At 66.1% G+C, this 135,835-nt stretch overlaps 4 protein-coding genes and 1 long non-coding RNA gene across 10 annotated transcripts; 4 read left to right on the top strand and 1 right to left on the bottom strand.

Annotated features, from left to right (window-relative positions):
- Positions 1 to 22,575: 22,575 nt before the first annotated feature.
- Positions 22,576 to 41,538, bottom strand: LOC140620660 (uncharacterized). Of its 2 annotated transcripts, XR_012020362.1 has the most exons (6): positions 38,321 to 41,538; positions 36,450 to 37,527; positions 33,597 to 33,708; positions 27,675 to 28,285; positions 23,402 to 23,616; positions 22,576 to 22,862 (listed from the first exon to the last, which is right to left on the bottom strand). It is a non-coding gene; the product is annotated as an uncharacterized lncRNA (long non-coding RNA). The 2 variants fall into 2 exon arrangements; XR_012020363.1 differs by lacking the exon at positions 27,675 to 28,285.
- On the top strand, positions 33,944 to 55,530 carry ADGRA1 (adhesion G protein-coupled receptor A1). Of its 4 annotated transcripts, XM_072804787.1 has the most exons (8): positions 33,944 to 34,253; positions 34,798 to 34,989; positions 37,204 to 40,811; positions 42,301 to 42,428; positions 44,459 to 44,582; positions 48,137 to 48,282; positions 52,717 to 52,815; positions 53,008 to 55,530. In XM_072804787.1, exons 4-8 carry the CDS (start codon positions 42,379 to 42,381, stop codon positions 54,224 to 54,226), a joined length of 1,638 nt encoding a protein of 545 aa, XP_072660888.1. In that variant the 5' UTR covers positions 33,944 to 34,253; positions 34,798 to 34,989; positions 37,204 to 40,811; positions 42,301 to 42,378; the 3' UTR covers positions 54,227 to 55,530. The 4 variants fall into 4 exon arrangements, with proteins under 4 accessions (XP_072660888.1, XP_072660887.1, XP_072660890.1 ...); XM_072804786.1 differs by lacking the exon at positions 37,204 to 40,811 and having other exon boundaries at positions 33,945 to 34,253; XM_072804789.1 differs by lacking the exons at positions 33,944 to 34,253; positions 34,798 to 34,989 and adding an exon at positions 35,417 to 36,686.
- Positions 55,531 to 65,667: 10,137 nt separating this feature from the next.
- KNDC1 (kinase non-catalytic C-lobe domain containing 1) lies at positions 65,668 to 117,327 on the top strand. Of its 2 annotated transcripts, XM_072804784.1 has the most exons (31): positions 65,686 to 65,845; positions 71,478 to 71,676; positions 72,092 to 72,150; positions 82,618 to 82,764; positions 83,096 to 83,213; positions 84,418 to 85,052; positions 86,750 to 86,864; positions 87,271 to 87,342; positions 87,431 to 87,492; positions 93,545 to 93,703; positions 94,606 to 94,683; positions 95,236 to 95,329; positions 95,671 to 95,833; positions 95,907 to 96,550; positions 96,830 to 96,974; positions 97,822 to 97,922; positions 98,701 to 99,077; positions 102,453 to 102,482; positions 105,625 to 105,718; positions 105,790 to 105,881; positions 105,972 to 106,198; positions 109,269 to 109,382; positions 110,029 to 110,176; positions 110,275 to 110,454; positions 110,948 to 111,151; positions 111,403 to 111,485; positions 111,651 to 111,801; positions 113,273 to 113,395; positions 113,468 to 113,527; positions 113,908 to 114,065; positions 115,296 to 117,327. In XM_072804784.1, exons 1-31 carry the CDS (start codon positions 65,744 to 65,746, stop codon positions 115,525 to 115,527), a joined length of 5,166 nt encoding a protein of 1,721 aa, XP_072660885.1. In that variant the 5' UTR covers positions 65,686 to 65,743; the 3' UTR covers positions 115,528 to 117,327. The 2 variants fall into 2 exon arrangements, with proteins under 2 accessions (XP_072660886.1, XP_072660885.1); XM_072804785.1 differs by lacking the exons at positions 82,618 to 82,764; positions 83,096 to 83,213; positions 84,418 to 85,052; ... (23 more) ...; positions 113,908 to 114,065; positions 115,296 to 117,327 and adding an exon at positions 78,242 to 79,983 and having other exon boundaries at positions 65,668 to 65,845.
- A 3,440-nt stretch (positions 117,328 to 120,767) lies between these two features.
- On the top strand, positions 120,768 to 123,639 carry UTF1 (undifferentiated embryonic cell transcription factor 1). Its single transcript, XM_072804715.1, has 2 exons — positions 120,768 to 121,335; positions 121,817 to 123,639. Exons 1-2 carry the CDS (start codon positions 120,768 to 120,770, stop codon positions 122,293 to 122,295), a joined length of 1,047 nt encoding a protein of 348 aa, XP_072660816.1. The 3' UTR covers positions 122,296 to 123,639.
- Positions 123,640 to 127,895: 4,256 nt separating this feature from the next.
- VENTX (VENT homeobox) lies at positions 127,896 to 131,413 on the top strand. The gene is made up of 3 exons (XM_072804703.1): positions 127,896 to 128,130; positions 129,901 to 130,061; positions 130,595 to 131,413. The coding sequence occupies exons 1-3, from the start codon at positions 127,896 to 127,898 to the stop codon at positions 130,973 to 130,975; spliced, it is 777 nt and encodes a 258-aa protein (XP_072660804.1). The 3' UTR covers positions 130,976 to 131,413.
- The last annotated feature ends 4,422 nt before the right edge of the window (positions 131,414 to 135,835 follow it).

Raw genomic sequence — 135,835 nt, 5'->3', positions numbered from 1 at the left:
GGAGGTGGTGGTGGTGGTGACGGTGGTGACGGTGGTGGTGGTGGTGGTGGTGGTGATGGTGGTGGAGGTGGTGGTGGTGGTGACGGTGGTGACGGTGGTGGTGGTGGTGGTGGTGGTGATGGTGGTGACGGTGGTGGTGGTGGTGGTGATGGTGGTGACGGTGGTGGTGGTGGTGGTGATGGTGGTGACGGTGGTGGTGGTGGTGGTGATGGTGGTGGAGGTGGTGGTGGTGGTGATGGTGGTGACGGTGGTGGTGGTGGTGGTGACGGTGGTGACGGTGGTGGTGGTGGTGACGGTGGTGACGGTGGTGGTGGTGGTGGTGATGGTGGTGGAGGTGGTGGTGGTGGTGACGGTGGTGACGGTGGTGGTGGTGGTGGTGATGGTGGTGATGGTGGTGGTGGTGACGGTGGTGGTGGTGGTGGTGATGGTGGTGACGGTGGTGGTGGTGACGGTGATGGTGGTGATGGTGGTGACAGTGGTGGTGGTGGTGGTGATGGTGGTGACGGTGGTGGTGGTGGTGGTGGTGACGGTGGTGGAGGTGGTGGTGGTGGTGACGGTGGTGACGGTGGTGGCGGTGGTGGTGGTGATGGTGGTGATGGTGGTGGTGGTGACGGTGGTGGTGGTGGTGGTGGTGATGGTGGTGACGGTGGTGGTGGTGATAGTGATGACGGTGGTGGTGGTGGTGGTGATGACGGTGGTGGTGGTGGTGGTGGTGATGGTGGTGGAGGTGATGGTGGTGACAGTGGTGGTGGTGGTGATGGTGGTGGTGGTGGTGGTGATGGTGGTGGTGGTGGTGGTGGTGGTGACGATGGTGGAGGTGGTGGTGGTGGTGGTGGTTGTGGTGGTGATGATCATGGTGGTAGAGGTCATGGTGGGGATGATGACAATGCTGGGGGTGATCACGGTGGCGGGGACCATGCTGACAGTGGGACGGTGGCAGCAGGCCCGTCCTGAGGACTCCCACACACCCTGCGGTGTCAGTAAGGCCTGGAGCCCTCCCGGCTGGTTGGCAATGCCGCGTCGTCCCTTTGAAGGCTGACCGGGAGTGGGTCTGAAGTCCTGCTCCGGAGCCAACACAGCACCTCGCGGGTCAGCGCCTGAGCTCCTTTGACTCAGCAGCCGTGAGGCCCTGCTGAGTGACAGACTCTGAGCCTCGTGACAATGACAAGTGGCCCTAACAAGTGTCGGCCATCGAAGGTGCTGTTCCTGTGGACCGTGACTCTCAGGGGCCAGGACGCCTCATCGGAGGGATGAGGAGGACGTGCCGGCTGGAGAGGGGGGCGGGCGGGGTGAGCCCATGTGCAGACCACGGCCTGGAGCCCCGGGCACACAGGGAGCGTCTGGCGGGGCCTGGGCAGCCCCCGGGGATGCGGGGCAGGGCCGAGAGGGGAGGTGACAGCAGCATTCTCTGCGGGGGCCAGGCGGACAAGCTGTGTGCCCAGAGCAGATGGGACCCCGGGTGCGTGTCCGGGGCTCTCTTCCACTGGGCAGCGCCCCCCGCTCCCAGGCACGCGTGGACGGCCCTCGTCTCCACAGAGGGTTGGATTGTGCTGGAGTTGCACGCAGGGGACAGTCACAGGCTCCAGGTGGGGGGACCACCCACTGGTTTGCTGGGACCACTTGCCGTCTCGGCCCTGAAGGTCCCACGGGCACCGCAACACAGCGAGGTCGCAGGGAGACGAGGATGTGCCCCTGGGGCAAGAGGCCCAGGCGGTGGGCTGCGGGGACTGTACCTTGCGCTGAGCCTGGGACCCTGCGCTTGGTGGCACCGCCTCCCGGAGCGTCTCCCCGCGTAGCTCCCTGGATTCCGCTGCACGAGCGTCGGGGGCCCACTCGCTAGCAGGTCGTGGACGAATCAGCCATATCTCCTCATTCCCAAGAGGCTGCGGTTCCGAGGTGCTTTATGGCCCCCGGTTGCTGGGACACGGGCGCCCCGTTTTCTGAGTTGACGGAGCCCGGAGGTGGGGGCCAGCGGGGCCGGGCGCTGAGCTGTGGACCTGGGAGGGGGCGTCCGTCCGCGGTCCTTTGTCGCCGCCCAGAACGACGCCTGTGAGCCGCCCCAGGTGCCCTCCCAGGGCCGGAGCAGGTGGGTGCGTTCAGGCCGCGGGGGCGGGGACCAGCGAGGGACACGGGCCAGACCTGTGAGGCGCGGGCGGCGCTGACGGCAGAGGCAGCCCGTGGCCCTGCTGTGCCCCCCGTGCCCCCCAAGCCAGGGCTGGCCGCGCTCCACGAGGGCTCCCACGGCCCTGCTTCAGGCTGCTCGGCCCGAGGTCTGCGCGGCCGCCAGGGGCGCCGTGAGGTGGGCGCCAGTCGCCTGCCTGCAGCGGCCTGGGGCTCGGGCTGCCCTGGGGCAGGGTCACTCACCCCGCGGCTCAGCCCAGCCCCCCAAGAGCCGGGACCGGACTCAGCCGACCCCTCGCTGGACTGAGGTCCAGAGCCAGGAGCCCCGGAAAGCAGCCTTCCCGGCCGTGGCCTGCGCCCTCGCCACCGACGCGCTCTACGTGAGGAGCCGTAGTCGGCGGGCCGGGGGGGCGCGTCCAGCCTGGGGGGCAAGGGGGCCGGGGCCTGGTCCTGCCCTGACCCCCTCGGGCTCCCGTCCTGGCCCCCCCAACCTGAGCTCCGGCCCCACCAGGGCCTCGGGGCATCTCCGCCGTCCCTCCCCGCGCTCAGCCATCGGCGGTGCCCCTGGAGGGCATCGGGCTCCCCTTGGTCGGGGGGGGGTGGGGACCCCAGGAGGAGAGGCCCCACCGAGGTCCTGTCTGCCGGGCGGCCTTCTCGGCGGCACAGGGACGAATGCTGCCGCTTGAAAGGACAGGCTGAGGGCAATGGTAGGAAGTGCCGTCTCCTCGGGACCTGGGTTAACTGGTTCTGACAGTCCCTGCGCGTCTGTCCCCGCCTTTCCAGCTGAGCGGCCAGGAGCCGGGTTAAATATTCCAGAAAATATGGTTTGTCAGGGCCGTCCTGACAGCGTCTCTTTAATATTTGAAAACCTCGCTTTCTGCCCGGGCAGCCGTGGGGCAGGCTGTGACCTGGGGTGTGGGGCAAAGGCCCATCAGGCGCCCCCGAAGCCACGGGGGTTCCCTCTGCGGCTCTCCCTGAAAGAGGCTCTGCCGTCCGAGATGGTGGCCCAGGGCGGTGGGGCCCCAGGGGCCAGGGCGGTGGGGTCAGGGCAGGACCCAGGGCTGAGGTCTGGGGCAGGGGGCAGGGGGCAGGGGGCAGGGCCGGGGCTACGGCCGGGGGCAGAGGCGGGGCCGGGACTGGGTCCAGGCCTCAGCTAGGATGCACGTCAGGGCTCCGTGTGCCGTCACCGTGGAGAGGGCAGTCGCCGTGGTACGAGGGGACTGGGGCCACCAGGCTGGGGGTCTGTCTGCGGAGCGCCCGTTCCTGCCGAGCCCACAGCCCCTCCTTGGGGCACCCGGCTGCGCACGGATGGTGGGAGCCTGGGCCACGCACGTCCGGGGGTAGCACGCCTGCTGTGAGCTCCCGCCTCACACTCTGTCCCCTTGGGCCCGGTGGAGGCCTGGGGCGGGCGGGTGGGGGGCGCTTCCCTGGGACCCCCTGGAGCCCGGGCCTGTGCAGCCACGAGGGCCCAGCCGCGCGAGACCAGGAGCAGGACCTCCGAGCTGCAGCCTCCGGACCCCGCTGGGTCCTCCCCACAGCCCGGACGGGCTACACGGCCAGCTGCGAGCCGCGGGCGCTGGGGAGGGGCTCCCAGGGGCCCTGATGGCCGGCGTGTCCTTGGCCTGCTTCCCGTGTCTCTGTCCCCCCACGTCCAGCCAGGGTCCTGGCCATGCTCCGGCCTCAACGCCCGCCTCTGCCCCGGTGACGCCCGGCACGTCCCTGGGCGGGAGCTCTGGTCCAGGACCACCAGCAACTCGGGGCGTCCCCCCACCTGCAGGTGGCGACTGGTCCACTGAACATCCCTGGGCTCCTGCGGGTGCCCGCTCGGGGTTGGGGGTCCTTGCGGCGGGATCACGTGGGTGTGGGAGCCAGACCCTGACCTCAGACTGCCCGTCTCACCCCCGGCTTGCTGACCCGTCCCTATCCTACAAGTTCCAGAACAGCCCCTTCCTGGAGCCGGCTCAGTCGGCACCAGGTTTTCCCGTGTACGACACCTCGGGTTTGCTGTTGCCGCGGAACCGGGTGGGACAGGCCCCCAGCCGGGCCCGGGAGCGGGAGAGGCGGCCCAAGGGACAGCTGCCCCACGCTCCGTGGCCCTGGCCCCCCCGGGACGCCCTGCCGCCCAAGCCCCGAGCCCCTGGGCGTGCGGCCAGCGTGCCATCAGCGGCAACACGGGGCGGCGGCGCGGTGGGCAGGTGGGCGCCAGGGAGCCCGCCGTCCTCCCCATCCCGCGCTCCTCGCTCCAGAACTCAGGCGCCGCTTTCACGTCTACGTAGCGTCATCTGTGCAACAAAACATCTGGGCTTCCCACGGCGCGGCCGACGGGATTGGATGTTCACGCCGGAAGCTCTGAGGAGCCACGGCGGCTCCCGCGAAGCCCTCGGCGCGGCCTCCACGAGCTCGGCCCACGGGGTCTGATGAAGGCCGGAGCCTCCTCCATGCACGTGGGAGATCGGAGGAGCCCGTGCCCAGTGGCACCTCCTCTGGGCGGACAGCGGGATCCTGGACAAGTGCTGTGGGCGACGCCTCAGGGTCAAGGCCCCCTCGCCGCGTGGCCTCACGGGACCCCCCCAGGCCAGGTGGGCGGCCAGCACACGGCAGCGTCCAAGGGGCCCCGGCCACGTCCCGGCCCCGCACTCCTGACCCACGCAGAGCCCAGCTTCTGGAAGCTCGGGAGGCGGCCGGCACCCGGAGTCCTCTCTTTTTAGCTAAAGATTTGTCAATATTGTTGACCTTCCCAGAGAACCTGGGTCTGGTTTGCTGACTGTCCCCGTGGCCCTTCTGCCCCCGCCTCGTTCCCTGCGCTCCCGTCTCCTACCGCCTGCCTCAGCCCGCTGCGTGCCGAGCCTGCCCTTCTTTTCCTAGTTTCTACAGGCGGGAGACTGAACTGCCGACGTGCGGGGTCCCCCTCCTTCAGACTCGCGTTCACAGCGTCTGTTCCCGCCGCACGGCTCGGCGGCCTCTGTGGGTTTCGTTACGACGTCCCTTCCTCCTGAACCCACAGGTTATCGGGAGCATCCTGTTCAACCTCCATAGATTCTGAATTTCTCAGATTTCCCTGTTACCAGTTTCCTTTTTCCTTCCAGCCCCCCTGCCGAGGCAGAAACACGCTCCGAGTTCAGTCCTTTCCAACGTCCTGGAACTATTTCTGGCCCAACACACGACGGAATCTGCAGAGTTCTCAACGATGCCCCAGGACCACGTGGGAAGAACGTGGTGCTGCCGCCGTCGGGTGGGGTTTCTGGGGCGTCTGTCGCCCGGTGGCTCCTGTCTTTCTGCACCCTCCCATGACCCTCTGTCTGGCCACTCTTCAGTGTAGACGGCGGGGGGTCAAGCGCCCAGCTCTCAGACCGAGTGCTGACGCCCCCTTGAAGCTCCTGCATTTAGAGCTGAGTCGTCAGGTGTTTGCAGGTTTATAATGTTCCGTCTTCTTGAAGGATTGAGGCTCTTGTCATCTGAACGTGTCCTTTATCTCTAGTAACAAATTTGTCTCAAGACCTAGGTCATCTCTTGGGGACGCCTGGGCGGCTCAGTGGTTGAGCATCTGCCTTTGGCTCAGGGCCTGATCCTGGGGTCCCGGAATCGAGTCCCGCGTCGGGCTCCCTGCATGGAGCCTGCTTCTCCCTCTGCCCATGTCTCTGCCTCTCTCTCTCTCTGTCTCTGTGTCTCATGAATAAATAAATAAAATCTTTTTTAAAAATTTAAAGATCTCGCCTCACATTAGCGTAGCCACTCCAGGTCACCGTTTGCAGGTGTGTCCATTTCCATGCCTCCTACTCTCAATTTACTCCCGTCTTTGAATCTGAGCTTGTCTTTTGCAGAAAATGTTGGAGCACTTTTAAAAAGCCCATTTCTGGCAGCCCGGGTGGCTCAGCGGTTTAGCACCACCTTCAGCCCAGGGCGTGATCCTGGGGTCCCGGGATTGAGTCCTGCATCAGGCTCCCTGCATAGAGCCTGCTCCTCCCTCTGCCTGTGTCTCTGCCTCTGTCTCTCTCTTTCTCATGAATAAATAAATAAAAACTTTTTTAAAAATCCCATTTCATTGATCTCTGCCTTTTGAGTATGTGTTTAACCCATTTACATTTAATATAATTACTGAGAGGTAGGATTTGTGTGTGTCATTTGTTCTCTAACCATCTTTTTAAAAGAATGTGTATGTTATTTATGGAAAACCCATTTCAAGTGTCTTACTAGGTGTTTGGATTTTCCCCCACTGTTTTATTCTGTGCTATAATAACACACAGCATAAAATTACCATCTTAATGGTTTTTAAGTGTATGACTCAGTGATACTAAACACATGCGTGGTGTTGTGCAACCAGCACAGACCGTTCTTCTCCAAAACACCTTTTATCTTGTAAAAATGAGACTCTGCACCCAGCAAACCCTCAATTCTCCTGTCTCCAGCCCCCGGGCCCCCCCTTTCTCCATCGTGTCTGCATAATTCTAAGTACCTCCTAGAAGTGCAACCACATGATACTCGCCTTCCTGTGCTTGGATTATCTCACTAAGCAGTGTCGTCGAGGTGTGTCGGTGTTTTGCAGAAATAATGTCCTTTTTGAGACTGAATGATGGCGTGTATGATGCACCACATTTTGCTTGTCCGTTAATCTATGAGTGGACGTTTGTTTTGCTTCCATGGTGCAGCTCCTGTAGTCGGTGACGCGCGCCTAGGTACCTCTCCGAATCGTGCTGTTGATTATTTCGGGTGCATGCCCAGAGGTGGGATTCCTGGACCACGTGGCAATTCTGCTTCCACGGTGACTGCCCCACGTTAACATTCCCACCATCTCTCCACATCCTCCCCACACTTGGTATTTTCTAGCTTTTTTGGAAGTGGCTGTCCCCATGGATGTGAGGTGGCGTCTCATTATGGTTTGGATCCGCATTTCCCTGGTGACTACTGGTGTCACCTTATGGGACCATCTGTACCTCTTCTTTGGACAGATGTCTGTTCAAGTCCTTTGCTTGTATTTTCATTGTTTTTTTTTTAAGATTTTATTTATTTATTCATGAGAGACACACAGAGAGAGGCAGAGACACAGGCAGAGGGAGAAGCAGGCTCCATGCAGGGAGCCCGATGCGGGACTTGATCCCGGGACCCCGGGGTCATGCCCTGGGCCAAAGGCAGGTGCTAAACCGCTGAGCCACCCGTGCTGCCCTCATCGGGTTTTTTATTGATGTTAAATTTTAGGGATTTGCTGTACATTCTGGATAGTAATCTCTCACCGGCTACATGGTTTGCAAATACGTCCTCCCATCCCGTGGGTTGCCTATTTACTCTGTGGATATTGTCTTTTGAGGCACAAGCTTAAATTATTTTTCATGATGTCAGATGTATCTATTACTCTCTTTTGCCGCCGGTGCCTTTTACATCATATCCAAGAAATCACTGTCACACCCAGTGTTGTGAAGCTTTTGTCCTGTGTTTTCTTCCAAGAGGTTGAGCTCTTGTATTTAGGGCCCTTGATCCGTTTTGAGTTAATGTTTGTGGCGTAAGAGCGCAGCTTCATTCTTTTGCAGGTGGCCAGCGCAGGCTGGTTTGCAAAGGACAGGGGGCACCTCTGAGGTGCAGGTCTGCGGTGGCGAGGGGCCCCCGTGGGTGTAGCAGCCATGGTCCGGTGGGCCCCCTCCCGTCCCTGCCGCTGGCCTGCCCACTGCGGGCTTCCTGTGCTGTGGGGCCAGGGGCCCGGTGGACTCGGGTGGGGGAGTGTGGACCACCGTGTGGCCCCCTCCCACTGCCCGCAGGAGCAGGGCTCAGCGCTGAGCGGGCCCAGCCTCCCCCGGTGGCCGTGGGCTGAGCCGTAGCCACAGATTTCCTCTCATTCCTGTGTGCTGCTAACCAGCTCCTCGCTCCGGAGGTGTCTCCACAGCCCTGCAGTAAAGCAGCCTGGCTCCCGAGTTCGAATCCTCTGTCTGGCCGATTGCACTTCCGAGACTCCGCACCACGTTCCCTGCTGAGACCAGTCAAGCTCCCCCGGGGGGGGCTGTCACTTTGCTGGCCACGCTGCGTGAGGGACACCACGCCGGGCCTCCGCAGGGGCCTCACTCCACCCCGGGACCCACCGGCGGGCCTGTGCGCCCTGATGGCACCTGCTGTGTAAGCTCTGCGTCACGCGTGGGCGAGGCAGGAGGCCAGAGCTGGAAACCGGAGTCTTGCCGTGATGTCTCGCCAAGTCTGAGGTCTTCCTTGCTCCATCCCGGCGGATTATAGTTAAGGCGCTTTGTAGTGGGTTAAACGGCGTCTCCCAAAGAGACCCGCCTTGCCCTTAGCGGGTCCCCGTGAAGGTGACCTTGTTTGGCAAAAGTTCTGTGAAGTGTGATTGACTTAAGGAATTAGGTGAGCCCGAGTCCCCGACGAGCATCCCCGGCAGAGGCAGAGGGGGCTGGGGTTCGGGGCGGAGGAGCAGTGCTCAGGGCCCAGGTGGCGGCTGGAAGGGGGTCCTCGGGGCCCCTGGGGGAGCACAGGCCTCCGACACCTCGGCCTCACACCTCCGAGGTGACAAGTGTGCCGCCTAAGCCCCCGGCTTCTGGTGACCTGTTTTGTGGCCCGGCCGCTCCGACACGTGTCCCCGAGGCAGACGGAGCAGATGGCACCCTGCCCAGATTGCGTCGTCGGCCAAATACACACATTTTCAAAAGCATTTTTATCCAATTACACCCAATTCTCCACCACTGGTGTCAGAACTGATGGTGTTTCAACCCCTCGAAGCCCGTAGACGTCACCCAGAGGGCCAGAGGAGGTGGGCTCTCTCCCCCGGGCAGCGAGCACCCCTCTGGGGATGCCGCCCTGGGTGCACGCTCTGGCCTTCCTGCCACCAGACCGCCCCCCATGGGAGTCTCCCCGCTGGACTGGGGGCCAGGCCGCCTCCCAGAGCAGGCCCAGCTCCGGGCTCACCGGGCCCCGCGTGCCTCCGCCTGGCTGCTCTCTGGCCTCCGTGGAGTCCTGAGCCGCAAGCAGCTTCTGGACGGGAGGATGGTGCTTTCCATGTCCGCAGCCCTAGACACACTGTGAGCGTCGTGTCTGCACCTGGTGCTGCCGCAGGTCGGGCTGAATGAGGAGGCGGGGGTGGGGGGGCGGCACACAGGCCCGAGGGCCACGCAAACCAGGGCAGCTGCTACCAAACCCAACCCCCCCGCGGGTCGGAGGCCGGCTGCACGCCCATGCAGGGGCCCCGTGGACACCGCCGCTTCCCCCAGGCCGGCCCGCAAGCCCCGTCCCTGAGGCCAGCGCCTCCCGGGGCCCCTGCTCCGCTCTGGGAAGGCGTCCGAGCACCTGGGTGTGTGAGGCAAGCGGTGGGGGCGGACCCCACGGACACCGCCAGCAGAGCCGGGCAGGGGCCGTGGACGCGCCGCGCAGCCCAGCCCAAGCCGCCCTGTGCCCGGACCATGGAGGACCCGCTGCTCGAGACCTAAGCAGAGACCACAGCAGGGGAGTCGCCCATCGGCGCAGACCCGGAGACCGCAGGACGGACGTCAGAGCCCTGACTCCCCGGGGTGCACAGGCTCCTGTTATCGGGGTTCGGGATGAAGATTCAGAGCACAGGCCTCGTTATCACACAGTGGGCAGGGCGAGGTGTGCCCTCGCGGGCACCCGCTGTAGGTGACGCTAATGGAGCTTGTGCCCCCCGCCGCCGGGTGGATTTTCACGTTATGACGATGCTGCAGGCCGGCTGGACCCCTTACGCTTCGTCTGTGCAGATGCTCAAAGCGTTTCCTCTCCTCTTCCAGCAGTTCCGTGGTTAACTTCTAAAAATAAACTCGGTGGTCACGCAGAAGCTCCTGGGGCTTCCTGAGATTGGGGGTCCCACCAGTGACACCCATGCCCGGGCGCTGGGCTACAGCGCTGGGGTGTGTGGGGCGAGGTGGGCCGCTCCTCCGCGCTCTGTGAGGACCCCGGGCAGCCGTCGCCGCCGTCACACGCCCCCAGGTGCACGGCCTCCGGTCCCCAGCCGAGGTTCCGAGAGCCCATCGGTGCCGACGGGGAGCTCGGTCCACAGAGACACCAACACCTACAGTTCTGAAGACGCATGTTGAGTGGCCTGTGTGACCTTTGTCTTCTCAGCGCGCGGGACGGATGTGGAGAGTGCGCAGGATTTTGAGAATTCCTCGCCGCAACCCCTCACAGGCGATCGCCGTGGCCCCGGGGAGGAAACGCGTTCTCGGCGCAGGGGCGAGTCGGCTGCTTCCGAAAGGAGCGACGAGGCCGTCGAGGAGGCGAGCGGCCGCCTTTCCCGGTCTGTGAGCGCCGCCGCCGCGAGTCCTGCTTCCGGCTTGTGCTCTGCCCCGCTGGGCGGGCTCGAGTCCTGCTCGACACGGGTCTGCGGTTGTGAAGGGACGAGGTGCATGTGTGCACACGTGTGGGGGTGCAGGCCCGCGAGTGCCCCGCAGCCGCCTCTGAGCCGCGCGACCTTGGGGCGCGGCCTGTCCCTGCGCCTCGGTTCCCACAGCATGACACGGGGTCGAGGCCGGCACCGCAGCGCAGCGGGCGGCAAGCGTGGGCGCCGCATCCACGCTCGGGGAGCACCGCCTGCGGGAACGCCAGCGCGCGGACGGAGTGTGGACGGAGCACGGGTGTGCGAGGGCGGTTTACCGGGGACCGTGGGGCGCCGTCCCCTCGCTGTCCACTGGCTCCCGCGCCCGCCGCCCGCCCGGGCCCTCGCCAACAGCAAGCACGCTGCTCACGGTTCTGGAGGCCGGAGGCCGCGATCAGGGTCCCGCAGATTCACTGAGAGCCCCTTAGTCCCCGGGCGGCCGTGCACACACTGCGGGCTCACGGGGTCTCTGGGGTCACCCGGGCAGAGGCACCGGCCAGGGCCCCACCCTCCCGCCCTAAACACCTCCCAACACCACCTCCGGGGCGTTGGGCTTTGATGCACGACCCTGGGGGGAACAAACGTTGAGCAGCCGATGTACCTGGGCTGACCTGGGGGGCGACCCCTGACCTGGGCGCCCCAGCCCCTCAGCCCTGCGCCCCTCTGGGCTGCTCGCGTCACGACGGAGGGCAGCAGGGTGAAGGGGAGCCCAGGGCCGCTCGGCCCAGACCCATCCTCCCTGCCCGGCAGCAGGCGCCTCCTGAGAGCTGGGGACCGGGAGCTGCCTTGCGACTGGGGCGCCCGGCCCTGCCCGCTGGCGTGAGGCACAGGGGCCAGAGCTCGGAGCTGGCGGAGTTCCCACCGTGTCCCTGCGAGGGGCCCCTGGAGGCAGGGGAAGCCCCGGGGGACCGAGCCTCCTGCCTGCACCGGCTCCCGGCCTCCCGGGTGCAGGTGGACGTGGGCACAGGTGGCCAGCATGGTGCCCAGCCTCCCAGGGGCATCTCGGACGGAGGCCTCACGCCTGCTCGGGGCCAGCAGCCGGGGTGACGCTCCCACCGCTGCCGTGTCACGCCCCGTGCAGGGGCCTCCAGGCACGAGAACCTCCCGCGCTGACTGGGAGGCAAGGGGCTGGGCGGGAGGGCCTCGGGGAGCCCCGTGTGGGGCGGAGGAGCCGCAGGACCGAGCAGCCCCACAACACTCCATCCACGGCCCTGGAGCCGCGGCCCCGACCCGCGGGCAGCACAGGGGCAGGGGACACGCGGCAGCCCCGGCCCGGCGTCCACCCGGCGTCCACCTCCAGCCCGGGGCCAACGCCTGGAGCTGACGGCGCCGCGAGCCCAGGGGACCCCAGGGCGGCCTCCGCAGCACCGCGTGTCCCAGGAGACTCTGGGCGGCAGGTGGACGCTCCGCGGCCCCCGAGCGCCGGCCCCTTGGACCCGGCGCCCCCTGCACGTCACAGGCACAAGGCGCCGATGCTTCGAGGGCTTGAAGAGACGCGGAGACGCATGGTACCGAGCAGGCTCGCTCCGGCTGTGACTGCCGCGAGCAGGAGCCGCCCCCGGGGGATCTCCCCAAGACTTCGCAGCGTCAGGACACGACGTCTGGAGGCCCGGTGGGGGCTCGTGTCCCCCTGCCTGGAAGGGCTTCGCCCCGGGAGGTCGGGCGGCCGTGGTGAGGGCGGGGGGACCACGTGACCCGGCAGCGGCCCAGCCTCGACCCCACCCCAGGGCCAGACACCCAGCACACGGCGGGTCACCCGGAGCTGCCCCGGCAGGAGGGGGCACCCGCCAGACTTGGAGGGAGACCCAGGGGCCCTGGGTTTGTGACCTTCGGCCAGAACCGGACTTGGTGGCCCCAGAGGGGGGCCTGGCCGAGCTGCGAGGGACAGGAGGCCGTTCGGGGAGCAGGGAGTCTCCCAGAACCCGACCCGAGGTGCATGCGGAGCGTGCACAGAACGTGCGGGGACAGGTGTCGAGAGCACAGAGAAGTCCCGCCGCTGAGGACTCCGTCCCTGGCTGTCCCCGGGCCGGGGCAGTGACGCCAAGGAGGCTGCAGCCTTCCCGAGTGACCAGGACGTGGAGGGGCACCGAGGGCGCGGGGTGAGGACCCCAAGAAAGAACGGCAGCTTCACTACTTCAATTGGGGTAAAGTTCACGTCCAGTTAGCGACCTCGGGGCGAGCAACCCAAGGGCGGGTGCGGCCTTAATGCGGGCGCCCCCATATGTGCTCCCAGCACCTGCTCCCGGCCCCAGAGACGCCACCGTTGCCCACCCACCCCCCTCACATCCCTCCCACTCCCTCCCACCCCCTCTGACCCCCTCCCAGGCCCTGGCTGCCCCCAGGCTGCCCCCCGCAGAGGCACCTGCCCGCTCTGGATGCACCGCACGCACGGGCCCAGGCACCGAGGGTCCACAGGACAGGGTGGGGGGCCCTACGGGGAGATGTGGGGTGGGCACACCCTGTCCCCACCCCCCTCACACGCCAGGGGCACCTCGGGGGAACCGCCCTCGGGGGCCGTGATGCTCCTGCTCCCCCCCCAGCTGTAAGGGGCCGGTAGCCGGGGGAAGCTCTGCGCCCTTGTCTCCAGGCGTCCACTAACCAGGGGAGCCAAGCGCTGGTGACAGGACCTCAGGTCTTTCCACAAACCCACCATCCGGGGCCGGTGTCGTCTCTGGGGTCTCGGTGATGAGGACGGAACGTGAGGGACACTGTGGGCCAGCACGGGGCGGACATCGGCGTCCCTGTCTCTGTGTCCCTATATCTCTGCCTGTCTCTGTGTCTCTGCCCACCCCTGTCTCTCCATCTCTGTGTCTCTGTGTCTGACTGTAGGTAAATGCCGCCGCTTGGTGGGAAGCCGCGGGCTGGTGACGCGCCACGGCCGGGGCTCCAGTGAGTCTGCGGGACGGGAGGGCCGGCCTCAGAGCCCCAGCGCCCTCGAGGTGGGGGGTGTTTCCAAGTGAGTGTTTGCCGCGAAGCACCCAGCAAACCCGTGCTGAGCGGCCACCGAGGACCAGTGGGGACACTCCTGGACCCGCCCGGGGGCCGAGGCCGGGTGGCGTCTTGCACTCACTGGCCATTCCTGCATCTCCTTTGGTGACGTCTCCGCTCAAGGGTTTGTCCACTTTATTGGGTTCTGTGCTGCGTCACGGGGCGGTAGGGGCTCTTTCTGTACGCCGCACACAAGTCCCTGACAGATGCGCGGCTGGCAAGGGCGCCTTCCAGGCTGCGGCTTGTCTTTGCCTCTTTAAATGATGCCTTTTTAGGTCCATTTGACTGGTTCTTCATTTGCTTGTCCTTTGCGTGTCCCTCTAAGGAATCCCTGCCTGAGCCGAGCTCAGGAAGTCCTACTCCTCTGCTTTGTTTTAAGTTTTTTTAAATTAATTAATTAATTTATTTATTTATTTATTTATTTATTTATAATAATCACAGAGAGAGAGAGAGGCAGAGACACAGGCAGAGGGAGAAGCAGGCTCCATGCACCGGGAGCCCGACGTGGGATTCGATCCCGGGTCTCCAGGATCGCGCCCTGGGTCAAAGGCAGGCGCCAAACCGCTGCGCCACCCAGGGATCCCGTTTTAAGAGTTTTTAAATTTCCGTTTGTTCATTTAGGTCTTTGACTCATTTTGATCCAGTTCTCGTTTCCATGCAAGTTCCTCTTCTTGCACGTGGACGTCCAGCGGTCGTGGCCTCCGGTCCTGTCCCCCCTTGGAGTGCTTCTGTGCCTCTGTCTGAGGTCTGAGGGCTGATGTCCAGCTCCTGCTCGCGGCCCCGATCTACGTGTCCGTCCTCACGCCAGAGCCACAGGCCGCGATGGCCAGTGCGTGGGACTAGCTCGAAGCGGGCCGTGGGAGCCTCACACTCTTCTTTTTCCAGCCTGGCTGCTCTGGTCCGTTCGCTCCGTAAGGGGGTTCGGCTTTGCCGGTGTCTGAAGAGTCCTTGTTCTTTTACTTCTGGGGTCTGTGCTCTGCCCGGAGCAGACTCTCCACCCCAAACCTTGCTCTCGGGGTCTGCGCGTCCGCAGCTCTGACGCCCGCGGCCTGGCCCCGTGGGGGCGGAGTCGCCACCAGAAACGGGGTTTCCTCTGCTCGTGCCGGGGTCAGGCCTTCCTTGGCCGTCGAGGCCGTGAGGTCCTCTCGCAAAGGCGCTCGGCAGCTGCTGGCAGTGCAGCGTCTAGGTGAGTGCCCGCGCGACAGCGGGACGGCCCAGAGGGCACGCGGGGGTGGCCGAGTGTGCAGCTCACTCAACCAGGCGGGTCTTAATTTTCTTTTTTAAACAGCCTGATAACAAAATACGGGAGCTCGCAGCGCCCCTGCCTTTTGCCGTCCACCCTGGGGCGAGAATGGCCAGCAGCTCTGGTCTGGGGACAGACCCCGTGACCCCCCGGCTCCCCAGCCTCGGGCCAGGCGCAGTTTGTCCCGGGCGCAGAGCCGTCCGCAGTGGATGCTCACCGCCCTGGCCGCGGGCGGGGACCTGGGCCACCAGCCCCAATTCAGAGAAGCCCGTGAGCGTGGCCTCACCAAGCCGCGGAAGGAAGGGCAGCCCCGCGGACAGCGCGGCCGCCGACCCCGGAGCCCCCCGCCCACCCCAGGTCCGGGCTGGCCTCCCCGCGAATCCAGGCTGAGTCAGCAGGAGAATCGTCTCCCCCGAGATGCCCACGGCCCGGAGAGGCCCTCCCCGATCTGCTGGTTCAGAGGGTTCCACGCGGTGGGTGGTTCACCCGGGAGCCTCCCGCCTCGGGCCGCCGCGGAGCAGCTGAGCAGCACGTCGAGCCGGAGGCCGTTCCTCCTTCCAGAACCGACATGTCTGTGAGCATTGGTTCTGTTTCAATCTCCCGAGAAATTGTTTTCCTATTGACGTTTGTCCCCGGGGATGCTGACGTGTCACCAAGCACTCGAGAGCCCGGGGCCGCCTGGGTTTCAGATCCCGTGTTCCCCTTGCGCTCGTGGTTTTCTCCAGATGCTCGTTCCTCCCAAAGTACTTTTAAGGGAGGTTTTTAAAGAATCGTTTTTGCCTTCGAGCAAACACGAAGGAACCTCCCGTTAAAACGCGCCGATGCAACACACGTGTTGGGTCACGCTGACAATTCTCCGTGGCTAATGGAGTTGAACAGCCTAGACGTAGGGACCGTTTTTGACAATTGGGCCTGCGCGACTTGTGCGTGAAAGTAGCCGTGGCAACCGGACATCTTCCAGTGCGGGCGGCGGGGGTGAAGGTGAGGACACGCTCAGCCCTACAGAGGCCGGGCTGACACGCGTGCACCTGCTCCGACACACACGCGCCCGGAGTCCACGTCCCCGGACCTCGCAGCGGAGTCCCGAGGCCCCCACCTGACACACCGGGGCTTCCCCCGTCCCAGGGACGGCCCCATGAGGCCCTGACCACGCGGCGCCAGGACGCCAGCCCCCTCCCTCCCGGCGTTTGGACTGCGAGGGCATCCAGGGCGCGGGGTCACCCACCCTCCCCGCTGACCCACGCAGGGGCTGCCCCAGGGGAGACAGGACCATGGCCCGGGTGCCTGGCAGGGTGGGAGGCTCCGAGCATCCTCACACCCACTGCGGCCCGCATTCCTCGGACAGTGACAGGGCTGGCAGGGCGGCCGGCCCCCAGGAGGAGCCCCATCGAGGACGCAGGACGCCTCCCGTGTGCCTTCACCGCCTGCCCTTCTGGCCAGAGGACAGGCCCCAAGGCCACATGTAGGGCTGGACACCTGGTTTTCAAGGTCCGGTGCAAGTTGGACACACAGGGTCCTTGTTGAAAAAGTGCCGAGAATTTCGGGACGGCAACAGCAGAGCGTGGGGTCCTTGTGGGCGGGGCAGCGTCAGCCCAGGTCGCAGCCCCACGACCCTGCCCCCCGGGGCCCCCAAGCAGGACAGGGCACCATCAGGCCTGTCTCTGCACAAACCTGTGTTCAGGGCCCCACAGCTGCGCCTCCAGGTGACGACCGCTCCTGTCCTTGGTGTCACAGAGGGGGTCAGACTAGGGTCAGTGGGGGTCACAGCAGGGGTCACAGCAGGGGTCAGAACAGGGTCACAGCAGGGGACAGAGTGGGGAATCAGAGCAGGGGTCACAGTGGGGTCACAGTGGGTCAGAGTGGGGTCACAGTAGGGTCACAGAGGGGGTCAGAGTGGGGTCAGCGGGGTCACAGCAGGTCAGAGTGGGGTCACAGCAGGGTCACAGAGGGGGTCAGAGTGGGGTCAGCAGGGCCACAGCAGGGGACAGAGTGGGGATCAGAGTGGGGTCACAGCGGGGTCACAGCAGATGTCAGAGGGGGGTCACAGCAGGGGTCACAGCAGGGTCACAGCGGGGGTCAGAGTGGGGTCAGACCAAGGTGCCGAGGCCTCAGCCTGGGAGGACGGCATCTGGTTTCGGCTCCTCCACCCCCCGCCCCCCCAAGACTGACGCAGGCAGACTCCACCCTCTGTGCTGCTCTGGCCAGGGGGTGGGGGGAGCCCCTTTCCTCCGTGAACAGAAGTGACCCGTGGCACCTGCCCCCCCTTCCCAGCGGCTGTGTTTTAGCCCAAAAGAGATGATGATTCTGTGAGACGCGACCGTCACGGCTGCCGGGCACTAGGGGCCCCCGCGCATCGAAACGAAGGCGTTGCCTCCACAAACCGTCGTGTTTGCAGGGAAAGCGCCAGGCTGAGCATCCCAGAAGGAAGTTTTAAGGATTATATAGGATACAAATGTTTAAAAGGCTACACACAGTTTTGTTTTGTAGAGAAAACACCATTTTAAGAAAAGCGTTAATGTTTAAAATACATGCGGATGAGGGAGGAGGACCCTTTACCCGAAGTGAGAGCTTCAGAACGCAAGCGTTTCAAATAAAACCTAATACATGTTTAATGAATCTAGTCCCAAGTAAATGCAGTTCTGGAGTATTTTTAGGGAAACCCTTCATGATGAACTTTCCATTTCGGTCAGCACGTAACGTTTAAAATCATAGTGAGTCGGGACACCCGGGGGGCTCAGCGGTTGAGCATCTGCCTTCAGCACGGGGTGTGATCCCGGGGTCTCGGGATCGAGTCCCGCATCAGGATCCCCGCAGGGAGCCTGCTTCTCCCTCTGCCTGTGTCCCTGTCTCTCTCTGTGTGTCTCTCATGAATAAATTTTTTAAAAAAATAAAAATTAAAAAAAATAAAATCATAGTGAGCCTAAACCCTGATGCTCCGTCGTACACTTCAATCTGCGTGGCCCGCTCCCAGGTTGGGACAGTGAGTAGAAAACACTTGGGAGCGTTTTCTTTCTCTCAAGGAAAATAAAATCTCAGGTCCAAAATAAACTCCAAATAAATAGTGAAGTCGTTGAAGGAGACAATTATAGCAGAAATACTGAACCCGAACCTCGGGAGGCAGGAGCGCCCCCAGGCGTCCTCGTGTTTCCGAGCTGAGGGAAGGCCTTCCCAGCTCCCTGGTTGTCGTGAGGACCTAGGACGTGGGTCCCCCCCCCCTCCAGGTCTGCACGAACGGGCTCAGCCAAGGCGCCCCTGAGAGAGGGACCCCCGGGACTAGGCCTGGCGTGCCTCGGAGAGCCAGCGAGCGCCCTCGTGTGCCCGTGCCCGCGTCACCACCCTTCCCCGTCCACGGGCGGGTCACAGAAGCCCTGTGGGGTGGATGCCAAGGTCGTCTTGCTGTCTTGTCGGACGTCCTTCCTGTCCTCCGGGGTGACGGGCGCCGGAGCCGGGCCGCCTGACGAAGGGCCTCCCGGTGCGTCCCAGCTGATTTGGGCCCCGATTTGAGGCCTCCGTGTGCCGGGCGCTCCGTGACCCCCACAGGCGGCCTTGGCCGGAGGGAGCGGGGAAAGGCCTTCCCGACGCCGGTGCGCAAGGGGGCCCAGGAACCCTGCCCGGGGGCGGTGAGCCGAGCCCCAGCTCCGCGCACCTGCCAGCGGGGAATCGCGCCGGCCTCGGGTGCGAAAGTAAGGCCTGAAAGCCTGGATCTTGGGGTTCGGGCTCCGAGGACTCCGCCGCCCGCTCCAGGCCCCCCGGATCACCCGCTCTCCCGCGGCCCGGAGCCCAAGAGGAGGGTGACAAAGCTCGGTCCCTGCACCCCTGCGCCGCGGCTCAGCTCTCAGAGCCCAGGTAATGGCCCCTCGGCGGCAGGTGACGCTGGCCCCCAGCAGGGGTCCCCGGGGCCCTCGCCTGCCGCCGGCCCGCCTCACCCCTGTGCCCTGGGCTGCGGGTCCCCGGGCCGAAGGGTCTGCCCGCGTCTGAACGCCCGACACCTGTGCGTGTGGCCGCCTCTGGAAGACGGTCTTTCACAGACACAACAAGCTGAAGACCTCGACAGGTGACCGCCCCGGGTGGTCCAGATGGACCCACGTACACTGGCAAGGGTCCTGACACGGGACGGGAGGGGAGAGGTGGGGTCACGCAGGGAGGTCGGGGAAAGCCGCTCCGAACCTCCCCAGAGCCTGTGGGGGGCACAGCCCTGCCGACACCTCGATTTCGGGCCGCGGGCCCCGTGTACGGCCATGTGCTAGGACCACCCCAGGGAGCCCACGCAAGAAGCTGTGACCTGTGGCCCCGGAGCCTGGAGACGAGCCAGGCCCGAAGCTCGCCCGCCGAGCCCCTCCGGGGCCAGCTCACCCTCCCGCCCAGGGAGGATGGGGTGCGGGGAGGGGCTGCTCCAGCCCCCCTGCCCTCCTGCCATCCTGCCGGGTCCAAGGAGAAGCTGTTGCCCTGCCCCCGCGCCCGCGCCCCTCTGACCCTAGGGCGGCCACCCCGCCTCCGGCCCATCAGGAGGCCCCAGCTGGCCCGGGAATGAAGCCAGGACGGCGCGGGGACCTGGGGACCCGGACGTGGCTCCTCTCACGGGGACGCGCAGCACCCCACGCTCTGGTCTCTGGGTGCGGCCGCGGACGGGAGCTTCCAAGTGTCCCTGCGGGACGGAGCCCGGGGCAGGTCACAGGGGACTCGGTGCTCCCAGCCGGGATTGCGGGGAGGAGGAGCAGAGGCAGCCAGGGGCCCGGGGGTTGGTCCTGGGGGCGGGCTGGGGGGCAGCGCAGACGCCAGAACCCTGTCTCCTTCCTGGTCCCGCTGACCAGCCCCCCACCCCCCTGCTCAGGCCCTGGGTCCTGGTGATCTGGGGAGACGTGGGGGAGGGAGCCGGGCGGGGGCACAGCAGCGTCCCCCCACCCCGCAGGTCGGTTCGTCTCCACCGACCGCGCTGGGCCTTGGCTCGTGGGGTCATCAGGAATTCTGTGCACACCTCGGCCCTGAATAATGAATCTAACCGTCCCGGGTGATGGATTATTTTAATGAGCTATTTGCATATTGTGATTAATCAGTCGTCCCCGGGGCTGGAGCTGCAAGAGCCACACGGTCGTGTCCTCGGCCCACCCCTGGGGTCAAGGAAGCAAAGACGACCGCGGCTGCTGGACTGAGGCCTGGGGGACGGGGTGGACACGCGTGGACGCCAGCCGGGCTTCCAGTGGGGCCTCCAGCCCTGCCTCTGGACGTCCCTGCCGTGGGGACCGACGTCCTCTGCAGACGCTGGGTCCTCTGAGGCCCTCACGAGCCCAGGCCTCCACTGGCCTCCAGACCCTCGGGCCGGCTGCCGCCCGGCACCTCCTGAGACAGGGGACCCCGAGACGGTCGGGGCTGCAGGTGCTGCGCTCAGCGGGCTTCCCTCCCTGGCCCGCGGCAGCCCGGGGCCTCGTCCACCCTCAAGGCCGTGACACTGGACGGCTGCCCGTGGCCCCAGCCCCTGCCCCTGTCCCTGCCCCTGCCCCCTCCCCCTGCCTGTGCCCCCTGCTCCTGCCCCCAGCCCCCAGCCCCTGCCCGTGGCCCCAGCCCCTGTCCGTGCCCCGTCCCCCTGCCCCCTGCCCCCTACCCCTACCCCCTGTCCCTGCCCCTGCCCCCTGCCCCTGGCCCCAGTCCCTGCCCTCTGTCCGTGCCCCTTGCCCGTGTCCCCTGCCCCTGCCCCCTGCCCGTGCCGGCGGCCGGGCTGCTCCGAGGCTGGGGGCACACCGCCCCCCTGACCCAGCTCAGACGCGGAGGGATGACGGGCCTCGCCGGGACTCCTCAGCCCTTTGTAGTGAGCAACACAGATTTTCCTGCCTTGGGATGTTCTCCGATTTATTTACTCACGAGACATTTCTGCCTCCGCGGGCACCTGGGGCGGCGGGTCCTGCCCTCACCCTGACACGGCCCGAGGTTGGGCCCCAGGACTCCTGGAGCGACCCCTCGCAGCCACCGCTCTGCTGGTCCTTGGTGCTGCCGTCGTGAGCACGTCACCCGGACGCCAGGGTGCAGGGCGCCCCCGTCACTGCCCGTCCCCGCCACAGCCGCCTCCCTGCGGCTCCAGGTCGCCTGCCTGTGACCTCGCCCTCCCAGCAGGGCGCCGGGCCCCGAGCAGCAGCCGCCCTCACCGCACGCGGGAGGGGCCACCGGGCGCCCACGACCCGGAGCGTCTGGGCCACTCTGAGGAACGCGTCCCGGGTAAAAACTCAGAGAAAGGGGATCCCCAGGGAGCTCAGCGGTTTGGCGCCTGCCTTTGGCTCAGGGCCTGATCCTGGGGTCCCGGAATCGAGTCCCGCGTCGGGCTCCCTGCATGGAGCCTGCTTCTCCCTCTGCCTGTGTCTCTGCCTCTCTCTCTCTCTCTCTCTCTCTCTCTATCATAAATAAATAAATAAATCTTTAAAAAATAAATAAAATAAATAAAAACTCAGAGAAAGAAAACCCCCAGGACAAAGCGGCCGTCAGCCAGCCTCGAGTGGGACGTATTTTCTGAAAAGATGCATCGCGGACCCACGGTCTGCCCGGCTCAGCTCCGGACGCGTCTGCCGTCCCCACCACATGCCGCCCGCAGCCCTGCCCCCCGCGGACCCATCGGAAGTGCTTCCAGGACCACGGCCTCGTCTTGGTGCTGCCCACGGCAGGGCATGGGTCGGGGACTCACCAGGGTGCCTCTGGCACAGCGTCCTCCGTTCGGGTAGGGTTTAGAGTTAGGGTTAGGGTTGGGGTTGGGGTTGGGGTTGGGGTTGGGGTTAGGGTTGGGGTTGGGGTTGGGGTTGGGGTTAGGTTTAGGGTTGGGGTTGGGGTTGGGGTTAGGGTTGGGGTTGGGGTTGGGGTTGGGGTTAGGTTTAGGGTTGGGGTTGGGGTTGGGGTTGGGGTTAGGTTTAGGGTTGGGGTTGGGGTTGGGGTTGGGGTTAGGTTTAGGGTTGGGGTTGGGGTTGGGGTTAGGGTTGGGGTTGGGGTTGGGGTTGGGGTTAGGTTTAGGGTTGGGGTTGGGGTTGGGGTTGGGGTTAGGTTTAGGGTTGGGGTTGGGGTTGGGGTTGGGGTTGGGGTTAGGTTTAGGGTTGGGGTTGGGGTTGGGGTTAGGGTTGGGGTTAGGGTTAGGGTTGGGGTTGGGGTTGGGGTTAGGGTTGGGGTTGGGGTTGGGGTTAGGGTTAGGGTTGGGGTTGGGGTTAGGTTTAGGGTTAGGGTTGGGTTTGGGGTTGGGGTTAGGGTTAGGGTTGGGGTTGGGGTTAGGGTTAGGGTTAGGGTTGGGGTTGGGGTTGGGGTTGGGGTTAGGGTTAGCCCCACCCTCGCTGCAGTGACGCCCTGGCTGAGCCAACCGCGGCCTTGAAGGAACCTCGGGGACAGATGCGCTCCCACACCCCACCCCGGCTGCCGTCTTCTGGGGCAGCTGACTGAGGGGGAGGTGACGCAGGGCTGGCGCTGCAGGCACAGGGCCCGGTCCCCTCCTGGCCCTGCAGAGCTGCCACTGAGCCCGAGCCCCCCTCCTCGTGCCCACTGGCTCCCTGGCTGGCCAGGCCACTTGCTAACGCAGGGGCACGTGGTGGTGGCGCTGGACCGGCACACAGGTGCACCTGGGGCAGCGCAATGGCTGCTGGCCTGGCACCTGGTGAGGCCCCCCGTGCTGCGCAGCCCGGGGCCCTGGCGGAGGAGACGCTGCCTCACCCGATCGCCCCTGCGCCTCGTGCGTGCCCACGGGAGGGGCCCTCAGACCCCTGAAAGCCGTTGGCGGAATCTGCTAGTGACTGTGCTGAGTACCGCAGCCGGGCTGGGCTGTGCGGTCCTGCAGGGCCGCGGCCGCCGTCCCCTCTGGCTGCCCGCCTGCCGCGCGTGCCCGCCCCGCCACAGATGTAGTCCCGTCACAGACACATGTAGCCCTTTCTCTTTTTTTTGGTTTTGTTCTTTTAATGAGAAGAGAGCATCTTTAAATGAAAACTGCTTTAGCAAATCAAGTACAAATCAAGGGAATAAACTTGAAATTAATTTCTTGAAGTCTTCGTATTGCAGCTCAGCACCAGGACTAATGGAATTTGCAGCAACGCAGTCGGATCACGGATGAGTGCGGCGCCCGAGAGCAGGCGGGAAGGAGCCACGGGGAGACACGGCTCGGGGATCAGGTCGGACGTGGCGCCCGAGGACACGGTCGCCCAGAGCCAGACAGTTCGTGTGTTGGCACAGGGCTCCCTCGTCCTTGGGAGGTCAGTCCAGAGGGGTGAGCAGAGCTCAGTGGGCAGCACGGAGCCGTCCTTGGGGAGACGCGGTTCATCCCCTGGGAGACCCCTGCAGGAGCTCCCAGGCTCTGCACCTGACCCCCAGGTATCCTCCTCCAGGTGACCCCCCAGATGACCCACAGGTGACCCCCAGGTATCCCCCTCCAGGTGACCTCCAGGTGACCCCCAGGTGACCCCTATGTATACCCCCAGGTGACACCCAGGCGTCCCCTTCCAGGAGCACAGTTCTCTGCAGCCCGTCTGACTCCCGTTCTCCCGCCTGGGCTCCTGCGGGCCCCGAGCTTCCCGCCCTGCAGACGCCGCGCCCCCCCCACCCCCGCAGCCCAGGCACCAGGCCCGACCCCAGCTGTTCGAGGCCCGCAGGGACCCAGTGTGTCCGGCTCTGCCGCGGCCGCTCGCCCCCCCACCGTCACCGGACGCCCGGGCCCCATGGGTCCTGGGCAGCTTCTCTGGGATTTGCGCCCCGACCTCTCCCACAAGCGTCAGTGTGTTCCTCACCTGTGTGTGTACAAATACTGTAGAGAGACTGTGACGCGGATGCTGAGATTTGGGGCGCCCGGGGCCTCGGCGGGTGACACGTGTGCCCTCGGCTCAGGTCGCCATCCAGGACCCCGGGTTCGAGTCCCGCGTCGGGCTCCCCGCATGGAGCCGGCTTCTCCCTCCGCCTGGGTCTCTGCCTCTCTCTGCGTCTCTCATGAGTAAGTAAATAAAATCTTTAGAAAAAAGAAAAATGAAGAACGTTGACACGTGCTGACGGAGCTGCTCCCCAGCGTGTTGTGACGTCGGGCCATGGGCCTCGAGCCCCCATGCCGGCCGCCGCCCGCTGCCCCGGCTCCCTGACTGGTCCGCAGGGCTCCCAGGTCCCCACGCCCCCGGCTCTGCCCTCAGTTTTGTCATTTTGAGGAAATGACGAAGAGGCTGCTGGGTGAGGACAACACACTGCCGGTGGCTCGGAGCCGCGTTTCCTGCCCGACCCCATAGGTGACCCCACAGCCCCGGCCCCTGGCCCCTGCAGTGTCCTGACCCCGTACACCCCAACAGCGGGGCTCCGGGAGTGGAGGGTGGGGAGGCCGTCGGGCAGGTGGGCACCGGGCTGTCACAGCCGTGGGGTCGGCTCCCCCCCACAGACGCTGCCTGCCCCGACCAGCCTGCCCACGGCCGACTCCTGCCTCACCCACGCCTCGGAGGACCCGTGTCGGAGCCGCTGCAGCCCTGCCCTTGGGGCTCGCCGCACAGGACCCGATGGCACAGCCGGCAGCGTCCCCATGGAGAGCCAGCGCCCCGTCCCCGGGCCGGAGGGACCCCCGTCCCCTGTGCCCAGGGCAGGGCCACCCTCAGGATCGGGCTCCATGCAGGGGGCCCGCCTCAGGCCGCGCCTCCCAGGGGACCTTCAAGCAACACCCGCTCAGCCTGTTGACCCCCAAGCCGCCAAGTGACCGGCTGCCTAGGAGCCTCCACCGTGACGGAGCCGGAGACCCGCACAAATTGGGTTTGTAAGGTCGGTGTCGGTCCCGAGAACCGGACCTGCTGAACCGGAACTTGTGGCCGAGGGCCCGCGCCACGGCATCCACACCAAGCGGCCACCCGGGTCTGACCCCGGGACTCAGCGCTGCTGGCCACCTGCCCCAGCCTGGCGGAGTCTGTCTCCTTCTCTGTCCCCGACACAGGTGCCCACGTCTGCACCCGCCATCTGTCCGTCCCCGCGGGCTGTCTGTGGGCACCGCTTCCCGCAGAACGAGGCCATCGCGGACACGCAGGGCTGCAGCCGGGACGGCTGTCACCCAAGAAACAGGCAAACGTGCAGGTGACACGGAGGCGAGGGCCACGGGCGCAGCCCCTGGGGGCACAGGGGCGGGGTCTGGGGTCACAGTCCCACGTTGGGGGAGCCGGCGGGGAGCACCCGGCACACCTGCTTCCGGGGTTCAGCGGGCTCAGCTCTGTCGGGCGCCAGGGTCACGGGGGGGAGGCCGGCCCTCCATGCGGGGCCCTCCAGGGCGTGGCGCCTTGAGGTGGGGGGGCCCCGCCCCAGGAAGCATCTCAGAACCGCGTCCAGCAGAGGCCTCAGGAGGACGACTGGGCCAGCTTCCCCAGGAAGCCACACGGGGCCCTTCCGGGGGTCACACCGGGCCCCGACCTCCCGGGACCTGAGGAGGAGACGTAGGCCGAGTCCACACGGGCTCCTCGCCGGCCGTCAGGAGTGGGGTCCCCACCCCACGTGATCCGGGTCACAGCAGAGACGGTCACCGCTGCCCACAGGCTGGGGCTCGCCGGGGCTGGACAGGGGCGGGGGCTGGAGTGACAAGGACGGGCGGGGGCGCAGGGGTGGAGGGACCAGCCCTGACGGAAGGGTATGGGGGGGAGCAGCCCTGACATGGGGGGAGCAGCCACTGGGACCCTCTAGGTCCAGGGTGCGACCTGCACACACGTGCCCACGGCCCCGTCTGGGATCACCTTGGTTCTGCTCACGGACTGTCCGGCGGCATGGGGGGGCACCCACGCCCCAATCATCACACGTGACCCCAAGACACATGTGCCCACAGCAGCACCGCGGGCCTGACTCCGCCCCAGGTCGGGGTGACCAGCGCCTGCCCGACCTGCAGGTGAAGCGCTCATGTCTCCGGGTCGTTCCCAGGTCAGCGACCTGGGTCACAGGGCAACACGGCGGGGACTCAGCACAGGGACGCGACCCACGACCGCACCCCACTGCTCTGCCCTGTTTAACTGTGGGGGTGCAGGATGGGGGTGATGGGGGTCAGAGGAGACTGAGCCCAGGCCCCCAGGGTCCCCGAGGCCGCTGTGACCCCGGGCAGCCGCCCAGGGGCGGGCGGTCAGCACGAGGGCGGCTTCTCCGACCGGCCTTCCAGCTGCTCCCGGGCGTCTCGGGCTCCAGGCTCTTCCCCCGGGTCAGCAGGTCCAGGGCAGCCTTCCCGCCCGCTACCCACCCCAGGCCTCTGTCGCCCCGTCTCCCTGTCCCTCTGTCCCTCTCTCTGTCTCGTGACCAGTGGGGCCTTTGCCTCTGAGTGTCCGGGGCAGTCGGGTCACCGCAGGAGAGGGGAGAGGATGCAGGCGCCATGGAGGCCCGAGGGGGGAGCGTGGGCGTCGTGCGGGGGAGCCGGGAAGGGGGCAGCGGGCGTGGAGCTGGGAGAGGCAGCCGGCAGGAACGTGGTCTCTGAGGGAATTCAAGTCACCCCCAAGCAGGCTTGTGCGGGTTTGGCCTGGGGGCTCGGGCTCTGACAAGGCCCCGTGGGAGGAGGGGCAGGACCCCAAGTGAGGAGGACGAGTGGAGGACGGCCCGGCCACCGCCCGAGGAGCCATTGTCCTGGAAGCAGGCCTCCCCCTCCCCGTGTCCAGGCCCGGGCCGGTTCCTGCCTGGGCGGCATCTGCCCCCCGCCAGGACGCCTCCCGAGGCGGGACGTCCAGGTGTGGAGGCTCGGGACCCGGCGGGAGGCCCTTCTGGAGAGGCCGCTGACCCGAGCGCTTGTGGGGGAGGGAGGAGCTCGCCGGGGCCCGGGGCTCCGACCCAGAGTCCGGGGGCGCCTGCGATCCTCTCCGGGAGCCGGTTCAGGGACAGCGGAGGCACCACTGGGCCGCCCCCGGCAGGAAGGCCGCAGGCAACGGGGCCCAGGCTGAGCGCCCGAGGCGGGGAGCAGCCGCCAGCACCCCAGACGCGGACGAGCCCCGCGGAGTCGGGGGCCCTGGAGGCTCCTCGCGGCGTCGCGGCTGGTGTCACATCCACACACGCTCGTTATGCCTCATCGAGAGCTTGAGAGCCGTGGCCTCTCGTTCACAGAATTAGAACATCGAGCTTTCCAAATTCACCTCCCATTTAACATCCTCTTTCCAGACGGCATCTGGGTCGTCCCCGACTTTTCCAGGTGAGGAATAGCCAGGGGCCGGCCACCGGCCTGGGGGTGACTACGGGCACAGGGTGGTCTTGGCCTCTGGACCCTCCTCCCACCAGCACCCCAGCCTGGCTGCACACGGCTGGGGTCAGAGGAGGGGCCCCGCTCGCACCCATGCCCCGCAGGGCACAGCCAGCCACCCCGGGGGTCACCCGGGAGCCCCCGGTCAGGAGACGTCGCATCCGGACGGGGCCGGCCTCTCCCAGGCACCAGGCACCTCGTCCGGCCTTACAGAGGCCACCTGGGCGGTGACCTGGCGCTCCGGGCCGTGGGGAGGTGCCTGCGTGCCCGTCGGTGCCGCGGACCCTTCGGGGTAGACGCGGACGGAGGGCTCTGGAAGTCGTCCTGCAACCCCGGCCTCTGCCTGCTGGGAGCCCCAGGCCCCTCATGCTCCGCCCCTGCGGGAGGCGCCCCCCACCCCCAGCCCAGGGAGCCAGGCCTCCCACCTGGCGGCCGGGCCAACACCTGCCCACGCCGGCCCCACAGCCCATTCCCCAGCCCGCATGCACAGCCGGGCGTCTCACTCCCTGCGCTGGGCCGACCCCCGGAGCAGGGGTGAAGGCTGCGGGCCGCCCCACAGACAGCGTCCCCAGGTCGGCCCGCCCGGGAGCAGGGATGCCCCATGGGCCGCCCTCGGGGTCTCAGCTCTGCGGAGGCCGGGCAGGGGCGAGGTTCTGGCCCTCGGGATGCATGGGGCTGGGTGGGGCAGGTGCAGGGGTGAGGACGAAGAGGCCAGTGCGGCCGTGAGCCCTGCCTGGGGAGGGCAGGGGGGACACCCGGGTCTGCAGACAGAGGTGAGCACAGGGCAGCGGGGAGCTGGGACCCGTGCTCCCCAGGCCTCCCGCCGGGGCCGCGCTCCCCCCACCTACCACTCCCCTGCGGTCTCCTTGGTCCCTCCGTCGCCTGCGCCTCCGCGGGGAGAAGCTGCGGGACCTGCGGGCCTCCTGGTCAAGTACTTGGAGTCTGTGAACTGTTTTGAAATTAATGAGGATCTTAGCTTGCATAGACGAGCACGCCGACCGGGAGAGAAGGACCCGAACTCGGGAGGGGGGTGCAGGGGGCAGCTCCACCTGCAGCAGGGCCAGCGCCCGCCCGGACAACAGGTGCACTGGGGGTGCGGGCGCGGGGCCGTGAGCAAGGCCTTGGCTCTGTGGCCCGGGACCCCGCAACGTGCTTCCCTCCAAGGCTCAGTTCCAGGGGGGTCCGCCCGCGCCCCGTCCTCACGGCTGCCCTGCACACGGCCGTCGTCCCCGTGTCACCAGAGACCCCCGCGGGGCGCCCACCGCAGCTTCTTTAGGACCCGGTTTGGGTAAACGCACGCTCGTGCTCACGAGTTCCTCCTCGGGATCCACCAGCTTTGCTCCCGACGTTTCTACTTATCACAATGTTTGCCTTTTCCTTTTCTCTTGATTTGGTTTTTTTTTTTTTTTTTTTACTTTGTCATAAATTCCAGCTACCTTTTCCTCTCCTGCTTTGTGACCTGGGCAAACAGCGGGACAAACCAAAGCACAAGCAAGGAGTTAACTGAAAAAACCTGGACGTCGCCACATAAAAACGTCATGTTGTTTTTTTATTGTTTAAGCCAATTTTATTGGGGTTTTTCTCTACATGGTCAAGAAAGTAATACTGGAAGTACGGATGCAAAAGAATAAGGTGACAACAGTCCCCATCCTGCGCGGCTGTGGGCACCCGTCCCGAGGCCACGGGGTCCGCGTGGACCACCCCTGGCACATGCACCGGTGCCCACGCCGTCGCCCACCCGGAGGTGACCCCAACCGGCCCCTGCTCTAAGGCGTCCAGAACGTTCCCAACCACTGCTGTTCCAGCAGCTCAAAATGGGACTAAATGGCTGAGAAACAGAAATTAAAGATGCTTTTATGCCCAAGGATATTTTCCAAGGAGAGGGAGAGCTGCTCCAGGACGTTGGGCGCCGTGGGACCGTCCTGCGTGTGTGGAATGTGGAAGCCAGCCACTTGGGAATATTAATTTTCAGACAAATCAGGATTCTAAGAGAATCGCCAGGTGGAGACAGACTTGCTCCTGACCACTTCCAATCTGGTAACATTGCCTTGGCTCGCGTGCGGAAGCCTTGGCGGGCAGCTTCGGGGCAGCGGCCACGTTGGCCGGGCAGGTGGGCAGGACAGGCGGGCAGGGGCACCAAGAGCCTGGAGCTGGGCTGAGGGCTCCGGGCGGGTCACCAGGGGGAGATCACGGACTGTCTGGGCTGCAGCCTCACAGGTGCAGGGCAAGGAGGTGCCGCGTGAACCTCGGGGGCAGCAGGGCCGGTGAGCGTGTCCGGGGGGCGTGAGTGCCACCTGCCTCCCCACACGGAGCTCCTGGGAGCAGGACCCCGAGCTGGGGCGCGGGCAGGGAGCGTCCAGCCCCGACCCAGCCCCACGACGGCCGCCCCGTCCAGCAGGCCCAACGCCTCCAGGGAACATCAGCTTTCGGTCCACTGTTGGCACCTGGTCCTGGTGTAAAACCATCGGGCCGGTGGCGGGCGTAGCGGTTCCACCAAGAGAGGGTCGCGCGGAGGCCCCGGTCACGAGAGTGGCGTGCTGACCGCGTCCGGGCGACTCACGCGACTTCCGGGTCTGGAGGGAACATGCGCCCCCCCCCCACAAAGCCCGCGCCGGGGCTGCAGTCCCCCCCACCACCACCGCAGACACAGGCCGGGAGAGGAGCCGCGAGCACCGCGGGGGACGCCCCACCGGAGTCCACGGGCTGCTGCCTGTGACGGGGCCAGGCCTCCTCTCCGCCCGGGGTCGGGGCTCGGAGTCGCCGGGTCTCCAGCTCCGGGGTGCCGCCCGCGGCCTCTGCTGTGTGCTGCACCCTGGGCTCGGACGGCCTGTTGGGCCCGACTCCGTGTGGAGCGCCCGGCCTCCCCCTGCGTGCCCGGGACCGTCGTGTGCACGTCTGCACAGCCCGGGGGCCTGGGGGCCACAGTGGGCGGATGCGGTCACGGCCGCCCAGAACCTGCACCGAGCGGATCGCCGGCCGGTCTGTGCCTCGACAGGGTCGCCGGTCGCCGGCAAGCAGCGTGCTCAGTTCCCGAGGGAGCCCTGGCGTGTCCTCCGACGGGCCGGCCGACGGACGTGCGTTCCCACCGCGCGGTGCCCACTGTGGGGCAGGCTGCAGCGCGGCCGTGGGGCGCACGGGGGTCAGCAGAGCCAGGAGGAGGCCCCCCGAGGACGATGACCGGCCTCGGGCGGCAGCCCTGGCCCAGGAGCCGGAGCCGAGCCCTGGCACACCTACAGTCCGGCGCCGCGGAGGGCTGCTCTCTCCCCGACACCCACCATGACTCCCCAGTGCCTCGGAACCAGCGGCAATTCCTCACACACCCGCCCTCCCCACCTGGTCCCGAATAGCATCCCAGCTGTTCCTCCTCCGTAGGCGAACCTCCTCCGGGCGGAGCAGCGCCCACAGGCCCCCAGCAGTGCCAGAGCAACCCCCCTCGCCCGCTCCGCGAGTCCGGCCCACCTGGAGCCCTGTGGCCCGCAGACCCCTCGTCCCAGCACGTCGGCTCCAGGACGCACCCCTGAAGGACACTCCCAGGGGCCAGAAGACGAGGAAGAAGAAAAAATGTGATTTCAAGGAGAAAGGACTAATCATGCACCAGTGACCAGGGACCTCAGCACCCCGCCCGCCCCCCGTGCCTGCAGGGGGCCATCAGGATGCACCCGAGGAATGGCCAGCGGCCCCCAGGTGCTCAGTCGCCGAGGGCCACCCACCTGTGTCCCGGGGAGCCCGAGGTGGGCCTGCCCCCGACCCCCGACCCCCGACCCCGAGCCCAGACGCATGAGGGCGCAGACCCCGCAGGACACCTCCCACAGCAGAAACCGCCCAGGCCCGATCCGGCAGGGCCCGAACACTCTGCTCCCCGCCAACCACGGACGGTCACCAGGGAGTCGTGCAAAATGCCCGGTGACCTCCCCGTGGCCTCCCCGCCCCGCGGCTTAGACGCCGCCTGGGTGGTCCTGGGGCCCGACACGTGTGTTACTTTTACTGTTTGGTCTCAAACTGGGCTTCACTTCAGGGCAGAATGAATCTGTTGCTGCAAATCTTTGTTAGAAACGCTCGGCACAAACTCAAACTGACGCCTGGGGGTGGGGGCTGGTTGCCACGGCAACGGGAGAGCCGGTTTTAATTCCGCTCCGTGAGGCTTGGATGCTAAGTGCACGGTGAGAAAGGCTGCACGCGAGGCTTGGATGCTAAGTGCACGGTGAGAAAGGCTGCACGCGCGTCCTGCCCGCCCCCCCGCCCCCCGCCCCCGGGCCCGGAGGCGCGTCCCCAGCGTCCCGGGGCTTCTGTTTCGGGCCCAGGGCCCGGGCCACGCAGGAAAGCGCACACCTGCCAGGGGCTCCAAGGCCATCTGGGCGCGGGTGGGGGCTGGGCACTCGCGGGAGACGGAGGGCAGCAGGCGCACACTTGAGCTCCCTGAGCCCCGTCGTGCCGCTCCGTCCTCATGACATCCCCAGGCCGCGTCACTCAGGCCGACCTCGAGGCCCACCAGCCTCCCCTGAACCGTTTCCTCTTCTCCCCGAACACCTGCGGGTCCCCAAGGCAGCAGGTGCAGAGAAACCCTGACCCCCGAGCACGTGGCCTGGGCATGGGGACCCAGGGCTCTAGGACCCCGGCCGTTCAGCAGGGAGGAGCAGCAGGGCGGGCCCGGCCCCCACCCTCCACCCCCCACCCCCCACCCCCCACCCCACCCCGGCAAGCAGGCCCCACGCAGGCGGAGCAGCCCGTCCAGCCGGCCCGCACGGAAACCACCAGCCGCCCACCTCCGCGTCACAAGCAAGCTCCCCCAGACGGAAAAAACCTCCCTCGGTTGAACGAGCGGCTCGGGCGTGAGATAGGAGGTCAGACCTGGACGTGCCGAGGTCGGCATGGCCTCCCCCGAGGACAGCGCGGCCCCACGTCGGCCGTGGGAGCTCTTCACGCGGAGGCCTGAGCCCGGACCGTGCGGGTGGCCGGCCTTCCCGGGAGACGGCGGGTGTGCCGGCCGAGTCCCTGGGGCTGCCCGCGTCCAGGGGTCACTCGCTCGTCGAGGAGACGAGGCTGCCGCCCTGGGAGGGACGACAGGTGCGTGACAACCGTCTCCCGCGCCAGCCCCACGCTCCCAAAACCAGGGCACCCGCAGCCCAGGGTGAAGGGCCTGGGGCTCACCGCCAGGGTCACCCTGAGGCTCTGGGTGCAACGCGGGGGGCCGGCGCCTGTGACGTCCACAGTCACACCCAGTGGGGCCCCGGCTTCTCCACGCCCAGGACGCTGTTGCCTTGGAGGGAAGGTCTGAGGCTCTCGGCGGCGGACGGTCACACCGAGCACTGGACCCGCCATCCCCGGACCCCCCGGGCAGCGCGGCAGCGGGAGCACCCACTGCTGGTGCCTCGGTTTCCCCATCTCACAGGCGCGTGACATGCAGACCCACTGGCCCTCGCCCCCACCTGCCGCAGACGCCCTTTGGGGGCAGCCCCCAGGCCGGGGCACCCGGCAGCCTGCAGGTGGGCTGGCAGGGCAGCCGTGGGGGGCAGGGCACCTGCCAGAGGCCTCCGTTGTGCCCCCCCACGCTGATGAGGGCCTGCCCAGCAATTCCAAAGGGACACCCCCACCGTCACCAGGTTAACACTGGGATTCTGGGCGCTCCCCCCACCCGCGTCCAGGCCACAAAGGTCCGGGTGCACGTGCCTCCCGGGGGCCCAAGGCACGCGGGTGGTGCTGCGCCCTGGCCGGGGCGGGGGCTTCTGCGGGGCCTCCAGGGCTGGCTGGCCCCACCCTCTGCCTCCCAATGCATCTTTGTAAGTTCTCCCAGAAGCCACCTCTTCGGGATGCAGGAGGCCCCGGTCCCGGCCCTACAACCCCTGCTCCGAGGCCAGGGCACAGCACAGGCCGTGTGGGGAAGCACATGGGGTTCCGCACGGAGCAGGGGGCCGTGGCCACCCGCAAACCCCCTCCTCTGTGGCCTTCCCACTCCCCCAGGCGTCTGTCCTCCCATCGTCTCTGGGCTGGGAGCCCCCAGAGGTGGTGAGGAGTTGACCTGTGTTCCTGTGGGCAGTCGGCGTGGAGGGGCCTGCGGGCGGTTGGGGGATGGGGGCGATCGGGGGCTACAGGGCAGTCAGGGGTTGGGGTGGTCAGGGGCTGGGGGTCGTCAGGGGCTGCGGGCCTTCCCGCCCTCCGCTTGCCCCCACTCACACAGAAGCACCAACCGGGGCCCTCGACCCCTCGAGCTCTGGGGGTACAACCCCGGGGCAGCAGGGTGGTCGGGGCCCAAGGGGCGCCCACGCTGACACTCGCTCTCTGGGCGACCGGAAAATCCGTGCAGCCCTCGGGTTTCACGTCCCTGGTCGGGAGCCCGGGATCCTCACAGCGACCCGACCCCCAGGAGCCGAGGACGCAGCCCCTCAGGCAGGGCCCCCTGAAGGCTTCACCCTGAAGGATGTCACCCCCCGGCGTCGGGGCCCCGGTGTCCTGAACCCAGCGACTCTCCAAGCAGGCCCCAGTGTCACGACCTTCCCGCCCAGAGGGGACAGCGGGGGTCTCCCCGGGGCCCCCACCACAGCTGCCTGGGGCTCGGGGCTGGAACCCCGGGTCCCCCCTTGCCCTCCCGGGGCCCCGTCCCCTGGGCTCACGCCTGCCCTCAGCCCCGTCGCCCTCCCGGCACCCGGCCTGTCTCGGGGCTGGGGGCCGGGACCCCGGGCTGGGGCAGGGGGTCCCCTCTGCGTGGGCACGGCCCACCCCCCGGCAGGGTCACCCCGCCGGCCCTCGGGGGGACAGACCCAAGGTGGGCTCACCTCCTGCGGACAGGGACTGGAGGCTACTCTAACACAAGGCCCGTGAGAATCCCTCTGAAATCAATTTTCTTGCTCACGTGTCCGTTCCTGAGCCTCAACAGACACGGATTTCCTGCAAAACATAAAATAAAATAAAACCACCCGGTCCCCCGCCTCCCTTCGGGGAGATGTCTAACGGAGTCTGGTTCTGTAGGGAGCCAAGGCGACAGCGGCCGGTTGTCCCTTTAAATCGGCTCCGCAGTGTGGCGGGCGGCGCGGGAAGAACCACTGCGGGCGCGGGGAGCGGGGAGCGGGAGCGGCCACCGCCCGGCGCCTCCCCCGTCCCCATGGTTACGGCGCCTGCTTCGCGGCCGGTCCCGTCCCCGGCTGGCGGCTGTCGCCCGCCCTCCAAGCAGGCGCAGAGGCGGCCGCGGTCCCGCCCGAGCCCCGGAGGCCGCCCGCGGAGCATCGCCTCGCATGTCTGCCGCCGCGGGCTCTGACTCATCCCCTGGGCTGCGGAGCCCGCGCCGGGCTGCGGTCCCGCAATCTGTTGATCGGCGGGCTCGCCGGCGGCCGCCCCCCGCCATGGCAGCCCGGCCCCGGGCCCCGAGCCCCCGCCGCAGCCGCTCGCCTCCCCGGGGCGCGCCGCGGCCGCTCCGGCTGCTTCTGCCAAAATAGGTGAGAAGTTGAGCTGCGGCTCGGGCCGCGCGGCGGGTGGGCCTGGGCGGGGGCGGGGGCGCGGGACGAGGGGGCGAGGGGGCCCCGGACCCCAGCACCTGCCCCCTGCGGCTCCCGGCCCTGGGCGCCCCCCTCCCCGGGCTGGGGCGGCTCCCCCACATCGGATCCGCCACGGAGCCCCATGCGGACGCTGACAACTTTCGGGCTCCCGGGGGCGAGCGGCTGGGCCCCGGGGGCGTCTGGGGGGCCACCCCGGCCCCCGCGTGTGCCGGCCCCACGCAGCTGCCCGTCAGGAGGCGGATCCCGGGTCTGCTCTGTTCCTGATGGAACCTGACGGACATGTCGCGGGGCTCTGAGCCCTGCCTTCCCCCGTTGGACAGGCTCCCGGGCGGGCGGCAGCGTCTGCTCTCACGTCCCGCCCCGGGTCCCCGGGCAGCCGCCGCCGCTGCGTGCCCCGAGCCAGGGTGGGACGGCCGCGTGGGGCCAGCGGGGGCTGAGGCCAGGGGACCCTCTGCCCTGCCCTGACCGTGCCCTGTCTTCACAGATGGGGACGGCCTCTTGACCATCACCCGCCCCACGGTCGCCCCGAGGCACCTGGCCCGGGGCCCGACCCCACGGCCACTGTGTGGGACCTTGACCTTCGGGACGGCCATGGAGGCCGGCGGGGAAGAGGGTGCCACATAAGCGGCTCGGCGGCGACCCCCCTCCGTCCAGCACTCACTTCGCAGGGCTCATGGTGAGTACGTGCCCCACCGGGCAGCGGGGCCCAGCAGCGCCGAGGGCGGCCACCCCATCAGTGGGGCCACCGCACGGTCAGGTAGTGGCGTTGGGTCCCCGGTCCCGGGGGCTGCCTGCGGGCTGCTCTGAGGTCGGCTCGCTCGGCGTCGATCATACTAATTAGTGGCAGGCGTGCCGCAATGTGGAGCCGTGGAGCCAGGGGAGGACACGCGGGCCTGCGTCCCTCCCCCAGGGCTCAGGCCCACGACCCCCGGCTGGGCCCCCGCCCTCCGTCCCAGGCTGTCGTGCGGCCTTCCCACTGTGGCCCGCCGGACCCTTCCCCTCGGAAAGTTGGCCGAATGGCGGGGAGACGTGGGTGAGCTTCAGCAGCGCATACGGCAAACACGGGGAGGGGGGGGGACGCTTCTCTCGCCAGGAAAGGGGGCACGGCCGCTGTCAGCAGCGAGCAGGGCCACGGGGGATCGTCGTGAAGGCTTGTGCAGCCTCCGTGTGGTCGCTGCCAGCTTGGATCCTGGGAGGCTGGGGGCCGAGTAAATAATGCATTGTGTGTGTGTGTGTGTGTGCGCGCGCGCGTGTGAGGGACGGCGACCGCGGAGGGCCCAGAGCGCGTGCAGGGAATGCCAATGGCCACGGGACACGTGGCCGGCAGCGGCCGTGGCGCGGACGCCAGCAATGAGTCAAATGCACACCCGATTGTCTGCTTCCTAAGGGGGGGTCTGTCTGAGTCACTTGTTTCCTTCCTGTTCCGTTCGAGACGCGCAAACAAGGTCGGTGCTGGCTGCCAGGACTCAGCATCGCGCGTCCACACGGCCGCCCCAAGCCTCGCCGGCCAGGAGGACGCCAGACGCCCTAGAGGCTGTGCATCAGGCTCGGCGGCTCCTCGGGAGGCCCCCAGCCTGGCTGGGCTCCCTAAGGGACAGCCTGTTGCCCGCGGTGCCTCACCCGACGCACCTGGGGCCTCTAGGTCGGCCTGTTTCTTGGCTTTTCGTCCTCAGGTTAGAGCCTTATTTGCAAAGTGGAGCCCGTTGTCGGCACACGGAGCGTGAGCCAGGAGGCCTGCAGGGCCGGGGCAGGGGCGGGCCCGGCCGGAGCGGCTGCCCTGGCGCTTCTTCCTCTCTGACCCCGGCCCCCAAGCACGTCCACCCGGCGTCCCATCCCCGGTGACGGCGTCCATGCACAGTGCTGCCCTGGTCCAGCCTCTTGACACCGGCCAGTCCAGGACAGTGGAGACAGGCGGGTTACACTTGCCCAGAGGGTTTGGAGTCTTAGCAATTTGTTCGGTTTTTATTCTCAATAACATTTTCACTGGAGAGTCTCCAAAGACATGGGGGGGCAGCCCCGCGTGGGGCAGCTCCAGTGCAAGCTTCACCCCTGGGGCCCAGGCGACACGGGGAGGACGCCCAGAGGCTGCGGCCAGCAGGGCGGCCCAACCTGCCCGGCCCACGCTGCCACACTCACCTGCGAGGCACCTGCCTCGGGCTGGCGGTCGGCTTCCCTGACGCCTGCGGTTGGCAATCAGCCTTCTGGCTCCTGGGTGACGCCACGTGGTCCCCTGGAGGCACCCGGGGGGCCCCGCAGACGCTTGTGCCTCCCTCCTGGACGTGCGCCCCAGCTGGTGCTCCGGCAGGACCATGCACGCACACACACCCGACACTCCCCAGCTGGGCCTGCAGGACCAAGGCCTCCATCACAGCTGTGAGCCAACAGAAGTGGACGTGCACTTGTGTGTGTGCCTGCACGTACATGTGTGCATGTGCATTTCTGTGTGCATGCGTGTACACTTGTGTGAGTGCACGTGAGCGTGTATTGCCCGTGTGCACGTGTGTCTATGTGTGTGCGTGTACGTGTGCACTTGTGTGTGTATGTCTGTGTGCACGTGTGCGTGTGTGCTTGTGCACGTGTGTGCATGTGTAGTGCATGTGCACGTGTGTGCGTGTGCACTTGCGGTGTGTGCTTGTGTGAGCGTGTGTGTGCATATGCACGTGTATGTGTGTGCGTGTGTGCACGGGCAGTTGTGTGTGTGCATGTGAGTGTGTGCATTCAGCGGCCCCGCTAGTGTCCAAATTCAAGCAGCGACCAAAATGCATGTTCCTTGGCACCTCGTGATCCTCCGTGAGCTTCACACTTCCTCCCCCAAGGGAACACGTGACAGGCGCCAGAAGGGAGTAAGAAGTTGTCCAAAGTTGTGCACTTTCTCCCTGTTTCCTTTCAGCATGTGGGTCTGGTGGCCTGAGGAGCGTGTGGTCACCACGTTCACGCTGCACAAGCTCTGCCTTCCGGCCACATCTCCCGAGGCCACGAGGTGTGCCGGGGACTCCCCTGGTCGCTGGGGCGCCAAGCGGATCTCAGAGGACAAGATCCCCCACTTACCGATGCTGAGCCTCGGGGCCGAGACCTCCCTTGGGTGGCTTCTGTGTGACATGGCCCTGGCCCAGCAGGTGCCGGCAGCAGCCGAGGACCCCGCAGAGCCCCACCTGCCCTGAACTCGGGCTGGCCTCCGTGTCGCCAGACTGTCCTTTGCCACATCCAGCAGGGGCTGGAAGGATAGAAAGCAAGACCTGCCCTGGCTGTGCTCGGATCACAGGATCCCAAGGACACAGCATGCTCAGGACACCCCTTTTCTGCACAAAAGCACCCCACATTTGAAAAGCCAACAGTGGAATTGAGATCCCTGAAAAGACCAGGGGTAGCTGCAGGGTGGAGACGCAGAAGCCTGCCTGGTGCCCACCACACTGCTGTGCAGGCAGAGCTGGGCAGGACCCAGCCTGGCCTGTGCACACGCCACAGCTTGTCGAGGCTGCACCCTCATAACCTCCAGCCGGCCACACAAGGCGCCTGTGGCACATGCAACCCTCTGCAAGCACCTACAAACACCTGCAGGCACCTGCAAACACCTGAAACCACTCATAAGCACCTGCAGGCACCTGCAGGCACCTGCAAACACCTGCAACCACCTGCAAACACCTACAAACACCTGCAAACACCTGCAAACACCTGAAACCACCTGCAACCCCCTGCAAGCACCTATAAACACCTGCAATCACCTGAAACCACCTGCAAGCACCCGCAAGCACCTATATACACCTGCAGGCACGTACAAGCACCCACACCCCACCAGCTCTTCGGCCTCATATTTAACGTTCTAAAAACTTTTGAGCTTACCTTCGTCCCAGAAATGTCACCCCTACGCCCACCTGAGCATTAACCTGAGGCCAGCAGGCGAGCCTGTGCTATTTCCCACACTCCCCTCCCAGAGAAAAGTGTAACACACTGTACAAATGTGATGTCCAATTAGGGTAATTTGTGCTCCAAATGAATAAATTACTTACCTTTTGCCTCTGCCTTTCCCCCGGGACGCTGCCGCGGAAGGCTGACAGATCGATGAGCCGCGACGATCGTTAAAAACACAAAGGACGCCGGAGACCAGGAACGGGATCCGTCTCAGTCGGTCCGGAGCGGAGGCAGAGGGGACGCCGGCACCGTCCGCGCCCCCCGGGCCGAGGCGGCCCCTTCCCTGCCCCGCGGCCGGCACAGGCCCCGTCAGGATCGGACGACAGCACCTCCTTCCTCTCTCTTCTTGTCTCTCTCAACCCTCAAGTCGATTGTTTGCAGAACATGCCAAAAAGGATACATCCACTCAAATAATAATAACACGTGCAAGGAAGGCAAAGCCTAAGAGGAGGGAGAGCTCCAGCCAACCCGGCCGGGCTCTGAGCCTCTGGGCTCCGCGGGAGCACGGCCCGTCCGAGGGAACACGGAGCCCGGATTTGGCAGGAGGCGCGGCGTCTTCCCCAGGCCGGGCCCCGGCAGGAGGGGATCTGCGGCCGAGCCCGGCGTCTCCGTGACGAGCTCCGTGCAGGCCCGTCCACACCCCTCAAGGACCCCGTCCGTGGGACGCTAGTGAAGCAGGTCCTCCAGGAGGAGCCGGGACACGCGTGACCTTTAACATATAAAATACCTCCCTTTCGCATTACCTACTTGGAGCTTTAAATGTCACCTCAAGAATGTAGAGAAGGCACAGTCGGTCGGGAACTCGGAGGAGAAACCCAGGAGCCCCGATGGTTGAAGCTCCGTTTCTCATAAAGCAGATGTTGCTGCTGCAGAGCTCGAGGCCAGGAAGCCCCCCCCTGCCCCCCGGCACCACCTCACTCAAAACCCGGCCCTGGGCTGAGGAGCCCCCGAGGCGGGTGCGTGGGGCCTGCGTGGGGCCAGGGCCATTCCCGGGAAGCGCTGCGTCTGGAGCATCGCCCTGAAGCATCATCCGGCGGCACGACCGGGGCCTGGTTTCCTGGGTGGGTGGGACGTGCTGAGCGTGACGTCTCCGATGCAGGCCTGGGCGCCGCAGGGGGCATGGGGCGCAGGGCGCGGGGCTGGGCATCGCTGCTCTGGGACGCGTGCTTGCTCCCTCGGCCCCCCACCCCCGCCAGGACTCGGGGCTGCCAACGCTGCAGGAGGGCATAGGCCTTGGACGAGCAGTGGCAGCGCCCGGCAAAGCCCCCAGAGGGGCCGTGAGCCCCCGGAGGGCCGCGCCCACCCCTGGCCCCGACCCAAGGCACCGGCTCCGTGCTCAGGGAGCCCGTCCCAGCAGCCAGGGCGCCTCAGGTCAGGAGCGTCAGGGTGCTTAGACCCCAGGTGAGAAGCCACTGCTCTGTGACAGGGACTACGACGCAGGCGAGGGCCTGGGCGTATCTGGGGCGTGCTGAGGCCTGTCGACGGCCTGCCAGGCTCTCTCCCGGTGGACAGCGGGGAATTTCCAGAAGGAACGGCCACGAGAAGACGATTCCGTATCAGGATCAGACCAGGAAAGCGTGCCCTCCTCGACTTTTGCAGCGATTTACAATTGGCAGGAGGCTGAAGGTGACAAGCGTCTGAACCCTCGTCCCCCCAGGGCCACAGGGAGGGTCCCTCGCGCTCGGAAGTTGGGATGGAGTCGGGATGCGAGAGCGCTTCCAGCAGGCGGGGAGCCGAGGGGAGCAGCGAGCCCGGAAAGCCCACAAGCCGGCCGCGACCTCCCGGCCCCGCTCCGTGTCTTCACCGGCACAGCGGTGCCCCGGGGACGCACGTTCACGCCGCGGGGTGGAGGCCGGCAGGTGTGTGCCCCGGGGAGCAGCCTGCGCAGTGGCCATGCGGCCCAGGCCGGCGGGCCCTCCACGTGGCCCTGCCACCGCGAGGCTGGCGTCCTTCGGCTGTCTTCCCTCCTGAGCTCATGACGCCCTGGCACTTGGGGTTTGGCGTCCTACGCCCTACGCGCAACCGCACCTGCCCTCAGGCTTCCTGGCGCGCCGCCATCGTGCCGTCCCCGGTCTACCCAGTGACACGCCCTCCCGCCTCGGCTGCAGCTGGCCATGTGCTGGGTCAGGGATCCCACTTCTGGCTTCGAGAGTCAGTCGGTCCTCCCGCGCGGCCAGCTGGAAGGAGTCCCTTGGTGTCCAGGTCGCTCGGCACCTTCTCCCTGGTGACGGGACTCCATCTGCTGTTGCCAAGACCGCTGGGAGCTCTCCTCGGAAACGTCCCCGGGCAGAGCCAGATCGGGGTGCAGAGGCCACGGCCGGACACTAGGGTGGCCCTCGCGCTCCCTGGAAATCCCGACAGCCCGGGGCCTCGTCTTCGCTGCCCCGGCAGGATGTGGTCCACCAGGAAAGCTCTGGGACGCGGCGCCGTCCCGGCCGTGGCGAGCCCAAGTCCTGCGAGGGCCAGTTTCTCTCCTTTTCCCACGTGACCCAGGCCGGGTGCCCTCCTGGAGGAGCACCAGCCACTTCCTGCCGCCCTCACTGCCCCGGGAGGAGCCCATCGCGCACCCAGGGCCCGTGTCAGCCCGGGGTGGGTGCACCCGCCTCGGGCACGGCTGGCGAGGCTGCAGACCACCCCCTCCCCCACCGGCCACCAGCCTGTTGTCACAGCTGGACGGCTCGGCACGCTCTCACGGGGCCCCGGGCGGCCCTCTAGGGGCACCAGCGCCCACCTGCCTCCCCCAGCGGGGCAGGTCCAGGGCCGTGGGAGCAGAGCGGGCGGCTCAGAGCAGGAGGCCAGAGGCCAAGAAAGGGTCTCACGCTCTGACCCTCTGACTTGCAAAGTGGGAGCAGGAGCAGACCCCGGTCGAGCGTGCGCATCTGCCGCGGGGGCTGTGACCGGCTCGGGCGGGGAGGGCACGGCCATAACCGGCCCCCAACCCCCAGCCCCCTGAGCCCGTTAAGACGCGACCCACCCCTCAGTCCTAGAGCCTGGAAGTCCAAGGTCCAGGAGTCGCAGGTCTCCCCCGAGGCCACCCCCCGGTCGTGTACACAGCCGCCTTCTCGCCTTGTCCTCCGACGGCCTTCCCTCCGGGCAGGTCCTGGGCGCGTCTCCCTCTGCTAAGGACGCGGGTCCTATGGAACCAGGCCTCGCCCTATGACCCCCCCGTGGCCTTAGTCGCCCCCCTGAAGGCCCGTGGGGTGACTACAGCCACGTGGGGCACGAGGACTCCAGCCCCTGAGCCGTAGGGCTCCGTTTCTGTCCACAGCCCGGCTTCCCTGTCCCGCGGCAGTTACAGCACACGACGGGCTGGAACACTGCTCCGCGCGGGTCAGAGGTCGGAGGTCAGAGGTGCACAAGGCCAGGCTCCCGACTCCCAGCCTCCCTGCCTCCTGTCTCTGCACCTCCGGAGCCCGCGGCAGAGGAGGCTCTGCACCCTTGGGGCCTGCTCAGCGCACAGAATCACCAGGTTGGGAGCGGGGTGCCCGGCGGGGTGTGCATGGCCGCCCGCACCCCCCTGAGCTTGGTTGGCGCCTCTTCTATCGGCGGCGTCTCAGGAACCCGGGCCCGGGGCCTGGAACCCCAGGGCGGCCTGTGCTGACCCCGCGAGAGCTCACCTCACCCCCTCGCGGACAAAGAGGCAAAATGCCCTCAGTTCACACGCCAGCGGGGCCCTCGCCCCTCAGCCTCCCGTCCCTGTCGGGAGACGTGCCCCCCGACCCTGGGTCGGCGCGCTCCGGAGGGCCCAGCCACACGGCCCCGTCACGGCCACCGCCCTTTCCCCACTGGCCCGAATCGGCTCCAGGGGCTGGCGTGATCCCAGGGAGCACAATCTCCCGGTGCCGGGGCGGGTGGGATCCGGGGCACCTGCCGTGTGCTGCTGCCTCTCTGCTGCCCGCGCCCTCACCCAGGTGGGCCCCGAGGGAGCGGGGCGCCTGTCACAGATCTCCAGCCAACTCAGCAGACACCTCTGACGGCCTGCAGGGGCGAGGCCAGACCTGGGGGCAGCCAGGCGGCTCTGCCGGGCGCCTCGTTCCCTGGCCACTTGGCCCACACGGCCTGTCTGTGTTCTTTCCAGGATTTGAAGACTGTCCTCTCCCTGCCCCAGTACCCAGGGGAGTTCCTGCACCCCGTGGTGTACGCCTGCACCGCTGTCATGCTGCTGTGCCTCCTCGCCTCTGTCATCACCTACATCGTGCACCAGAAGTAAGGCCCCGCTTTGCCTCGACATCGCGTGCGTTTACCCGCAGAGGCAAACCCACCCTCACATAACAGGAGGTCCCGGAAGGTGCTTCAGATTCGCCTGCCTAGCACCAGGGGTGGCCCGCTGCAGCCGAGGGTGGCCAAGCGCTCCAGGACAGCCATGCCCTTCAGGCTAGGCCTCCACCAGGGTCTTCTCACAGTGGCCTCCGTGTTCTTACCAAATCTGGTGACCTACGTCTTCCTCCGACGGCGCAGGGTCAGCTCAAGAGCCCACACCCTTGGGAAGTTACAGTAGCTGCCAGAACTCTCACCACCTTTGCATTGCGCCCTTTAGCCTGGGGGGAGGGGGTCTAGTTGCTTTCCTTCTGAGCTGGTTTCCTGCCACCTCTGCCTGCAGGGAGGATGACCTGGGAAATGTGAGGAGTCTCTGACAGGGGCAGGGCCAAGCTCATAATCAGTCAGGAGCAAAGCCCAGACTGTGGCCATAACCACAGTGATGAGAAGAGGCTTGGACGTCTCTGAGGTCAGGGTCATGGGAACAGGCTTGGGTGTGTCCAAGGTCAGGGTCATGGGAACAGGCTTGGGTGTGTCCAAGGTCAGGGTCATGGGAACAGGCTTGGGTGTGTCCGAGGTCAGGGTCATGGGGAGAGGCTTGGGCATGTCTGAGGTCAGGGTCATGGGGAGAGGCTTGGGTGTGTCTGAGGTCAGGGTCATGGGGAGAGGCTTGGGCATGTCCGAGGTCAGGGTCATGGGGAGAGGCTTGGGTGTGTCTGAGGTCAGGGTCATGGGGAGAGGCTTGGGCATGTCCGAGGTCAGGGTCATGGGGAGAGGCTTGGGTGTGTCCAAGGTCATGGTCATGGGAACAGGCTTGGGCGTGTCCAAGGTCATGGTCATGGGAACAGGCTTGGGTGTGTCCGAGGTCAGGGTCATGGGAACAGGCTTGGGTGTGTCCGAGGTCAGGGTCATGGGGAGAGGCTTGGGTGTGTCCGAGGTCATGGTCATGGGAAAAGGCTTGGGCGTGTCCGAGGTCAGGGTCATGGGAACAGGCTTTGGTGTGTCCAAGGTCATTCATGGTCATGGGAACAGGCTTGGGCGTGTCCAAGGTCATGGTCATGGGAACAGCCTTGGGTGTGTCCGAGGTCATGGTCATGGGAACAGGCTTGGGTGTGTCCAAGGTCATGGTCATGGGAACAGGCTTGGGCTTGTCTGAGGTCAGGGTCATGGGGAGAGGCTTGGGTGTGTCCAAGGTCATGGTCATGGGAACAGGCTTGGGCGTGTCCAAGGTCATGGTCATGGGAACAGGCTTGGGCGTGTCCAAGGTCATGGTCATGGGAACAGGCTTGGGTGTGTCCAAGGTCATGGTCATGGGAACAGGCTTGGGTGTGTCCGAGGTCAGGGTCATGGGAAGAGGCTTGGGCGTGTCTAAGGTCATGGTCATGGTCAGAGTCTTGGGCATGTCCAAGGTCAGGGTCATGGACATGTCAGGCTGGGACATGTCCCAGGCCATGGAGACACTGTGGCCATCGTCAGAGTTCTAGGCATCGGCTGAGCAATCTCTGTGGTGGCCACAGCCCAGGTGAGGCCTGGTCTCGGCGATGGCCAGGGGCAAGTGTGGCTGTCGGGGTCTTGCTAACATTCAGTCACAGTCATGTCCTCTTTTTGAGGACAGGCCTCTCCACAAGAGGGAAGACGTCCGTCTGGGGAGCCAGGAGGTGAGGCCGGGGGGTCCCTCCCACCGTCTGTCTCTGTGACCAGACAAGTCAGTCTCGGGGCTCAATGTCAGCATCTGGCCAATGAGTAGCTTGGAGACTTCTCAAACCCCTTCCCGTCAGAGCGCTCCAGACAGACGTAGCACAGAACGACCCACCGGCCACTCACTGTGTCCTCCCTCCGCCTGGCCCTTGGGGTTGCTCCCCCGACCCCCGGTCACCCCTGAGAGGCCTTCAGCTCCGCCCCGTGTGGACGGAGCACGGCATCTGGGAGGAGGGCTGACTTGCACGCCGGGTCCTGACGGGAAACCTCATTTCCCGCAGCGCCATCCGGATCAGCCGGAAAGGACGGCACACGCTCCTGAATTTCTGCTTCCACGCGGCGCTGACCTTCACGGTGTTTGCCGGCGGCGTGAACCGCACCAAGTACCCGATCCTGTGCCAGGCGGTGAGTGCTGTCCGCGTCCTCATTTCGCTACAGATTTGAAGCGTTTGTCCACCCTGCTACCAGGGGGGCATCTGTGCCAACGGTCTTGCTCATGTAAGGACCCTGCGGCGTTGTCCAGACGCGTCCCCGGGGAGGGCTCGGCACCCCCGCGCCTGAACCACAGCCTCTCCACACGAGGCCCCTGGCCTCGCTCACCTTTGGCTCACGTCGGATCGTTGGCTTCTCGCCTGAGCAGCTTGCGGAGGCCTATGGTGACACGTCCAGCCGTGTCGGTCCCAGGAACAGGGCCGGAGCTGTCCCCCCCCGGAGGTGGGGGCGGCAGGGGCACGAGAAGGGCTCACCTGCTCCCGCAACCGCGGCCACGTAAGGCTCTGGTCAGGGCCGAGCCGCCCTCCCCCCACGCGGAACTTGGGAAGGTTCTGCTCCCCTCTTCAGCGCATCCGGCCTTGAGAACAAGCCACCAAGGGGTCTTCGTCCCCCTCTGTGGCCTCACCTGGCTTTTGTCTCCAAGGGGAGAAGACCCGTTGGTTCCGACACGGCGCAGGAGAGGCCCTTCCCCAGCGGGCAGCCGCTTCCCTGTGCTGCTCACCGCGGCCCCGGGCGCAGGACAAGTGACCCCAAACCCGGGGTGCTCTGTGCGCTCCCCCCTCCAGCTCCCGCCCCACCTCCTGCTCGGGCCCCAGCTCAGCCCAGGGGGGCAGAGACCTCTAGGTGGACAGCGGCCTGTAGGCGGGCAGTGGCCTCTACATGGACAGCGGCCTCCGGGGTGGACAGTGACCTCTAGGTGGACAGTGGCCTCGACACAGACAGTGACCTCCATGTGGACAGTGACCTCTAAATGGACAGTGACCTCTAGGATTGACAGTGACCTCTAGGTGGACAGTGACCTCCAGGGTGGACAGTGACCTCCATGTGGACAGTGACCTCTGCATGGACAGTGACCTCTAGGTGGACAGTGACCTCTAGATGGACAGTGACCTCCATGTGGACAGTGGCCTCCAGGGTGGACAGTGACCTCCGGGGTGGACAGTGACCTCTAGGTGGACAGTGGCCTCGACACAGACAGTGACCTCCATGTGGACAGTGACCTCTAAATGGACAGTGACCTCTAGGATTGACAGTGACCTCTAGGTGGACAGTGACCTCTAGGTGGACAGTGACCTCTAGATGGACAGTGACCTCCATGTGGACAGTGGCCTCCAGGGTGGACAGTGGCCTCCAGGGTGGACAGTGGCCTCTACAAGGACAGTGACCTCTAGGTGGACAGTGACCTCCATGTGGACAGTGACCTCTACATGGACAGCGGCATCTAGGTGGACAGTGGCCTCCAGGGTGGACAGTGACCTCTAGGTGGACAGTGACCTCTAGGTGGACAGTGACCTCCAGGGTGGACAGTGACCTCTAGATGGACAGTGACCTCCATGTGGACAGTGGCCTCCAGGGTGGACAGTGACCTCCGGGGTGGACAGTGACCTCTAGGTGGACAGTGGCCTCGACACAGACAGTGACCTCCATGTGGACAGTGACCTCTAAATGGACAGTGACCTCTAGGATTGACAGTGACCTCTAGGTGGACAGTGACCTCTAGGTGGACAGTGACCTCTAGATGGACAGTGACCTCCATGTGGACAGTGGCCTCCAGGGTGGACAGTGGCCTCCAGGGTGGACAGTGGCCTCTACAAGGACAGTGACCTCTAGGTGGACAGTGACCTCCATGTGGACAGTGACCTCTACATGGACAGCGGCATCTAGGTGGACAGTGGCCTCCAGGGTGGACAGTGACCTCTAGATGGACAGTGACCTCCATGTGGACAGTGACCTCCAGGGTGGACAGTGACCTCCACATGGACAGTGGCCTCTATCTAGGTGGACAGCAACCTCTATGTGGACAGTGACCCACGTGGACAGTGGCCTCCAGGGTGGACAGTGACCTCCACGTGGACAGTGGCCTCTACACGGACAGTGGCCTCTAGGAGGGCCGTCTCCTCCAGCGCCCAGGTGGGAGCCGGAGGGGGGCTGCCCCGGGGACCAAAGAGCATCTTAGCGAGGACCCGCGTCTTCGGTCTGTCAGCGGGTGCGCCTGCCTGGGCCGCAGCAGGGATGGCGAGCTGGTCCCCTCCAGCCGTCGTTCTGGGAGGTCGATACTGGCTGAGGGCTGCAGGGGCTGCTGGGACCTACTCACCCGACAGCCGGGGGCGCTGGTGCCGTCCTTGGTGGGGTCCGCACCAAGAGACAACCTGGCCCTGGCGCAGGTGGCAGGCGACGCCCCGGGGGACGCTGCTCCGCAGAGGTGCCTGGGAAAGAACGGGAGTGAGGGCCGGCTCCGAGCCCTGCCCAACACCCCCGGCCGGCCACCTCCCAGGGAGGCCCCGCGCTTGGGCCGCAGCGAGGAGCCGCCAGCGTGCACGTGGAAGCACGCCGAGGGGCGGCCGCACATCTGGGGCGCCTGGGCACGGGCGTGGGAACGGCCGGCCCATGAGCGCCTGCTGAGGGGCAAGCCGTGAGCTCCACCGCGTGTTCAGGTCACACTCGGCCACACGAGCGCGCCCCGAGCCAGGCCCCTGGCGGTGAGGAAGCGCTGCTCCGGGCCCCGCGGCTCTCGGCCCCTGGGGCCCACTCCCCCCGAACACCCGGGAGCCTTGCCCGCGCTCCAGCCTGGGTGGTGAGCCCTGGAGGCCAGGGGTCTTCTTCCACGTGGGGCCCGGCGCCTACGGGTCGACAGCCTGGGGTCGGCCCGGGCCCGGCCAGGTCCCGAGAGGCCAGGTCAGGAGAGTGAGGTTGGCGTGAGAAACGGTCGCTTCACGGTGGAGACAGTCCTCCCGCGGGAGGCCGCCGTGGCCTCCAGACCCCTGTCCACGAGGCAGCATGGCCCGGGCTCCCTCGCTCGCTCGTTTGCAAACGTGCATCGGGACCGGACCCGTCCTGGGGAGCAAAGCCCCTGGGGCTCTGCGGTGCCGCCCAGCTCTGCAGCGGGGACGAGGGACAGAGGGCCCCGTGGGCCCTGTGGGCCCCATGTGCAGGCGGGAGGACAGAGCTGGGGCCCGGCGAGCCAGTGGGAGGAGCCCGCAGAGCCGTCGGGGGGACCTTCTGCCCGGGACTCCTCTGCCATTTCTGGAACGTGGCCGCGTGCCCCGCAGACGCCAACAGTCGGTCGCTGCTCCGGAGGCGACGCCCGGCCCGCCCGGCCCCGAGCCCACAGGACGCCCTCCCTGGAGCCCTCCGGGCCCACATCTGGGCCACGCCGACCGCAGACACAGGGCACGCAGGCCTGAAGGGTGGGCGCTGAGTGCACGCTGCCGAGGGGCACACACGTGGCCAGCCTCACGCGGACCCCCCGGGGGATTGTGCGCACAGGCCCGTGTGTGCCCAGCCCCGGCTCCCCGCGGGACAGCAGAACCAGGCCGGGTGCCCGCGCGCCTCCCTGTGACGCGGGACCCCACGTGCCCTCCTCCCGGTCGCTGGTGACTGTCCTGAGGATGCAGGGGGAGCGGGAGGGTCAGACCCAGGGGACCGCACGGGCTCCCAGGCCGCAGCTGACCACCTCTCCCCTGCAGGTGGGCATCCTCCTGCACTACTCCACGCTGGCCACCATGCTGTGGATCGGGGTGACCGCCAGGAACATCTACAAGCAGGTGACCAAGAAGGCCCTGCCGTGCCCGGGCGCAGACCACCCGCCGTACCCCAAGCAGCCCCTGCTCAGGTAGCCAAGCGCACGTGCCCGGCCTCCCGCACCCCCCGGGCGCCCGCAGCCGCCAGCTCTGGGCTCCCCTCCGGGGCCTCAGCAAACGGGCTCCAGGGAAACGGGTCAAGGGCAGCCCAGTGTGCACAGGTGGCCAGGGTGGGGGTGGGTGCTGGGGCCGGGGGCCGGGGACGGGACGTGGGGGTGCTGGGCCGCAGCCGAGTCAGCGGGGCCGGGGGCCAGTGTGCCCACCAGGGGCTGTGGAGACAGCTCGGGGGACGCGTCACTGCTCCGGGCCTGCCCACAGCTCACGCGTGGACCTCAGCGAGCTCAGGCACCGGCTCCTCAGCGGGGAGAACTGAGGCGGCCCGGGTGCCAACCCCAGGGTGACCACGGGGCCTGGGCCTCCCGAGGCTGGGGAGCAGTTATTGGCCAAGCTGGGAGGGTGCCGGGAGGGCAGGTGGTCGCCATGAGGGGCAGCTGACGCCGCTATCGGATTGTGGCCTGGGCCCTGGGTCACGGACACCCAGCCCCCTGGACGGAGCTCGGTCCAGGTCCAAACTGCAAGGGGCATCTGGGAAAACAGCTCCGTGCACCTGCCGGCGGAGGACTCGCCGACCCCCGGGGCTTCCCGACGCTGCAGCCCACGGGCCCGGCGCCTCCCGTTCCCAGGGCCCCGGAGCCTCTGCTGCCCACTCAGCCCAGGGAGGCAGGGGTTCCCTGCTGGGGCGCCCCCATTCCTGGGTGTAAGAATCCGTCTCAAAATGATTGTCCTGGTCTCTGCTTGATGGAAGAACAAGATGGCAGCCTCAGAACATTCTGGCACCTTTCTGTCCGACGGCATCACATGCACAAAATGAACCAGACTCGCAGGCGCTTCTGGGAGCAGAGGCCCCAGGGCTCGGGGGACAAGTGCCCTGTGGGTCGGGGGCTCAGGGGGCCCTGGACCAGCAGGGGTGGGCTCGGGGACCGTGTAATACATCGGCCACGTTAGACCCTCACTGTGCCGTCTGGAAACCACTGTCACCTGTCCCCCGCCCCCCGTGTCCCCTTCTTAGTACAAACAGCCGGACCCTGGGGGCAGGGGGGACACGGGCTCTGGGCTGGGCTGCGGGACTGCCCCCTTCACCGCCTTCTCTGCTCAGGCCCTGCCCGGGGCTGCTGGTGGGGCCCCAACGCTGGGGCCAGCCTTCCTCCCTGAGCCCCGCCCCTCGTGTGCCCTCCCGCTGCCGGCCCCGTCCAGCCGGAGGCGTCCTTACCAGCGATGACCCCCCAACGGCCCCCGGCACCCCGGCCCCCTTCCCAGCAGGGCCCATCAGCAGGAATGTCCCTCCCGAGCCTTCCGGGGAGGGGGGAGCCCCTGCTCGGGCTGCTGGGCCCCGGCCAAGGCCGAGAGAGCGGCCAGAGGCCCCGCAGAGCCTCGGGGGGCAGAGCGGGGGACACGGTCGGCGGCGGGCAGGGGCTCCGTCTCACTTCTGACGACAAATAAAAGGAAAGTGGTCGTGGGTCAGGACCCGGTGTGTGCCCCCGAGCACACGGCTTTTGGAGAGACGAGGGCCCAGTCGTCTAACCGCTGACCTTGGCCCCGCTGCCAGGTGGCCCCTGGGCTGTGCCCCAGGGGTCTGCCGAGGGCCCCGCTGTCCCCGTGGCCGTGCTGGGGTCTGCACACGCCCTCCGTGCAGCTTTGGGGGAACCAAACCCGTTTAGATGGTTCACGTGACCTGGAATGTGCAGCAACCGGGGGCCCTGCCCCCCCCACCTGGGGCCTCCTTGCCGGGCGGACGGCCTGCCGGGGCTGGGAGCCCGCGTCCCCGTGTGGGGCCGGCCTTCGGGCGGGGCGGCTCAAGGGGCACAGGGGGCGCAGGGTCTCGCGTCGCCAGGCTGATCTGTCTATCCCGCGTCCCTTCCCTTCAGTGTGGATAGTAGGATCCTTCTTCCATTTCTGGGAAAACAGCCCCTGGAATTTCGGTGGCGCCGGCCTGGGCCCCACAGAGCCCGTAGGGGTCACGGACGCGCTCACGCCCACAGCATCCGACGCTCCCAGCCCCCAGCTCGCGTCCTGCGCCGCCCGGGCCGGGCTCCCTGCCCACGGATCGTTTTCACGCGACTTTACCGGGATCGTCTCCTTCATCGTCTCTTTGGGTCGAGTGTCGCTCACGGGTCGAAACACAACCGAGTCGCATGCACGGGCCTTGTGTCCGGAAGATCCGCTGCGCTTGCTCGCGAGCTCGGGGAGCTGCCCGTGGGTCCCTAGGATCTTGCGTCCGTGGTCCCGTCATCGGCCACGGGACACCTGTCCAGTGAGGACGGCGTGTCTTCCCGCCTGGTGGCTCAGGCCGGGACTTCGGACCGGTGCGGCCAGCGGCTGGCCACTTCTGCGGGCGGCTCTAAAGGACCCGCGTGGGGTTCATCCACGTCCCGGGTGGCTTTCCTGTCCTCTGACCTGACGACCTCTGCCCCCGTTGGCCCTGGTCCCCGCGGCCCGGCTGCCGTGCGCTCGCTCGTCCTCCCTCCCGTCCCTCCCGTGCGGCTCTGGCCCAGTCCCCTGAGGTCCCAGGGGCGATGCTCCCTCCCATGTGGGCTCCCTGGGCGCCGGGTCCCCGTGGGCTGTGCTGACGCGGACACGCAGGGGCCTTCCTCTCTCTTTCCCCTGAAGCCTGGGCGCGGGGGCCCCGGGCGTCTCCCGTGGACCCGAGCTGCCGCCTCTGCCTCCCGTCCAGGACGAGGGGGCCCTCGGGCTCCGCTTCACCACCTGTTTTCTGGTTTTACCTCTTTTCTCCCTTCTCCTCTCCTTTCTTGTCCTGTTTCCTTCTTTTGAATTATTTTAATATTTTTCTACATTTCGTTTTATCTCTTAGCCCTTTGCCTATTAATCTTCCGTGTTGCCTTGGGGATCAAAGTCCACGGACTCTTCCCGTATCTTTGGAGTGAGAGTCACGCTGGTCCGTGCAAGTGTGCGCCGGAGCCCCCGCGGGGCCGGCCCCCGCCGTCCGCGCGCCCACACGCCCTGGCAGCTCCACTCGGCAGCGTTCGCTTCTTTACACAACCGTATACGTGTGTTTTAACGAAGAGAAAGCAAAGTGTTCCGTTTGTCCCGATGTCTGGCGTCCGGGTGCTCCCGTTCCCCCGGTTTCAGTCTGGTGCAGTAGCCCTTCAGCCTGAAGGTCGCAGCGCAGCGTTTCCCGAAGGCCAGCTGGTGACACATGCGCTCAGTTTTATTTTTGTCAGAAAGCGTCTGTATTTTTCCTGTTCTGAAGGACACGTTGTCTGCATATAGAATTCGGGGAGGCACAGAGTCCCCGGGGTCGCTGGGCTCCCACCTGCAGGCCTGGGACCCGTGTCATCCCCTCGCTGGGGACAAAGAGCCGCGGTGCCCGCCGGGAGCGTGGGGCATCATCCGCCAGCTGCCCCTCGCCCACGACCCTCACCGTGGGGCCCGGAGCTCTGGTTCCTCCAGGACCCGGCCTGGGGGGGCCCTAGAATGGCCCCAGGGGGAGCTGCTGGCTCAGGCCCTGCTGCCAAGGTCGGCCAGGCCCGGAGTGGGGCCAACTCCCGTCCACACGGGTCACTGTCCTGGGGAGGGGTCATAGGTCAGATGCGCCCCAAGCAGCGGAGAGGCCGGGCTGCCAGGCAGGGCCCTGGGTGTGGGGGGGGAGAACGGAGGGGGAGGGGAAGGGAGGGGAGGGCTGGGCAGAGGCCCCTCTGGGGAGTTACGGGGGAGGGGGTGTTCGGGGGCGTGCAGGGTGGGGGTTTGCAGGGTGCTGGGTTTGTGGGGGACGGAGTTACCTGGCCGACTGCAGGAGTTGCAGGGGGGGATTACATGGCAGGGCGGGGTTTGCCCGGTGTGGGGGGTGGGGAATGGGGGTTGCAGGGGGGGCGGGGGGGGGCACGGTTATGTGGCAGGGCGAGCGGTTGCAGGGGGGATGCGGGGCGGGGGTTGGGGGTGGGACGGGGTGTGCAGGACGGGGGGGCGAGGAGGGGGGAAGTTGCGGGCAGGGTTTGCGGGGGTGGTTGCGGGGTCGGGGGAATGCGGGGTGCGGGTTGTGGAGCAGGCGAGGTGCGGGGTGAGGGGCTATGTGGGGGGCGGGGGGGCAGGGCGGGTGGAGTTGCGGGGCTGAGGTTGCGGGGTATCTGGGGCAGGAGATGGTGATGCAGGGCCAGGGTTGCAGGGCCGGGGGGGTGCGGGGGCAGGGTGTTTACAGGGTGGGGTTTGCGGGGCGGGGGGGGGGGGTGTGGGGGCCGGGGGTTGCAGCGGGGGGTGGCAGTGATGCAGGGCCGGGGCTGCAGGCCAGGGTTGCAGGGCTGGGGGGTGGAGGTTGCAGGGTGGGGTTGGTGGGGTGGGGGTGCAGGGCCGGGGGTGCGGGGTGGGGTCCAGCACAGGCCCCCGTTGCCCACAGAGGGCTGGGCGGGGGCCGGGGCAGCTCCGCAGGCACCCAGCGGCCCTCCACCCCCCAGGTTTTACCTCGTCAGCGGAGGGGTGCCCTTCATCATCTGCGGGGTCACGGCCGCCACGAACATCAGGAACTACGGGACGGAGAGCGAGGACGTGCCCTAGTGAGTCCCCCGGCGCCCGCGGCCCCTCCCCGCCCAGCGCCCAGCGCCCCTTGCCCTCAGTTGACCTCTGCTCCCCGGGCTCCAGCGCCGGGCACACGCCCGCGGCCCCTGAGGGAGGGAGGGGTGAGGGCCCCGCCGGCAGCGGGAGGTGTGTCTGCCCCCCCGCCCCCCCTCACACCCCCCCCCCCGCAGCTGCTGGATGGCCTGGGAGCCCAGCCTGGGCGCCTTCTACGGGCCGGCGGCCTTCATCGCCCTGGTCACCTGCGTCTACTTCCTGGGCACCTACGTGCAGCTGCGGCGCCACCCGGAGCGCAGGTACGAGCTCCGAGCGCGCGCGGAGGAGCAGCAGCGGCTGGCAGTGCCCGAGGCCCGCCACAGCCCCGGCGCCCGGCCCGGCTCGCTGCCCGCCTGCGACGCCCTGGCCGCCTCCCTGCTGCAGAACGAGCACTCGCTGAAGGCCCAGCTGCGGGCCGCCGCCTTCACGCTGTTCCTGTTCGCGGCCACCTGGGCCTTCGGGGCGCTGGCCGTGTCCCAGGGCCACTTCCTGGACATGGTCTTCAGCTGCCTGTACGGCGCCTTCTGCGTGACGCTGGGGCTCTTCGTGCTCATCCACCACTGCGCCAAGCGGGACGACGTGTGGCACTGCTGGTGGTCCTGCTGCCCCTCCCGCGGGGACGCCCACGGCGCCAAGCTCGGGGCCTGCCCCGCGCTCGACACCAACGGGGACGCCCTGGGGCACGCGGCCTGCCTGCAGGACTCGCCGTGTCTGGGGAAGCCGCGGGGCTTCGGCCCCCCGCCCGCCGGCCCCTGCAAGGTGACCAACCTGCAGGCCGCCCAGAGCCACGTCAACTGCCTGTCGCCAGCCACGCCGTGCTGCGCCAAGATGCACTGCGAGCAGCTGATGGAGGACGCGGCCCACGTCCACGTGCACGAGGAGGACGCCTTCGGGCACGACCCGCACCTGCACAGGTGCCTCCAGGCCAGAACTAAGCCTCCCTACTTCGGCCGGCACCGGGCAGCCGCGGCGGAGGAGTACGCCTACCACATCCCGTCCAGCCCCGACGGCAGCCCCCGCAGCTCGCGCTCGGACAGCCCCCCCAGCTCGCTCGAGGGCCCCGTGGGGGCGCACGCGCTGGCCTGCTGCGCCCAGGCCGACCCCTTCCCCTTGGTCAGCCAGCCCGAGGGCAGCGACGCGGGCTCGGTGCTGTACGGCTGCGCCCTGCGGCCCGGCCGGGAGTCGGCCCACGGCCCGCCGCACTTCGAGATGCTCCGCAGAACACAGTCCCTGCCCTTCGGCGGCCCCGGCCAGAACGGGCTGCTCAAGGGCGACCTGTGTGAGGTCCTGTCCTTCAGCGCCAACGGCATGGGCAACATCCGGACGGGGCCGTGGAAGAACGAGACCACCGTGTAGCTGCCCCGTCCCCGCCCCACGCACGCGCCCGGGCAGAGCTGGGCCACCAGGGGAGGCCAGCGGGGCCCGCTTCTCGGAGCGGCTGGCACCCCTGACCTGCGCTGCGACGGACCCAGCGGGAACGTGCTTCGGGCTGCGCCTGCTTCCGCTAACCCTGAGGCCGGACGGGCCGTCCGCGTCCCGGTCACTCCTGGCCCGCGGCACCCAGTCCCCGGGGCAGCCCAGGAACCGAGCAGGGAAACACCCGTGGCGCCCGGCGCCTGCCCCGCCACCCCGGCCGCGACAGGAGGTGCCACCCGGTTTCTCCAGCATCTAGTGTGTGTGTCATTAGGTCTGGTTCCAAGGCACGGGCAGCCTGCTGGTCGGCACAGGTGCCCTGGACCTGGGCAGTCACCACTGGCCCCTCGCCGGCCCGCGTCAGAGTCGGGGGCCCACGTCGCCACCTCCGCCTGATGTGGCCGCCCTGGAAGCGTCACGGACACTGGGGCTTGTGACCGTGATGCAGGCGCACGTGTGACCGTGCTCCAGGGCGCTGGCTGGGGTCTTTGAGGGGCCACGTGCCTCCGGAAATGCCCAAAAGCCCTTCAGATTCGCCTGTCGCGCCAGCCTCTGTCGGGACCGTACTGCACCCCACGAGGTCACTAGGGCAGGGAAGAGGGGGGCTGGCATTTCCAGGAACACCTGGGCACGACGCCCCGACTCAGGACGGGTGTCAGGACAGTGAGTGAAGCGAGGCTCATCCCGCAGGCAGGGCCACGGATGGAGGCCCGACCTCCCGGGGAACACGTGTGCAGGACTGTGCACAGCCATCCCCCTCCCTCCCCCCAGGCCCACGCACACGTGCAGACACACGTGCGTGCGCGCATACATGCACTCAGCACACCGTGCACACGCACAGCCCGCGTTCCCCAGGCATCGGAGCGCCCGCGTCATTGCCCCCATGGACGTCGTCTCTGGCGCCTCCGTGGCCGCGCTCTGGGCGGGGCTCCACCAGGCGCAGGCCCGTCCTACGCACGCCTGGGGGCCAGGGGTGTGTCGGGGTCCAAGGGCCACCGCTCAGCATCTGAGCACGAGGAGCCTCGCTTCCTGGGATTCCCGTAGACCTGACGACATCCCACGCGCCGCGAGCCCCGCGCGTCCTCACAGGCCACCCGGACGGGCCACCAGATGACCGCCCGGCAGTGTCCGCCTGTCCGGCCGGGCCGCCTGCTTCCGTAGCCGAGAGGACCCAGAGAGCCGACGCCGTGCTGTGTACACGCTGTAGATGCACAACTGTCAGACAAAATACAGTATTTTGCACTGTTTGTCCTTGTGAGGCTGGTTAATGGCATCACGTGCGTCTCTCGTCCTCGGTGGGGGCTCCTGCTTCCGCACGCGGGGACCGGGCGGGGCCGGCGCCAGGGAGGCCGCTCCACCCCGACCCTCCGGGCCCCTGGGAGGCGGCCGCGGTCCTCCCTGCCCCAGCGGCCCGGCCGAGCGGAGCGCACCTCCCCGACTCAAGCCAAAGAAATTCAACATTAAACATTAAATCTCGCGTTTCGATATCGGTTCAGCCTCCTGAGTCCACTTGGGGCGGTGTTGTGACCTGCTCCGTCTGCCTGCCACCTTGTCAGGGCACCCAGGCCTCAGCGCACGACACGGGGCGCGCTCCAGGAGGATGCGGGACGGAGGTCAGGGACGGGACCAGGGTCTCCGGTCTCACGGCGTGTCCCCTCCTTCCCTTGTCTACACGTGTGTGTGTGTGTGTGTGTGTGTGTGTACACGTGTGGGTGCTGAGAGCTGCGCGTCTGCCGCCCTCTGAGAGCGTGTGAGGTGCGTGTTGGGCCCGAGTAGCTGCCCGGGGGAGGGACGCCACGCACACCCCATCAGCCGAAGGCCCTGGAAGCCCAACGGGCCTGAACAGCATCCCTCCGGCGCTTGGAGCCAAGGACGCGGACGGTCAGTGCTGGGCGCCGCCTCGGTGTCCGTCCCGCTCCCCGTGCCGTCCGCAGCAGCCGCGCACCTGCCTGCGCCCCGGATGCTCACCTGGAGGCTCCACCCCCGCGGACATGGCCGACTGGATGAAGGCTACCCCGCGGCCCCTGACTCCGAGAAGCCTCCGGAGCCCCCTCCGAATGAGGGACCCCAGGGCCTTCGCGCCACGGGGAGCCCCTCCAGGTCCGTGGGGAAGGGGCAGGATCGGGACTCAGGGCCAGCAGCCTGCCCCCATCACCCCACGGCCCCCTGCCTGCCTGGGGCTCTACACGATGGTCACGGTAGCCCTGAGCCCCCAGGAGCCCCGTGAGCGCCAGCTGTCTGCGGGCCGGAGCCCAGGAGAGCCTCGGGGCGGGCGTCGTGGCATAGGTCACACCTCCAAAGGCAGCTGTGCGGGCGCTCCCACGAGGTGCCAGGCTGTGCGCGGGGCTGGGGTGGCAGCCTGCCCTCGCACTCAGGGCCCTGGGCGGACACGGAGCCGCACGCAGAGCCGGGGCTGTCGCCAGGCTGCCCCCCTTCCCTGTGACCCCCGGGGTCTCTAAGGGGGGGTACCGCCGGGCTCAGGCTGTGCGTGTCCTCGCTCGGAGCTCGGCCGCAGCCTCCCGGGGACTGCCCACCCCCCCACCCGCTGGAGCCGGGGCCTCCCTCTCACCTTGTCCCCGGGGGTGTCTACGACCCCGGGGCTCCAGTAGAAGCTGGTATTACGTGATTTATTATCAAACAGGCACCTTCGGGTTATAACTTTCCTGTTGGATCCAAGATCAAAGAACGTTCTGGGCCCATAGGTCGGGAAGGAGGAGCGTCTGGCTGGGATGCAGGGCAGCTCTGCGTGTGCGGGGATGGGTGTGTCCGGAGGTGGGGACGGGACAGGGCAGGAGTCCCATGAGGACACGGGGCACGCTCACACGTGCACACTCACACACCGAAGGCCTCATCTCCGCCCATCCTCCCCCAGCAGCTCCCTGAGGCCCCACCTCCCACCCCACAGGCCTGGGGGCCCTTGCCTCCCGTAACCCCCAGCTGGGGGCCCGGAGAAGGGAGCCAGTTCCCTGCGGGCCCCCAAGGCCCGGTCAGGCTCCTGCCCCCAGGGCCGCAGAGGCTGGATGGAAAGTGGGGGGCAGCTCCTCCTGCCAGATGGATGCAGCTGGACGCTGAGCACCCCCCTCTGTGGAGCCCCGGGTGCTGGATGCTGAGCACCCCCTCCATGGAGCCCCGGGTGCTGGACGCTAAGCACCCCCCTCCGTGGGGCCCCGGGTACTGGACGCTGAGCACCCCCCTCCGTGGAGCCCCGGGTGCTGGACGCTGAGCACCTCCCCCCGTGGGGCCCCGGGTACTGGACGTTGAGCACCCCCCTCCGTGGAGCCCCGGGTGCTGGATGCTGAGCACCCCCCTCCGTGGAGCCCCGGGTGCTAGACGCTGTGCACCCCCCTCCATGGAGCCCCAGCCCCAGTCCAGGTGGAGAGTGAGCAGACTGGCCGTGAGGGCTGAGCCCCCGCAGATGGTACCTGCAGGTGGCTGCGCCCACACGACCCCCCCAGGTTGTGCAGCCCCCGCCCTGGGCTACGAGGTTGGTGGTCAGGAGCAGAGAACAGACGGAGAAAACCCACAGGGCCCTGTGTGCGGGAGGCCCAGGGAATGCGGCGCCGGGGACAGTGGGGCTCGAGGACACAGACATCGCAGTGGGCACCGCAGGTCACCCCCATACCAAACACGTCCCCGCATCACGTCCCACGGCAGACGCCACCTCAGGCTGAGTGTCCAGGCCAGGTGTGAGCCCCCCGGGACCTGAGGTCCCCCCGGACCTGGCTCTGCCCCCGGGGGCTGGCGTTGCCGCAGCACGTGTCGCTGGGCCACACCGCACGCAGGGACGCTGGTTTTGGGGGAACGTGGTGAGGAGCTCGCGAACACGGGACCCACCACCGACAGCCGGTTCAGAAGCCAGCCGGACGGCACCCCACCAGGAGGATGCCTCAGCCCCGCAGCCCCCCTCATGGGCGGGGCCGCAGCCTGGCCCGGGGCTACTGGGGGCCTGACCCCCCCCCTGCAGCTGGCCCGGGGTCACCCGTGACACAGGCTCTGCTACGGGGCCACTCGGGGACATCACGGCAGCCGAGGGTCACCCCCGCTGCAGGGCTGGCTCGGAAATTCACCTGCAAGGGTTTCTGTTTCATCCAGGTTAACGTCTCCACTTCTGCAACCTGTGCCCGCGATCAACGTGAAACAGCAAAGTACAACTTCTCCGGCCTTTACTGCCTTCCTTCCCAGGGAGCCCTCATCTGAGGGCTGGGCCCTGAGGTGTGTCCTCACTGCCCCCGCGCGGGCACACGGGGTGGCCCTGCCCACTGCCCTGCTGCTCCCCCCGCGGATCCCCGCGGTTCCAGCGAGTACAGCTCAGGGTGTGTCCTCATCCCTCCGTAAACCCTAGAAACTCATCCGTAGGCCGTGGGCAAGAAACAAGGGAAAGACGGGGGGGGGGGGGCACACCCAGGCCCTGCTCGGCTGCTGCTCGGCTGCCCTTGCTCCTCGGCACCAGGGACCAAGGACGGACGAGGTGAGGCTCATGGTGGGCCGGAGGCGGGAGGTGCCCGGGGCCACCCTGAGCACATGTGCTGGCCGAGGGCAGAGTGGTCCCCAGTGGGAGGCGAACCAGGACAAGCGTGAGACCGTCTGTCTCCTGGGCCTCAGATGTGCTGGGTCTCCGCAGGGGCCGGGGTCTCCACTGCAGCGGCCGGGGTCTCCGCTGCTGGGGCCTGGGTCTCCGCAGGGGCCGGGGTCTCCACTGCAGCGGCCGGGGTCTCCGCTGCTGGGGCCTGGGTCTCGTTGCAGGGGTCGGGCCTGTCGTGGGCGAGGTCCTGCGCTGGGTGCGCTGCCACCATCTTCCCGGCTCCCTCCTGTGTTCAGTCAGGGGCTGGCTCGGGTCTCACTGCTGGAGAAAGGTCCTCCCCGAGGGCCGCGCCCACGTCCACGCTGCGCTCAGCGCGGGGCCCACACCTGCCCCACAGCCGCCTGACACGGAGGAGCCTGCACTGCCGCGGCCTCCGCCCTGCGCTGCTCTCAGACACGGCGGGAGCGAGAGCCAGGAGCAGGGGCCCCTGGGATCCCCGCAGGAGGCATCGGGGTGGCCGGTCAGCTGCCAGGCCCCGGGCTCCTGCCTCACGGGCCAGCAGGACGCTCGCTGAAACCGGATGTTTGGAGGGAAGCTCCGAGCCCAGGAGCCAGGTCCCGGGAGTTGAGCAGTCGAGTGAGGACGGTCTGTCACCACGTGCACCTCGGGGCCTCGGGGCCGTGACAAGGACCCACAGGTCTGCCTGCCACACACCCTGCACGGAAGCCAGGGCCTGTGCTCCCGCCCTGCTCCCAGCTGTCCCCAGGTGTCCCCTCCCCAACCCCAGGACTCACGGACAACAGGCCTGAGGGTCACCTCGGGGCAGGCCGAGCCTCCCCTCACCCACACACCCCGAAAAAGAAGAACCACCCGGAAAACCTGCTCCTTCCCCAGAACTTACCCAGAAGTCTGAGCGAGAAGGTGCAAGAAAGGGCCCCCCGCGCCCCACGATGACCTCACAGGCGGCCCAGCTCGGAGACCCCACCCCTGGGGAGCAGAGGGCGCCCCTGCAGCCGCGGCCCAGCCCGAGCTCGGTGGAAGGCACGTGACCCAGGAGGCCTGGGGGCGCCCGGGGATCGCGCTCAGCACACCCTGGCAGGGCACCAAAAGTTCCGTCATCGGACCGGGACGCCGCGTTAAAAAAATCTAAATTGATGTAAAACAGCCCCTACGAATGGCACCCGAATCTTCGGGAAAGACGGCTCTCCCCCACCGCAGGCTCCCGGCCGGCGCCCCCGCGCCCCCCCGGGTGACCCACTGGGTCCAGGACACAGGGTCGGCGAGAAGTGACCTCACCAGGTACCTGCGGGTGAAGCGCAGCAGGTGCCTCACCTCTTACCTGCACACGCTCCACAGCCCCGGGTTGGAAACTGGAAAACAGAAAAGCTTCTGCCCGGAGGAGGGACCTGCAGGTGTCCCCGTCACCCCCATCCCGTCCCGTCCCTGGGCCCGGGGCCTCGCTTGACCGTGTGCAGTGCCCCAGGGCTCAGGTCGAGTGACCTGCCCAGGGCCACACAGTCGGGACGAGATGGAGCCAGAACCTGCGTGAAGCACACGCCAGGGGCGTCTGAGTCCCCGTGGCCAGCGCTCCCCGGGCTGCACCGGCCTGACGCAGGCGCTCACCCGCCGCCCCCCTGCCCGCTCCCTGCTGCCCGGGCCTCCCTCCCTGTCCATGAGATGCGCATCCCCACGGCTCAGCGGCCGGGGCCCCAGCGACCACGGGTGCCGGCGACTCACGGGGGCGCCTGTCATGTTCTCAGAGCCCCAGGGCTGCAGACGGAGCTCACGAGGCAAAGACACAGAGTCTCTCGTTTCCTGCAGACGCACCCGAAACTCAGGCAGGTGAGTATGAATGTCCAGACTGTTGGTCAACGCGCAGAATCCCCTCTGGAGCCGTGGGACACCGTCCTGAGCCCAGACGTCAGCCTCAGGCCGGGGGAGGCCACGAGCCTCCAGAAGGGACGAATCAGCAGGTGAAGACAGCGCGTCACAGCGACCGTCCTCAGGCGGGGCCAGCGGGGAAGCCGGCCCGGGACTCGGGGTAGACGATGTGGTGAACCCCCGTGGAAAAGGAGAGGCCTGAGCCCGAGCCCAGCGTTGAAAGCCGCTGACCGCCGGCGGCCGCGCGGACCCCCGAGAATTCCGCGGGGCTCGGGTCCTGGGGCTCCGTGGGCAGGTCGCCAAAGCCCTGGCTGTAGAAGCTTCCGGAGAGCCGGAGGGGACACATCACGGGGCGTCCAGGAATGAAGACCCCTGCGTGGAGTTTGGAGCAAGGAGAGGGAGTCGCCGGGACACGGGGAATCCTGCTCCCGCCGCCCGCGGGGTCCAGGGTCCAGGGCTCCCCGCTGCCGCCCACGCCCATAGGATCTGAGCCCCAGACCTTCTTGTGTTTTTCTGCGAAACGTTTCCCACTGAAGCGGGTGAAATGGAGTATTCCGCTGGCTTTCAATAAACCTAAGCATCCATCCAGGAAAGGGGGCAGCATTTTAGCATTTTATTTATAGGGACCCGCGCGTAATATCAATTTCACGCTTCAGGCGTTAGGGAACCGCGGGAGCAATAAGCTCCTGGCAATTCCTCGTTTAAACTGGGCTCAGTTGGATTTATTCTGGAATCGTGTGTCTAAGACCAATGTTTGTTTATAACGGGTTAGTATTGGTCTCCTGGCCGAGGAATCTCGCGTGGAAAGACTGAGCGGGTTCACGTTGGGGAGTGAGAGCTGCCCCCTCCCCCGCCCCATAACCTATAAAAGCCCCGTTTGAAATCCGGCTCCATGAATAGGAACAAGGGAAGAAGCGCCAGTTCCCGCTGGTTCCCAGTCGGGGGCCGGCTCTGCTTACAAACCAGGACAGACGCTCTGGCCGCACAGAAGGGCTGACGCTGGCGGGGACCCTCCGGACCCAGCGAGGCCCCCTCCGAGCCCCGATGGCTTCCTCATCTCCCATGGTCTCGAGCAGCGGCGAGGGGGAGGCGAGCCGACAGTCACCGTGGGGGCGGGGAGGCAGCTGGCGCCCCCACTCCCACCCCGGCCGCCACCGTCTGGCGTTGGCACGTCAGAGTCGGGCCCTGCGCCGCCCACGCCTGCTCTTGTCCTCGCGGATCATCGTGAGCGGCGCGCGGTGAAAACACAGGAAAACACCACGGCGCGTCTCGATCTTTAAACCTGCAGTGGGCACAGCGGCCGCCTGGCTGGGGAGAGCCCTGCAGGGGCGGCGGGGCCGGGGCTGCACACGACACCCCATCACGGGCGCCGGCCCAGAGCGGGCCCGTCCTGCCGCTGCTCACCCCTCCCTGGCCGGGGTCCTCCTGCCCTCCACGGAGAAGAGCCGGCTGTGGGGTGCGGGCGCCCCCGGGAGGGCCCTGGGCCTTGCTGAGCTCTCACAGGCTCCCAGCTCGGTGGGCTGGAGCGCGTCCCCAGGATGACACGTCAGGCCTGACTCCAGGCACCTGCAAGAGTCATCATATTCGGACATAAGTGCTTGGTGGGTATAACCCAACATGAACGGTGTCTTTGTGAAAAAAAGGACAGGCAGGGTGAGAGCGACAGAGGGACAGGGCCACGGCCACCATCCTCGGGTGTGTGCTCCCAGCCCCAGGACAAATGCTCACTTCACCAAGAGACTTCAGGACTGTACGCGAGTCTTATGGTCACTGGAAACCAAAAAAAAAAAAAAAAAAACTCTAATTTTTTTTAATTTATTGAATATACAATTTATTAAAATTCATATGTGTATTTGTTGCAACGACGTGGGACGGGGGAGGTATGTATAGAGGCTTCTGAGCACGAAAGGATATCCCAGTAGGATAGACTCTGGCCGGAATTTGATGGCTGTAGTAAGTTTAAGGGAAAATGCTTTTTTGTTGTTTTGGTTTTTTTATTTTATATAAATTTATTTTTTATCGGTGTTCAATTTGCCAACATACAGATTAACACCCAGTGCTCACCCCGTCAAGTGTCCCCCTCAGTGCCTGTCACCCCGTCACCCCCACCCCCCACCCACCTCCTTTTCCACCACCCCTAGTTCGTTTCCCAGAATTAGGAGTCTCTCATGTTCTGTTTTAAGGGAAAATGTTGTGATGAAGATTTTGGACGCTAAACAACGTGTTTATGTGATTTTTTTTTAAGTCAACGGTTGGCATCAAAACCTATTTTGGTATCGGGGCAGCCGGCTGGCGCCGTCAGTGGAGACATGACCACCGATCTCGGGGGGGGGGGGGGGGGCGGCGGTGAGTTTCAGCCCCACGTTGGGCACGGAGCCTACTTAAAAAAAAAAGTAAAACAACAACAACAAAAAAATTTCGATATTTAGCTTCTCAGATACATTGACGAGAGCAACAGCTTCACTGCAAAACATCAATGTTTACCACGCCAGAAATTCCACCCTTCGCAATTATTTACATTTGAGATTTCTTACGAAATTTAAATGTTGACTTCAAACTCTGCAAGCAGTTTGACAAGTTTTCAAAATTCATTTAGGGAAAACGAGAGCCAGACTCCGAAGACGCCCCCCTAGCCCGCTGCACCGACGTCACCTCAGGCCTGTCGGGCCGAGTGCCGCCTGCGCCCCCGAGACGGGCTGGAGCCCCCATGTGCCAGGACGGGGGCGCGGGGGCAAGCAGGGCCTTTGCAGGATGCAGCCGGCCTCGGGGGCGTCCTGGCCCGGCCTGAGGAGGGCAGAGGCTGGGGGCGGGAGGGCCGTGGGGGCAGGGAGAGCAGTTGGAAGGTCGGGGCACCCCCACGTCTCGGCCTCACCCCCAGAGCAGGATCCCACAGGCCTGAGGCCTGAGGAGGGGCTGGGCGCGGGGTGCACACCAGGCAGGGCAGGAGGCGTGGGCACGGCCACAGCCGCAGGGATCCTGGGGGCCGTCGGGGCTGCCTGGACGTGCTCCCGGCTGCGTGCGTGGCCTCCTCGGCTCTGGGAGGTTCCCAGGGCCTCGTGGGGAGCTGCCCTGCCAGTTAGAGCCTTGCCCACCCAACCACGCCCGTTAGCGCTCGGACAGCAGCACGCGGGGCCAGCACCTCCCGCAGCGGAGCGACCGCCAAGTGTGCACCCCGGTACCAGCGGCGGGGACATCGCTGCCCTCAGCAGGGAAGCCAGCGGCAGGAGAACGACCCGGCGGCCGGGCCGGCCCACGCTCCTGGTGGCTGTCCATGGCAGCGCTCCGCCGGCCGAGGACATAGGGGCACACGGGCAGCCTGTCGGTTCTGTGTCTTACCCAAGCCGCAGGGGGAGGCACCTTCCCCTCAGGGACACGCGTGTCCTCCGCCCGGGAGCACTCACCATACACTTGCTTTCACTCTTCAGAGAGGGATCATCCTTGCATCTCCCGCTCCCGGGCTGCATCCCCAGCCCTGACACTGGTGCCCGCGGCCAGGTGCAGTGACCGGACACTGGGGACAAGGCCCACATCCACCTCCGTGAGGTCCCTGAGGTGCTCTTCTGTGCCCCACCCCGGGCACCTAGGCTGCAGGTGGGGGAGGCCTATGTGCCACAGCCGCCCCCCCGGACCCTGTGGCAGGGGGACCCAGGGCCCCCGACCCCCTGCCCGCCCTGAGGCCCCGTGTGGCGCTCGCAGACACAGCCCACAGACCGCTGGCCCCCGTCGCACCCCAGGAGCCGCTCTTCTCCAGCCCCGGCTGTCGCCCTGAGCCTTCCAGCGCCACACGAGGGGGGCCACACCCAGGTTCTGCTGCGTTGACCTGGGTGAGCTCGAGGACCAGCATTTTGCACAAAGTGAGGCTGACCACCCCGTGACCATCTGGAGGCCTGTTTCTCTGGTCATCTGGGCACCCCCCCCCCGTGTGCTTGGGTGTCCCGTGCCAGGGCCCAGGGTCACAGTGACCTGAGCTGAGCACAGAACGCTGGGAATCCGCGTCTCAGCGAATGCCTGGACTTTGCACCCCTGGCCACAAGCCCTGCCTCATTCCCAGGAGCAGCATTTATGGAGCACCTGCTGTGTACCTGGCCAGGCCATGCTGTGAGAACGTGGAAGCTGACAGCCTGGCCGGGAGGATCTGCTCTCCGAGGGCCGTGACCCAGGGTGCTGCTGGGAGGGAAGGGACGTGGCTGCCATCCCCCTGCTGCGGACAAGGTGGTGGGGGTGCTGTGGGGCCCTTTGCCGGGGGTGGGGAGAGCATCCTGGCTCCAGCACCACCAGGGGCCCCAGCTTGGGGAAGGCGGGTTGGCCAGGACAGTAAGTGGGGCAGGGAAGGGGTTAACCAGGGCACGGCAGGTGCGGTTGTCTGGTCTTGGGGGGCCTTTGCCCCAAGGCTGGTGGGTTGAAAGCAGTGGTGGCTCCCAGGAGGCCTCTGGACCCTGGCTCAGGCTTAGGGGGCCACGGGTCTCCGGCGCCCCTCCCCACCCCCACCCCCACCACCCCCCAAGACTGCGGCAGCCCCGTCCTGGCGGCGGGGGAGGGAGCCCCCGTGGAGCCTCTGGGGAGTGGACCTCGGCCTCGGCCTCGGGGCGCAGGTGCCCCCCTGCAGCCTGCGGTGGCGCCGCCCGACACCGACACCGGCCCCCCGGGCCCCGCCCGCAGCCACCCCCCCCCCCCCCCGCGGAGGGCGGCCGAGCCGAGGACGCAGGCCCCGCGCGTCCGAGCGCACCCCGAGCGCGCACCCCAGCCCCCGCGCGCACCCCGAGCGCACCCCGAGCGCGCACCCCCGCGCACCCGAGCCCCCGCGCAGCCCCGGAGCGGGCCCCGGGGACCCTCCTCCCGGGCCGGCCGCTCGCTCGGGTGACACTGCGGCAGGCGCGCGGGCGGGGCGCGGGCGGGGCGCGGGGGGCGGGCGCGTTGCCATGGAGGCCGGGCGCGCGTAGCCGAGCCGGAGCCCGAGCCGAGCCGAGCCGAGCCCGCGGGGCAGGACCGAGCGGAGCCCGCGGCCCAGGCGACCCGACCCAGCGGCGCGCAGCCGGGCGCGGGGCGGGCGCAGCAGGATGCAGGCCATGGACGCGCCGGGCGCCGCTGTGCTCGCGGAGGAGGGCGCGGGGCTGGCGGGCTACGACTTCGAGCCGCTCCCCACTCTGCCCGAGGACGAGGTGAGCCCGGTCCCGCCGCCGCCGCCCACCCCTCCCCCGGGCCGCGGCCCCCAGCGCCCGAACGGAGCGCCAGGCCCCCGGAAGGCCGCGTGGGCCGCAGGGGTGGGTGGTCCCTGAGGAAGCGGGTGCCCTGGGGGGCTCCGGGCTAGAGTGCGCCTGGGGGAGGTGCTTGGGCATTGGGGGGCGCCGTGGGCCGCGGTTTTCCTCCTTGCGGGCACCTGGCAGGTCACCAGCCAGCAGAGCCCACTCCTGGCAACAGGCTCAGGAGCTGGGGTGGGGGTCGGGCAGGCCCCCCAGAGCTGCGGGCTGCTTCTAGGGCACGGAGGGCAGCAGGCGCCTCCACGCGGGGTCCTGGGTCCTGAGCCCTGAGCACCCCCTGCCCAAGGCTCAGAGGGCCCGGCAGGCTCCACCCCGTGGAGCTCCTGGTCATTAGCTGGACAGGTGCCCACAGAACCGGTGTGCCCGCAACTCCGGCTTCCCCGGCGCGCCCCGCAGGCGGTGGCTTGGGGTCAGAGGAGCTGGCCAGGTCCGTCCACATGATAGGCGGCCACTCCCAGGAAGACCCAAGGCCACGGGGTCCGGGGGGTCGGCCCTCCAGGCCTCCAGCAGGCCAACGCCCCGCCTCTGGGCTTCTGCGCCCGGGGTTCGGGAATGCTGGCATCACGCAGCGTTCGTGGGACGGGCTGTGACCAGCGTGGTGCCGATGAGCACCCTCCAACACCAAGACTTACACGTGGCCACCACCCTCCCGGAGCACACAGGGGGGCTCACGGGGGCCACAGCGGCGGTCCCCAGGGTCTTCCTCCTCCGCTGCCCCCCTCCGCCCACTTTCTCAGAAGAGCTGCCTGAGAGGACGGAGCTCCTGCCCCGGGAGCACTGCCCTGGGAGGCACGTCTGCCACAGGGTGCCGGTGAGAGCCGCAGAGGCAGCAGCCGAGGGCTGGAGCTGCCTCCCCCACGACACACACCCCCCCACGGTGGCCTGGATTTGGTGACAGGGAAGGCTGCGGAGGGAGAAGCAAGGGAGTGAGAAACCTTTGGGCATCTCCGTGGCTTTGATGGAAAATGAAAGGTGCACCCCGCCCCCAGCCGCCAGAGGCTCCCCCACAGGACACATTTCAGAGCATCTCTCAGAAGACTCACCTCCGGAGTCACCATCGGAAGCAGATGGAGAACGTGGTTCTTCCTACAGAGCTGTGTCGTGCCAGCCGCCCCACACCTGGGGGCCTGTTCGTGCCCCACGGAGCCAGCGGCTGGTGCCCGGGAAACAGAACAGCAGGGCCCAGATTCAGCCCACGGCCTGGGCGCTGGGTGCCCTGGTCCGTCTCCGGGTCGGAGCACCCCCAGCTGTGCCCAGTGCACAGGGCTCCGACCTCCCGCCTAAGCCCGGGGCCTCGAGGAGGTGGGATCGCCACCACCTTGCTGGCTTCCACTGGGGAGGCTCGTGGGCCCTCCCGCCTTTCCGCACCTTCTCCGGGACGCAGAGGCACTGTCTGGGGCCCGCGCCCACAAAACAGGAAGCCTGCCCAGGCCGCAGCCGTGGAGCCAGACCGATGTCCTGGAGCCGCAAACACCCCTGGTCCCGCCTCATGCTTCCCGCACACGCTCAGCTCCGTTGCTGTTGAAGGTCTTACGGCCCCGTCAGAGACACCCGACTCCTACTACGGCGTCACAGTCAGGTGGCGACTTCCCCCTCCCATGTAGGACGAGGGGGGGCCACTGCATCGTCCCCAGGCCAGGCCGTGCTGATGCGACCCCGGGGAGAAGCTCCGGGCAGCTCCCACAGAGGGACGTGCACCTGGGGAGTCACCCGGTTTGCAGCTGATTGGAGCAGACTGTTAGCAAGGCCCAGACATGGGGCCCTACGTGCGCCCCCAGGAGCCCCGTGGAATCTGGTGGTAACCCCAGAGAAAACCCGAGGGGCCCGGAGACACAGGAAAATGTCGAACTTCGTCGTCAGCAAGGAATGCAGAGGCCCCGCCGTGAGCGCCCCCGCAGCGCCAGCGGTAAACCCTGGGCGGTGGCCGAGCCGGCGGGGACTGGCAGGGCGGCGGACCCCAGCCCCGACGGTGGCAGCAGGTGTGGAAAGCAGCTTGGCTCTGAGAGGGACGTGGGAGGCGGCCACTGCCCAGCGCTTGCTCTGGGAGCGCGCCCCGACGGCCCGAAGTGGGACACCCCGGCCCGGGCGAGTCTCCGACCTCCCGCAGCAGCCCTGCTGCGCTGGGAGGGGGCATCGGGCCGAGCACCGGCCGCGGGAGGGCCGTCTGGGGTCCTGGGGGTTGGGGGGGGGGAGCCAGCCCTGCCCCCTGACCCCCGGGGTGGCCGTGAGTGCTGCCCCTCCTCCCGGCCTGGCCCCCGGGACAGTCTGTGCAAGGGAAGGACAGTCCTCCGTGCCCTGCAAGGAACGTGACCTCGGTGACCCTCCTCCACGGCCCACCCAGGCGGCGCCCTGCTGGGGAACGGTGCGGGGTGGGGTTCCAGGACCCATGGGCTCTGCTGGGTTCTGGAGAACCTTCTAGGCCCACCCAGGAGGGGGAGCCCCCAGAGGCTGCCCAGCAGGCACAAGGCCACACATTGTTGGCAGGGGACAGCTGCGGCGTGGAAGTCATGATGCGTCCGGCCTGCCACGGCCCTCGTGGGTGCTGGGCGTGTGGGTGCCCTGGGCTGGGGCTGCAGACGGGCATCAGGGGGCACCATGGCCGGCTTTGCCTCCTCCTGAAACGTCTGTCAGTGAGGCTCCCGCAGTGTCATCCGGGCAGAAGAGGGCCCACGGGTCCCGGAGCAGCTCCTGGACATGAGCGCAGACGTGCGGGATGTCCCCACGGCCCTTGTCGGTCAGGGTGGCCGGGGCCGGGGTGTCCCCTGGGATTGTGATGGGGACATGGCCGTCTTCCTACCTGGCCCATCGGCCAAGCCTCATCCTGTCCGCCCTCCTCGGGCCATGGATTCAGGCGAGGGAGGGTCATTCCTCCTGCCAGGGTGAACGGGGAAAGTGGGTGGCAGGTCCCAGAGGACAGGTGACCGTGGGGTCCATGGTGCAGCATCCCCAGGGCTTGGCGATCCCCGCCCCCCAGCCCTGGAGTATCGGGAGTGCCAGCGGCGTACCTGGGCTCTGTCCCCGGACCAGCTGTCAGCTGAATCATGCCTTCCCCTCGCAACAGCTGGGCTTCGGAGGGGCTGAGAGCGTCGTGTCCGTGAGCGGAGGCCTCAGCGCCGGAAGCGGTGACTCAGGACCCACAGGATTCACCCCATAAAGTCACGCCGAGAGTCCCCCCTTAGGTGCTTCCACCACGAACAGGCAGGGGGGCTACAGGGCGCCCCCACCGCGGGGGCGTGTCCCAGGGGACGGGACGGCGCCGTGGGCCGTGAGATGCGGGGGGCACAGCTGCCCTGGGCTCCCTTCTCTTGGCAGCACATCCAGTTGGCAGCTGCGGGAGCTGGCGCGTGAGGCCCGTGTGGGCAACCGCCCGCGGGGTGTCCACCAGCCCCTGCACTGGGAACTGGCTCACACTCACACCGTGGGCTGGCCTTGTTCTCCTAAATAGCACAAAACCACGGGCCCGTTGGGTTGTTTATTAGTGTGTGCCTCTGTATGTGGTTGCACGCATGCGCATGTGTGCACGTGTGTTATCTGCAGGCATGTGTGGGTGTCGTGTGTCATGTGCACGTGTGTCTGCACGTGTGTTATCTGCACATGTGTGCAGGTGTAGCATTGTGTGGTGTGTGCACACGTGTGTGCAGGTGTGCAGGTGTGTGTGCAGGTATAGCATGCATGCGTGTCAGGTATCTGCATTGTGTGTACATGTAGTGTGTGTGTTGTGTGCATGTGTGCACATGTGTGCAGGTGTGTGCATGTGTGCACGTGGGTGCAGGTGTAGCGTGTGGTGTGTGCGTGTGTGCTGGTGTGTGTAGGTGTGTGCATGTGTGCACGTGGGTGCAGGTGTGTGCACGTGTGCACGTGTGTGCAGGTGTAGCGTGTGGTGTGTGCATATGTGTACACGTGTGTGCTGTAGTGTGTGCACGTGTATGCAGGTGCAGCGTTGTGGTGTGTGCGTGTGCACACAGCCAAGACCCTCTTGAACGAGGCCCCCAGGCGTCACGGGCTCTCCGCCATCTCGGGAGTCCCTGGGTGGGGCACACAGGCCTCGGGATTGAGCCAAAGCAGACCTTCCACGGGGCCCCGGGGCATAGCTGGGAGCTGGGAGTGAGGTTCGGGGCTCGGCAGCCCCCCTCCATGCCCGGTGTGACCTTGTCCTGCCCATGCTGCAGCCTCCTTTCAAACCCCCGACCTCCTTCCTCATGGCACGTCTGCGCTCAGTGTGCCCTGCAGCCAGTTCTGGAAGAAGCTTCCAGAACCGGCCCCCTCACCCATGGACCCGGCAGAGGGAGCCGGAAGGGGAGGCCCACACCCAACGCCGACCGGGAAGCCGGGTGGGGGGGCGCCCAGCACATGGGCACCGGGCGGCCCAGCTCCCGGGTCCCCACCCCCACACTGCTGACCCCCAGGCTTGGCCGAGGTACCCCCGGGGCACTTCCTGATTCACTTCCTCCCTTCCCCCTCCCCTCCACTCCCTCCCCCCCCACTCCCCTTCTTTCCTGAAGCCTCTGCCCTTCGCCTGTGGTGCGGGTGGGGACATTCAGGGGCCGCAGCTAGGAGACTTCTGATGCCCCGAGGGCTCAGCCGCCTGGGAGGAGGGCCGGTGGGCTGGGAGGGGTGGGGCCCGGCCTCCTGCTCCATCGCCCCTGCTCCCCCCCCCACCCCGCCCTGACCCACCCGAGCCCCCGGCCTGACTCCCTCGTGGAGCACAGAGGTGACCAGGGCACCGAGCCGCAGGCCAGCTTAGGGCCTGGAGATCCGAGGTGTGTGACGTGGGAGAGTGTGTATGAGTCAGTGTGCAGGCGTGTGAGGAGGGACGGCACCATCATGCACGTGAGTGAAAGTGTGGGTCCCTGAGTGTGTGCGTGAGGCTGGGTGGCCCGTGCACAACCACGGTGCATGAACTCATTGCATGAGTATGTGTCCGTGTGGGACGCCCCTGAAAACGTGGGCGTGTGTGAGTACACGTGGCGTGTGTGCACGCAGGAGGAGGCGTGTGCACACACACGTGAGTGCCTGCGCGCGTGCTGCTGACACACTGGCGCTGAGCTCAGGCCGGAGGGCAGGGCCCGCGCGGGGAGGCCTGGGGTCTGCGTCCCTGTGTGCACTGCCCGGAGCTGACGTCTGGGCCGCTCCTCGGCCGCGCGTGTGCGCGATCCCGTACGTCACGGGCTTGTGTGGACCGATCGCAGCGCGTGTGCTCTTCCACGGGCTCCCCACACAAGCGTGTCTCTGCACGCACCGGGTCACGTCCACCGCTCCTCCGAGCTGCTCCTGAGCCCGAGGGCCGGCGCCACGGCGGTGGGGCCGCTGCTCGTGGGGCCGCGGGGCGCCGTGATTTCTGGGACAACCAGGTCCCGGCCCCAGGCACAGGCCCCTCTGCCAAATGCTCCGGGCCCCGGCGGCCGGGGACAGTGCGGCGGGTGACCTCCTGGGCTGCCGCCCTTTGTCCTTGGAAAGCCTTGGCCCTGGGAGGAGGACCTGCCGCGCGGCCCCACGCCGCCTCACCGCGGCCCCTCTCGGCCCCTCTCGGCAGGAGAACGTGTCCCTGGCCGACATCCTGTCGCTGCGGGACAGCGGCCTCAGCGAGCAGGAGGCCTGGGCCGTGTGCCTGGAGTGCAGCCTGTCCATGAGGAGCGTCGCCCACGCGGCCATCTTCCAGACGCTGTGCATCACGCCCGACACGCTGGCCTTCAACACCAGCGGGAACGTGTGCTTCATGGAGCAGCTGAGCGGTGAGCGGGGGCCGGGGGGCTGGGGTCCAGCCCAGGCCCGCGAGGGGCAGACGGGGAGGGCCCCTGCCGGCTCGAGGACGCCCGCGTCTGTGTTCCCGCCGCCCCTGCCCCGCTGCCGGGGAGGCTGAGCGGGGCCCGACTCCCCCACGGAGCCCGCGGCCCCTACTCTGGGAGGCCAGCAAAACCCTCCCGCCTCCCGCCTCCCTTGGGGCGGCGTCCCCGGGCTCGCAGGGGAGGGAGGTTCCCTGCTGGAGCACTGTTTCCGGAGCACTGTTTCCTCGACGCCCGGGGCCCAGGCCCCGACGGGCGGGGGTGGGAACGGGCCCCAGTGCCTGCCCTCCCGGCCTCCGGATTCCTGCTCCCGGGCCCCGTGGGTGTGTGGCCCGTGACCCGAGCCCGTCTTCCGCTTCCGCAGACGACCCCGAGGGCGCGTTTGTTCCCCCGGAGTTCGACGTGACCGGGAACACCTTCCAGGTGAGCAGCGCCGGGGCCCCTGCGACCCTGACCCCACGGGCGGGAAAGGCCGCGACATTGGGGGCAGCTCCGTGCGGGACGCGGGCCGGGGCCGGGGGGCTGCTTGGGGGCACCCCCGCCCTGGTCAGACTCGGGCTCCCCGTGGTGCACTTGGCTCCGGGGGCAGCTTGCTGTTTGGACGCCTGCTCGTCCTCACCGTCGTCGAGTGTGTTTCTGGAGTGTGAACTCGCCGGATTTAACATGTTAAAGGTGCCGAGGTGGCCCTGGTGGGTGGCAGGCACCCCAGCTGCCGGGGGAGGAGCCGAGGGGTGGGCGCAGCGCCCGCCGGCCTCACCACCGAGGGCCACATGCCCCTGCGAGGCGCCTGCTCACAGGGTGGACCCCCGGACGCCCCCGTGTTTCCGGGGCAGCGTGGCTGGGCCGCCAAGGAAGGGGGATGCCCTGCCCGGCCCGCCTCCCCGCTGCGAGTGGCGCCGGGATCCCCCCGAGCAGCCTGCGTGGAGAACAGTAAATCAATGGTTAACACGTGCGTGATCACAAACTCAAACATTTCAGTGAAAACCCGTTAGCTTAGTGACATCAGGTCAGATCTTTACCCCAAATCCGAGGGGTTGGCTCCTCGGTGCTGTTTACTTTGAGGTGAGCTCTTGCCCGGCCCCCTGGCCCCAGGGGCCCTCGTCCCCGCCCGCGTGCTCGTGGGCTGTGGCCGCCCCGTCCCGGGTCCGCACCGACCGCTCTCTCTCCCTCACGTTTCATTCTGGAAGCGACGGCCCTGGAAATAGCCCCGCCGTCCGGGCCCCTCTCCCCCGAGCACCGGGCTGTCCCCAACGGCGACGCCGCTCGCCTGTGCTGGCCTCCGCGTTCTCAGGGCAGCGCCCGCCCCCCTAGCTCGCGCGTGCTCGGGACGCAGCGGCCGAGCCCCAGCAGGTGCTCCGGGTCACCGCACGCGTCGCCCTCTGGCCCCCGGGAGCGCCGGGCCCGCTCTGCACAGCTTCGGTGGACGCGGCCACGGGCGGCCCCACAGCGCGCGGGCAGGTGCCCCTCCGCCTCCCGCCACGGCGGACGCCCAGCCCCGCGCCCCCCGCAAGGCCCGTCTCTCTCCGTGAATTTTCACTCTTTTTGTCATGATTGTAAATGTCCCGCGGACAGCGTGTCCCGAGGGCAGCCAGCGGCTCCGGGGGCGCCTCCCACTCCTGACGCCGCCGCGGGTCACCTGCAGGCCAGAGCTGGGACCGCCTGCAGGCCAGAGCCCGTGGCCGGTTAAAAATAGTAACAAGCCACTGCACGTACCATCCAGAATGTATTTTTATGAAAAATAGCAGTATTTTTCCCCCAAATCTGCAAAGAATAGGGCTTTTCCAGCCACCTGTCGTCCACCCTTTAATGTTGGGCTCCGTGGAAGCCAGCTGGGTTTTCGGTCCATGGCAGTGTCCCCAGGCCGTGTCCCCAGGGCAGCGTCCCCGGGCATAGCGTCTGGCAGGTCCAGGTGCGCTGGGCTGGAAGGGGTCGGGGGGCACGCAGCATGTCCCCAGCCGCCCCCAGGAACCCCAGCTGGGACGACAGCCTCAAGGCCTCCCGCGAGGGAAGAAGTGTCCCCCGCTTGGTGGAGTGAAACCGATTCACGTTTCTGACATGTTAGCATCCTAGTATTTCTTGTACCTTAAGGGACCGTCCCAAGCCCCAGGCTCCCGGAGGTTCCCTGAAATCTCCTACGAGGACTTTGCAGACCCTCTTGTTCTCCTGTGAGCGGCTTCAGGGACTTTGCAGTGTGAGCGGAGGACCCAGCGGCACAGCTCTCCGTGTAGACCCCGCCTGCCCGGCCCCCCGGGACCCCCGCTCACTGTTCCGGGCCCTTTGTCCTCCTCGTAAGGGTCAGAAGTGGGTATCGGGTCCCGTAAGAAGCTCCGCGGGCCTGGACGGAAGGGCGGCGCGTCCGTCGGTCACGGGGGGAGGCTCAGCCTCTGTCACACGCGGTCTTCACACGCGGTTCACCGCTGGCCTAGCGAGAGCCTCCAACGTGCCAGCCACGCGGAGTCCCTTCCCTTTACTCATTTGTTCTCGGGAACTTGGTGTTTTGCTTCCGTCCTAGCCCCACGTCATCCTCGCGATGGCATCCTTCTGCCCGTTTGATTCAAGTCCACGGAACGCGAGTCGCCGGAACCCCTGCGTGTCCTATCCCGCCGTCGGGCTGAGTTCCTTCCGTGTGTCCCGTGACCTACAGCTCCTCCCGGGCTTCCCTCTGCGCGGCCCCACCTGCAGCACGAGCGAGGGTGGGGGTCGAGGTTCGGGCCGTGGCAGGTGCGCGCCCCGGGGGACGGGGGACGGGGGCCCTGAGCGTGGGGCCCGCCACTCCCGGCCAGGACGGCGCCTGCACCAGCTGTCGAGCCACCGGGGCTTTCACAAAAGTGCGTCTGCATCCTCTGAAGTGACCGTGAGGACGTCCCCTGTTTGCACACGTGTTCTCCAGCGTCGAGCCCCCTTCCCGCCGAGGGAGGCCTAAGGGCCCAGCTTACTGCACGGTCGCGTCTGTTCCTTGGGGCATTCGCGCGGCTTCGGCCCCCAGGGCGTGCGAGCACCCCTCCCTCTGTCCCTCCCCTGTCCCCGAGCCGGGCCCCGCGCCCCCTCGGCCGCCTGCGTCCCTGGAGGGAAGGGCCTTCGCGGCTGCCCAGCTTCTCGCGGCGACGGGCCTCACCTGTCGTGTACTCCTCTCCGAGGCTTCCCGGTAAACTAGATATTTCCGAGCGTTACCCCGTTCCTACTTGGCTTTTAGGTTGTGGCGTCTCCTGTGAGTCACCGCACGGTCCGTGGGACGTGGGACGTGGGACGTGGGATGCTTGAAATCCTCCTTCCTCGCGCCCGTCAGCCGCGCCAGGGGTATTCATTTTGCTAGTTCCCTGGCGTGTCTTTGTTTTCTTTTTCCACTGATTCTGCTGTTATTTTTCATCCTCTCCTCCTGGTTTGGAGTTTGGCAGGCGTCCCTCCCAACGCGCGTGGGGCCCCGGCTCGCCCGTCTCTGGCCCCCCTTCCTCTCCGGTACGAGCATCTCCAGCCCAGGCCGTGAGTTCCCCTCGAGATGCGGGTTTTGCTGCGTCCTGGGAGCCCTGCCAGGGAGCGTTCGCGGGTCCTCCACTTCTAGGCGCCTCTTTTATTCCCACGGGGGTTTCTTCTTTAGCCTGTGAGTCGTTCAGCAGCAGCAGTGGGCTGACCATTTCCTGACTTTCTACTGAGATGTAACACACCCAGAAGCATGCTCGTCTCCACGGGCTTTCACAGACCGAGGTCCCTAAGGCAGCACCCGGATCCAGAAGCAGAGATGACAGCACCCTGCGGGGCGCGGGGCCGGCGGGCCTGCCACGGGGTCCACACTCCAGCCTGTCCACCTGCCAAAATGGAGGCCCCCAAGTCTTTAATTGTCTTGTGATGAGGGCAATTCCCAGTGGGTCCCCCCTCCACGGGGCAAACAAGCCCTTCTTCCCGACACGTGCAAAGGGCCTGTGGGTGTGCACTGACGCTTCAATGTGCGTGGCCCGTGTGTCCCCCAGGGTCTCCGTGCTGCTCTCGGATTGGCTTCTATCCCGTGCCTGTTCCTGGGGCTGTCAGGAGCCCCTTCCGTAGGTACCACGTTCTGCACACGTCACATGGACGGACCACGTCTGCTCAGGTGCCCGTTGCCTGCGGCCTGGGGTGGCGGCCCCCTGCCCACAGGACCACAGTGGCAAATGTGGCCTATTGGTGCCGCTGCTGCTATTGACGCCTCCGGTCGCGACCTTTGGGTCCCAGGACTGTGGCCAGGGTGCAGCATGTCGGGTCGTGCTTGCTGGCCACGTCGGGACTGAGCCCACCCCTGGCCCACTGTGTGCCTTCCTGACCACCGGTCAGCACGGCCCCTGCTGGTCCGGTCTTGCCCCCACGTCCACCCCACACACAGGACAAAGATGGGGGGCAGCTCTTCTGAGCCCTCGAATCCTCGCACAGAACTCCCCCTTCTGACCCTGCCCACTGCTGGGGTGACCCCTCAGGTCCCCAGATCCCCAGACACATGGAAGGTGGCCCTCCTGGGCCCATCCCCTGCACGTCTCACCCCCTGCCCAGGAGACCCCAGAGGTGGGCTAGTTCCCTAAAGATAAGCTATGACCCATCACCAGCATTCAAGGCCTGCGCCAGGCAAGCCCCTGACTCTCCTCTGGGCCCCGTCATCCTGAGCCTGTCGGGGGTCCAGGGCAGCGCAGCCAGGACAACCTCAACACCCACCACCCACCATTACCGCCCACTGTCGCTTGTCCACAGACGTGTGTCAGGCCTCACGGTGAACAGAGCAGACAGACGAGCTCCTGCCGCCTGGGGGGCCACGATCTTCACAGGAGACAGACTTGATGTGGGCAGTGGGCGGGGTCCTGAGAGAGGAGCACGGGGCCTTCCAAGGAGATAATAGGGTTCTCATCCGGGGACTTTTCATGTAGAGGCCACTTTATGAGAAATGATGTTCAGGTTGGAACCTAGAGTGAGTAGGATTCACCAGATCAAGACCAGGGAGGACCCAGACGGAAGGAGGGACATATGCAGAGGCCTTGGGTGGCAAAGATGCTGATATTGGCCAGCATGTCACGGGCAGTGTCACCCAACAACGAAGGAGAGGTTTATTTGTTGAATCATTGTCAAACTAAAAGATATGGGATGACGGATGGGTGGATGGATGCTGGATGGATGTGTGGGTGGGTGGGTGGACGGATGGATGGATGGATGTGTGGGTGGGTGGGTGGGTGGACGGATGGGGATGGATTGTGAGTGGATGGTGAGTGGATGGGTGGTGAGTGGGTAGATGGACGGATGGCTAGATAGACAGGTGATTGGACAGGTGAGTACCAGTGTTCCTGGAGGGAAATAAAAGGTGGTAGAGGGCAGAAGCAGATGCCCTGACATTGGGGGTACGGAGCCAGGTTTTATTTTCAGACCTGTGATGGGTGGTGGGGGGTCTGCTCACTGCAGACTCACAGCTCACAACCCTGGCTGGAGCCCTACGGGTGGGGGCGCGTAGGGTTTGCTTTTCCTTCCACCCCAAGCAAGGGCACCAGCAGGGTCCCTACAACAAGGCATCTGCCCTGAGTCCATGCAGCAGCGTCACTCCCTTCGGGAGGCCCTGGACACTGGCTGTGTGGGGACCGGGGGGGGGGGGACCTGGGGTGCGATCGGCACGGTCGATGCGTGAGAAGGGGGAGCAGGCTGCCCTCCACATGGGGACCAACTGGGGGTTCCCGTGTCTTCTGTGAGAGACGGGGTAGTGGCCTGGGGCCCAGCTTTGGGCACAGGGACAGTGGGTGGATTCAGGCGTCACCAGGGCTGCTCACCACGTACGTGGGGGACCCAAGCCGGCCGCAGGACACCGACGCTGAGTGGTGCCAGGGGTGGGGGGTGGGGGTTGCAGGATTGCCTTGTCCGCGGATGGATGACAAGATCGTGGGCCTGAATTCTCAGAGGCCAGCTGAAGACAAGATCCAATCCCCCCAAAAATAAGTAGTTTCTCTTTGTGCCAGTAATTACCAGTTAGAGACTTAGAGATGAAATGGAAAATATCTCATTAACAATAGCAACAACCATGGAAGGTCTGCAGTAAACCGAGCAGGAGGGCTAGAAATGTAAAGGGAACCACTTTTCCAAAGATGAGAAAACGAGATGCAAGAAAACGAGGAGTCGGTGGGTCCTCGCGGCCTCGGGGACGGAACCGACACGGAGCACTGAGTCTGTGCACAGATGATTTGACACGTTCGTGTTTTGCAAAATGCTTCCCACTCCTAGGGACGGTTACCACCGGCGTCACGCAGCTACCGCTGCTTCTGGCTGTGAGAACACCCGGATCTGCCGTGTCAGCCTCCAGGTTTGCAGCGCGGCAGGCGTCCCGTGTCGCCGAGCCGGGGGTCAGATGCGGAGCTTGCTCATCTTGGGACCGCAGCCCTGCGTCCTTTCTCCAGCGCCCCCCTGTCTCCTCCAGCCCCGGCCCGTGGCGACCCCCCCGGCACTGTTTCTGAGAGTTTGGCTTTCTTAGATCCCACGTACACGTCCGTCGTGTCACAGAGTCTTTGTCTTTCCCCGCCAGGCTCGCCTCCCGCAGCCCCGTGCCCTCGAGGGCCCTCCTCTCTGAACCCTACTCGCTGTCTGTAGACTACACTGCTTTGCCGGTTCAGCCGAAGACGGGCACCCAGGCGGCCTCCACATCTTGCCCTTTTGTAAATAATGCTGCCGTGAACGTGGCAGGGCACACACCTGCCTGAGATCGTGATTTTAGCTCCTCTGGACCCGTACCCAGGAGTGGAATGGCCGGTGACAAGGTGGCTCCCGCTTTGACCTTTGAGAACCTCCGCGCACCGTTTCGCGTTCCCACCAACGGCGCCAGAGGGTTCCCCCTTCTCCACATCCCCCCCAACACACGTTACCGCTTGTCTTTTCGACGTCAGCCGTTCTGACCGGCGCGAGGTGACGCCTCGGGGTGGTTTTGATTCGCACTCCCCTGATGACGAGGACGTGGAGCATCTTCTCATGTGTCCGTTGGCATCTGGACGTCTTCTCTGGGAAGGTGTCGGCTCAGTTCCTCCGCCCGTTTCTCGGTCAGATTGTTCCTTTGTTCTCGAGTTGTGCGAGTTCCTTATATATTTTTGGATATTAGATCCCTAGGAGACAGGCGGGTTGCAAATATTTCCTGCCATTCTGTGGGTCGTCTTTTCGCTCTGCGGACTGTTTCCCGTGCCGTCCAGAATCTTTAGTGTTGGATGTAATTCCACTGACCTGTTTCTTCTCTCGTTGCTTGTGCTTTTGCTGTCGCATCCAAACAATCGTTGGCAAAGCCAACGTCCTAGAGCTTTTTCCCATGGTTCCTTCCAGTAGTGTTACGGTTTGGGATCTTACGTGGAGTCTCATCCATTTTGAGTTAATTTTTGTAAGTGGTGTAAGATGGTCCAGCGTCGTTCTCCTGCAGGGGCCTGTCCAGTGTTCCCAACACCACTTACCGAAGAGACCATCCCTTCCCCGTTGAGTATTATTGGCTCCCGTGTCAAATACAGGCTGACTGTATAGACGTGAGCTCAATGCCAGCTCTCGATTCGGTTCCGTTGGCTTGTGTGATGTTTTTATCCCAGGACCGCTCTGTTCGCATCACCATGGCTTTGAAGCAAAGTTTGAAATCAGGACGTGCGGCGCCTCCAGTTTCGTTCTTTCTCAGGATTGCTTTGGCTCTTTAGGGGTCTTTTGTGGCTCCAGATGAGTTTTAGGATTGTTCTATTTCTGTGAAAAATGCCGTAGGAACTGACTTCGGGTGGTATGGATGGACATTGTAGTGACACTAATTCTTCCAGTCCGTGAGCGTGGGGTATCTCCCCATGTACTTGTGTCTTCCTTAATTTCTTTCACCAAAGTCTTAAACTTTTTCCATGTACAAAACTTTCGCTTTCTTGGGTATATTTATTCCTAATTACTGTTTTTAGCTTTTGATGCTATCGTGAATGGGATTGCATTCTTCCTTTATTTTTCCTATATATCATTGTTAGTATATAGGAAGCTGACGTCTGCATGTTGACCTATGTCCTGCAACCTTACTGAGTTTGTTGATTGGTTCTTTTTTTTTTTTTTAAGATTTATTTTTATTTATTCATGATAGACACAGAGAGAGAGAGAGAGGCAGAGACACAGGCAGAGGGAGAAGCAGGCTCCATGCAGGGAGCCCGACGTGGGACTCGATCCCGGGTCTCCAGGATCGCGCCCTGGGCCAAAGGCAGGCGCAAAACCGCAGAGCCACCCAGGGATCCCCTTTTTTTTTTAAGATTTATTTATTTATTTATTCATGATAGACACAGAGAGAGAGAGAGAGAGAGGCAGAGACCTGGGCAGAGGGAGAAGCAGGCTCCATGCTGGGAGCCCGTCGTGGGACTCGATCCCGGGACCCCAGGATTGCGCCCTGGGCCAAAGGCAGGCGCTAAACTGCTGAGCCACCCAGGATCCCTGTTGATTGGTTCTAACAGTTTCGGTGGAGCCTTTTTGGTGGATTTTCTATATGTAAGACCATAGTGTCTGCAAATAGAGACAGTTGTACTTCTTCCTTTCTGATTCGGATGTATTTTATTTCTTTTTCTTGCCTGATTCCTCTGGCTGGGACTTCCAGTGCTGTGTCGGATGGGCGAGGGGACGGTGGGCACCCCTGTCTTGTTCTCATCTCAGAGGGAAAGCTCTCACCCTGTCACCATTGAGTGTCAAGTTGGCTGGAGGCCGTCACATGTGGCCTTTGTTATGTTGAGACGTGTTTCTCCTAAACCCAATCTCTTGAGAGTTTTTATCATAAGAGATGTTGGATTTTGTCAAATGCTTTTTTCGCGTCTATTGAGATGATTATACGATTTTTATTCCCCTTTCTACTAATGTAGTCATTGCGTTGACTGATTTGCGGATGCTGAGTCACCTTTGCATCCCAGGGACAAATCCCACGTGACTGTGACGTATGAGCCTTCTGATGTGTCGTTAAATTCACTTTGCTAACGTTTTGTTGAGAACTTTTACATCTGTGTTCATCAGGGATATTACTCTGTGGTTTTACTTAGGTCCCTTATCTGACTTTGGTATCAGGTTAATGCTGGCCTCACAAAATGAGTTTGCAAGTATTCCCTCCTCTTCAGGTTTCTGGAGGAATTTAAGAAGGATTGGTATTAATTCTTCTTTAAATGTTTGGTAGAATTTGCTGGGGAAACCATCTGGTCTTGAGCTTTTCTTTGTTGGGAGGTCTTTGATTACTGATTCAATCTCCTTACTATTCACGGTCTGTTCAGAGTATCTATTTCTTCATGATTCAGTCTTGGTAGGTTGTAGGTTTCTAGGCATTCACCCGTTTTTTTCCCTAGGTTATCCGATTTGTTGATGTGCAGTTGTTCATATTAGTCTCTTAAGATCAGGGTGTTCCTGTGGGGTTACTTGTAACGTCTCCTCTTGCACTTCTGATTCTACTAATTTGATTCCTCTCTGTTTTTCTGGCTGGTCCAGCAGTGGGGTCACAGCCAGGACCAAAGTCTACCCGTTAGCCGACACGCAGGTCCCTTGCGTGAGGCACTGGCTCCTGCGGCCCCCACGGAGGAGGTTGGATGGCTGTTGAGGGACAGGCTCTGGGGACGTCCTGTTGACCATCCTGGCGACATCCTAAACATTTTATTATTTTATTTTATTTTATTTTATTTTATTTTATTTAACATTTTATTTTATAAGAAGTTGGTCCTTCCCAAATTCTGCAATGGGAGTGCAATTACAATAAAATCGCAACCATTTTTGATTTGTTTTGTGAATGGGAATGGGAGAACCCATATTTGTTTTTTAAAAGCTGACAAATGTGAAAATAATCCAACTTTTTGAGGAAAAAAGGGACAACTTGTCCTCACGATATGAAAATACACGTTGACGCTACTATAATCAAAACAGCACAGTCTGGACAGGACAGACTCAGGGACCAGCATTAGAGGAGGAGAGGCCAGTGGTACCAGGGCCCCAGCGGAGCAGCAGGTCGGGCAGCAGCTCCATGCAGAGGCTGGAATCTTGTGTGAATGGTGCCGGGGCTGCTCTCCACGAGGAGGGAAGCAAACCCAGATCCCTACGGCACGCCAGCACGCTGACAGATTTCAGACGGATTAGAGCTGGATGTGTAAAAATTATAAAAATATTGGAGGAAACAAAAGAAAGCTGTTTTTATCATCTTGGGATAGAGAAGCTCCTCCTAAGAAGCAGCTAAAGAAATAAAACGTCTGTTTTCACAAATTAAACATTAGAATTTGTGAATGTCAAAAGATGTGTGAACCACGTCAAAAGCTAAGTGACAAATGGTAAGAACATATGTGTGGCACCCAGACCGGCAGTCAGATCCCCTGTGCGCCAGGGCTCCACCCCGAACGGGAAGCAACGGGGTCCGTGAGTGGGCAGAGAGAGGAAAGTTAGCCGCGAATAGTGACGAACAGATGCTCGGCCCCGTTCGAAATTAGAGAAACGCAGATTTAAAAAGAGACGATGGGGCATCCCGGGTGGCTCAGTGGTTAGCGCCGCCTTCAGCTCAGGGCCTGATTCTGGAGACCCGGGATCGAGTCCCGAGTCGGGCTCCCTGCACGGGGCCTGCTTCTCCCTCTGCCTGTGTCTCTGCCTCTCTGTGTGTGTGTCTCTCATGAATAAATAAATAAAATATTTTAAAAATAAATAAAAAGAGACGACAGCCCTTCGGAGGCACGACCGCCATCACAGTGGGATCCTAGCGTCTGGTGGGGTGAGCTGGGGTCTGGGGTGACCCCGAGGCCCGGGGGACACGGGCACTGCAGTGAGCCGTGGTGGGGGAGCCGCTGGGCCCTCCTTGCGCCCCCCGTGGCCGGCAGGTGCCCCCCAACACGTGTCCGGCCGGGGGGGCAGAGGCGCGCGGGGACCAGCCACGCTCCAGGCGCTGACAGGCTTTCGGCGCCGCAGGCTCACATCTACTCCCTGGGGGCCACGCTGAAGGCCGCCCTCGAGTATGTGACGGAGCCCGAGCCCGAGCCCCGGCTGAGCCGAGACCTGGAGGAGCTGCTGAGCCAGATGCAGGCGGAGGACCCCAGGGACCGGCCCGACCTCGAGGTAAACAGCGGGGGACCCTCCCCGCCTGCAACCCCGAGGCGGAGACCTGAGGGCCCCGCTCACACACGAGGCCCGCGCGTCTCTCCCCTGCGCGTCGCGGCTCTTCTGCGCCCAGGACTTGGTGCCACGTCGCCTTTCGCTTGAAGAAGAGCTTGACCCGTGGTTGCACTCTCTTACTAGAAGAGGTTTGGCTCGTGATGCTCACGGGCTGGTTTTCTGTAATCGCAGGACACGATGCTTCCTTAGGCCGGAAAGCAGGCCGGGTGGGGGGCTGCGGGGGGCAGGCCTCCCAGGTGCGCCTCCCCGTCTGAGCCGCCCCCGCACCCTGCAGAGCATCATCGCGCTGTGTGAAGAGAAGATGCTCTTCACGTCTTCCTGCCGCCTCTGCCGGAGCCTGTCGGCCATCGGGAGGAGGGTGCTCTCCATCGAGTCCTTCGGAGCATTTCAAGGTAAGCAGGTGCACGTGTGCTTGCACATGCACACAGAGATGGCCATGCACACACGTACCCGCTCACATACGTGCGTGTGCACAAACCGTAGCCCAGATCAGACACGCAGGTCCACACCATTGCAAACGCCCACTCACGTGCACACGTATGCACACAGGTCGCAGGTGCCCCACAGGACCCCACATGTTCGCGCCCACTTGCTCACAGTCACAGAAACATACATGGAGGTGCAAAGTCATGCACGCCCGCTCTTACACAAGCATGCACACTTGTGCACAGACACAGCACTCCCCCACGCGTACAGACCCCTGGGCAAACATGCTCGCAGATTGACACAGACGCTCACCATCACTCTCAATCACCGTGTGCACACTCTGCAGACACCTGTGCCCCTGGGGGTGCAAACCCAGGTCGTGTTGAGAAGTGAGCCTATCAGACCTCTCACCTCCGTCCTAGTCTGTGAGTGGTCAGTGCCCGGACATGGGGACATTTCACACACCCCGCGGGGTCTCCACGCGGGGTCTCCACGCGGTGTCCAGCAGACCCGTAGTTCTCCACTGTGGAAGCTGTTCTGCAGCATCTGGGACTTGCCCGGCTCTCGTGGGACCCTGGCTCCGTCTCGAGTCACGTTTTGAACAAATGCCGGCGTCCGCTCTGCCCTGTGCCTGCAGCAGGGAGCCTAGAGGCCCTCGGGGGAGGTGCGCAGAGCCTCTGGGGGCGGCAGGGCCCTCCGCACGCCGCCCCGGGGACCACAGGCTTGAGGCTTGGCTGCAGCGGGGCGGCAGAGAGCAGTCACCACAGGAGGGGCTGCGGGCCACCAAGAGGGGCCGGTGTCTGCACGGAGACCCAGACAGTGTGGGGGAGATGGTGCGAGGGACGGGGCCGCAGCCAGACCCAGTGCCTTCGGTCGGGGGCATCGCCCGTGGACGTGTGGTGGAAGGGACACGCTGCTCGGGTGCCTGAGGAAGACCCGGGCGGCTGTGCAGGCGGGGAGGGCCCGGGAGCCTTTGGAGCCCCGGTAATTAGAATCCGCGGGGGTATGTGAGCAGGAGGCGGAAGGAGGCGGTCCTGGGCGGGTCCTGCGGGAGGCGTGGGGGACCCGGGGGGGGGGGGGGGGGCCCGGGAGCACAGAAGAGGCGCCCCCTCCCCCACTGGGAGGAGCCCCCGGGGAGGTCCCCGCAGCCACCACCTTGCTTCTGCCCAGATGTCAACGAGAGCGCCTGGCGCGGGAGACCTGCTGCGGGGAGCCTGGGGCCCAGGAAGCCGCCTGGGAGCCGTGCCGCCGACCCCGAGGGCCTGCCCCCGCGCCCTGCCCGCGAAGCCCACGGCCCCCCGGAGCCGCCCGCCAAGCCCCTCCTGTCAGCCCCGGTGAGGAACGGAGAGCGGCTGGCCAGCCTCATCCTGGACCCCCAGCGCCCTCTGGGGGACCTGGACAGGAGCCGCCTGAGGAAGGTGCAGACGTTCCCCAGGCTCCTGCCCGACGGCCCTGAGCCCAGCGCCCTCGGCCTGACCCTGGCCCCCTCCAGGCTCCAGCTGCCCACCTCCGAGGTCTTTCCTCCAGACCCCAGGAGGGTCTTCCTCAACGGGAAGAGTGGCCTTTCCAGCTACACGACGCAGCCCCAGGCCAGGCTGTGGCCGGAGCGGGGCCCCGAGCCTCGACAGGGAGGAGCCGCAGACGCCAGCACGGGGCACAGGGCAGCGGGGGCGCCGGGCCGCAGCCCTGCGGAGGAAAGCCCGCCGCCCCGATCCCGAGAGCCCGGAGACGCAGGCCGAGGGCCTTCCAGGGCCGGGGGGCCTCCGGACGGAGCGGGGGAGCCGGCGAGCGTCGCCGCGGAGCAGGTGGGTGACGGGCCGTGGGCAGCCCGGGGCCACTGCCATCCCGCAAGGAGCTCAGCCTCCCGCTCAGTCACCGACCAGCTTCGGGCGAGCTGCCGGGGCCCGCAGGGCGCCTGAGCACAGCCTGGTGCCCCGCGCTCGGAGCCCCTGCTGCAGCCTCCCTGAAGGTGGGGCGTCCCCGAGGCCCGCGGGCCCGAGGCCTCACCTGGCTCCGGCCGCAGGCAGCACCCCGTGCGTCCCTTGGAGGAGGCACGCCACCGCTTTGGGGTTCATGTTCTTGCCGGGAGCAGCTCCCCAGGAGGAGCCCCTGACCTCTGGGCCTGTCCCCCACCCCGGCCCTCAGGGGCTGCAGCGGCTTCCTCTGCGATTGTGTGAGGACTCGGGACCTGGGTGCCGCAGTCAGTTGAGCGTCTGACTTGATCCAAGCTCTGGCCCCGCACTGGGCTTCACCCTGGACGTGGGGCCTATGCCCCATGGAGCGGGGAGCCCGACCCGGCTGCACCCTACGCCCCGGGATCATGACCTGAGTCGAACCCAGAGTCGGATGCTTGACCGACTGAGCCACCCAAGCCCCCCAAAGACACGGTTACTTTAAAACAAATGTGTACCCTGAAGATCCCAGTGCACTGACAGGTCCCGCCGCACACACGTGTGTCCACACCTCAGCTCACGCGGTCTCCACTGCCCCCTGGATCCACCCACCCGACCTCCAGCCACCAAGGCCGGAAAACCTCACACACCCCAGACCTGGACTGGGCCCACCTTCCCATGCCCAGCAGCCTCAGACAGCCACCTGCCAGGTGGTAAACTGAGGCATGGAGTGGGCATGCCCTCCGTTGGAGGGTGGGCGCCCATGAGGGGCAGCGTGGACTGGGAGCCCAGGCACGGTCTTAACCAGCAGGCTCCCCTGCCCAGAGGCCTCATGGGACCAGGGCCCATCCAGAGCCTGCTGCAAGCACCTCCCGCTTTCCAAGCAGGCTGCCCCGCATGTGGGAGGTCTGGGCAGGGCGCTCCCCAAACATGGGCCGCCGGCCATGCTGGCAGCAGCTAGGAGAGCAGGGCGGCTGCACCCCGGGGCATGGACGGGGCCCAGGGGGCAGACGCTGCCTCTGGAACCTTCCCTAAAGGGTGGTGGCTGCGGCCCTAGCCCCACCTTCCAGCTGAGCGCATCCTTCTGACCCGGGGACATTCCCGTGTGTGGCGGGGACAGTGGGGCTAGAGTACAACTCACGGCACAGAATCTGCTGTCCCCGCCGTCAGGCACCCGGCCCCGCGTCACCCAGCACGTTCCCTGCGGTGCAGCCCCCCACCCCCACCCCCACCCCAGGCTGAGGCTCTGTCCCGGCCCCCTGGCGCCCCCCGCGCCCCTGTCTCTGGGAAAGCGACCCCGCAGGGACCTCGTGCAGGTGGCATCACGCAGCGCGCGTCCTTCCGCGTCTGGCTTCTCTCAGCCTCGTGCCCTCGGGGCGCGTCTACACCTCCTCTCGCGGCTGAGAGACGCTGCATTTGGCCGGAGCCGCTGTGCTCCTCCGTCTGTCCGTCTGTGCGGGACACGCAGGGGCCTTGCTGGTCAAGGCTGGGCTGCGTGGGAGGCACATCCCGCCCTCACTTGAAGGGGTTCCCACCTGTCACTGGCCCAGCAGCCTGGGCCCAGCCGACCCCCCGGCCCTTTCTCCCTAAGATGCGACCTCCCCCCACAGGGCGTCTCCCTGCAGGACCTCCTGTGCCAGCTGGGCCGGCCCTTCAAGGAGTATGAGCTCTGGGCGCTGTCCCACGCGTGTCTCACTGCCCTGCGCACACACAGCGAGCACCCAGGTGACGCCCCGTCTGTGGTTCCGTTCAGCTGCCCCCAGCATGTGGCCCAGGCCCAGGACCTAGGGCAGCACATGGCCCCATGTGGGCCACGGGGACACCCAGGGGCCAGGTGGCTGTGTCCCCACTGGGGCCGGGGGTGCCCTAGAGATGTCAGGGGGCAGCAGAGGGGCGATGGCCCTGCTCTAAAGTGAGGGGGCGTGGACGGCCGCAGCCCCTCGGCAGGTGTGACGCTGTCCCCCAGGAGGCAAACTGGGCCAGGCTTGCGGCTCCCCGAAGCTCGACCCTCCTGGACAGTGTGACTGGCCGATGGCCCCTGGATACAAGCAGGACCTGGGGACGGACAATGCGGAGAAATGCTGGTTCCCCCAGTGATTCCAGCTGCCCTGACCCTCACCTTCTCTTGCAGCCTACCTGTGCCTGGACTCCGTGCTGGTGGCCGAGGACGGGGCCGTGCTCTTCAGCCCACCCCCTGCCAACGGTACGTACCCGGGAGCCCCCCGACCTGCACCCCGCCACCACACCCAAAGCTGAAAGGTGAACTCAGAACCTGGGCTTTTCTCTTATAGGCACTTATGACACATTTTTTCTGGCTCCTGAGGTTGCAGAGAAGGAACTGGTGACTGAGAAGGTAACGGGGCCGTCCCTTCCCTTCCTGCAGCCTCTGGGCCCCACATCCTCGGGGAGCCCCCCTTCTGCCCAAGGAGTGGGGCTGGGGGAAGAGGCAGGGGCCCAGCCCGGGCACAGGGCAGCAGGTGCATCCAGAGTCCTGGCAGCGCCCACCCAGCAGGTGCCTCCCCAGGGGGGACGGGCAGTGGCTCTGGGGGCATCAGCCCCACATGGGCAGGATTGTGCATGGACACTCTGGGCAGTCCTGGCCTGAGAGCCCAGGGCCAAACGTGCAGGAATATTTACCAGGCACCTGCCAAGCACAGGCTTTATTAAAGATTAAACGGTACGAACGTATGGGGCGCCTGGCTGCCCCAGTCAGTAGAGGGCGCGACTCCTCATCACAGGGTGGTGGATTCAAGCCCCACACTGGGCATGGAGCTTACTTTAAAAAATAATAATAATAATAATAAATCAAATTGTACAAACTTGAAAATTAGGTAAACTATATTCAAAACTGAGGTGAACTCCTCCAACGTACATCTCAAAACCCCAGATCCCTCAAACAAGCACGAGCGGTCTGAAGGGTAGAGCGCAGAAGGCAGCTGGGCCGGGGCCTCAGGCCCGAGGAAGGCACAGGAGGGAAGACCGTGCTCCCTCTCTCTACCTCATACACGGAGACACAGAGGCCGTGCTCTCAAGCCAGAGGACGTGGCAAGGGAAGGAGTGGGCCCCCAGGCACCTCTGTCCATTAGGCCAATGGGGACCCGGGGGGAGCCTGGACCCCCACTGCACCCCACAGCCCTGGCAGTAGCAAATGCCCCTCCCAGCCAGGTGCTGTTGGAGGAGGCCTCGTGGAGAGCTGGGGCTCCCACCACCTCGCAGCAGCCACAAGGCCACCCCCACCTCGTGCTGGGAATGGAGGCAGGTGAGGAGCAGAAAGGATGCATGCCTGCCTCCCCAGCCAGAGGAGTATCCCCCAACCCCGTTCACAGTGAAGAGGAGACCCCCCCACAACTCAGGTGTCCGATGGAGCCAAATACAGAACCTGGACTCTGCCCCCACCTGGCGATAATGAGATGGTGCCCCTCTTCCTGACGGTGCTGTCTGAGAAAGCCAGGAAAAACAGGTTAAACAAGACTGAGAGTCTTACAACATGAAAATGGCCAGGTTTCAACCAAAAACCACTTGCCACACCAAGAACCAGGAAGATCTCAAACCAAATGAAAGAAAGACAATCAACAGATGCCAACATCGACGCCGAGACACCAAAGCAGGCCTAAGAGGGAAATTCATAGCACTAAATGCCTATGTGAGAAAAGAGGTAAAAGCTCAACTTAGTGATCTGGTTCTTGGAAAAGATGAATAAAATTTTTAAACTTACCAGCAAAACTGACCAAGAAAAAAAAACAAGACACAAATTATCAATATCAGGATGGCAAACGGATCCCCACAGACCATTTAGACATCTAAAGAATAATGCAGTGAAGGCCACAGACAACTCTATGCACATAAATTTAACAACTTAGATGAAATGGACCAACTCTTCAGAAAACAAAGTACCAGTTTCTTTCTTTCTTTTCTTTCTTTCTTTTTTTTTTTTTTTAAGTACCAGTTTCTACGGCTACTGCTGGAAGTTCCAGCCACTACCATAATGCCAAAAAAAAAAAAAAAAAAAAAAGCAAGTAAAAAACATAAAGGCCAAGAAGAAGAAATAGAAATTATACTGTTTGCAGAAGACATAACTGTCTATGTAGAAAATTCCAAGGAAGACCATGGGATCAGCGAGTGAGTTCAGAAAGCTCACAGAATATAAGATAAACGTTCAAAAATCAATTGTATTTCTGTATGTTAGCGATGAACATGCAGACCCCAAAATTTAAAATACAGTACAAAAAATATACATATACAGTGCATTTGCTCTCAGCATTGGCACCATCTTGGAAACCTTTGGGCCACGAACCAAGTGGAGGAAAAAGCAAATGCAGAGACCAAAGTGAAAAAGAAGAAAGAGGAGGCTGAGGTCCAAGTAAAGTGCAAGCTTGTGCACCCACAAGGCCACAGGAAAGAAAGGCCAGAGGCCAGGGACAGTGGTGCAAATTGTTGGACAGCCACAGTTACCTTCTAGAATTTGTCTCAGTGGCTCTAGAACATCCACCACCATCTGATCACAGCCATTTCTTTTTTTTTTTTTTAAAGATTTTATCCATTTACTCATGAGAGACACAGAGAGAGAGAGAGAGAGAGAGAGAGAGGCAGAGACACAGGCAGAGGGAGAAGCAGGCTCCCTGCGGGACTCCATGTGGGACTCGATCCCGGGACTCCAGGATCACGCCCTGGGCTGAAGGCAGCGCTAAACCACTGAGCCACCCAGGGGTCCCTGATCACAGCCACTTTTGAGAGATCCACCTTGTTCATACAAAAACAATCCCTTTGGTCCTTTGCCCCGGAACTGTGACATTTTAGGACTAATTCTGTTCTCAGTTGCTGCTGATTTGTAACATGTACAATAAATCTCTTCTGTTGTCTTAGCTGAAGGAAAATTCAAAAATAAACATAAATCTAATTAAAATATAAAATGTAGGCTCAATTTAATGTATAGTGACTCAAACAATGAAATACTTACATGTAAATCTAACCAAGCATGCGCAGGACTTATGTCTTGAAAACTACAAAACGCTGATGAAAGAAATCAAAGAAAAATCTCTGCGATAAAGCTCCAGGCAAAGAGTTTTTAAACTTGACACCACAAGCAGTGTCCATAAATGTTTCCACGAAAGGAAAAGTGGGAAAAATTAACTGCACCAAAGTCAGAAACTGACCAAGTGAGATTTTATTCCACGTATGGAAGGCTGACTCAACAATGGGAAAGCCATTAATTCAGGATATCACGTCAATGGCCAAAGAAGACAAATTGTGTTCATGTCAACAGATGCTAAGCTATCGACAAAATCTGACACACATCAGGGTACAAACTCTCAGCAACCTACGAATGGAGGGGAACCTCCTCAACTTGATAAAGAACATCTACTAAAACCTACAGCTCACACAATTAATGGTGAGGAACTAGATTGGGAAAAACTCAAGAGTGTCCCTCTAACCACTGCAGCTTGACCTCATACTGGAAGTCCTAGGTAATGGAATAAGACAAGAAAAGAAAATGGGTACAGATTGAGAAGGAAGAAATAAAACTGCCTTTGTTCACAGTGACGTGATTGTCTATATAGAAAATCCCAAAGAATCAACAAAAACCTCCTGGAACTAATAAGCGAGATTTTAGGATGGCAGGTTAATATGCAAAAGTCAGTTGCTTCACTGTTCACCAGCGGTGCACAACTGGCACCTGGGATTTAAAATACAATTCCATTTACATTCACACGTAAAAATCTAACAAAATACATATAAGATCCATAAGGGAAACTACAAAACTCTCTGATTAAAAAATCTAAATAAATTGAGAGATAGTCCATGTTCATGGATAGGAGGATTCAATCCCGTTAAGATATCAGTTCTTCCGAAGTTGACCCATAGATTGAATGCAACTCCAGTCGGAATCCCGGCAAGTTACTCACAGATGTGAACGATCTGGTTTTCGAGTCTGTATGGAGACTAAAGGGCCAGTAAAGAAGAAGAAGGAGAAGGGGAAGGGGAAGGAGAAAGGGAAGAAAGTCAGGAGACTGACGCTGCTCAAGTTTAAAACTTACCATAAAGCCAGTTGTTATCACGACTGTGTTGCTGGCAAAAGACAAATAAATGGAACAGAACAGAGAACTCAGAATTAGACCCACACAAATATAGTCCACGGTCTCAGCCAAGTTGCCAAGGCCGTTCCGTGGAGAAACAACAGTCTCTTTAACAAATGGCGCTGGAACAACTGAGTGCCTGCGTGCAAAACACGAAAACAAGACGGATCTTTATTTTTTTTTAATTTATTTATTTATTTATGATAGTCACACAGAGAGAGAGAGAGGCAGAGACATAGGCAGAGGGAGAAGCAGGCTCCATGCAGGGAGCCCGATGCGGGACTCGATCCCGGGACTCCAGGATCACGCCCTGGGCCAAAGGCAGGCGCCGAACCGCTGCGCCACCCAGGGATCCCAATAAGACGGATCTTAACAAAGACCTTGCACTGTTCACAAACGTTAACTCAAGATGGATCCTAGACCTAAATGCAACATGCAAACCGTAAAGCCCCCAGAAGATACCAGAGGAGGAATCTGGCAGTAGCTTCTGGGCACGACACAAAAGCAGTCTGTGAAAGAGAGTCCGATGTGTAGGCCTCATTATAACCTCAAACCTCCAGTCTGCGAAAGACACTCTAAGGGAGTGAAAAGACAAGCCACGGATGGGAGAAAATATTTGCAGAACACACATCTGATGAAGCCCCTATATCCTAAATATACAAAGAGCTCTTATAAGTCAACAATTAACAAAACCAATCCAATTAAAAAGTGGGCAAAAGATCTGCACAGACCCTCACTGAACAAGATGGCAAGCGAGCATATGAAAGCCGTGCGACGTCATGTGGCTCGTGGGAATTGCAAACCAAAACAGGGAGACACCACTCCTTGCGATGAGGATGGCTCAACCGCAAATGCTGACCAGAGCCGGTGCCGGGTAGGACACGGCACAGCGGGAGCTCCTGGTCGCTGCTGGGGGGGCACAGCCCTTTTGGCAGCTGGGTCAGAAACTCAACACGTAGGTTCCCTGCAGCCCAGAAGCGCATTCCCAGGCACCCGTCCTGGAGAAATGAGTCGTAAATCTGCACAAAATCCTGCCCCCGGATGATCACCGCCACTGCCTCCAGAACAGCCCAGACGTCTGCCCCCGGGGGGCAAATGGTGGTAAAGCGAGCGTGGTCCCTGCGCACAGGGAGCCGGGGGTCGATAAGGCAGCAGCCTGGCTGGATCTCCGCGTATGCTGATCCCCAGAGGTCACCCGCTGTGCCCATTCATGCGAACGGCACAAAATCACGGAAACACACCACAGATCCTAGTCACCGGGGATTAAGTGCCTGCGGCGAGGGCAGCGGGGCGCATCCCAAGGAGGGACACATCCTGTGTCGTCATCGTGTCGAGGCCAGCGTCCTGGTCGGTGTTGCCCAACGGTTTTGCGAGATGTGACTATTGTGGGGAACTGGGTACGGGGTACGCGGGTCCGTTTGTATCCTTTCCTACAGCTGTACGGGAATCTGTAATTATCTCAAAATAAAGGGTTACGTTTTCTAAAAACGTCAGTAAATGTGCACAGCAAACGGGGTCTGCGGGATGAGAGCGTCATGCACGGATCTGCGCTCCAGGAGGGGCGCCGTGGGCTGCCCCCCGTGCCCAGTGCGGGCGTGTGGACCGTTCACCCCGGAGACGGGCACACGCAGAAACCAGGGCTGCGCAGACCTCACGGCGTGAGGAGGAAGCGTTGGTGGTGAAGCGTGCCGTGTCCGGTGCCGACCCGCCACCTCCAGCAGCCGCCGCCCGTGGCGAGACAGCCGCCCCCCACCCCCGCCCCGCAGTGAACCGACCGCAGCCTTCCACTTGCACTTCCGTCTTGGGTTAAACGGAAACACCCGGCGGCAGGCGTGGGGGCCGCGTGTCGGCCGCAGGTGGACTCAGGTCCAAGCGCCGAGTCAAATGCACAAGCGTGTCGGGGACGATCCCCAGGCTCCGTGGAACGTACTAGGTATCCCGCCCCTCTCGTCCACGGTGTGTGCCCGCCCTGCGCACGGGGCACTTAGAACAAAGTCCCGTGTGGACGTAGAGGCGGGCACTTCTGCTCAGGAGCCCGGTCGACCACTTCACAGCACGCGCTGGCTCGGGGCCCCGGGACGCGGCCTCCACTACCCCCCCCAGGTCAGTGAAAGTGGGAGGGTCCTGCAGGGGCCCCGGGGTCGTGGCTGCGAGTGACCCCAGGGTGTTTGGCGACGAGTACATTCCCAGGCCACAGGCCCCTGGGGGACCTGCCTGCGGGTCCAGCTGGGTGTCTGCAATCCGAGGGGGGGTCCCCACGGAGCGGCTGCCCTGCTGGGGCCCTGGGGGCCCTGGGGGGGCGCTGAGCAGGGCTGGGCTCTTCCCCACCAGGCTTCCGTGTACTGCGTGGCCGCGGTGCTGTGGACGGCCGCCAAGTTCAGCGTCCCCCGAGACCACAAGCTGGCCCTGCCCCGCAGGCTCAAGACCCTCCTCTTGGACATGGCCAGACGCAGTGCCCAGGAGCGGCCGTGCCCAGCTGAGGCCATCAAGGTAACGTGCCACAGGCAGGACCCCAGCTCCCGGTCCAGGGCCCGGGCGGTGGCCGACGGGGTGCACAGGTGCCTGACTCCAGGACACGTGGGCATTGCGCGGGGAGGGCCGTGGGTTCGTTTGCGGACAGGTGGCCGACAGCATCTGACACCCGGTTGTCTCCGGGGAGTTCGGCCGGCCGGCGTGGGGACGGGGTGTTCTCCCCAACAGCCCAACCCCCCACGCCTCCTCCGGGTCCTCTGGGCCTCCCCTTCCCGCTGTGGTCTCTGCAGGCTGGGCAGGGGTCCGTGGGCCGGGTCCTGCCCCTCCCAGGAGAGCCCCCATCTGCCAGCAAGAGCTGCACCAGCCCAGGGGGTCCCGAGATTGTTCCCGAGATGAAGAGGCCGCAGGCGGCCACCTTCTGCAGGGGAGCCCTGTGTGGCCCCCTGTGCCCCCGGCCGCCCTGGCCACTCCCCTGGCAGATGAAGGCAGCAGACGTCAGCCTCGATGCTGAAGCACTTTGCTCAGTGGCTACAGCAGGTGGACAGACGGGTGGACAGACCCCAGGGAAGGACCTTCCCTCCACTGCAGATCGGCATGGAGCCCGCTGGGAGTCTTCTGAGAATGAGGGTCTGGGGGGGTGCTGTGCCCACCGCCCCACAGATGCTGGGAGCCAGGGCCCCGTCCTTCTTGGCGATGGTGCTCCTGAGGCTGGGGGGTAGGACACAGATGCTCAAGGGCAGGGGACAGGTCACCCCCGTTACCGTAGACGCTCCCACATGGCGGGCTGGTGCCCCTCCACGTGCGGGTTATGGGGGTCACAGGGGGTGACCTAGGATCCCGGGGGGCCACGGGGGGCCCTGGGGGCCGGTGCCCGGCTGCGGCGTCGCAGAGCGCCTGCACACGAGGCCTGTCCCCCGCAGGTATGCAGCACCTACCTCCTGCAGCGAGGCATGGACAGCAGAAAGATCCTGGCCCACCTGCGGGCGTTGACTTGTAAGGTGAGATGGGGCCTCGCAGGTGGCGAACCCCCTTTACTCTGCCTTGGGGGCCCGGGGGGCAGGAGGATCTTCATTATATGCTGTTTTTTGCAAATACAGAGCGAGTTTAGGGGGGAGGTGGTCACTTCTTAGCCTCAGAGGGGCCCCCCCCAGCCCGCGCCCCATCCTCTGCTGCTGGCCCGCGTGGGTGGGTGCCCTTCGGCCGCCACGGGGATGCGGACACATCCTGCCGGGCAACCTTTGGGGTGCTGGCGGGGTTCATAAATGCACCTGCCAGCCTCCTGGGCAAGCTGCCCCAGGCAGGGCCCTCGGACACTGGACTCGCACACACGCCCCCCTGCTCGGCTTGGGAGTCTGCGCCCCAGGTCACCCGGGGCCTCCACGGGGCCAGGAACCCAGAAAATCTTGCTGATTTGGGAAGCCGAGTGCCCCCGAGGGCACCCACGGGAAGGACGAGCCAGCCCGCCGTGTGAGCCGGTGCGGGCCGCAGCGTCCACCCTGCGCCTCGGGCCCTGCTGCCGCCCTGACCGGGCCGGCCCTGTCCCCTCCCAGGTTCCCCAGGAGGAAGAGACCATCGGCCTCCAGAACGCCGTCTCCCTGGTTGAGCTGCAGCCCAGCGCGGAGCCCACCCCAGGGCCCGGCTCAGGTGGGCCCCAGGTCCAGCCCCTCGCGCTCCGCTGCCCCCTCGGCCCTGGGGGTGCCCCAGGGCGTCCGGCGGCCTTGCCATCCACTCCAGCCCTCGCCCCACCGCCGCCAGCCCCCGCGTCGCCAGCCACCACAGCAGGCCGGTGACCTCTCTCCGCTCTCGCCCCACGGCCACGTGCACATCCCGCCGACCGCCGCGTCCCCCCGGCCCCCCTCGGCTGCCGCCCCACCCCCGCTCAGGCCTCTGGAAGTCCCCTCAGAGACGCGCGGGGCCCGTGGGGGGCAGAGGCGGGGGCTCCACCAGGGCGTCGGCACCGGCGCTCACCCGCAGCTCGTCCCCAGGCTCTGTTGGGGTCAGCGGCCCCACCAGCCTGGAGGCCACGCAGGGGCCCGTGCCCGCTGCACCCCCCTGCCGCGAAGGGGCCACGCTGCTGCCGGCCGCCCTCACCTCCGCAGCCTCACGCTTCAGGCCCATCGTGCTGGCATCCGACGCAGGTGGCGCCAGGTGAGCACCCCCACCCCGGAGCCTGCGGGGTCCCCGAGCCCCCCTCAGTGCCAATTGCTCTCTGTGCTCTCAGGGACGGGGCGGGCGACAGGAGGCAGGCCCCTGAGGCCCACGGAGCCGCCCCCAGCTGGACGACGCCTGAGCAGCCAGCACCGGGGCCTGGACCCCAGGGAGCAGCCCCAGAACCTCTCAGGGAGCCCGCGACGGACACGGCCCAGGGGAGCCCCTGCCCCGCACCCCCTGCCCTGGAGGGGGCCTCCCCGGCCAGGCCCGAGTCTGCCACGGCTGTCCCACCCCTGAAGCCACAGGCGCCTCCCACCGCAGAGCAGGGGCCGGACCGAGTCGCACCCGGAGCCCCAGGGTCCAATGCAGCCGGCCTCGACGCCCCCTGCCCGGCCCAGCCACCCAGGAGCAAGGCCACCGAGGGCCCAGGCCAGGAGCCTGCGGGTCCCCCGCCAGCCCCCCGGGACCCCTCCGCGGCCGAGGCCAGTCCAGACAGCCCCACACGCACCCGTGTCCCAGAGCAGGATGCGCAGGCCCCGGACGGTGGCCCCGAGCGGCCCCCGCCAGCAGACCGCAAGCCCGGCCCGCCCAGCCTGGACGCCTCGCCCCTCCCGAGGACAGCCTGCCCGTCGCTGCAGGAGGCCATGCGCCTCATCCAGGAGGAGTTTGCCTTCGACGGCTACCTGGACAACGGGCTGGAGGCTCTGATCATGGGTAGCGTGGGGGGCACGGGGTCCCCCAGAGAACCCCAGGGCCCGGGAGAGGCCACGAGGGGACCCAGTGCACTGGGGGAGGCTCGGCGCCAGCAGGGGCCCCGCTCGTCCATCTGCACCAGGAGCTCGGGGCAGAGCTGAGCCCCCGGGGGGGGGGGGGCAGGACAAGGGTCTCAGAGCCAGGACCCCCTTCCCCGCCCGCCCGTCAGCCGTGGGGAGCAGGGGACCCGAGGGGGGCTCGCCCACCGCGTAACTGGCCGCTACCGCCCCACAAACCCAGGGGAATACATTTACGCCTTGAAAGACCTCACGTACGCCACGTTCTGCGGGGCCATCTCCGAGAAGTTCTGCGACCTCTACTGGGGGGAGAAGCTGCTGCAGAGCCTCTTCAGGGTGGTGAACGGGAGGACGTCCCCCTCCCACAAGTGAGTCCTGCTCAGGCCCCAGGCCTTCCGCACCCTGGGGTCCCTGCCGGGCGGGACGGCCCCGGGTCCACCCCCTCCCAGCCCCGCCGTGTCCCCACACACCCTCCTGTCGCCTGACGTCCAGCTCGTCCCCCTCCCCTCCCGGCACTGGCCGCCCCGGCCCTGGGGCCCTCTGGCTGGGCCTGAACCCACCCGAACCCCCGGGGAGGACAGGGCAGGGGGCTCCCGGGGTGCGGGCAGCACACCTCCCCGCTCAGCTACCGGCTTGAAGAGGCCACGTGACAGGAGCCCCAGAGGAGGGTGACCCCAGGGAACTGCATCTGCCCCCTCACTGTCCAGGTCAGCGCGGGGGGACAGCTCCCGTCCTAACGGCAGAAGGTGGGGTGACAGTCGCAGGCCTCCCAGGGGGCTGTGGGGACCGAGGGAGGTGACCCGATGCCACAGCGACCACAGCAGGCAGGTGGGGCCCACGGTCACTTCACATGTGCTGTGAGAGCTGTGAGGGCGCCTGTGCACACACGTCGACGGAGCACTGGCAGGAGCACCCCACCCCGTCCCACGCTCCCCCCCGGACCCCCCTGCGCCCCGCAAAGCAGCAAACGCCACAGTTCCCACAGCGTGAGCAGGGCCCTCCGGGGACCTCCAGAAACGGGTGCCCGGGAAGCCCCGTGCCAACACTGGGCCCCTTAACTCTGGAAGGAGGGTGTCGGGACAGCCTGGGGCCTGCGCTCGGGTGCCCTCGGAGGCCCCTAGCCCGGCGCCAAGTGTCCCCCCAGAAGGCAGTGCAGGGAAGCGGTGCGGTGGGGGGGCCGGGGGGCGCCTGCATTGTCCTCCCTTCTGATGCCAGAGCTCCCGAGGAGGAGGCCGGGTCACAGGCTGAGGCCGGCGAGGCCGGCGGGCCACTTGGCTGCTCGCTGTCCAGCAAAAGGCCGTCGCTGTGTGGAGCGGGTAAGACAGGAGCTGTGCGCGGCGGATCCACGCTGCCCCCTGCCTGTGACTGGGTCACTACGGCAGAGGCTTCCCTGCCCCTGCGGAGGCCCCAGCGCAGGCTCGTTCCCTGGGGGCTCCGTGCCGGGAGGGTCCCCACGTCAGCAGGTGGGCGGCAAGCCAGAGCGCAGGGCAGGGCTGGGCGGACACCTCGGCGTCCTGGGATCACGGGCGGCAGCGTGGTGACCGGGACGTCTTGGCACTTTTCCTGCAAACTTGTGCCATTTCAAGGCTCTGGGGCTGGTCGTCCTGCAACGTTAGCACAGGACTCCGAGGTCACTGAAACCTTCGTAAGCTCACGGAATCCGGCCTGGGCGGTCGCGGCTTCGGGCACCAGGCCGCATGACCACGAGCACCCATGTGACGGCCACCGCAGCGGTGGCGAGGCAGGCGCCCTCCTCCCGCCCTCTCGCCCCGCACAGCCCCGGCAGGTGCAGAGCAGGGTGCCGGTGCCCAGTGAGCATCTCAGCCCCCCGGGCCCGCCTCCCCGTGCTCACCCTGCACAGGCCCTGGGGGCTCCTCTTGGGATGCCGGCCCCAGGGCAGCCTGCGTTGGGGAGGGGATCGGGGGCCTCCTGGGAAGCAGGACTGCACCCTGAACCCTCAGGACCCCGGGGGCCCCAGAGCAGCAGGCAGGGCCTCGCGTCTGCGGCTCAGCACGAGCAGCCTCTCCTGACGATCCGGGATGCGGTCGGCCCCGCGCACTCGTGTTCCCAGCGGGGTCCTCCCGTCCTGTGCAGGGAAGGACAAACTGACCGCGGGGCGCCTGAGCCGAGCCCCCTGCCCGCCCCCATCGCTGTCCGACGTGGACGCCGACGAGCTCTCACGGGGTAACTTCGAGGTGGGATTCCGGCCTCAGAAGTCGGTCAAAGCCGAGCGGGAGCGGCAGCAGGAGGCGGGAGAGCACGGGCAGCCGGGCGGGGGACCGGGCCCCGAGGCGGTGACCCGGCTGGCCAGGCCCAAGGACGCCGGGCTGGCCGAGCTCCAGAGCTGCAGCCCCGGCTGGTGCAGCGCCTTCTACGAGGCCGACTGCTTCGGCGCCGACGTCTACAGCTACGTGAGGGAGCTGGCGAGGCAGAAGGCTGGCGGGGCCGGCGACCCGGACGCCCAGGGCCCGGTGAGTGTCGCCCGCGGCCCGCGGCTGGCGGTGCGGGGAGGGGCGTGGCGGCCGCAGGTCCCCCAGTGGTGAGCCCCGGCTGGCCTGGCCGCCACAGCTGGGTGCGGCCGTGTCCCCCACGGGGGCAGGTGGGCCGAGCCCCTCCTCCAGGCCGCCTCCCCAAACGGGGGGCAGCACGAGGTGTGAGAACAGCAGAGGTGCCAGGCCCGTGGGGTCTGTCCAGGTGGCACAAGGGGTCCCTTGGCCCGGCTGTCTGAGGCGGGCAGCATCCCCCCTGCGCCCCGTGGGTCAGCAGGGCCAGGTGGGCCTCACCCTTGAGAGCGGCCAGGCCGCCCCTGGGGAGGACACCCAGACCCCTGGCCCCACGCCTGCGGAGCCAGCAGCTCGGACCCAGGCTGTAGCCCCTGCGCCCCCCAGCAGGGCCCACTCAGGCCTCGGGGCGCAGGCCTGGCCCCCGGGACAGCCACGGGCAGGGCCCCAGATGCTCGGGTTCCTGCCGCGCTCCGCCCACTCCCCCGGGTCCAGGGGCCTCCCCGGGTCACCTCCCGCCGCCGCCTGGCTGCCCACGCCTAAGGACATCCGCGGCACGACCCGGGCCTGGCACACGTGGGGATGGGGGCCACGCCGCCCCTTCCTCCTGGCCTCCTGCACCCCCATGCGCCGTGGCGGCCACGACACCCCGGGGCCTGGCGCGGAGGGCGACCCCGAAGCCCGGGGGCAGCCCCGAGTGGGCCCGTAGGGAAACTGAGGCTGCGAAGCGGACGGGGCTCGCACCGCGGGTGAGACGGGGCCGCAGCGCGTGGTGCGCCGGGGGCGGGATGGTCCTCCCCACGCTGGGCCGTCCGGGGGTCGCCGCGGGGCGCAGAGGGGGCGCCGGGGGGCGGGGCGGGGGCGGGCCGGGGCGGGAGGGCCTTGGAGACCAGCGCATCCCGCTCAGAGTCGCGGACACGCACGCCCACGCCCACGCCCAGGGCTGCGCGGGCGCCCACGGTGTTGTCGGGGGGTGGGGGGGGTGGGGAGCCGACCCGACCTTACAGAGAAGCCCAGGGACCTCCGGGACCGCCGCGGCCTGGGGACGCGGCCTTGAGTCCGGAAGGTGCGGGCGGGGGTCGTCGGCACCACGGGCCCAGCACCCGCCCTGCAGCGCCTGGAGGAGCCGAGGCAGCCCTGCACCCCCGGGTGTCCGGGCTCCGCAGGCCGCTCCGAGGAGGAGCGAGAACGTCCCGACCTGAGCGCTGCAGCCGCAGCCCTGGAAGAAATCACGCGTGGAAGCTCCGCGACACGGCACGCGGACTCGGCTTCTCGGATGTGGCGCCCGGAGCGCAGGCACCGGAGGTACCAGCGGAGAAGGTGCGCGGCCAGGAGGCAGCTGTGCATCAGCGGCGGGAGCTCGCGCAGGCCCCAGGCCGCGGAGGGTCGGCCCCAGGGCGCGGGGACCTCGGCCGTGCAGGGGCCACAGGGGCCGAACAGCCCCGCGCGCAAGGAGGCGCCCAGCATCCCCGGTCCCCGCGGGAAAGCCCAGGACCACCTGGACGGCGCGGGCGGTGAGAGGGACTGCCAGCCCCCTCCAGCCTCCTCCAGCCTCCTCCAGCCCCCTCCAGCCCCCTCCAGCCCCCTCCAGCCCCCTCCAGCCTCCTCCACCCTCCCAGAGCCCCCTCAGGGGGGAAATGCGCATGGCAGCATGCGGAGAAAGGAGGTGGCACCACCTCCCGGGAGCCTCCTCCAAGCCTACACCTGGATTTACCACGCAACTCAGCACATCCCCCGGTCCCCCCAGGACCAGGCAGGGCTGCACCACACAAGCCCAGGTGCCCAGAGGGGGCGGGGACCCACGTGTCCCGCACGGAGGGACAGACAGAGGAGCACAGCAGCTCCGGCCACACGGAGCAAATCTCAGCCACGAGAGGAGATGCAGATGCACCCCGAGGGCACAAGGCCGAGGGAGAGAAGCCGGACACGGAAGAACGCGCGCTGCATGATGCCACCTGCACGAGGTCCCCGCGAGGTCGCCTTCCCAGAAACGGGGGGCACCGGAGCACGGGGGCAGGAACAGAGCCTCAGCCTGGGGTGGGGGTGGGGGTGGGGGTGGGAGAGGCCTGGGGACCGGGCTGGGGTGGGGATCGGGGCTGCACCGCCGTGACCCAGGTGACCCAGCTGGGTGATGCCGCTGAACAGCGCAATGAAAAACGGTAAATTGTACGTTCTATAGATTGTCACAAAAAACTTTTGAAAATGAAATGTAAAAGCCAGCTGAGAACGAGGTGCCTGGGTGGCCCAGTCCGTCAGGTATCCAACCCTTAGTTTCAGGTCAGGTCATGACCTCAGGGACCCAGCTTTGGCCCCGCCCCACTGTGCCACGTGCTCGCTCTTCCTCTCAAATAAATCAATTTTTTAAAAGATTTTATTTATTTATTCATGAGAGATACAGAGAGAGAGAAAGAGAGAGGCAGAGACACAGGCAGAGGGAGAAGCAGGCTCCATGCAGGGAGCTCAATGTGGGACTCGATCCTGGGTCTCCAGGATCACACCCTGGGCCAAAGGCAGGTACCAAACCACTGAGCAACCCTGGGATCCCGTAAATAAATCAATCTTTAAATAAAATAGTTGAGAACAAAATGGGGCAGACGACCAGCGGCCCTGGGGACGTGAAGCACAGGTCATCACAGTTGAGTCGAAGTGAACGCAGAAGACGCCAGGCGGCATCCCCGGGAGGTCCCTCTGCCGTCCCTTGGTCCGAGCCTGGGTGTTCGCACCGGCCTGTCACCTTGACCTCAGCTGGACCAGGACACGGGCCCCACTGACCCAGGAACGGGGATGATGGTGGCACCGGGGGCCATGCCCCGAGTCACAAAGAACGTGGCCTCTCGGAGGCCCCAACAGCTTCATCCTCGCAGTTGTGGGGAAGGGGGACACCCAGAGTCCAGGTGTGGCCTCCAGCGCCTCAGGTCGTTCTCATCATCCTCTGACATCACAGGTCACGCCCACCGACCTCGGTCACACCGTGTGGGGACCGCAGAGGGTGGCTCTGGTGCGTGTGAGTGCCCATCAGCTGGTGGGCCCTGTCGCCCATCCCTGGCTCCCCCCGGCAGCCCCAGGCAGGGACACACACCCACCGGGGACCCCGGGCCCCGTCACCATGCTCCCACAGGTCTTGAAAGGGCCTCGCGGACCAGAGCAGGACAGGAGGTGCCGGCGGCCACGACCCCGAGGTGGACGAGCTTCCCTGGGCCTCGGGCTCCGAAACCAAGGCTCGGCCCCACGGGTGCTCTGGGGCGGCCCCCAAGGCACAGTCTGGGGGAGACAGGCCGTGCGAGAGGCGCTGCAGAGTGACCTCAGTGACCTTGTTTTCCTTTTCATTCCCGCTCACCTGGGAAGACGTCTCTCCTGGAACCGGAATGCAGACAGGTGAGCTTCCCGCGCCCCACGCGTCGTGGGGGGCCGGACGGGGCGGCCGTCGTTGCGCGTTCCTCTCAGAACCCGCTGCATCTGCCTCGGAAGGGATGGACTGGACACGCGTTCACACTCGCTGCCCACACAGGGCGAGTGTGGGGCAGGCCCGGGCGTGGCGTGGGCAGCACGGCTGAGGGCATCGACAGGAGCGTGAGCGGCCGGGCCCGGGGCCCCTGCGTGAGTGTGGGCTGGGTGCCCGCGGCCCCTGCGGCCCCGGGCTGTCAGGCTTTGTTGTCGGCGTTCGGTGCTGATTCCCGTTCAGCCTTTCCTCTCCTTGTCTACGCGTTCCCACTTTCCGGCTTCCTTCCAATGGGTTGTCCTGGTCCGGGCCGCCCTCAGGTCCTGCACCAGGAGCCGCGTGTGCTCCGGGCCTCGAATCCACACTCACTCCTATGACCCCAGAGAACCCTTGGCTGGCTTAGGCCCGGAAGCCTGCCTGCCCGTGCCCCCGAGTGTACCTAGGCCTGGCCAGTCCGTGTCGGGCCTGCGGCCACTGTGCAGCCCCCAACATCTAAGAATTTTAGTTCACTAGACTTAGTTTTAAAATCAGTCAAAAAGGTCCTTTCCGAAAAACCAGTCTGTAGTTCTGTGGGGTGAGAAGTGTGGCCCACAAACTTCATACCTAACTTCATAAACGGAAGTTTCCAAGATGCCGGGACTTGGAGCCCCACTCGGGCAGGAAGCGGGTGCGTGCCATCGGTCCAGGCCCGTACCTGGACAGGTGCGAGGGGCCGACGGGGCTGGAGGGGGCTGTGTGCAGGCTGTCCCCCAAGGGCGCTCTCCGCATGGCGGTCCTGAGCCGCGCAAAAGGAGGGCTCCCCACCCAGGGCTCCAGGCCATCCCCCGCTTTGGGCTTTAGGGGTCGTCAGCCGGGGTCCCCGTGTCTTCAGGAAGCCGGATCACAGAGAAGTGTGTGTGGACAGGACGGCAGAGACCCCGGGGGGTCAAGCCAAACCCTGGGGGTGGGGTGGGGCGGGGGGCAAGTCCCTGTGAGCACAGTGCTGCGGGGCCGCTGCGGGGACCGCTGTGTCAGGCCTCGTACCACCCGGCAGCCTGTCGGCGGTGACCTCACAGGCCGGATCCGTGCCATCCACCGGCCACGTGCGGCTGAGCTCTCGAGGTGCAGCCCACAGACCCAGGAACTGACATTTTTGTGTCCTTTCTGTACGAGAGACGCCACATGCGGCCAGTGGCTCCCCGCTGCAGGCGCGCAGGTCCTGCGCACCCGGTTCTGCCCACGTACCCCGGGGGTCAGTCCCGCGCCGACCCTGGCAGCTAGCCGCTGGGGCCTCCAGCCCACTCGGGACACCATGACCTCCTCGTCCCGCGGTTGGAAAAGGACCCAGAGGCCTGGGACCTGATTTCACGTGGCAGAGGGAGGAGGTGGTCGGTCTGTGCCGCGTCCCCCCACAGCAGGCACGGCCCCGCCCCGCAGCACCCCAGTAGCACCTGCTCCCCGCTGTTCAAACAGCCGCACGAGGAACCACCTTTCGGGTAAAACCACCAGATATTCAAACATTTAAATACAACACCACCTGCATTTTCAATCTCACAAGCCGCACAGAAGTAGGTGTTACCAACAAAGCGAAGTCCCTCGCGGCAGTTGGACAGGTGAGGGGGAGCTCATTCGGGGTGCCGCTGATCCCCGGGCCCGGAGGAAGGCCACAGTGTATCCGGCTTTAGGTGGAGGCTCCGGGCGGTGTGGCCGCGTCAGGGCCCCGGGGCCGGCCGGGAGGAGAGGTGCCAGGCCACCCTGACTGCTTCGCAGCCCCGGGCCCCGGGGTGGGGACATGGAGCCAGGCTGCACCTGTCCCGAGAGGGTTCTGGTCGTTGCTACCACTGGCTGCCTGAGCCGGCCCTGCCCGGGGCTTTCCTGTGACACAAGAACCCTGACCCGTGCCTGTGGGGAGGACAGGGCAGGGGGCACCACGCGGCCAGGCCCGCTTGGGGGTCCCCTGGGAGGTGCCTGTTCTCCAGGAGGAGCTGGGACCCCCGCTCCTGGGCACCCCACAAACCGTGACCCCCAGGAAACCCCCTGAGGACGTGACTCACTGGATGGCCGGGGGGCAGCAATGACCCCACGTCCAGGCTGCTGTCCCCACGCAGGGCGGACAAGGGGCCCGGGGTAACGAGGGTGAGTGGGAGGAGTCTGCGGCAGGGGCCCAGGGTGTGCGGGGGCCTACAGGGGCCTGGGGGGCAGGATGGCTGGAGGCGCTGGCCAGCAGACCCCACCACCACCACCACACCCCACCCCGCTGCCAGAAGCAGCGCTGGAGACCCCCTGAAGTGCAGCCCCCGGTGGGTGAGGCAGCATGGGGGGGCTGGGGGGGCCACTGCGGGGGCTGGGGGCCCAGCACTGCTGCTGGGGGTGGCGGGCAGGGTCCGGGTCGGGGGACCAGGTCCGGGTCCAGGTCAGGTGCTCACCACCCCAGCCGTCTTCCGAGCTCACTGTCCTCAGTGGCTCAGTGGGATCTACCGACGTGTTCTGTCTACACCCCAGTTCTGTGGACTCTTAGGATAAAACTGCCAGTTATGTTACCAGAAAAACAGGTTTATTTGGGAATCGCACAGAATGGCAAATTAAGGCAAAACCACAGGGGAGCCCTGGGGATGGAGAGGAGGCTCTTTTATAGAGAAAGTTGGGGCGCCCGCTGTAAACTAAAACCCAATTGGAGTAAACTGGGGGCTGCAAGAGAAACGGCTTCTCATTGGCTGGGCCCTGGCCGTCTCTCATTGGCTGGGCTGTTGCCAGGGCAGGAGGAAACCTTCCCGGTCCCTCCAGGGTAGAGCAGTGTGTCCACCTGCAGGGTTCCTTGCTCCGCCACCTGTTCCCAGAGAGGGGTGCCGAGGGCTCCTCCTGTTAGCGTCCACACCGTCACGGTTTCCCCTCTCATTTCCTCGTCCCTCCATCGGATTCCTGTCCCCCGTGGCGCACAGATACTGTTTCTGCAGCTGGGTGACTGTGTCCCTGGGAGGTCCCCACGTGACCGCAGAGGTGGGGGAGGCCACTTCTGGAGGCTGCGCTGGGACAGGTGCACTCGGAGACAGGCGGGCGGGTGGCGGGCACCTGCAACGCTCACCGGCTCTGTCCTGCCAGGAGCTGGAGCAGCAGCTCCTGATAGAGAAGAGGAATTACCGGAAGACTCTGAAGTTCTACCAGAAGCTCCTTCAGAAGGAGAAGCGCAGTAAAGGTAGCAGGGCGCTGGGCAGGGCACCCGCGGGGGAGTGGGGGGCACTTTGTGCCCACTCTGCCCGCCCACAGGTTCCGAGGTGAAGACCATGTTGTCCAAACTGAGAGGCCAGCTGGAAGAAATGAAGTGCAAAGTGCAGTTCCTGGGACTGGTCAAGAAGTATCTGCAGGCAAGTCCGCCGCACCCGGCCCACCCCCTCCCTCAGCACCTGGTGGCAGAGGCCAGCCAGACCGAGGCGCCCGCTTCCCCGCACACACAGGTCATGTATGCCGAGCGGTGGGGCCTGGAGCCCTGTGCGCTGCCAGTGATCGTGAACATCTCCGCGGCCCACTGCGACACGCTGGACTTCAGCCCTCTGGACGAGTCCTCGTCCCTCATCTTCTACAACGTCAGCAAACACCCCCGCGGTGGCAAGCAGAGGAAGGCCCGTGTCCTGCAGGCCGGCACGCCGCTGGGGCTCATGGCATACCTCTACTCCAGGTGCGGCTGCCCAGCCCCAAGTGGGGAGGCGGGCCTGGGGGTTCCCTGGACCCTTTCATGCCTTTTGAAAGCAAAAGGGAGACCGAAAAAAACAAACAGGCCCCCAGAAGGGAAACAAGGTGAGGAAAGTCTCTGCCTTCCCTCATCTGACGTGGGTTTATACGTTTTTCAATTTAAATTTTTTTTCATCAGAACTTTAAGCCTCCTGTGTCAGCTCAGCTGCAATTTGCCTCCCTTGCCAAGCTCTTGGGTGGACGTGCACCTGCAGCCTCAGGTGTGCCAGGGCAGGTGCTTCAGGGAGGAGCCAGGAGCATGGCCGTGCAGAAGTAACAGCCCAGGGGGCCCCTAGAATTAAGCAGACACAGGAGCCTCCGGGACATGCCTGGATCCTAGCCACTTTGCCACGTCAGAACACCCCGTAATTGTCTAGCCCCCCGGACTGCCAGGGAGGCTGGTCTCAGCATGCTCACTGAATTCTTTCTGCAGCCACTGTTTCTGGGCAGGAGCACTATACCCATTCATCAGACACCGTAACTGATAAATGTGCATGCTCACCGTGCGCAGCAGGGAGGCCAATCCCCTCACACTCAGGGTCACAGAACCCCAGGACACCCTCACACCCCTCTACCCTTGTGCCCACCAGTCCGTCGGCACGGCCACATGTCCTATGTGGATGGGCCTCTCAGGTCCACCTGGTATGCAGGTGCAGGACCACTTGGCAAGTCCCCTTGACCCAGTGGCCTGGCCCACACCAGGCACGGGGCCAGCAGCTCAGGGTTGGGTACAGATTACCTTCCCAGACAGGGGTGGGAGGCCTTACCCAGTCTTGGCTTTGGGAGACCCATAACACTCTTGGGAGCTCCCAAGACCTTTGAGCTGGAGGCTGTGGTGACGCTAGAACTGATGGTCAGGTGTCAGCAGGGTACACGGGGACACTATCAGAGAACAAGGGAAGTCCCCGAGAGCAGGGGCCTCCCAGGACAGAAGCCTCTTCCCGTGTACCCTGTTCTCCCAAGCTGGGCTCCACCTGGCTGCACTAGGAGCCTTCCACTGGCCCTGGGCCCTAGGCCGACCCTTGGACTCAGACCTTAGCCTCCATCTTCTTTGTGATGAGTATACCACACGCCGAGGGCTGGCTGTGCGATGACAGGAGATGCGTGTGTGCCTGTGTGAGTGGAGTGTGTGTATGTGTGGTGTGTGAGGGGGGTGTGTGTGTGGGTGGGATGTGTGCATATGTGCATGAGTGTGGTGTGTGAGCAGTGGGTGTGTATATGTGCATTAGGGAGTGTGCATGTGTAAGTGGGGTGTGTGCATGTGAGTGGGGTGTGTGCATAAGTACATGAGTGTGTGTATGGTGTGTGAATGGGGAGTGTATATATGTGCATGGGGGAGTGTGCATGTGTAAGTGGGGTGTGCATATTGCATGAGTATGTGTGTGGTGTATGAGGGGTGTATGTGTACCTGTGTGGGTTGTGTTCATGTGTGTATGTGTGTGAGTAGGGTGTGCGCATATGTGCATGTGGGGGTGTGAGTGGGATGTATGCATATGTGCATGGGTGTGTGTGTGTGCATGTTTGTGGGTGAGGAGTGTATGTGGTGTGTGAGTGGAATGTGCATATATGTGCATGAGGGGGTTATACATGTGTGTGTGGTGTGTGAGTGAGGTGTGTGTGTGGTGTGTGCATGGGGGAATGTGTGTGTTGAGAGGTTTTTCATGGTGTGCCTGTATCTGCCTGTGGGGGAATGGGAGGTATATATGTGCATGGGTGGGGGTGTGTGTGAGTGGGGTGTGCACGGGGGTGCGTGTGTTGAGGGGTCTCACATGGTGTGCGTGTGTCTGCATGTGTGTGTGGTGTGAGTGGTGTGTGTGCACAGGTGTGTATATGAGTGGGGTTTGTGTACACAGATGCCTGTGTGCACGGGTGCATGTGTGGGTGGGGTATGTATGCATGAGTGTGTGCACAGGTGCGTGTGTGCACATAGGTGCGTTAAGTGGGGGGTGTGCATGGGTATGTCACGGGTGGGTGTGTGAGTGCAGTGTGTGTGCATGGGTGCATATGTGAGTGGGGTAGTGCATGGGTGCATGGGTGCATGTGTGGGTGGTGTGTGCATGGGCTGTGTGCGCACTAGTGTGTGTTTGGGGGTGTACACGGTTGCATGTGTGCACGGGGGCATGTGTGTGCATGGGTGTGTATGCACAGGTGCGTTGTGAGGGGGTGTGTGTGCACAGGTGCGTGTTGCACGGGTGCGTGAGTGGGCTGTGCATGGGGGCGTGTACGAGTGCGCACGGCAGCCCAGCGCGGGGGCCTTGGCTGCTGGAGGACGCGGCTCCCCCGCAGGTGGTCCCGGCGCCCACGGCAGCCGCAGCCCACGGAGGCCGGCCCGGGCGCCCACCTGGCTCCAGGCGCCGTGTCCGCTCTCGGAGGCCCGGCGTGGTGGCCGGGGAGGCGGCCTCGCACGACCCTCACGCCTTTCCTGTTTCTGGGACCCAGTCACTGAGCGGCGCGGTGTCGCCCGACCTGGGGCTCCCTGGGGCGCCCCGAGGCTGGGGACGCTCGTCCCCTCACCGCCTGGTTTGCCCGAGGAACCGAGAATGTGGGGGCACAAATTGCCAGCCTCGCCCCCGATGCAGCGAGTTCGGGCTAGGGGCGGGGTCCCGGGCCGCGCGGGGGTTCCGAACGGGTTCCAGAAGCCCATGGGGAGGGCGCCTCAAAAATGGTGGTAAAGAGGGTCCTCCGCCCGGAAATGGTTGGGAGCCCCTCGCGTTCCCAGCACCCCACACGCCCCTTTACCTCTCCCGCCGTCCTCCTGGCGAGGGTGAGCATGCACGCGCGCCCACACACGCAGCCCAGCCGCCTGCACGCTCACGCACGTTCACACGGCTCCCTTCCACACGCCTACCCCAGCACCGCTAACGAAGGCCGCGGGGAGCCGGGCCTCCCCCACGTACCCGACGCACCGGCGGGCTCCGGCGGGAGGAGAGGCCCGCGGGCCCTGGACGGCAGCTGGGGGTCGGGGTGGGGAGCGGCCCGGGCCCCCGCCGTGCCCTGAGCGCGTCCTGTCGCCGCAGCGACGCCTTCCTGGAGGGCTACGTGCAGCAGTTCCTCTACACCTTCCGGTACTTCTGCACCCCCCACGACTTCCTGCACTTCCTGCTGGACCGCATCAACAGCACCCTGTCCAGGTACGGCCGCGACCCCCGGCGACCCCGGGCGCCTCGGTAGGGACTCCGCAGGGCCGGGGTCCCAGGGACCCCGACAAGGACGAGGCCGCGCCTGGTCGGGGAAGGATGGGCAAAGACGGAGGACAGAGGGTACACGGGAAGGGACCCGGGCGGCGAGGCCGCGGACGCTCCGGGAGGCGGTGGCCGCGGCGGGTGTGGGGCCCGTGGGAGGCGAGCGCGTGCCAAGCCCTCGGCCTTCCGCGGCCGCACACGGGGTGAGGGCCGGGGTCAGGGGAGGGGAGGCGCGACGGACGGGCTGTGGCCTGCTGTCCAAGCCGGCCCGTCGCCCCCGCCAGACCCCCATGCGCCCCTCGGCAGGCCTGCGCGCGGGGCCCAGGCTGGGAGCTCCGGAGCCGTGGCCCGACGGCCATCACCTCCCACCCTGGGGGCAGGGACTCACAGGAGACACCTCCACGCGCAGAGCCCGGCTGCGGGGGTGACGGCCGCCCCAGGAGCCCGGAGCCCAGCTGGCCGGCTGCCGCCTCTGCGTCCCACCCCCCGAAGACGGCCTCGTCCAGACCCCACTCGGCCCTCCGCCCCAGCAGCGCACAGCCTCGCAGGGCTGGGGGGACCCACGCGGCTCAGCTGTCGTCCCCTCTGCCCGCAGGGCCCACCAGGACCCCAGCTCAACCTTCACCAAGATCTACAAGCGAAGCTTCTGCCTGCTGCAGGCCTGGCTGGAGGACTGCTACGCCGTGGACTTCACCCGCAACAGCGGGCTCCTGGGCAGCCTCGAGGACTTCATCTCCTCCAAGGTGACGCGGGCACAGCCCCTGGACCCCGCGGGCGGCGCCGGGGCCCTGACGGCCACCACCGTCAGGGTGGCAAGTGACCGCCTTGCGCTCCTGCCCAGATCCTGCCCCTGGACGGCTCCGCGGAGCACCTGCTGGGCCTCCTGGAGGTGGGCGCGGAGCGGCGGGCCGAGGGCCCCTCACGGGGCGCGGACCTGGAGCACCCCAAGGAAGCCGAGGAGGACGCCAGGCCTCTCAACGCGCTCTGTAAGAGGCTCTCGGAAGACGGCGTCTCCCGGAAGGTGGGGGCCTCTCCCGGGTGGGCCTCCCGGGGCGGGCGCCGTGGCTCCCCAGCCCAGCCCGGCGAACTCCGGGGGCTGCGCGCACGTGGACCCGTGGGCAGACACGCCCACACGTGCTCCCCACGCTGCCGGCCGGGGCGCCAGCCTGTGAGGCCTCGCCCCGCAGAGGACAGGACGGCGGGGGAGCCCCGGCCCGGAGGACCAGCGTTCCCCACCCTCGGGCCAGGGGCCTGGGTGGAAGGCAGCACTCGGGACGTGGCCCGGGCCGGGGGCCTGGGGGGCCTGTCCACAGTATACGGGCACTTCAGTGGCTCTGTCCGCGAGGGACCCGCCCGGGGGACCGGGACAGGTGTCCTTGGGCCAACACGGCCACGGGCGGGAGGCGTTTGCGCGGGGGCTGTAGCCGGCCGCTCCTCCCCGACCCCGCAGCGGGCCACCCACGCGCGGGCCGGCTGTGCCCGCGCCCCTTCAGCACGTCGCGCCTGCCCCGCAGAGCTTCCCCTGGAGGCTGAGCCGGGGCAACGGGCTGGCGCTGCCGCACAAGGAGCGTCAGTACAGCATCGCGGCGGCGCTGCCCAAGCCCTGCTTCCTCGAGGACCTGTACGGGCCGTACGCCAGGGCCGGCGAGAAGGGGCCCTGCCTCCTGACCGAGTACAGCACCCAGCAGCTCTGCAGCCAGCTGACGCTCCTGCAGCAGGTGAGGGCGCCCCCGGCCCCCCCGTACCCCCCGCGGGCCTCCCCCCGCCCGTCCCCCTCCCCCACCCCCGCCCGCGGCCCCCGCCTCCCCGAGCCCGCCCCACGCGCCCCACGCCTGGGCCCCAGGTGGCAGCCGAGGCGGTGACCGAGCGATCCCACCTGCGGCCACGACGGCTGCGCGGCGGGTCCCCGACACGCGGCCCGGCCTCGAGGCCCGGAGACGCCCGACGTCCGCGCCCTTGTCTCCGGCAGGAGCTGTTCCAAAAGTGCCATCCCGTCCACTTCCTGAACTCCCGGGCCCTGGGCGTCATGGACAAGAGTGTGGCCATCCCCAAGTGAGTGTCGTCCGGGCCGCGGCCGGAGCCAGGGCTTGGGGCCTCCCCGAGGGGCCCGTCTACGGCCCGGGCCCGGCGCCCCCGCGTGCGCAGAGCCCCCTGCGGCCCCCGCGGACCTGGCAGCGCCCCGCGGCCCCGCCGTGACGGGCACCCGTGTCTCCCCAGGGCCAGCTCCTGCGAGTCCCTGTCAGCCAAAACCTGCAGCCTGTTTCTGCCCAATTACGTGCAGGACAAGTACCTCCTACAGCTCTTGCGGAGCGCGGACGACGTCAGCACCTGGGTGGCCGCCGAGATCGTGACCAGCCACACCTCCAAGGTGGGCGCCTCAGCTCCGTCCCACAGGGGCCTTCGCGGCCGAGCGCGGCCGCCGGCTGCCTCCCGGGGACCCGCGGGCGTGCCCCACGCGCGGGGAAGCCACGCTCAACCCCAGGCAACGGCTACAAGTAGCGTCACAGCTTCCGCGGACGGTGACGTCGGCCACACGGTCGGCTCCCCGCGGCGCCGCCTGCAAGTGCGCACTGGCTCTGCACGCCGGGGCGAGCCCCTCCTCCGTGGAACCTGCACACGTATCCGTGGGCACGCAGAGCCCCACGCGTGTGCACACGCCAGTACGCACAAATACACGCCTTCACGCACACCCCTCACACCTACCTCCTCACACTCCCTCACGCCCCACACGCTCCACACACACTCCCTCACACACACACCCTCACACTCCCTCATGCCCTTACACACTATCCCTCACGTTCCCTCACTCCCCCTCACACACAATCCCTCACACTGTTACACACCCCCTTACACTCCCTCACACACTCCCTAATGCCTCCTCACACACCCTCACACCCCCTTCACACTCTCACACTCCGTCACACACACACCATCACATCACACCCACTCACTATCCCTCACCCCTTTACATAGTCCGACACACTCCCCCCACACACACTCCCTCCTGTGTCCTCACACGGCCCCTCGCACCCCCTCACACATGCCCCCTAACACACACTCCGCTTCACACACACCTACCTCCTCACTCACAGTCCCTCACGCTCCCTCACACCGCCTCACACACTCCCTCATGCCTCCTCACACACTCCCCCACTCCCGCTCACACATGCCCTCACACGCCTCCTCACACTCTTCACACACACTCACACTCCCTCACACACACACCCTCACACACTCCCTTACGATCCCTCACACACATGCCCCCTCACACTCCCTCATGCTCCCTCACCCCCTCACACAATCCCTCGTGCCCCCTCACACAGCCCGACACACCCCCTCACACACAGCTGCCTTCGCACACATAGTGCCTGACCCCCGAGCCTCTCCCGAATCGTCTGTTACCCACATAGTTCCTCTCACAGATTCCCCAACACGCACGCCCTCTCTGCCGCGCTCACACCTGCTCACACACTCACACTCACACTCACGCTGGGTTCAGTCAGAGGGCACCCCCGAGGGGCTCCCGGCGCCCCGTGCCTGAGCCGGCTCCCAGGGCGGGGACCGTGGCGCCCGGCTGTGCCCCGTCCTGCTCGCCCCGCGCCCCTGGAGCCCGTCCCCGTGAGGCGGCACCGGCAGGCGGAGGACTGAGGGCCGCGCGCTGGGGCGGCCCCGTGTGACGCGGCCCCTTCCCGGGTGGACACCGCCGCTCCGCGGGCAGCGACCCCTCGACGCGGCTGCGGCCCGAGCCCCACGGGCCGCCCCTTCCCAGCAGCCCCCCCCCGCGGCCCGCGCTCCCCACACCTGGCGCGGGTGGCCCTGACCGCGTCCCCGCCCCCCAGCTGCAGGTGACTCTGCTCTCCAAGTTCCTGCTGATCGCCAAGTCCTGCTACGAGCAAAGGAACTTCGCGACGGCCATGCAGATCCTGGGGGGCCTGGAGCACCTCGCCGTGAGGCAGTCCCCCGTGAGTGGCGGCCCGGCCGCGGGGGGCGCACGGGCACCGGCCGGGCCGCGCCTCACCGTGCGTTTCTTCCAGGCCTGGAGGGTTCTACCCGCGAAGATAGCGGAGGTCATGGAGGAGCTGAAAGCCGTGGAGGTACTGGCGCCCCGCGGCCCCGCCCCGCAGCCGCGAGCAGCCCAGGCAGCCCCCACTACCCGGCCGCGTCCCCCGGGCCTCACCGGGCGGGAGGGGGCGCCCAGAGGCGGGACCCGCACAGCGCCCACTGGAAGGCCGCGCACCCCGACGGCGGCAGCGACCCCCGGCCCGGACGGCTGGCGCGCGTGCCCTGGCGCTCGGCCTCCCTGGCCCTCCCGGGCCGCCCGCGCCCCTCCGCGGCCGGGCGACAGCGGGTCAGGGCCGAGCTGCCGCGCCCGGGGGCTGCATGCGGCTCCCCGCCGCGGGCCCGTCCCTCCGGCCGCAGCGCTCACCCCCTCACCCCCTCACCCGTGCCCGCCCGCGCCCTGGCCGGCCCGCAGGTCTTCCTGAAGAGCGACAGCCTGTGTCTGATGGAAGGCCGCCGCTTCCGCGCCCAGCCCACGCTGCCCTCGGCCCGCCTCCTGGCCATGCACATCCAGCAGCTGGAGACCGGGGGCTTCACCATGACCAACGGCGCCCACAGGTGGAGCAAGCTCAGGTGAGGGGGCCGCGCCCTGGAGCTGCTGCACTGCGGCCAGTCCTCGGCCCCCCCCCCCGTGCTGCCGCGGGGCCCCTGCCCGGCACCCGGGGCCACCCGCCTGGGAGGGGCTGCTGGCGGTGACCCCCGTGGCGCCCCGGGCGAGGAGCCCCGCCTCCAGACGCCCTCCCCGTCAGGGTGCCCTTGCCCCCCTTGCCGCCCCCGCAGCACCCACGCGGGCGAGCGGGTCGGGGCAGGGCAGGCCTCGGCAGCCACGGCCCAGGGGGCCCGGAGCCCCGCGGCGCCCCCTCCCCGGTCACCAGCTTGACGGTTGTCTGACACGCAGCACAGCGCACGGTCGGCGCCGGCGACACAGAACGCAGCGGCTGGAGGGAAGGCCACCGTCCAGAGGCGGCGGGGCGGGCTCTGACGACGCCCCTTGCCCTGCTTTACGTCCGATGTGCACGCATGTTTGTCTTCGACTTATGTTCTTTAGTTTTTAGAGACAGAGAGACATGGGCGGTGGGGTGGGGCAGAGGCACAGGGACACCCCCAAGCAGGCTCCACGCCCCGCACGGAGCCCCACGCGGGGCTCGATCTCAGGACCCGGGGACCGCGACTGGAGTCAGACTGAGCCCCCCGGGCGCCCCGCACGTTTGTGTTTTAACAACCAAAAGTGCACCCTTCGTGCTGGCCCCGCCGTCCCTCGTCCACCACCGGGGTGGGAACCTCTGTAAGGCCCGCAGCCTCCCCGGGCATTAGTCCCGACTTCTGCTTCCTGCTCCCCGTGTCCTGGACGACGCCCGGGGCGTGCGGGTCACAGCGCTCCGGGGAAGGGAGCCCTGGGACCCGGCGGTGGCCAGTTCCCAGGGCGTAGATGCTCCCACGGTGGCGGCTCCTGAGCCGCATCACGTCCCTGAGCACAGCCCTGGGGCGACCCGGCGTGCGTCTGCCCCGGGGACCTCCTCTGGGGACCCTCGGGGGCTGGCCCTGGGGGTGTCCTTCCTGGACCCCTGAGCACCGACCAGGCGCAACACAGACTTGCAGTGTTCATGCGCTAGAAGTGGCTGGATGGACCGACGGACCGAGGGACGGACGGCAGGGCAGGCGGGCAGGCGGGCCGAGGCTGGCGTGGGCTCCGGCCCCGAGCTGCCGCTGGACGCCGTCCGGTTCGCGTGCCTCCCAGGACACGCGGGGAGTTCACAGGCCCGGCTCGCGCACACCGACGCGCACATCTTGTCCCCGACGCAGGAACATCGCCAAGGTGGTGAGCCAGGTGCACGCGTTCCAGGAGAACCCCTACACGTTCGCCCCCGACCCCAAGCTGCAGTCCTACCTCAAGCAAAGGATCGCCCGCTTCAGCGGGGCCGACGTCTCCGTGTTAGCGGCCGACAGCAGGGCCTCCCTCCACCACGTGAGCAGCGAGAAGCACTCGCGGAAGATCCAGGACAAGCTGCGCAGAATGAAGGCCACGTTTCAGTAGCGGGGGGAGGGGGGCCCCCCGGGGCGAGAACTGCAGCGCAGGGGGCGGGGGTGGGGGCCGGGAGAGGAGCCCCGCGGCCCGGCCAGGCAGCAACGCTGCACCTGCTGCTTCGCCCGGGGCTCAGGCTGGGCCCCGGGGGGTGGAGGCCCAGGGCCCGGAGGGGACGGGCTCCCGCGGAGGCGGGCTCTTCCTGCTCGGGTAAAACTATATTTACAAATTAAAACAATGATAGAGTAAGTGAACTCCCCAGGAGCCGTATACGCACCCACACTTCTAGAGATGAACCGCTCCCACCCAGCTCCGGGGATCCCCCAGACCCCACCCACCCCCCCGACTCAGAGCACTGTTTCCAGGAGTCTGGCTTCCGTCTGCCCAGCAACCAAGGACCAAAACGACCTCCGACCCCCATGCCAACCCAGGTTCCAGGGCTTTCCGAGCCGTCCACTGGCCCGAGGCTTCCCAGTGGCCCAAGCCCCTAACCGGGTCCAGACTCCCCTGCCCAGGCCTCCCGCTCCCTTCCACCCAGACCCACCCCCTGCTTCCACCCAAGTCTCCCCCGGCCCCCTCCCTCACCCCCGCCCTCCAGACCTCTCCACACACTCTCCCCTCCTACCCCACCTCACCCCTTACTCCCCACCCTCCAGACCTCCCCCCAGACCCCAATCGCCCCCTCCCATCCATCTGGCCTCCCCCCAGGCCTCCCCCTCCCTTCCACTCAGGCCCCCCAGATCTCCTCCCACACTCTTCCAGACCTCCCCTCACACCCCACACTTCACCCCCACATGCCCCGCTTCCCCCGACCCTCCTTGCAGACCTCCTCCTAGGGGAGCAGCTCAGCTCACCCCTGTTCCAGCCTAAGCAAGGGTGCCCGAGTTTTGCAGCCGCTGCCCCAACAGGCCCGATGGGGTCTCGGTCCCAGCCCAGCCTCCTGCTGCTGGTGAGCACCTCACAGCTCCACGCTGGCGGCCAAGTGCCCGTGGCCCCTCGCGCCCTCCACCCTTGCCAACCCCACCACCTACGACAGCTCCCGGGGAGGCCTGTCAGGCTCTGCTTCCTCGCAAAGCACACGGACAGCAGCTCCAGGGCAGCCCCTCCGGTGGCCTGGGGCCCGTGCCCACCTGCCTTCTGCAGCCGTGCATGCGCTGCACACGCCTGTGCCCAGGCTCCTGCCGCTTGCCTTCACTAGAGCTTTGTCACAGCCGAGGACAGAGGATGGGTGCTGCCCGGATGGTGCCAGGCTCTTCCCGGGGCTCCGTTTCTGGCCGGTGCTGGGGGCCGCTCGGCAGCGAGAAGGCCCCCTGGGCCAGGCGTGCGGGCACGGAAGTGTGGTCCGAGCCCCGACACCATCGCAGGTGCCAACGTCCTTCAGTGGCAAATCGCCGGGAGACCCAGGGCTGTTCTCACCTCAGAATCACGGATTCTTAGGACAACCAGCCAGTGGGATTCTGGGAAAGCGGCTACTTGCAATAAAATGCTGAGTTTGTAACGTCAAGATGTGTTTCCCACATAAATTCATCGGAGACTTACTTCCGGGACGCGGAGGACTCGGTACCCCGCCACGCGGAGGCGGGGCTTCTGGCCTTCACACGAGGACCCCGATCCACTAATCAACGCTGACGTTCAGATTCCGAGGTTGCAGCGGCAGAGTCCCCGAGCCTAGTTAGCGTCTGGCGCCGATACACATTCCAGTCGTAACGATTTCTTCGCGGGAAGTGACCGGGCTTTCGGCTTAAGCACGACTGTCTGCATGTCGCCCGAATGTCACTGGCACAGATTTCTAAATAAAACCATTTCTACGGACACGGCTTCGGACGCCTTATTTTGTCTGTCTCCCAAGTGACACTTGCCCTGGGGGGTCAGGGTGGGCTCCTCAGGGGTGCTCCTGACGGCACCAGGGGACGCGGAGTACCGGCCACAGCCGTGTCCTTGGGAGGCACAGAGACGGGCCAGGTCTGCCGATCCATTCAATTCAGGGCCCCCAGAAGTGAACCCCATCACTCCGGGGCAAACTGCCTGAAATCGCGGAGCCCCCGAGGCCCCCGTCCCGAGGCCCCAAGGCGACTCCACCACGGTCTGTGGGCGGCAGTGAGCTCAGCCCACCGGAGCCTAGGGCGGGACGACAGCTCTTCCATCCTCCTCCTCCATCCTCTGTCCGGGGCAGGGCCGGCTTCCGGCTGCTGGGAAGGGTCCTGGGGGAAGAGCTTAGGGTTGGGGGAGGCCGTGGGCGCAGAGGATTCGGGGACATGATGTGGCACCTTTGGCAGGAGCCCCCGGGAAGCCCTCCACGTGGCAGGGGACCCCGAAGAACAAGGGCACCGTGGGCAGCAGCTGCCACCGCTAGGTGGATCGCGCGTCCCAGCCGTGGGTGGAGGGGTGGGTCCGGTCCTCACCCACTTTAAAATCGCTGCAGCCCGGTATCTCTTGCTCCCGGAGACTCAAGCAAGGCCATGAGGACCATGAGGAGCTCCTCTGCACCGGGGCCAAGCAAATCACCGGGTTGTCCTCTAGGTGACCCCTGAGCGCCCCCTCAGCCAGGGTTCCAGGTACCCCCACCAGGGCAGTCCCCTCCCACACCAGCCAGACCACCCAGGACCACCAGGCTGGAGCAAGCGTCAGGTGGCCCCGAGTGGGCCAAGCGGACCTGCAGAGAGCGGCGCCGGCCGGCCAGCCCAGGAGCCGCGGGGACACCGGCACAGGCCCGCTGAAGGCCCGCGGAGCCCCACGCAGCCAGGCCCCGGGGCACGGCGCCCCGTCAGGAGGGAAGGCCCGGCTCTGGCCCCAGAATCGCCAGCTCCAGCCACTGCTCGGAGCACTGGGTTACGCTGCGCCGAACAGCTCGGTGTCCTGTGTGCTGTGGGGTGCGTGGGCTCCCGGGTCCCGGTGGATGGGTCCAGGCCGGCCTTCCTGGACCGCCCTGCGGGCAGGGGCACTCTGGGGCTGTCCTCTGGCCGCCCTTGCCGTTTGGTGCTTGTTCTACGAGCGCCGGGGCTTCCCATGGGTCGCCCCGCGTGGGCCTGCCCGTCTCCTCACCCACCTCCCACCCCTTTGGGGGCTGACCTAAGGCACCATGGGAAGCGGTGCTCAGAAAGGAAAGCGTGGGGCCAAAGACCACATAAGGCCTGCAGTCCAGTCTCACCAGCATCCCCATGCGCCATCCTACAGCCGCTTCCCTTACACACGAGGGCTCACGGATGGAGAAGGAAATCACAGATAAGGGAGCCAGGCCTCCTGCTGTCGGAGAAAGACGTGGCCGAGAAGCCAGTGGAGACGCAAGGTGTGTGTGGACCTGTGGGTCGGTGTCCTCACCCCCTCCCCCACGCCAGCACAGGGCTGTCATGGCCCCCATGGTGTTCTGGGTGGACCATCTCTGCCGTGGGCCATGCTGGGCACCGTGGGGCAGGGGGTTCCCAGCACCTCTGGTCTGCACCCCCCAGATGCCAGCAGCACCCCCATGTGTGACAGCCAGCATCTCCAGATGCCACCAAACATACCCTGGGGGACAAACTACTCCCCCCAAGAACTGGTGGCCTGGAAGCAGTGACACCCCAGGAGCATCAGTACCCCCTGTACCCAGATACCATCCTCTGGAAAAAAAAAGAAGCACAGATTTTTGGAGAAATGGCCAAATGGCTGATTCTAGGGCTGGAATTGGTCAAGTACAAGATGAGCAGAAGTTTCTGGTCACACTGCATAACCAGGAAGTGTGGGGGGCGGGGGGTAGAGCACGTCAGAAGGACACAGGAGGAGAGGAAAAGGGGAAGGCTGGTATCCTCGACCTCTACACACCATGTGTGGGCCTGCACCCTGCAACCAGAGAGCACCCCTGAGTCACCCACCAGGAGCAATTCCGGGATAACCCCAAGCAGCACGTGTCGGTGCCCCGGGCGCGGCCTGGTTTACCCACGAGGGTGGGGTGCACGGATGCCCGGACCCCTGCAGGGCAGGGAGGGGACGCGGAGACCTGGCAGGCGCCGCGTTAAGCCGTGTTCACTCCTCGGTCTTCCTCCAAAAACCCGTAACCCCAGGCTAATCACGAGAAGGCGCCCAGCAGACCCAAGTACAGGGGCACCCACAGAACGCCCGAGAGGCTCCTCCACGCGTCAGGATCGTGGAAAACAAGAGCGAGAAGCTGCCAGGGTCCCGAGGGGTAGGGGAGGCAGGGCAGGACGCGGGACCGGGTCTGGGGACGGCAGAGGCGCATCTGCGGGAAACCTGGTAAGACCCAGACTGCGGCTCAGCCCACGGCGTTGGGCCACCGAGACTTTCTCAGCTGGGACGGAGGTGCCGGCCACTCACCCGAGGGGAAGCGTGGGGACGCCAGCGTCTTCCCTGCCACCTGGCTGTAAACCTAAAACTATCCCAAATAAAAAACTGTAAAAACCAGCAGAGCTGGTGCACAGAAACACGATGGATTTCTGTTGTTTCTCGTCGTATTCGACGACCTTGCTAAATCCGTTCAATTCCAATAACGTCCTCGCAGGTTATTTTGTACGTTCCCTATTTGTAATCGCGTCAGCTGCAAACGATCGTGGCTTTACTTGTTTCCTTCCGACCTTCATGAGCCTCATTCCTTTTTCTTGTCTTATTGCTCTGGCTAAACCTCTAGAATAACGACTACAACGAGTCACTGGTGCTTGGTTGCAGCACCGTTGGCTCATTCCGAATCGCCCCCAGGGATGCTCAACATTCTTAGTCCTGACGCGCGCTGCAGACTCTTTAATAAAACGGTTTTCTGCGGAGCGTGAGCCCCGCCCGCGGGCCCTGGGCAGGCCCTGCCCTCGCGGCCGCAGGGGCGCAGGCGGCCCCACCCCGCGCACGCGCACCCCCGCAGGTGGGGGAGGTCGCAGCTAAGGCCGCGGGGCGGGGCGGGGCGGGGCGGGGCGGGGCGGGGCGGGGGCGCCTCGTGGCGTGGAACGTTCCAGGGCTCGGGGTGCGGGGCGGTGGAGGGGCCCGCACATGCGTAAAAGCGAGTCGCCGCTGCGCCCCGGGGCTGGCGGCCGTGCGCGTTCGCTCCTGCGCGCGAGAGCCTGAGAAGCAGGTGGTTCCAGGTCGGGGCCCGCGCGGCCCGGGTGCGAGTCGGCGGGGGCGGGGCGGGGCGGGGCGCGCGGGGGCGCGCGGGGGCGGGCGGCGTAGACCTGCGGCTCCCGCTGCGGCTCCAGCTCCGTCTCCCGCTCGCTCGCACCGTCCGAGCGCGTGTGCGCGGCCTCGCTCGGGCCCCCGACCCCGGCCCCGGCCCCGGGATGCTGCTCCGGCCGCGCCGGCCGCCCCCGCCCGCCCTCCCCGCGCCGGCCTCGCCGGACAGCCCGGACCCCGAGCCGCGGACCCCGCCCCGACGGCCCGCCTCGCCCGGCGCGCTGGCGGCGCCCGCGTCCCCCGCGCCCCCCGCGCCCCCCGCGCCCCCCGCGCCCCCCGCGTCCCCCGGCCTCCGCGGCTCGCCCGTGTCCCCGGGCTCGGCGCAGCGCACGCCCTGGAGCGCCCGCGAGACGGAGCTGCTGCTGGGCACGCTCCTGCAGCCGGCCGTGTGGCGCGCGCTGCTGCTCGACCGCCGCCAGGCGCTGCCCACCTACCGCCGCGTGTCGGCCGCGCTGGCCCGCCAGCAGGTGCGCCGCACCCCCGCGCAGTGCCGCCGCCGCTACAAGTTCCTCAAGGACAAGCTCCGCGACGCGCACGGCCAGCCGCCCGGGCCCTTCGACGCGCAGATCCGCGAGCTCATGGGGCTGCTGGGCGAGAACGGGCACCCCCGCGGCCGCCGCCGCTCCCCGGGGCCCGGGCGCCCCCCGCGCGGACGTCGGCCGGCCCCCGAGCCAGGTAAGGGGGGCGGGGCCCGGGGGGGGACGGGGGGGCGGTAGGGGTGGGGGTCAGGGCCCGGGGAGCTGGGGCGGGAGGGGACGGGTGGGGGGGCGGTAGGAGTGGGGGTCAGGGCCCGGGGAGCGGGGGCGCAGGGGCCGGGAGGGGACGGGTGGGGAACGGGAGGGGGTGGTCAGGGCCGGGGGGAGCGGGGGCGGGAGGGGACGGGGGGCGTAGGGGTGGGGGTCAGGGCCCGGGAAGCGGGGTTGGTCCTGGGGCGCAGGGGCCTGAACGCGACGGGATGGGGGGTAGAGGTTGGGGGTCAGGGCCCCGGGAGGGGACGGGTCGGGGGTAAGGGTGGGGATCAGGGCCGCGGGTCTGAAGCGGGGGCGGTCCTGGGGCGCAGGGGCCGGGAGGGGACAGGATGGGGGGTAGAGGTGGGGGCCGGGGCCCGGGGGCAGGGCCCTTCTGAGCCCGGCCCGCCGCCCCCGCCGCCCCGCAGACGTTCTGCCGCCGCCCTCCGCCCGCGACCCCGACGCAGAGTCCGCCTGGAGGCTCAGGTTCAGCCCGACCCCGCCCAAGTCTGCAGACGCGCCCCGCGCCCCGGGCTCCCCGCCGCTGCTCTCCGCCGCCTCCGCGCCCGGCCGCCACGAGGACAGCGCGCCGTTCCGCGCCCCGGGCTCCCCGCCGCCGCCGTCCCTGGACCGGGAGGACCCCGAGTCTCCGCCCCGGCGCCCCGAGCACCACGCGCCCCCGCAGGCCGCGGCCCCGTCGCTGAACACCGCCCTGCTGCAGACCCTGGGGCACCTGGGCGACATCGTGGCCATCCTGGGCCCCCTGCGCGACCAGCTGCTGACCCTGAACCAGCACGTGGAGCAGCTGCGCGGCTCCTTCGACCAGACGGTGTCCCTGGCCGTGGGCTTCATCTTGGGCAGCGCCGCGGCCTCGGAGCGAGGCGTCCTGGCCGACCTGCGGGAGTGAGGCCCGCCTGCCCGTCCCGTAGGGGCGCGTCTCCTGCGACCGGTCCCGCCGCCCACCCCTACTCCCAGTCTAGGTAGTTCAATAAAGAGATTGTTTATTCCCGACCTCGTTCTGCGAATGTGCTGGTGGGGCCTGCGGAGCCAGACCCCAGGGAGGACCCAGGGATGTGCGGGGCTGCTGGCCGGTAGGTTGGGGTCCTTGGACCCCCAGGTCTCCCACACCCTGGGCTCCAGGACGCAGCACAGCAGCACAGACCAGCCTCTGCCTTCACGGGAGCCCTGCTGAGCGGGACGCTGGGAGGGGGTGGGAGTGGCAGTGACCTCCCAGCCCGACCCTGTGGGCGCGTCCCCTCCCCGTGCTGCCCCAGGCAGGCCTAAGGAGCGGCTGGAGAGCTAAGGCACCTCCGGGAAGGGGCTTCTTTAGTCCCGGGGAAGTGGTTGCTCTGGGTGGGCCCGGGCGGCCCTGGCAGGGGCTCTGAGACTTTGGACTTAGGTCAAGGACCAGGCCCCTGCTGTTCTGGGAAGACTTGGCCAGAACCGCCCTGGGAGCATTTTCCAAATAGTAATTGTGACCCCACCCTCCACAGGTGGATCCGAAAGGGCCGTGGAGGGGCTCCCGCCCTGGGGAGATAAGGAAGTAGCCGGGGGCTCCTGCCCAACATAACAATAGTTTCCCAAGTAGGGGCTCATTCAGACGCTCAGGTGCCCCGGGCCACAAAGCTCAGTGAGGGGGTGGGCGTTCTGCAGGCCTGTGTTCCAAGGTTCCTGCAGTCCCTGGGGCTCTGCGGTGGGTGGGGGGCCTAGGGTGGGTTACAAGCCCCTCCCCCAAGTCCTTTTCAGGAGTCTGTGGAAGACGCCCCCGGTGGGAGCAGGAGTGGTCTCCCCGAGCCCAAAAGCTGAGCCCACCTCTCCACGGTGTCGATGGCAGGTCCTGGGGGCCTGTGAGACCACGACCGTAGAGGTGACGATGTCCCCTGGTGCAAGACACGCTCGTCTCTGCTTCACGATCCTGGCCCTTTGCCATCCAGACCCTCTTAGGTCACAGCCAGGGTGGGCAAATCTGCCAGCCCCCCAGGGGTAGGGACAATAGAGCGCCCCAAACCCCCTCGCCAGCCCCTTCTGCGGAGGAGGGAACCCCAAGGTTCCTCGCCTGGTATCCTCAGTGCTTCAGGCCCGGGAGGGGAGGGGTCTTGGCTGTTCCCATCGCCCTGGCTCAGCCCAGCGGCTCGGCCGGATGCTCCGCTCTTTAAAAACGTGCGGTGGCCGAAGCCCTGAAGACTCCAAGCCCCTTCTTGCGGCCCTCCCGTCGGCCCGCGGCTCCCTTGCGGGTCAGCGGGGTGAGCGCGTCCTCACCCTGCTCTGTGGGCCTGTCGCGTGCGGGTGTCCCGGGTCGGCTCTGGCGGGGGGCATGCACACGCTGCAGCGGGAAGGGCGTCCCCGCACGAGCGCATCTTTGCCCGGGCCTGGCTGCGAGCGCGGGGGCGGGGGGAGGTCCCCAGCAGGGTCTCCTAGGACTGCTCCTCAGAGTAGGGCCCCTCTCATCTCACTAAGGGTCCTTGGACAATAGATTCATACCTCTTAAAAATTTTTTTGCATTAAGATATACATTAAAAAATTTTGGGGACGCCTGGGGGGCTCAGTGGTTGAGCATCCACCTTCAGTCCAGGGCAGGATCCCAGGGTCCCAGGATCGAGTCCCGCGTCGGGCTGCCTAGGTGGAGCCTGCTTCTCCCTCGGCCTGTGTCTCTGCCTCTCTGTGTGTTTCTCATGAATAAACAAATAAAATCTTAAAAAAAAAATTGTCATCTCAGCCATCAAGCATCCAGTCTAGCATCACCCAGCACGTTCCTTGCGGTGCGGCCCCCATCCCCAGGCTGAGGCTCTGTCCCCGCCCTCCGTGCCCCTTGCGGTGCGGCCCCCACCCCCAGGCTGAGGCTCTGTCCCCGCCCTCCGTGCCCCCTGCGCCCCCGTCTCTGGGAAGGCGACCCCGCGGGGACCTCATGCACGTGGCATCACGCGGCGCCCTTCCGTGTCTGGCTTCTCTCCCTCGGCCTCGTGCCCTCGGGGCGTGTCCGCACCTCTCGAGGCTGAGAGACGCTGCTGCGTGTGGCCAGAGCTGCCGTGCTCCTCCTTCAGGTCCGTCCGTGTGGGACACTCGGGTCCCCACCCCCTCTGGGCGCCTGTGAGCGTGTGATGCAGCCCTGCCCCCATCCTGGGGGGCACTCGGAGGGGAGACCGCCGGTAATTCCATTTTTAATATTTTGAGGAAGCTTGATGCTGTTGTCCACGGGGCTGCACCATTTCACGCTCCCAGCAGCAGCGCCTCCAGTTTCAGAGTCCTCCCCAGCACGTGGTATTTTCTTAGCTTTTTTTTTAAAGATTTATTTATTCATGAGAGACACAGAGAGAGAGAGAGAGGCAGAGACGCGGGCAGAGGGAGAAGCATCCGTGTAACGCTCCAGTGACAAACGCTTCCGTGGCGGGAACCTTCTCAAACCCTGGCTGCTCTGGGACTCGCTGGGGCAGGCTCCGAAATCCGCAGTCACAGCAGCAGGGCTCCGTGTCCCTGACCTGCCATTTGTGCAGAGAACACATCCCCAAGATCTGGGTTCGTCCTCCGTATGACTAGGGAGGTAAGACAGGCGTGTCCCCCCGCCCCCCCCCGGGATCCCGCAGTTCGGCCGAGGCCCGAGCCCTCCTTCCCGGTTGCACAGGGTCTGCGACTCCTTCCTCGTGTTTGCACCACCGACGCGCCCACTTTGCGTCCCTGGGTCCTCCTCGGCCTCCCTCACCGGCCCTGTGGCGAGGGCGCCCGGCCAGAAACCACGCTGCTCTGGATTATGCCCCGGATGTTTGTGTCCCCAAATTCCTGTGTTGAAATCCTACCCCCCACTACCCCCCAGTGTGATGGTGTTAGGACGTGGGGCCTCCGGGGTGAGCTTAGGCCTTGAGCTTCGCCACCGGGATTGGTGCTAAGTGGTGACCGTCCGCTGGCCGGGAGGTGGCTCTGCCAGGAACCCCTGCACCCCGGTCCCGGATCTGGGCCCTCCCGCCTCCGGACCCGTGAGAAAGGAGCATCTGTGTGCCGCCCAGCTCCCCGGACGTGTCACTCGAGCGCATCTGGAATCCCACACCAGGTCCACGGGGGTGTTCCAGACGTCTGCGGGCCGGCCCCTCACTTTGTCCCCGTGACGTCCCCCAGGGCACATGCACGTGCTGCTGTCTCCCAGAACCATTATTTGTGATCTAGATCTAGAGAAACCCTAGCTTTTTTTTTTTTTTTTTTTTTTTGTCCTTTCAGTGTAACAGTGGCTCTGTCGCGGTGAGGCTCATGTCCTCCTGGCCCATGACTGGGCCACATGCAAGCCCCGCGGAATCCCCGGCTGCGTCCTGGTCCTCTTCCCGGCCTCCCGCATGGACGCACCCGACATGCAGGCCCTGGGGCTTTTCTGCCCATAGAGCGAGTCACACGTATGTCACACGTGGGACAGCAAGTGGGCGCCCCGCACCCTTGACTCTGATACAGCCCTTGTAGGACCCTTCCCGTCTCCCCAAAATGTGGGATCTCGGAAAGATGGGCAGTGGCCGCACTCCCTGCTGATTAGCGCCTCCCTCCCCATGTCCCTGGACCCTGCCGCTGGACCCCCTGCTCCACGGAGTGCGCGGGCAGGCTGGGTGCCCCCATCACCCCGCAGCCTGGAAACCAGCCCCCCAGCTGCACACTCACACCAGGTTCTCTCCAGCAGGAGCAGCCGTGGGGGAGCCGGAAGGGCTGCGGCCCAGTCTCCTCCTGGGGTGGGTGTGGAGGAGGGGCCTGGCGCAGGGCGGGCCTCCCTGGGCCTTGTATCTGGGTTGGCCGGGGCGGCGGGATGGAGCCCAGGGGGCGGGCTGAGGCCCGGGAAGGTCTCGTCCAGGGAACGCGGGGGGCGGGGCGGCCGGGGCCTCCAAGTGACCCAGGGCGTGCGCTTGGGGAGCCCCTCCCTGCTGCAAGCAGGTGCGGGATTCGGGGGCAGGTCAGCGGTCAGGGCCGAGGCCACCCCGCGTCGGGTCCTGAGCCTCGGAGGAAGGCGGAGGCCGCGCAGGGCCCACCCCAGGGGACACGAAGCCCAGCCCCACCCCTGGGGGACGAGGGGCCGCAGCCCGGGCGGTGCGGAGGCGCGTGGTCGGGCTGGGAGGGTGTGGGCAGCAGGACCCCTGGGGAGGACCCTGGCCCGCCGCGGGAGCACCGGGTGCGCGCTGCTCACAGGTGGGTGCAGGTGGGACCAGGACGCAGAGTCCCGGCACCTGTCGTGTCCACCGGGAGGGCGCCCCTGGAGCCGCGCACAGGGCGGGGGGTCCGCAGTGCCGACCCCATTCCCGGTCCGAGAGCCGCGCAGCTCCCACCAGCTGGGCCTCGGTCCCCAGGGGCAGGACGGCGTCCGAGAGCAGGGGCCTCTCCGTCCAGGTCCAGGCCAGCACCGCCGCCCGGGACGCGGCCACCGGCGGACCACTGTGCTGACTCGGAGGCGTCGGGCCCCCTGACCCTTCCCGGCGGGGTCAGCGCCGCCGTTCCCGCTGTGCCCGCCGGAGGGCGGCCGGGGGTGTTAATCCGGGCCCAGCCGGAGGGGCCTTTGATCCCACGGTCCCGCCCAGGCTGGCGCCGGCGCCCCCAGGAGTCGGCCGGTGGGCTAGGGCCACCACACCCAGGGGGCGGGCGTGGGGGGGTGGGGGCTCCGGGCTGCCCCAGGTCACCCTGGACGCCGAAGGCGCTGGCCCTCGGTCCCGTCCTGCAGAAAGTGGTGGTGGCGAGCAGCGGAGGTGGGAGGGGGCTGGGTCCCCGGAGAGAGGACAGGCCTTGAACCCGGGCTGCCGCGTCCCTGGCGGCTCTGGGCCCCGCTGGGCAGTGGGGCGGCCCTTCTCGGCAGCACCGGGCTGCTCCATCCCTCCCGCTGGGTCGTCCGGGAGCAGCAGGGCGGGGCCGCACTCCTGAGGGCAGACACCCCTCCTTCCTGCCACTGCAGAGTGGAGGCGGGGGTGGGGGCGCCGAGTACCGTCTGAGAGGGAAGGGCCGGTGGGTGCTCCCCGGGCAGCAGCACCCACCCTGCCCTACATTCCTCCCCCCGCCGGACAGCCTGAGGCAGCGGCACCTGCTCTGGGAGCCCCCACCCCCGCCGGTGATGCTGCTCCCCCTCCGGGAAGCATGCCCTCCCTCAGGTGGGCACACCTGCCGCCTTCGGCACCGCAGACCCCACGGGCTGGAGAGGAGGCGGCTCCTCACCCCGAAGGACAAGCCTCCAGCTTGGGTGCTCAGCTGGGAGGGGCCACCCGGTGGGGGTGGGGGATGAAAGGACGTGACCAGCCTCCGCCCGGGCTCAGCCCCGCCCCGCCGCAGACATCTCGGAGCCGGGGGAGGTGTGAATGGCCTCCTTTGTGCCTCTGAATCGAAGGCAATTAGGTGCTACTTATCTGGGGGTGGGCGAGGCTCTGAGCGGCTACGCAGGCCGGCCTCCCACCCGCCTCCTCCGGAGCTTATAAACGCTAAGGCGGCGGACGACCTGGTGCCTTAGCCGCCGTCGGTGCTGCGGGGACCCTGTGCGTCACCCCCTCTGTCCTGTGAGCAGCCATGTCTCCGTCCCCTCCCCTGCCCAGCGGCCGCGGGCCGTCCAGCTTCGGCTCGGTGGACTGGCTTTCCCAGAGCAGCCGCGGGGGGCCGTCACCGCCCTCCAGGCCCGCTGAAGCCCCTCGGGGGGGTCCCTCCGCTCCCGCCAGGGGGTGCAGCAGCGGGGAGCCCCTGCACGGTGCGGGCGTGGAGGAGGCCAAGTCTTCAGAAGCGTGTGCGCCCCGGACGCCCACGGCTGGTAAGGCTGGGGCGGGGGGTGCCTCCCTTCCCAGATGGGAGCCGGGAGGGTTGGGGGGAGGCCTGGACTACAAAGCCACGGGGGCGGGGTCTCCTGTCTTTAGGCCCCCTGGGGCTCCCCACCCCCACGTCCTGGAAGGGCTGGCGTGTGGCCCTGAGCCGTGACACGGTCATTTCGCACTGTGGGGGACCCGGGCTTCCGGCGTGCGGTCGGCCGTCGGGGCTGGACACGCACGTCCTGAAGCTCACAGAGCCCGCCCACTGGGCGCCCAGGCCTCGGGACTCCGGCCCGTTGGCGGTGCACCGGCGGCCCTGCGGGGTGGCTCGGGGCGCCCTGCTGTCTGCACCTGGGAGCTCCGGGCCTCGGTTGCAGGGCGTCCCCCTGACCCCTTGCCGTTCACTGCGGAGCGTTTCTCGGTCTTTGTGATGTAATCATTGCTTTTAGGTTTTTTTTTTTTTTTTTTTTTTAATTTTTATTTATTTATGATAGTCACACAGAGAGAAAGAGAGGCAGAGACACAGGCAGAGGGAGAAGCAGGCTCCATGCACCAGGAGCCCGATGTGGGATTTGATCCCGGGTCTCCAGGATCGCGCCCTGGGCCAAAGGCAGGCGCCAAACCGCTGCGCCACCCAGGGATCCCTGCTTTTAGGTTTAAAGCCCTGCGTGGTCAGGGCAGCCCGGGTGGCTCAGGGGTTTGGCGCCGCCTTCGGCCCAGGGTGTGATCCTAAAGTCCCGGGATCGGGTCCCACGTCAGGCTCCCCTCATGGAGCCTGCTTCTCCCTCTGCCTGTGCCTCTGCCTCTGTCTCTCTCTCTGTGTCTCTCGTGAACAGATGGATAGGATCTTAAAAAAAAAAAAAAAAAAGCCCTATGTGATCAAAAGTGGGATTGATGTTATCTGTTAAATTCATTTTTTTTAAGATTTATTTATTTATTCATGAGAGACAGGCAGAGGGAGAAGCAGGCTCCATGCAGGGAGCCCGATGCGATCTCGATCCCAATTCCGGGATCGCGATCTGAGCCAAAGGCAGGCGCCCCTGTTAAGTTCATTTTTGAACGAGTTTGATCTTAGGGGAAAATGCTATACTTCAATGAAGTTAAATTCTACGTTTATTCTCTGCAACCAGTGCCCCCTCCCCAACAAAACCCAGCCAGTCATCCCTGCGCCCCGACCCCTTACACCCTGCCCCCGCCCCCTCCGAAGCAAGGGTCGCTCCTCTGGTCCCCTGCCTGCTTCCAGGGAAGTGTTAAAGTCATTGGTAAGCTCTGCTCCCCCCACACCAGCACTAGAGCCCGTTGGCATTTGGGTGAGGCCCGACCAGGTAGCCGAGCTCCGCACACCAGCGCTCGCGCCTCCCGCCGCCTCCCGGCGGACACACGGGCGCCGGGGGACACTGCTTGAGTGTCTGACTCTTGGTTTCGGCCCAGATCCTGATCCCGGGGTCGGGCTCCAAGCTCAGCAGGGAGTCTGCCGGACGCCCCAAGGGAAGGAAATCTTAAATCAATAAAAAAGGACTAGACGCAGACTTGCCAGAGCTTCACGTTGGGGGCGGGCAGCCTGGGGGCACCGCCGTCCTGGGCGAAACTGCTGGGGGGCTGCAGAGCTGTTCGCCAGGCGCCCTCCTCGCCCTGACCCCAGCCCACACTCCAGCCGGCAGAGGAGGGGCCTGCGCCCTGACGCACTGGGTGCTGAGGCCCCTCTATCCCGCGTGGGCCGACGGCTGGGCTGATGGCGTTTGATGGCGTTTGATGGCGTTTCCGTCCTCCCTCAGGGTGGGGCAGGGACGGGGACGGCCTGCGGGTGCCCCGCGTGCGCACGGCCTTCACCGCAGAGCAGCTCAGCACCCTGGAGAGCGCCTTCCGGCGGCGCCGCTACCTGGGCCCCCTGGAGCGCCGGCGCCTGGCCCGTGACATGCGGCTCTCTGAGGTGCAGGTGAGCCTCTCGGGGCTGCAGGCGAGGTTTGGGGGTGCAGGTGAGGCTCTCGGGGCTGCAGGCGAGGCTCTCGGAGCTGGAGGTGAGGCTCCGGGCGGCAGGTGAGGCTCGGGGTTGTAGGCAAGTCTCTCAGGCTGCAGGCGAGGCTCAGGGGTGCAGGTGAGGCTCAGGGGTGCAGGTGAGGCTCTCAGGGCTGCAGGTGAGGCTCTTGGAGGTGCAGGTGAAGTTCAGGGCTGCAGGTGAGGTTCGGGGCTGCAGGCGAGGCTCTCCAGGGGTGCAGGTGAGTTTCTTGGGGTGCAGGCAAGGTTCTTGGGGTGCAAGCAAGGCTTGGGGCTGCAGGCGAGGCTCTCGGGGGTTACAGGTGAGGCTCAGGGGTGCAGGCGAGGCTCTCGGGGCTGCAGGTGAGGTTCTCGGGGGTGCAGGTGAGGCTTTTGGGGGTGCAGGCCAGGCTCTCCGGGGGTGCAGGTGAGGGGGGCCGGGCCTGGTGGGGGGCAGCTGTTCCCGTCCCTGCTCTGATGGAGGTTTCCCCGCAGATAAAAACCTGGTTTCAGAATCGCCGGATGAAACACAAACGCCAACTGCAGGACTCGCAGCTGAGCAGCCCCTTCCCCGGGGGGCTCCACCCTCCAGTGACCTTCTGCCCTCCGCCCCCTGCCCTGCGCAGGCCACTGCGGCTGCTGTGTCCTTGGGCGCCCCCACTGGGGCCTCCAGCTCTGGGGCAGCCCCCTGGCCCCTTCTGGGATCTCTGCCGGGTGGATCGAGCCTCCGTGGCCTTGGCGTGGGCCTCGTGCAGCAGACAGCCTCCCACGTGCTGCCTCCCGGACCCGGGGGGCCAGGAGCTGGGCCCGGCCTTGGCCTTGTCCGGGGTGCCCCGGGGCCTGTGTGCCCTGCCCCAGACCGGGGATGCCTTCTGAGGACGCGTGACAGCCCAGCGGCCGCCGGGAGCGGGAGCAGAGCGGGGCCGACCTGCCGTCCACACGGCGCGGGTGCGCGCAGGGCCCCGCATCTCCCCGGGAGACGTCCACCCTGCGAGCCCTGCGCCCCCTCGGCAGCCGGGACCTGGAACCCCCACCCCACCCAGCTGCTCCTTCCCTGGATACTACAGGCTCGGTTTAAGGACTCGACGAGGGGTCGGGGGACAAAGCCCAAAGCCGAAAGTGGACTTTGAAACGTTGGGCTCGTAGCCTGTGATAGGAGAGTAATTTATTCAATATAAAGTGTTGGAAAAAATAAAGCTGCGGGGGCGCCTGGCCCGCTCTGATGGTGGAGGCTGAGACTGTTGATCTTGGGGCTGTGAGTTCGCGCCCCACGGCGGGCGGAGAGCTTACCTAAAAATAAAATCATAAAAAAGATTTGGATACTTCCTCGTGCTGCGTGCTAACAGCCTCGAGTGCAAACGTGGAAATGTCACCAGGTGCATCTGCGTGGTCCCTCTGCTCTCGGGATCCGCCCCCCCCCGCAGCTTGGGCATCCCGCGGCTGAAGCAGCAGCTCACTCCGGGCAGCGGACACCCCTGGGCCTCCTCTCTGTAACCCGAGCGGCCTTCATGACCAGCAGTCGCCCTCGGCTGTGACCAGCACAGGACAGCCGGCTGGGGCTCAGCACAGACCCAGGAGCCTGTGAGAGAAATAGTCTTTTTGCCAAAAACCTACATTCCAGTTTACTATAGTGGATGCCACCTGGTGCTCCTCGGAGGTCGCTTGTCCGAAGGGCCGGGCGCCACAGGCCTCCCCCACCTCCCTCCGCGGGGGGCCAAGCCTGGGCCAGGAGCAGCCCGGTTCCCTGCAGGTCTCACGTCTGAAACACCAGGTGGCCGTGGGGCCAGGTTGTGGGTCCCTGGGGTGGAGCCTGTGTCCAGGCCGCGGGGCTGCAGGGACGCTGGCTGGGGGTGCAGGCCCAGCCCACAGGCCGAGGGCCCCAGGCGGTGAGGGGGGGGCACCCCCAGCCCTGCCAGCAGAGCGGAGGTCACGGGCTTGCTGAACACACGCTGCCCCTGCCCCTGCCGGGCCTGGCTTCAGGGCACCCGACCGGTGAGAACACGCAGCTCCTGGCCTGTGGCACGATTCTCCGCACACGTTCCAGTCCGGGGCACCCAGGCGAGAGGGAGGACTGTCCCCGGGACCCCACCTTCGTCCAGCAGCCATGGCCTGAGGGGCAGCGTGAGGCCCCCATGCAGCGGCCCTGGCGCCCCCTGCAGCCCCCAGGACCCTCCCCCGCACTGGGCAGGTCGTGGATGACTGGGAACCCCCTCCCCAGGGAAGGCACAGTGTGGCTCGTGGGCGAGCCCCCCACCCCACTGCTCGCAGGACGGCGGGCGTCCCCACACTCCGAGGGTGTCCCCGCTGTGGCTGCGGCTGACACCAGCCTCAGGGACAGCTCTGCCCCTCCCCCTCCCCTTCCTCCTCCCCCTCCCCAGAGTGGCCTACGGGGTTGGGGGGGTCAGTCGGGAACCCAGAGGGCTCTCCTGGCCGCACTGACTGGTGCTGGGCCCCGGGGCGGCACCTGCACCCGAGGTCTCCTGGGGCCGCCCACCCCCCTCCCACCGCGGCCCTGGGGGGAGGAGCCATCAAAGGAGGGCAGGGGGCGCCGGGCGCGGGGCCGAGGGGCCGGTCTGCTGGGCGACTCGCCAACCAAGGCCCCACAGTCGCCATGGAAGCTCCTGTCCATTTGTCTACACGGGAACCTCAGGCCCCAGGCTCCAGGGACGCCGGCCCCCACCCCGGTCGGCGGATCCCAGCCCTTCCCCGGGGTCGCACCTGCTCCGCCCTAAGTTCCCCAGAGCCCGCCCCCCGCGCCCCCCACCCCCCCGGCAGCCAGGAGACAGCCCCGCACCAACCCAGGGGCTTCGGTTCAAACCAGTTATCAAAACAATCACATTTAGGTTCCCACGAAATTAGCTTTATTGACATTTCTGATCAGAACATGAACGACACTCGCGGTTACAGGCCTTGACCCAGCGCCCCCCGCCCCCCAAGCCTCTGCGGAGCCACCCCGGCCCCAGCCCCCCGGCCTGCCCCCCACCCACGTCCTGTCCCAGCAGCTTCCCCGGCTCTGGGCGCTCCCTGGCCCCTGGGGGCAAAGGTCAGCCAGGGCCCAGCGCCCGTCCAGAGCCCCCGGGGCCCGCACCAAAGCCTCGTCCTGCGATGGATCAGGACCCACCTCGCCCGGCGGCCCGGGCGGCTCCGTGGCGCGAGGAGGACCTCGTTACCCCCTTTTCCCATGCCTTACACCTCTTCAGGCCAGACCCTCAAAGAAGTATATGCATAGGAAAAAGGAACAGCGAGCAGCTTCGCCGTCGGGAGGGCCCGTGAGCGGGCGCGGGCGCGGGTCCGGGCGGCAGGTCCGGGCGGTGGGGGGTGCAGGCGGCAGCGGGTCCGGGCAGCAGGTCCCGGGCGGCAGCAGGTCCCAGGCGGCGGGTCCGGGCGGCGGCGGAGCGTGCGAGCTGGGAGGAGAGCCGGGCTGCTGGCCGCGGGCTGCTGGCCCCGAGCTCTGCCTCCAGCCCGGCCCGTCGGGCCCCTTTATGCGAGGCAGCGACCTTGGGGCCGGGCGGGCGGAGCGGCCGCTGTCACGTGGGTCCCGCGTCCAGCCGTGCCAAGGCCCCGTCCACCCCCACGCCTGCGAGATTGGGGCACAAAGAGGAGCTGTGAGCACAGCGCTGAGTGGGGCCCGGGCCGGGGGGCGGCCGCCCGGAGCTGGGAGCCCGCCAGCCTGGCCCGCACTTATCTGCCAACGCGCCACTGCTTGCGTCAGGGCCCGGAAAGTGCGCGTCTGTCCCTGTCCCCCCCTGCCCCGCCGGAGCCCCTGGCAGCGAGTCCCAGACCCCCCCGGGAACACCGCCCGGGAGCCCAGAGGGTCAGGTGGACGGCTGTCCCTGGGCCCCCGCACACCCGGGGACAGCTGCCCAAGGACCGGAGGCTCCCGTGCCGAGACCACGCGCTGTGCGGGGGGCGGGGGGTGCTGGACGGGCAGGTGGGGACCCGAAGGCCTTCTGTTTCGGACTTGGGCCCCCGCCTGCCACCTGCAGCCAGGGAGCCCTGTGAACACAGTGCTGGACGCCCCCCATGGGGACCGACTTGTCTCCCAACGTGGGCAGGCACTGCCCGGGCACCTACTTCGGTGCGGGAGCCAAGCTGCCCCCTGACACCTCCTCGGCCGGCACCTGCCCAGACTGTGCATGCACGCGTGTGCGTGTGTGTGTGCAAGTGCATGTGCGTGTACACACAGCAGCCCCTCGGCGCTGCCCGCCCGCAGCACGGGGTGGACGCCGCCGCATCTAAACCTGACGGCGCCGGGGTAAGCCGCGAGAGCGCACAGCCCCTGGCCTCCCGCGGACACGCGTGGCCCCTGGACCCGCCGCACCGAGGCCTGGGCCCTGGGGTGGCCTGAGCAGCTGGAGGCCTGCGGTCGCCATGGGGCCGGTCCTCGGGCTGACGGACACAGAGGCGCAGAGCCCAGCTGGCCAGCCGGGGACACAGGCTCCCTGAGCCCACGACGGGGAAGCAAAGGGGTGTCCCCCTGTCCGCTGCTGGAGGAGGCAGGGGCGCCCCAAACCCGCTCACACTGGCTGGACGGGGAGCGGCTGCGGAGCCCGTACCCCAGCCTCCCCCCTGCGGTGGCCGCTGTGCCCTGATACCACAGGGGTCCTGCCCGGTGCCCCGGGTCGCAGGCCCCACAGACCTGCCCCAGGGCTTCTGGGAAACACACTGTCGCCCTTGACCTTGGGCTCCTTGAGGTGGGTCATTGGGAGGACGGACAGACAGACGGTGGGTGGGGCAGGCCCTGCTCCCGAGCATCGATCCCCATGTCGCCCCTTTGTTTCCTTAAACTTGTTTTCCTGATTATCAGGAGCCCAGAAGGGTATGGAGAGGCCTGTCGGGCCGGGCCCCTGAGTGGCCGGCAGCTGGGAGTCACTGGCCCCCGCCGTCACCTCATGGGCCCCCCGCAGCCCAAGGCGTCATCCGGGTGTGGGGTGGCCAGTCCCCTGTGGGGGGGGGGCAGGGCCCAGATCCACCGAGGGCCCCCGGTGACCAGGGAGGTCCTGTGCCCGGGGTCCTCCCTCCGCTCCTGCCAGGCCGAGGCCGCCGAGGGGCCGGGCGCTCCGTGGGGTCCCCCCAGCCCCGACCCCCGTGGCCCAGCCTCCCGCACACGTGGCGTTTGCGGGTCCAGGTCAGCCTGGCGGAGCCGTCGGGAGAGTCGCCGGCAGCAGGACCCCACGGGGCTGCCCTGGCCGCCCGTCCCGCTCCCAGCCGCCGCCTGGTCGCCTCGCGCCGAGTGACCCTCAGACCTGGGGCCCTGCCTGCACCCTCAGCCGCCGGGCAGCTCCTGCCTGCAGGGAGCCCAGGTCAGACCACTGTGTGCGGGCGGCCCCCCCGGGGGGAGACAAGGGACTGGGGGAGGCCAGCCGAGGGACCGGGTCTTCGCAGACCCCACCCCCAGGGAGCCGTCCCGTCCGCCAGCCCCCGGGGTCCACCAAGGCCTGGGCTCTGCGTCTTGGGCGCTGTCACCCGGCCAGAGCCCCCTGCGAAGGGGCTTTAAGTGTCACCCACTTAAACCCTGGGCACCCTGGACCCCAAGAGTGGCCCCCACCCCTGCACACACCCCGGACCCGGCCCTCCCTCTGCCTACAAGACAGAAAACGTCCTTGCTGGCCCTGGGAGGACGTGCTTGGCACCGGCCTGATGGGCGATAAGGGGTGTCCTTCAAGACGACTCGCTCCCTCCCTGTGCTGTTCCCGTGCGGAGGGGCTGTCCCGGCTGTCGCCTCAGCCCTGGCCC

Source organism: Canis lupus, chromosome 29 (genome assembly GCF_048164855.1).
Source record: "Canis lupus baileyi chromosome 29, mCanLup2.hap1, whole genome shotgun sequence".
Classification (NCBI taxonomy): Eukaryota; Metazoa; Chordata; class Mammalia; order Carnivora; family Canidae; genus Canis; species Canis lupus.
The sequence above is the reverse complement of the archived record's forward strand: the minus strand, read 5'-3'. Positions and strand labels throughout refer to the sequence as shown.

Excerpts from the sequence above, each read along its gene's own strand:
- UTF1 (XM_072804715.1), top strand. The coding sequence starts at position 120,768 with ATGCTGCTCCGGCCGCGCCGGCCGCCCCCGCCCGCCCTCCCCGCGCCG. Across the intron at positions 121,336-121,816 it reads TCGGCCGGCCCCCGAGCCAG|ACGTTCTGCCGCCGCCCTCC; the intron begins GTAAGGGGGGCG and ends GCCGCCCCGCAG.
- VENTX (XM_072804703.1), top strand. The coding sequence starts at position 127,896 with ATGTCTCCGTCCCCTCCCCTGCCCAGCGGCCGCGGGCCGTCCAGCTTC. Across the intron at positions 128,131-129,900 it reads GCCCCGGACGCCCACGGCTG|GGTGGGGCAGGGACGGGGAC; the intron begins GTAAGGCTGGGG and ends GTCCTCCCTCAG. Across the intron at positions 130,062-130,594 it reads TGCGGCTCTCTGAGGTGCAG|ATAAAAACCTGGTTTCAGAA; the intron begins GTGAGCCTCTCG and ends GTTTCCCCGCAG.
- KNDC1 (XM_072804784.1), top strand. The coding sequence starts at position 65,744 with ATGCAGGCCATGGACGCGCCGGGCGCCGCTGTGCTCGCGGAGGAGGGC. Across the intron at positions 85,053-86,749 it reads CGAGCGTCGCCGCGGAGCAG|GGCGTCTCCCTGCAGGACCT; the intron begins GTGGGTGACGGG and ends CTCCCCCCACAG. Across the intron at positions 109,383-110,028 it reads ATCAACAGCACCCTGTCCAG|GGCCCACCAGGACCCCAGCT; the intron begins GTACGGCCGCGA and ends CTCTGCCCGCAG.
- ADGRA1 (XM_072804786.1), top strand. Across the intron at positions 42,429-44,458 it reads ACCTACATCGTGCACCAGAA|CGCCATCCGGATCAGCCGGA; the intron begins GTAAGGCCCCGC and ends CATTTCCCGCAG. Across the intron at positions 44,583-48,136 it reads ACCCGATCCTGTGCCAGGCG|GTGGGCATCCTCCTGCACTA; the intron begins GTGAGTGCTGTC and ends TCTCCCCTGCAG.